Source organism: Enhydra lutris, unplaced genomic scaffold (assembly GCF_002288905.1).
Source record: "Enhydra lutris kenyoni isolate GAN:26980312 unplaced genomic scaffold, ASM228890v2 scaffoldscaffold46, whole genome shotgun sequence".
In the NCBI taxonomy this organism is placed as follows: domain Eukaryota; kingdom Metazoa; phylum Chordata; class Mammalia; order Carnivora; family Mustelidae; genus Enhydra; species Enhydra lutris.
This window is the reverse complement of record NW_019154130.1, coordinates 15975634-16118850: the sequence shown is the minus strand read 5'-3', so window position 1 is coordinate 16118850 and position 143217 is coordinate 15975634. Positions and strand designations below refer to the sequence as shown.

General features: G+C 49.0%; 1 protein-coding gene across 2 annotated transcripts; it reads left to right on the top strand.

Annotated features, from left to right (window-relative positions):
* The first annotated feature begins 61623 nt into the window (after positions 1-61623).
* LOC111156443 (chemerin chemokine-like receptor 1) lies at positions 61624-107518 on the top strand. Of its 2 annotated transcripts, XM_022517353.1 has the most exons (4): positions 61624-61685; positions 61953-62006; positions 103638-103710; positions 104254-107518. In XM_022517353.1, exon 4 carries the CDS (start codon positions 104257-104259, stop codon positions 105349-105351), a length of 1095 nt encoding a protein of 364 aa, XP_022373061.1. In that variant the 5' UTR covers positions 61624-61685; positions 61953-62006; positions 103638-103710; positions 104254-104256; the 3' UTR covers positions 105352-107518. The 2 variants fall into 2 exon arrangements, with proteins under 2 accessions (XP_022373061.1, XP_022373062.1); XM_022517354.1 differs by lacking the exon at positions 61953-62006 and having other exon boundaries at positions 61641-61685.
* Positions 107519-143217: the final 35699 nt, after the last annotated feature.

Genomic DNA, 143217 nt, shown 5'->3' with positions numbered 1-143217 from the left:
TTCATGTCTTCTGCCCATTTCTTGATTGGATTATTTGTTCTTTGGGTGTTGAGTTTGCTAAGTTCTTTATAGATTTGGGACACTAGCCCTTTATCTGATATGTCGTTTGCAAATATCTTCTCCCATTCTGTCAGTTGTCTTTTGGTTTTGTTAACTGTTTCCTTTGCTGTGCAAAAGCTTTTGATCTTGATAAAATCCCAATAGTTCATTTTTGCTCTTGCTTCCGTTGCCTTTGGCGATGTTCCTAGGAAGATGTTGCTGCGGCTGAGGTCGAAGAGGTTGCTTCCTGTGTTCTCTTCAAGGATTTTGATGGATTCCTTTCTCACATTGAGGTCCTTCATCCATTTTGAGTCTATTTTCATGTGTGGTGTAAAGAAATGGTCCAATTTCATTTTTCTGCATGTGGCTGTCCAATTTTCCCAACACCATTTATTGAAGAGGCTGTCTTTTTTCCATTGGACATTCTTTCCTGCTTTGTCGAATATTAGTTGACCATAGAGTTGAGGGTCTATTTCTGGGCTCTCTATTCTGTTCCATTGATCTATGTGTCTGTTTTTGTGCCAGTACCATGCTGTCTTGATGAATGACAGCTTTGTAATAGAGCTTGAAGTCCGGAATTGTGATGCCACCAACTTTGGCTTTCTTTTTCAATATTCCTTTGGCTATTCGAGGTCTTTTCTGGTTCCATATAAATTTTAGGATTATTTGTTCCATTTCTTTGAAGAAAATGGATGGTATTTTGATAGGAATTGCATTAAATGTGTAGATTGCTTTAGGTAGCATAGACATTTTCACAATATTTATTCTTCCAATCCAGGAGCATGGAACATTTTTCCATTTCTTTGTGTTTTCCTCAATATCTTTCATGAGTACTTTATAGTTTTCTGAGTATAGATTCTTAGCCTCTTTAGTTAGGTTTATTCCTAGGTATCTTATGGTTTTGGGTGCAATTGTAAATGGGATTGACTCCTTAATTTCTCTTTCTTCTGTCTTGTTATTGGTGTAGAGAAATGCAACTGATTTCTGTGCATTGATTTTATATCCTGACACTTTACTGAATTCCTGTACAAGTTCTAGCAGTTTTGGAGTGGAGTCTTTTGGGTTTTCCACATATAGTATCATATCATCTGCGAAGAGTGATAGGTTGACTTCTTTGCTCTGGCATCATTATTGCATGATATAGAAGGGTGCTAGTTTTTCAGGGGAGCCCAGGGCAAGAAAGGGCTCTGGAGTTGGCCCAAGCTGCAGTATGAGCAGCTCTGCTGAGTGAGCCATAGGTTCTGGCAGATATCATTGAACTATAGGCATCTTTGGTAGAGAAGGATGCTGGAGTGTGGAGCAAGGCCTTGGGATCAGTGGTGAGTTGATTGGACCCCTCAAAAAAATATGCTGCAGTCCTAACCCTTGGTACCTGTGAATGCAACCTTATTTGGAGATATGAACTTTGCAGATGTCATCAAGTTAAAATGAGGTCAGACTGGACCAGGGTGAACCTTAAATCCCATGACGTGTGTCCCTATAAGGAGAGGCATATTTGGAGGCACCCCCACAAACACAAAGGGAGAGTATACCATGTGAAGGCAGGGGCAGAGACTGGAAGGGTGCATCTCCAAGCCTAGGAATACTAGCAACCACCAGAAACCGGGAGACACATAGGAATGGTTTTTCTCTCAGAGCTTCTAGAAGGAACCACCTGTACTGACACCTTGGTTTTGGTTTCCTAGCTTCCAGAATAGTGAGAGAGTACATTTCTGCTGTTTGAAGTCCCCAGTTCACATTACTTTGTTTCAACAGCCCTTGGAAACAAATACACCATCTAAAATCTAGAACTGTACCCCATCTAAAACATGGAAACATACACCATTTGCAAAGCAGTGCCTGGCTTGCTGCTGGGCTCTGGTGACAATGGAGTGTCCGGCCACATGATACCAAATGACCATGCAATCAGAAGCTGCTACTCTCATCACAGACTGGGTACTGTCAGATCCACAAGGGCCCAAGGTTAGGTGGACCCAGCAGCAGTTCACTGTAAAGTGGAGTTCGTACATACTGGATTGGGCTTGCACAGGTCCAGGGAACACAAGCTGCATAAGCATGTGGCCAGGACTCCCATTTATCCAAGACTGTTGTACCAGCACTTGTCCCTCATCTCTTCTCTGTGACCACATGGAGAGCTTCCAGCTTATGGAAGGAGGAATAAGCTTAGTCTACTAATGGGTTCACCTTGTCTGTATGTGCAAGCTGAAAATGGACAATTGGCAGCATTACAGCCATTTTCAGGGTTGGTTCTAAAAGGCTGGTGAGAGGAAGTCCTCCCAGTGGGCAATCTTCAGGCATGCATTGTACCATTCACTCTGTGTGGAGACAGAAATGGCCCAAGTGGAGAATATACACGGGGTCATAGAAAATCATGAATAATTTGGTTGATAGGTCAAGGGCCCAGGAGGGGAAATTTTGGAAAACGGGGTAAAGAGTTTTATGAATAAGGCATGTAGATAGATGTGAGAGTGGGCACAAGGCATGAAGGTTCTTCTATTGTATGTTCATGTTAACCATTCCAAGAGAGACACTAAAAAAATCATATGGGCAGGGTGACTCAGTCAGCAGATGTGAGCCCACCTCAATCACTGGCCAGCCCGATGCTGGCGCAGTGGAGTCATCATGGTAGAAGAGATAGGGATTGCACATGGACCGAATAGCATGGATTCCTCTTGCCAGGCCTGATCTAGTTCTTGCTGCTGCACAGTCTCTGACCTGTCCACAATAGAGAATGATGCTATGTCCCCAGTATGGTAGCATCCCTTCAGGACATAAACCACATCACCTTTAACAAAGTGATTATATCAGACCCTTACACCATGGACGTCATGGTTGGAATTGACATATATATTCTAGGTATGTGTTTGCCTTCCCTGCTTTCAGGACCCCAGCCTGCTAGCAGCACTATTTAAGGATTCATAGACATGTACCATCATGTGATACTCCAAAATACAACTTTGGGTAAAATGATGCAGCAGCAGGCACAGAATCCCCTGGTCTTACTTACTCTACATGACCCGGCATGGTTGTTATCTGCTGGAGCAGTGGAATGGCTATGGAAACCATAGCTGGTATGTCAGTGTGGAGATGACACCCAGTAAGGTTGTTACACTATCATTAGGATGCAGAATATTCCTTAAATCAATGGCCATTCTATGTTTTTATGTCACTAAGAGGTAGACTATATGGGTCTAGAATCAAGAGGTAAAAATAGGAATTGCCTTACCCTCTATAACTCCCAGTGATCCACTTGGAGGATTTGTGCATTTGTTCTTGGAAACTGTGACTCTAGAGGTCCTAGTTTCTAGAAGGGGTCCGCTTCCATCAGGGGACACAATAAGAGTTACAGTAAACATAAAATAATGCCTGCCACCTGGACATTTTGGATTGACCAGGAGCAAAATCACATGCCAGCAGAAGTAATTGACCCTGTCACCATGGGGAGGTAGGCCTGAAGCTACATAGTGAAGCTCATTCTTGTTGCTTGGAGGGATCACCTAGGGTTGTCTTTTGATGTGGTCATGCCTAACTGTAATTGAAAATGGGCAGTCAGCAACCACTGCCTGCTAAGGGCTTGGTAACCGGGATTCAGACTCTTCAGGATGAGAGTCTGTATCACCTCATTAGGTTGGCCACTTGGCCCAGCAAAAGTGCTAACAGGGGAGGACAACCTAGAATGAGGGGTGGAGGAGAAAGACGATGAGTCTTAGCTTGGCCTCAAGACCAGCTTTGGTAGTGGGGGCTCTAGTACATCCTACTAATCTTCCTCTTGTTAAAATTTCTCCCGAACTGTGACTACCAGAATTCTATAGAGGCTATCCCTACATGGAATGAATTTAATGTGACAAGCAATGAATTGGAGCAGTTCAAAGGGGTGGACTGTAATAGGCAGAGTTGCTGTCTATCTCAGATCCTTTTAATGGGCTGGTGGCCCCATCTTCCAGGTTTTGTGAGTGCTGGTTGCATGGCTTATGGCTGCCTCATTCTCTGGCAAATTGACTCCAGCCAACAGGAACCCCTTTGTCACCTAGGAACAGCTGCCAGCTAATGATAGACTGACACTGGGAAATAAAATCCAGGCTCCTTGCTTCTAGGTGGGACCATTTCCATGACATAATTCATGCTCCAGAGTGCCCTATGCAATCAGGCCAACATATGGAGGCCAGTCTTATAGCTGAGACCACATCCTTACTTAGTTTTTATCCCTGCCCTGCCTCCCTCACCCCCTTTCTCCTGACACTCAAAAAAATCATTTGTATAAAAATGGCACCATAAAGCAAAAAGGGGTTCCCGGGTGACTCAGTTGATTAAACATCTGACTCTTGATTTCAGCTCAGGTCACGATCTCATGGTCGTGGGATTGAGCCCCACATGGGACTCTGAGCTGAACATGGAGCCTGCTCGGGATTCTCTCTCTCTCCTTCTCCCTCTGCCCCTCTCTGCTCATGCCTTTCTCCCCTTCTCAATCTCTCTCTCTCTCAAAAAAAAAAAAAAAAAAGAAAGAAAGAAAGAAAGAAAGAAAGAAAGAAAGAAAGAAAGAAAGAAAGGCAGAAGAAATCTGGGAATTAGTCTAACCAGAGACATGAAATATCATGATCACATCAGGTAATTTTTTAGTATTATCAAAGAATTCCTTATCTCATATAACTTGTTTAAATCATCAAATATCCAGTCCATGTGAAAAATTTCCCAATTATTATAATTCTTATTATATAGTTGACTTGTTTGGATCTGTATTAGGTTTTTTTTATTGCTGCTATAACAAATCATGATAAAGTTGGTGGTTTACCAGTATAAATTAATTATCTCATCCTTACGGAGGTCAGAAGTTGGACACAGATCTCACAGGGCTAAAATCAAGGCCTTGGCAGAGCTGTACTCCTTTCTGGAGGCTCTAGGGGCCAATCTGTTTCCTTGCCTATTTCTATAACCTTTCTCCTGTTGTCACATCTCATTCTTACTATAGCCGGAAAAGATGCCCCTTTCAAAGACGCATGATTAGATTGGACCCAACTGTGTAAGCCAGAATACTCTCTCCATCTCAAAGGCTTTAGCCCTAATCACGTCTGCAAAGTCTCTTGCCATATAAGGTAATATATTCACAGGACACAAGGATCGGGAAATGGACATCTTTGTAGCCCACTGCAGGGCCCAAAAGAAGTCCATATATTGTGATTGGTTGATCTATCTCTTAAGTCATTTTAAATCCATAGATCTCTCTGCTCTAACTTTTTTTTTTCTTTTATCCTTGCAGTTTATTATTGAAGAAATGCAGTTCTTTTCCTGTGGGATTCTCCCAATCTTAATTTTGCTATACTTTCACAGTTCTTTAAAGTATCCTTCTGCTCTATGTTTTCTCTGTGCATTGGTGGTTGGATCTAGAGGCTTTATCAGATTTATGTTCATTTCTTTTTATAGGACCACCTCATAGCAGTTAGGGGTGTGTGTGTGTGTGTGTGTGTGTGTGTAAGAGAGAAATAGAGTATAGTCGTTATTGGTGCTCAGTACCTAAATATGTTAATTCTAGAGGGGTTGCAAAAGAGTGATATTCTAATTCTATAATTCTGTGCTCATTTATTATCTGGAATTTATCTATAGAATATCATTTACTATTTGACAAGCATGAGGTGTAGTTCTTTTAGGACAAGCAGGATAGATGCTTACTTCTTTCTTTTGATTTTCTGTTTCCACAATGGATAGTTTGTTCACCAGTATTTTCCATCCATGACCAGTGAGTTTCCTTTTGAATATCATTATGAAGTCAAGGATTTAGGCATATTTGATGTCACAGCTAGATCTACATTCTGGTCTTAGAACAGGGGCACCTGCATTTCCTGTCACTAAGCATCCTGCTATTTCATCCCCCAATATTTTGCTCACTAAACCCACTGCATCTATAAGAATTAATTAGTTGCCCAAATTGTAATAAATTAAGGCCATAAGCAAGAGTCAAATAAGGTCATGGTCAGACAGCGAGTGCCGATGTGACTCTATGGAGTTGCCAGCACACCAGTCAAAACCAGAGATTGATTCATCAACCTGCTCTTATTATTATTATTATATATCTTATATATAATAATATATATCTTATATATCTTAATAATTATTCCATGCCGTTGGCCTCTCTATATTGGCAAAAACTTGAATACTCTTGCTCCCACCGTTTGCCCCAAGAATCCCTTGTTTCAAACCATTAGCTTCATCTTAGCAGCCAGCCTTACTGAATTCTTACCAAGGTAGGCTGTGCGCTAAGTACTTGATGTTATGACTCATTTAATTGTTACAGTCACCCGAAGAGGTAGGCATTATTACAACCATCTCCATTTTGTGGATGAGAAAATTGAGTCACCGAGAGGTTAGGTGACTAGACTGGGATCACACAGCTGGAAAGGGAAAGAGCTGAGACTGATAGCCGTGGGCCCAGATCCCCCAGGGGCAATTATTGGCCAAATAGTAGCAGGGTCCTCTAGAGGACGCGTGGACCCTTCGGTTCACCGTGGTACTGCCTGGACGTCTTCATTCAGTGCTCTTACTTGCCTGGCCTCTGCTGGCATTTGAGTTTGAGATCTCTGACATGCCTTGCCACCCCTTCACAAGTCTTGTGATAGTAGGGAACTTTAATTGGGTTGCTAATAAGAATGGTTGCCTCATCTGAACCTGTCCAGGGAATAGAGTTTTATTTGTCCTGGATCCCACGCTGAGCTGGATTTATAAACATAGAATCCCAATGCCAGATTTAGAAGAGTGAATTATTTTGTTTCTCAAATGTAGGGCACAATGTCTAATTTGAGCTGTAACTTAGTAACTTGTGTGTGCAATTACCCAGCGAGGTGATGGGTGATGGACACGTTCAAGATTGGATCTGGAGCACTGGACCAAATAATTTCCTCTCTTCTTTCTCCTGCCACAAGAAAGAGTTTTCTGTTTGTTGACTCTTGACTGTCTCGGGGGTTTCAGCTCTTCCTCTCGTCCCTAGAGACAACACTGGAGGTGTGGCTCAAAGACCAGCCAGCTGGCAAGAGACTACGAAACCTAAGCCCTGCACCACAGCTGTTTGCTATGTGATTTGGGGTCATTTCCCAAGGTTCTCTGGGCCTGTCTTCTTAGTTACATACAGAGCCAGAAGTGTTTCCCGTATCAAAGACTTTTGGTCCTAGGCAATCAGCGGTGGCTCTGGGACTAAGTAGATTTCATTTCCATACAAGTTATGGTAACTGCCTTTAATCGCACACTCACCACTTGTAAAGCACTGTATGTACATTATCTCATTTAGAACACACCGCAGTATGATGCACACAATCTGAGGCTCCGAGGAATTAAGTAGGTTGTCCACAGTCACACAGCTGGTAAGCAGCAGAGCTGGTCAAAACCCACTAAAGCAGATTCACTGAGAGGCCAAGGACTTCCCACTAGAAGGCTGGACTATAGGATCAATCTAGCAGGGAGGGAGCTGGTCAGTAAAATCCCCTCTCCTTCTCACATGCTATGAGTTCAAGGCCCAGGGGCAATGGAAGGAAAGCCTTTCTGGATACTCTACTGCTTTGTTAGTAAGCTCTGGCTTATGAAATACTAGACACTGTTTCATCAAGCTCCTGGCTAGCTTGGGCAAAAACTCATTGATAGGAAGAACTCATAGAACCAAGCAATAGGTGAGCCACAGTTTCCAGGAATGAAAAGAGCTTTGACAGGGCACCGGGGTGGTTCAGTTGGTTGAGAGTCTGACGTGGTTTTGGCTCTAGTTGTGATCAGGCTCATGACATTGAACCCCGAGTTGGGCTCTGTGCTCAGTGGGGAGTCTGCTTCTCTCCCTCTCTGTCTGCCCCTGTCCCTGTTTGAAAACATGCTCTCTTTTTTTCTCTCTGTCTCAAATAAAAATAAATACATCTTTAAAAAAATACGAAAAAAAGAAAGGAGCTTTGGCATCCAGGGGATCCAGGCAGCTGCAGAAACCAGTACGGGCTCGGTGGTAATTATGTATCAGTTCCAGCTTCTTCCAGTGTGGCTTCACTGAGCTTTGGATTCCCATCCCTAGGACAGGGCTGACTGGTCCAGATAGGGTCGCACGTGTGCCCCTCAGCCAAGAGAAGATAGCACACTCTGACCTACAGCTCCCAAGGAACTGCATTCACTGGGGATGGGGTGGGAAGAGGTCCCTGTATGAAAATGAAGATGCAGGGTTGCCTGGGTGACAGTCGGTTAAGCGTCCAGCTCTTGATATCAGTTCAGGTCATGATCTGGGTGATGAGATCGAGCCTGACGTCGGGCTCCACGCTCGCTGTGGGGTCTGCTTGAGATTCTCTCTCTTCCTCTGCCTCTTCCCTCCCCCCACCCCACGAACTCTCTCACTCACTCTCAAAATAAATAAATAAAATCTTTTTTTTAAAGAATGAAGATGCTGGTAGTAGATGAAGAGGAAAGGTGCCACCTGGGCAAAACCCATCAGAGGTCCACCATAGAGCCTTCCTGGGATGGACAGGATGCCCTGGGGGTCTGGAGCCGCTCTTTTAGGAGCTTGGAGAGTGATTGCTGATTCTCTCCATCAGCAGAATGACCACGCTAGACTACACAGACTCCGTCCCATTCCCCACTCTTCACGCCAAGGCCCTCTGGCTCCTTCACGGAATGCTCCCTGCCCCGCCGCGGAGTGCTGGTTTTCTAGACTTCTGCCTCAGTGCAGTCCTGGGAAATATAGCTACAGCTGTCCCCTAGAACTTCCCCTCTCCCTCTGTTTCCTAAACATCTTGATGAGATGCAGGAAAAGGTTCTTTCACATGGGACGTTTAGCGCCTGTAATGACATGCCCATAGAAATCCTCTTCCCACTTGCCCTCCATTATTAAGTCCCCATCTTAATCCTCGTCAGGCTCTGTTATGCACGGATAATAAAGAGACATTGGGATTCTACAGTGATGATGTTGATGAGCCCGGGAGAGTGGCTTCTGGAATCAGGCTGGGCTGGCAACTGCCATTTGGCCACATCACCCTTCTCTTGTGTTGGCTGCCTCTCTGCTGGGTCCTTTGGCCCTTTGTACCTTCCCCTGAGCAGTCAGAGCTCAGGCTATAAGCCAACAATGCTCTTCCTCAGTTGCAAGTTGGGAATGCCTCAGGGAGCTTAAAATACCGAGCTCTGGGGTCCCTGCCCCAGAGATTTCAATTTTATTGGTCTGTTGTTGGCTTGGGGGCATTGATATGTTTAAAAGTCCCCTCAAGTAATTCTGATGTGCAGCCAGAAATGGAAACCCCTGATAGGTTATGGGTTACCACTTGAGGCCACTGGGTCCCCTCTCTACATAGTAAGATGGAAGATTCCAGGAGATAAGCCTAGTCTTGGGCCTTTGGAAGATCTTCACAGTGCCCTATGCATGTAGAGCTCAGAGATAGCCTGGGGTTCAAATCTGGGATCTTCCTCTCACTAGCTATGTGCCTTTGGGCAAATGTCTTAAACTCCCTGGTGTGTAACTTCTTCATCTACAAAGTCAGGTTCTTAATAGACCCTCCCTTATGAGGGTGCCATTAGGATGAAAGCAACTAGAGACTATTAAGCACTTGGCATGAATCTTGGTACAGAATAAGCCTCCAATAAATGTGAGTTGTGATCTATGTTATCAGGAATATTATCCAGCATTTCCAATTTTTTTATCCAAATATTCAGATCCTTGGTGCATCACTCTGAACAAGATAACCTCTTGAGGGAGACTGAATTTATGATATGCAGCAAAATCTCTCGGGCCTCACTCCCTGAAGTGGGATCTGGGCAACAGCCGCGTCTGTATCATCCCAGAAATTGTTAGAAATTCAGAATCCCTGGCCCCACCCCAGGCCTGTAAACCCAACTCTGCATTTTTAACATGGTCCCCAGGTAACCTGCCTCTACAGTAAAGTTTGAGAAGGCTTAGACAAGGCCAGGGTGAGTCTAGGGCCCCCGGTGAGGGTGATCGTCCTCTATAGCCTTAAATCAGGGCATTTAGCGGTAACATTTTAGCAACTGCTATCGGGAGATATTTCTGATCCAAGGAACCTCAAAAATAATTCTGTAGGATGGCCTGAATGCTCATGTTGACTTCTCTTTGGGACTACACCATTGCCATCCTTAAAGTCCCCAAAACATCTCTACGTGATAGTTATTATTATTACTTTCACTGACCATACAAAGAAATTGAGACTCAGGCAAAGGAACTTGCCCAAGGTCACAAAGCTTTAACAGGGCAGCCTTTGAAGCCTGCTGCAGGGCTCTGGCATGTCCTCTTCTAGCTTCAGCTCACTTGGAATCAGGAGGTGAGCTCCAGATAATTCCCTGTTTCCACCCTAGGGGAAGCGGAACGTGGCTACTCTGCATTCCCTCCTCCCTTCTGCACTCTTTCCAGCTGGAGTGGGAACATGCCAATTAGAGGCACTCCCAGCGGTTGTTGCTCCAATGTTGTACAGAAATGGCTTGATTATAATGATCTTCTCTCCTCCCCATAAAGCTAATAGACATTCACATCCAGGCTTGATCTTCACGAGTGTGCAGGCTGAGTGGGTGTGAGAGCTGACAAGAGCAGAGCAGAGATGGTACAGAAGTGCTCCCCAAAGCCCAAGTGCAGTCATGTTTCCACCAATCTTTAAGCAAAGAATAAAAACCTCAGGCCATTTCAGCAGAAGGCCTAAAGAGGCCTTTAAAATACACGGAGTATATATAATGAGTGGTCCCAACTCCTTCACGGGGGGCTAACATTATAGGGGGGGCTAACAGAACCCGTACGAGATGAAAACAGTGGAAGAGATTGAAAAAAGAAACAACCCAAAAAACTATGCCAAGGAGCTGGGGGCCATGAGGAGCAGTGCACTGCTCCTTGCTGTTAGGGGAAAAGCACATGATCCTGAGCAGGGCAGTGAAGTAGGTGGACCGTGATGACGAAGAGGTTGGTGACGCTGGTTAGCTCATATTGAGGGCTACTCTGTGCTAGGCGTCATGTGAGCTCTTGCATTCTCTAGACCTGGACCTTCCAGTGTGGCAGGCATTAACCACATGTTGACTCTTTAAATTTAGGATTATATTAACTAAAATTAAAATGAAGTTCTGCAATCACACTGGTCACATTTCAAGTTTTCATAGCCACGTGTGGCTAGTGGCTACCATATTGGACAGTGAAGAAATAGCATGTTCTCACCATTGCAGGATGTTCTGTTGGACAGTGAACGTTTAGACCCTGTCCACCCAAAGTGTGGATCATCACTATCAAGAAGGAAATATTTTCTATTAGAAAGAATCTCAGCTCCTTCTATAGCTCTACTGAATCACCCATTTGGGAAGATTTTGGACCGTATTTAAAAAAAAAAGATTTTGGACATTATTTCATCAAATATATAGATTTTTTCCCCTTAATCTCTCTCTCTTTTCCTTTTGGGATTCCACTTATCCTTATTTTAGATCTTTTCATGTTGTTCCACAGGCCCCTGAGGCTCTGTTCATTTTTTCCCCCTCTTCCTTAAGAACAGATAATTTCTGCTGATTTATCTTCAGATTCACTGACTTTTGTGTGTATTCCAGTTTTTAAATTTTCTTTTGGTTCTTCCTCATATTTTCTACTTCTCCACTGAGATCCCCCAACTTTTCATTCATTATGAGCGTATTTTTCTTTACATGAGAGTACACAGTTATAATAATTGCTTTAAATCCTTGTCACATCTTTCCCACATGTGGGTCATCTCAGGGCTGGTTTTTATTGATTATTTCTTTCCTTAAAAATGGGTCACATCTTCCTGGCTCTCTGCCTGTCAAATCATTTTGGATTTTATCCTACATGCTGTGAATATTTTGTTGTAGAGATTGTTGGATTCTGTTATATTGTTCCAAAGAGTATTGCTGGCTTTTTTTCTTTTTGTAGCAGGTAAGTAAATGTGTTACACTGTAAACTATGTCATCTGTGTGCACAGCAGTTGAAATCTTAGTTGAGGTCTTTAATCTTTAGCTGGTCTGCTAGAGATTTTACTGAGCCTATGCTCAGAACTTGGGGTCTCCTTCTCTGCTCTCTTTTTTCTAGGATTGTCCGTCATCATGATTATGGCTGCTTTGTGCTGCATCTGCCAGTTCCTCAGGTCAGAAAGCTGACAAGATTTCTATGAGAGTTTTGGCTGCCCTGCACTGGACCACAGCTGTGGCCTGCCTTCAGACAAGAATAACAAAAATTAGAAACTCATCCAATGCTAGTCCCCTTTCCCCCAAGATTTGACTTCCTTCTGAAATCTACCTGTTTTTTCCCCCACTCCCCAGAGACCTAAGGTAATTTTCTCTTGTATTTGATTTAGAGTTTATAGTTGTTACTTGTGGCATGGTTAGTCTGTTAGGATCTAGCTCTGCCATAAAAAAATAGAGCCCTGGGCTTATTGAATGAGAATCTTCATTTAACAAGATCCCCAAATGATTCAGGTGCAGTTGAAAAACACTACTCTACACCCTCAGAGAGGAAGGAACTTCTCTCTCTTACTTTATGGATGAGGAAACTGAGGCTTAATAAAGTTTCTTAAAATGGCTAAGGCCATAGAGTGAGGAGAGATGGAACTCAAACCCATCAGGAGTCTGACTCCAGAGCCTACCCAAAGTGTTGTAGACCTTCTCCTCCCTGGATACAGGTGGGCTTCCTACTACTTTGAAGTATGGTGGGAATTGAGAGATCAAAGAGGCAACAAGGAGGCTATAAGTCACTCTCTCTGGTCATGTACTGGGAGACAGATGACCCATCACAAAATTGGAATGCGATTGATCTCATTCACTCATCACTTTGCTTGGTCCTGGATTATTGGGATTTGGTGTTTTTGAGTCACAAAATCTGGCAGAAGGCAATATCAATCCTGGGATCTTGAAAACCTTGAGCTGAAGATCTACTTCATTTATCAGTTGACGCAAGTTTCTTGATCACAAAATAGAACATTAAGCACTAATTGAATAGAATTAAGCTGCATTTCAAGAAACTCTACATTAAGCACTAATTGAATAGAATTAAGCTGCATTTCAAGAAACTCTACCATGACCCCTGCACTCCAGTCTAAGAGGACTTTGTATTCTAGATGAGTCCCCTCTTCTTTTGCATCCCACATCCTGTCAGCCGTAAAGAGGGCTTGTTGTGTGCAGTTTTCTGTGTAGTGTGCCAATCCATCAGCCAAAGAAATGTATAGAGGACATGAAATATATGTCAGCAGCCATGTTATCTCTTTTCTCCAGCCCTACTCGAAGTTTCTGTCCTCAACAGAAGGACAATATTTACAGGCCATCTGCATTGGCATTTAAGTAACTTCTTGAATTTATGAAGAAAGACAAGTTACAGAACTGGCCTGGCAATGATTTTGGAAAGTATCTGTTCCAACCCCATCTCAACTTGTAGATGAGGCATGGAGGCCAAGAAAAGGTAAATGTCTTCATTCTGATCACACAGCTATCAATGGGTAGAGCCAGATGTTCAATCCCGGTCCTGATCCAGCCAATGAAAATTGGATGAACTAGGGCTTAGAAGAAGAAGAAGAATAAGGTGGGGGTCAGAACTCATTCTTGCTATTGGCAGGAAGACTCCATTGCTATGGGTTTTAGAGCAAATGACCTAGCAGGGGGTAGGAAATAGGCATCTGGGGGATATTACAGCAGCTAGGGAAAAAGTGAGGAGCATCTGGAGAAACCTGGAAATGATCTTCCCCCTAGAGAGCTCCAGGACACAGACCTGACAGTATGGATAGTGCTAGGGATCATTCAGACCCCAGAGAACAGATGGACATTTGGTCTAGAGGCTGCTGTTAAAACAGACCAAGACCCGTAATGTCAGTGGCTCCTTGTGTTCATGTGTGTAGCAAATGTATCCTCTGGGTGGAGCCCAGAGCTGGGACTCAGATACCCCATGGACTCATGGGGTCCTAGTTCTTCTTAGTCTTCTTATTGAGGGTAGTCGTCTATAGTCTGGGGTTTCCTCCTCGCTTATTTCCCTCGGTGTCTTGCAAAGTGCTAAATTACGTCCAGATTTCTCAGTCTCTTCTGGAAGGTCAGAATTCAAGTTTTCCCAGGCATATGCTCTCATGCAGTTACTTCTCATTATTCGCAGAAGTTAGGTTCTGTAAGTCATTTCGAAAATTCAGACACTGAACCATTGCTCCTGAAGGAAATACAGGGTTAGGTTCCTGCAAGCCCCTGGTCACAAAATTTTCATCAGTCAGTTAATACATAACCTTCTCTTATGTATGTTTCTGGTTAATGATACCTCATTTAATATATGTTGTTGATTCATTCACATTGAACTCATGGCCAACGACACTATAACTCACACCTGAAGGAAGCTTGTCTAACATGTGTTTTCTTCCCGGGACACATCATACCTTCCTGCACTGAGGCACTCTGCCTAGCACTTCAATACCACACTTGCAGGCTATTCAGAACAGCAAAATCACCGACAAAAGGCACAATGCAAAAATGTCACAGTAAGCAGACTGCGAAAAGGATACTTGTTTATAAACCAACACAAGAGCTGAGACAAGAAGGCAGAGTGTCGCCTTATTTGACTCAGCCGGGGACATGCATGCATGTTGGGTGACTCAAATTTTTTGCTTCTCTGCGTGTCCACAGAAGCACTGCAAATATTGATTTTGGGGTTGCAAATACATTTTAGCAAGTAGGCAAATTCTCAAGTACAGAATCTATGAATAATGAGGATCCACTATCATAGTGCTTGGCATGATTAAGTACGCAATAAAGGTTTCTTATAATTATTAACAGCTGGAAAGTAGATGGCTCATGGGGCTCATGAACAAGTGTCTCTGTGGGAAGAGAAATGGCAAAGTGGAGAAAACCTCACCCCAGACTTCCCAATACCCCAAGGGAGGGGTTCCTCCATGGCTTTTGGTGGAGTCACCCCATATATTTAACCTCCAGAAATTCAACTCTTTGTATGGACATCTTGATTGCAAGAGACCGAAGTTGACATTTGTTACCTTAAACAGAAAATAAATTTATTGAAAGGACATTGAGCTGCTCCCTGAATTGGTGGGAAGGTTGCAGGTCCAGACAAGAAGAGAGACAGTGCACAGCCAAAGATCAGCCACGGAGATGACATGTTTGGCGGGGGGGGGGGGCACACGTGGCACAAATACCATAGACACATGATGCCAACCAATAGGCTCTTGACCCAGCTGCCTCTTGGGACAGTTGTGCCTCTCTCTCAAGAGTCAAAGCCGAGGCAAGGTCAGATGATCAGTCAAGTCAAGTCCCTCAGCCATGCAGTAGGTGTGTGCTGGTGGGAGGGGAACTGTCCTCAATCTGTAAGTTTTTGTAGTGGGAGGTGTGGCTTACCCACCATGTCTTGGTGTTTCCTCAAACGGGAATAGTGCCTAGATGCCCAGATGGAATGTTTTCACCACATGTGGATTGGGGTGAGAGGGAGAGAGGACAGGGTGGAGGGAAGGAGAGAGGGAGGGAGACAGACAGAGAAAGAAAGAAATTGAAATCCACTCACAGAGCAAATGCTCCATGGTGAGGAAGGGATGGAGATAGGGCATGTCTGTTCCTTGAGGCTCTGTGATACTCTCAGAGTAACATCTCACCTTGTGAGCAGATAATTAAGTTCACACTCCAACCAGTTCCCTTATTGGGCTTCATGCCCTGGGGTCACCATGCACCTGCACTGATCATGGCAGGGCCGCGTACCAGACAACGAGAGACCGCCTCTGTGCCCCAGAGCCCACAAAATTATTCAAATCAGACAACCGACAGGAAGCCTGGAAACCAGCTACCTTCAACCCTCCTTGCTACACATAAGCTCCTATAGCTCGGGCTCACTGTTACCCTGCCTCTGGTTGCGACTCCACATGTAGCCCTGTGTCACAGCCTCTCCCCATTTGGAGACGTAATAACAAAGACTTCTGCCATTCATCTATCCAACCATCACTTGTTGTGTCCCCCATGCCCTCATCTAAAGGACCTTTAAGTCTTAGAAAACAGTGACATACTCCACCTCCCACTTGCTGGTTACTGGAGCGACCACGGTCTAAACTCAGTGATCAGAGGTAGGTTATCAACTGAAGACTCTCCCATCTAGCTCATGGGCTGCACACAGTGGTGCATTGTCTGTCCTCAGCACCATTGTTCACTTAGCACCCAGGACAACACCTGCTCCATAAATACCAGTTTAACTGGAACTGACTTCAGTGAGTATTTGCTGCCCACTTGGGGCTGCGTTAGAGACGTAGATGCTATCACTGCCATATTTGAGCTTGCCAATACCATGAGACAATAGCCCATGTACAAGAACCGTGAAGACATAAGGAGCGCCTGGGTGGCTCAGTCGGTTAAGCGTCTGACTCTTGATTTCTGCTCAGATCATGATCTCAGGGTTATGAGATCAAGCCCCGAGTTGGGCTCCACACTTAGCAGGGAGTCTGCTTAAATTGTTTCTCTCCCTCTCCCTCTGCCCCTCCTTGCTGCTCTCTGAAATAAATAAGTTTAGCCATCCTTTAAAAATCTTTAAAAAGAACTGTAAAGACATGAGAGCAGCACTGAGCATTAGCCATGGGCTCCTTTAGGGAAGGTAGGGTCAGCAGTAGGTTAGAATAGCAGTTCCCAAAATGTGGTTCCTGGACGAGCAGCAGCACCAGCACGCCCTGGGAACTAGTTAGAAATGTGATTTTTTTGAGTGTCACCCCAGACTTTCTGAATGGACACCCTGATGGTCTCATCATAAGAAGCTCTACAGGCAATTCCCACATTTGAGTTTGAGAACCCCTGCTCCAAGGGCCGGGACTTGCTGCCCCGTGGCAAGCATCAGGTCTGCTTGCCATCTTCTGCATTATTTATGAGGTTTTATGAATATGCAAACTTCTGCCAGTTGATTGGCTTGCCTGGTGTGGTTCCATGCATCTCATAAATCAGAGGCTGCTGTGCTTTCTTGTTTAGTAATTCTCCAACTGTGGACTATTCTGTAGCTGCAATGATATCAATAAACCCTCCACTCAGAGAGAAAGGAGCCAAGCCGGCTCACATATGCCCAGAATTCCTATTGCCTTGAAGTTCCTCTGGGGCCCATGGAATTGCACAGGGGCTCTATAATCTCGGGCTCTGGAGTCAGCGGCTTGAGGTCCGCATTTCAGCTTTGCCAGTTATTGTCATGTGACCTCCCAGCCCAGTTCCTCGTTTGTGGGATGGAGGTAGTAGAGTCTTAAAACTTAGTAGCATAAACGTGCTTAGTTCTTGCTTTCTCCCAGTCTTGGCCTTTGAGAGGTTCGGTGACATGACCAAGGTCACACAACTCTTTTGGGGTGGAATCAGGCTAGAAGCCAGGTCCTCGTCCAGCTTTCGTTCTCCTATGCAAGAGCTCCTGACCCTTGATTAATCTATCAGAGGCTGGTGCTGTATGGAACATTGCTAATTCATTTGTGTTGTCGTTGCTGCTGGCTGTTTGGAGAGAGAGGTGAGTTTCAGGATTCTGGACACATGGCCACTATCATGGCCCTCCTTGGAGGCTGAGGGACAGGGCAGGCAGGAGACAAAGCTACTTGATGAAGATAGCTACAGCCCCCACCTTGAAATACAAGCTTTGGGCATCTGCCTTGTTCTCAGCTTGTCTACACATGACCTAGTTGGAGGGGGGCACTCAAAATCCCTCCCCTGCCCTCCCTGTTTTGTCTAGGGAGATGTTTCTGAGCTGGTGAATTGGCAGTTAAAGAGCACACGTGTTGAAGTCAGGCAGAATGGAGTCATAGGTGTCTCTGTGTGTGCTTGGGGAAATGGCTTCTCATCTCTGCGACTCAGCTTCCTCCTCTGTAAAGTGAGACTAATCATAGCACCCACCTCACAGGGTGGTAGTCAGAAGGGACTGATACAACCCTTGGCACAGGGCCTGTACACACTGCCCACTCACAACATTCAGATGGGGGCCCACCCTCTCACGTATTTCCCAAGGGGCAAGAGATACCCCACGGGTGGGAGGCGTTGAGACACAGAGGCAAATATTCGGTCACACTGACTATCTGTCAGGGTTCCACCAGAGAAACAGAGCCAGTGGGAGATCACCAGTAAGAGCTTTATTGCAACGAATTGGTCATGTGATTGTGGGGACTGGCTAGGTGAGTCTGAACTCCATAGAGCGGCCATTGGGAAGAACAGGCTGGAACCCTCCAGAAGGAGTAGAAGCTGCCATCCGTGGGTAGAATTTCTTCTTCTGGGAAACCTCAGTTCTCCTCTGAAAACCTTTCAGTTCGTTGAATCAGGCCCACCTAGACTATGTAGGCTAATCCCCTTTATTTAAACTCAACTTGTTTGAACTTCGGTGACATCTACAAAATACATTCCTAACAACAGGCTGAACTCGGGACACCTGCCACCCTGGAGCCTGGGGAGCGGAGGCTTTCTTGATTGACAGGCTCCCCATATGACCCGAAATGGGGAGAGCCATTTTGAAAACCAAAGGCCAATATGGGGTTCTACATGAGATTGAATTTGGAGCAACAAACAAATAAAAAAGAGTTCTCTGCTAAAAGAAAAAAAAATTATTCTCAGAGCCCTTATTTTGTTATGGATAAATAGAGAAATGAGAAAAATAAAGTCAACAAGCATATGCCTTCACAAGAGCATCTAGATGGCTGGCAGGTTTGGTTTTGCATAATGAGGTAGTGTGGCCTGGCCAGACTGACCCAGAAAATTGCTCTCATATGTTGTAACATTACATATGTATAGATTATGTGCACACACACATGTAACTTAACATATGGCCAGACAACTTGTCTTCATAAAAAAAAAGCAAAATCAACAGTACGGTTTGGCTATATCTCCCCATTCTTCCCCCGCCAGCACCACCTTGTTCTTCCTACGGCATAGTCCTCCTCCTTGAGAAAGTGACCTATCCTCGCTGAGCCTCGGTATTCTCCTCTGCAAAATGGGGGTAATGATGGGTCCTGTCTGAAAGTTTTGCTGTGATCTTGCTGTTGTTACTGCTGTTCTGCTGTCTAGACACCAACATGTTCGTTTGTCCCCTGTGGGTAGATTTCTGGGTTGTCTCCACTCTTTGCCAGCACTGGTCCGAATCCCTTATCCAAACCCTCTGGGGCTACCCGTGTTTTGGGACTCAGGTGTTTTGGATTTCAGACAGGTTATAGGGCACATACAGCGCCCATACCACATACCACGCGGGGTGGCCTTTAAAATAAAATACACTCATAAATTCTTCAGTGAAACCATAAGTATCCCCGCTCAGTGGGATACAATGACACCGTAGATAGCCTCCTGTTAGTTCAGGGTCGGTTTTGCTGTCAAGCAAGTGTTGGCTTCAAACTTATGGAAACATGTTCAGTTTTCAAAGCCTCTTATATTTTCCAGTTACAGATAAATACATGGTTATGCAAGTCCAAATATTTCTGTGAGACACATTTCTAGAAAAGATGTTCCTGGAATGAGGAGCCTGTACGTTTCTAAACTTTTTATAGTTGTTTCTCAATTCCTGCCCCAAATTGTCCTCTGAGCAGCGTTAGTTCTGAACTGGGTCTGTGGAGGAAGTGGAGGCCAAGGCTCCTGGATCCTGGGGTGGATGGAGGTCGGTGGGGTGGGGTGGGGGGAAGGGCAGTGGGGCCTTGTCCACGTCCTGAAGTCCTTGGAGAATGAGCCAAGTGGAGGCCTCTCTGTGCACCTGCTAAGGAGATGGTGCTGTGCCAGCAGAAGGGGGAGTGAGGCTTGGAGCAACCACAGCTCAAGGAAATGAAATCTGAGCTCCCGTGGCCTGCAGAGAGGCAGGAAAAGTCTCCGGGGAGCTGGCTTTGGAACCTGGAGCCCAAGTGAGGCAGCTGGTGTTGGAATTAGCTCTGGCGCTCCTCCCATCCCAGAGCCATGAGCTCTGGGTTGGGGCTGGGCTCTGTTTCCTTCCAAGTCTCTCCATCTGTTTTCATCAGAGGGAAAAATGATCCCTGAGTGGAGATGGAAGGCCTGCTGTGGCCACAGCTGTTGGAGCCGGTGGCACAGGGCTGGCATTAGGTAAGAGTCCTGGGTGAGTTTGGCAGGTGCAGTGTTCTCCCTGTATTGGGGGCACAAGGCAGGGATATGAAAGAAACAGGTGATGGTCGGTGATCTTCTACCAGTGATGTGGCTGGAACTGGCTCAGTGCTTAGCGCTTAGTGGGGATTTTATATGCCATTAGATGGGAGGAAGAACACAAAGAAAAAGAAAGAAGCCAAGTGATTTTAGCAGGTCAGAGCTAAAATGGTCTTTGATGATCACCCTATGTCCCCATTTTATAGATAAGGAAGTGGAGTCCCCAAGGGGGTCAAGGAGCTTGATCTAAGGTCACCCAGTTGGTGTGCTCCTCCACATCCTCCCATCCTGTTCTATTGATTCAGCCCATCTCTTTGGCCTCAGGTTCCTCATCTGTCAAATGTGTGTCCTGCCCCAGACCTTCTGTTTCTGCTGGGTTGCATAAGAATCAAAGTTGGTTACATCTCTCCCTTGCTGAAAACCGTTATGTGGCTCCCTGTTGCCCTCAAAATAAAGACATATGTCCCTGACATAACCCACACATCCTGTGTGATCTGGCCCCAATTTCCACCCGCTCTCCTCCTAGCATCAGCTTGTATCCTGCCCCTCCTCCATCTCTGCCCTCCAGTTCCCCTGCCTCCTGGCAGTTCTCCTACTACTCACCCTCCTTCCCACCGCAGGACCTTTGTATAGCCCTCTGCCAGGTGGTCACTAAGCATCTGGATGCTAGAGCCAGAGCACCTGCTTCAAATCCCAGGTTTGCCACTTCCCTGCTGGGTGACCTTGAGAAAGCGACTTCCTCTCTCTGGGCCTCAGTTTCCTCATCTGCAAAATGGAACTGCCAGTGATAAAACGTGCCACATGGGGTTGTTGTTAATGATTAAATCAGTTAAAATGTGTGCATAATAGGCACTTGGTCTCCTGGCAGTGGGAAATCTCCCTTGCTGCTTAGCCAAGATTATTTCATCTCATGTGTGATCATTTGACTGTGACGACTGTCACTCTGCTAGAATGTACTCTCCAGGAGGACAGGGTCAAGTCAGTCTTACAGCTTCATCCCCAACGCCAGGCACAGTGCCTGGTCCCTAACAGGAACTCTGGAAAGACTGTAGATCTTGGCGAACTATGGCATGACTTTGCAACTGCATCTGTGGAAATCTGGTTGCTCCAGGTTGCATGTGTCCAACAAGCCCTAGCCACCATAGCCCTGCCCCAGTCTCTTTCAAGAAAGACGATTATCTCGGCAGAGATTGCCTGGGTCCCCAGGCATCCAGCTGTGGCCTTGGTCTGCCAGGCCAGTCATTTAGCATGATTGCGGCTTGTCTAATTAGATCCACCGAGATGAAAACAGAGCAGCGGCTCCTCCCATATGCTCTCAATTAACTCAGGAGCACCCCAGCCACTGTGGCGGCCCCGCCTCCAGGTCTTCCTCATCTGGGGCGGATGCCTTGGGGAGCAGGCGAATGCAATTATTTCCTGGCCGTGTGGCTGGAGGGAGTTGGGTGACCCAGTCCAGCCCATCCCCTGGGCCTCTATAGGCAGAGAGAGCCCTGGGAGGAAGGGGAACACAAGAAAATGGACACAAGGCCAAAGTCCCCAATTCCAACCTCTCCTTTGCTTATGCTTTCATTTATAAAAATGATTACACCCAGGTATTTAATTGATTATCCCTCTGTGGCTGTTGAAGGCAGGATCCTCTGTCCACCTTGCCATACCTTTCCAGCCATTCACCCTTCCAAGCTGACCACCTTTACCTGGTCATGCTGTCTGTACTGTTACCCCCCTCCCTGCCCCCGCAACAGTGCTCCATGCTGCCGCCAGGGTCACCTGTTCCTTCTCCTCCTCGTCTTCCTGCTCCTTCTCCTCCTCCTTCTCACACCTGTTTCTTTTTGATGCTTGTAGTAATACACAAGAGGACAAAGATAAGTTAAAGCAATGACCACTAAACAAAAAGGACCCAGGACTTGGTAGTTTTGGAAGTTGCCTGTATCTCCAGATGGCAAAAGTTAAAATTACATGTTTCCAGGCAGAGATAAAATCCAGGGCACTGTCAGGAGATAGGGGTATAATGATGAAGTTCGGGGTGTGATGGTGAAATTCCTACTAAAGCCCCACAAGACCCAAGATTGGGCTTCAAATAACCAGTCAGTCACACCACACAGATTTAATAATTTTAAGTGTACTGGACCTCAGCTGCCTTGGGAATTTTCAGCAGATACTCAAGGAAGGAAGACAAGAGTTTATCGCCATGACATTCCCGGGTGTGGTGGCTCTTTTTTTTTTTTTTTTTTAATGGAATGAACCTGTAATAAGATTTACAAAACTTTTTAAGAGAAATGTATTGGCAACAACACAGCCAGCTTGGATTGAAAGAAACGAGAACTACACAGATTAAAAAGGCCTTTGGACTCCCACACTTCTACAGAGAGAAAGTCGGATGAGAAAACAGCTCATCTGCAAACATGGGCTTCCTGTGTTTCATGCAGAAGGAAGGATGAATCGGAGGGTGAAACCAAGAGCCACAGAGATTTATTCCCAGACCTTGAGTCCCAATTTTAAAAGCTGCCAACTTGCGCCCTACCATATTTAAGAATTGCAATGGACCAGTAACCCCTCTGTGTACCTCTTTTATCCCCCTCTCCCCTACTTTTGAACTAGAGTGTCTATAGCTTTTGTCCTCTCCTTTCCTCTACTGCATGTTGTGTATATAGGAGTGCTGACAACTTAGTTCACGGGTGTGGGAGAGTGGGGACCAATACTTAAGGAGCTGTACCAAGGAACCACATCTGAGGATCTTCATCCAGGCCTTCACTTGATGTAGATGATGAGATTCTGACTTTGAGCTGATGCTATAATGGGATGCAACCTGTAGGGCCTGTTGGTGGGGAGGCAGGGGAAAGGAGTATAATTTCCATGTAGGAGGGATGTGAACCGCTGGAGATCAGAGCGCAAACTGGGCTACCCATTCTCTAAGATCGCTCTTGTTCAGTCCTCTCCTGCGCTAGATAGGTCTGACCTGTGCCACCACCAGGATATTGCAGAAATGACAATGCGTGAGTTCTAAGGTAAGGTCATTTTAAAAACTGCAGTTTCTGCCATGTTCTCACCTGGATCACTCTTGGGGGAAGGCAGGCTACTCTGTGGGGGAGAGTCTTGAAGCAATTCTGTGGAGAAGTACTGATGGCAAGGAGCTGAGACCTTCTGCCAACTGCCAGCACCAACTTGCCAGTGACATGAGTGAACCGTTTTGGAACTAAATCTTCCTGCCCCACTCAAGCCTTCAGAGGACTACCAGCCCCAGCTGACATTATGACCTCAACCTCATGAGGGACCCCAATCCAGAACCACCCAGCTAAACTGCTCCTAAATTTCCAACCCCCCGAAGTGTGAGATAATAAATGTTTATCATCATTTTTTAAAGATTTTATTTATTTATTTGTGAGAAAGCATAAGGGGGTGCAGAGGAAGAGTGAGACAAGCAGACTCCCCACTGAGCAGGGAGTCTGACATGGGGCTCAGTCTCAGGACCCTGAGATCATGACCTGAGCCAAAGTCAGACACTTAACCGACTGAGCCACCCAAGTGCCCCAATGGTTATCATCATTTTAAGGCTGTTTTGGGATAATTTATGGAGTAGCAATAGAGAACTAATGCAAATTTCCCAAAGCATGTAACCCATTTCTTGGAACAAACTGAGGCTTAATAAAATAAATAACTTATGTTATTATTATTATTTTTTAAAGATTTTATTTATTTATTTGACACACACAGAGAGAGAGAGAGAGATCACAAGTAGGCAGAGAGGCAGGCAGAGAGAGGGAGAAGCAGACTCCCAGATGAGCAGAGAGCCCAACGTGGGGCTCGATCCCAGGACCCTGAGACTATGACCTGAGCCGAAGGCAGAGGCTTAACCCACTGAGCCACCCAGGTGCCCCCTGATGTTATTATTAATAGAAAGGAGCTTTGCCCTTTCTATTGGCACCCACAAGACTTAGCATCCTCCTCTTGCACATTACTATAAGCATCAAGAAGAAACAGGTATCATCTGCAACATTCTGCCTGGAAATCTCCTTATCTAGATCACTCACTACATACTTTATCCCATTTCTGTGATACCCCAGGGGAAGGTGTTATACTGAACTCTCTGCTACTGTGTAACAAATATCCCCTTCCCTCTGGTTTATCATTTATTGACCCAGGCACTCACCCAACATCAAATCATTAACTTAACCAATATGTATATATGTAAGATACATGGTTACAGTAACAACACAATTTTAAGACCTTGAGACACTTGCATTCTTATGATGCTTACATTTTATCTGAATCTTATCTTGTTCCCTTCCCTTCTGGAACCCTAGGAAATAGGTCTTATTATTATTTCCATTTTGTCTGTAAGGAAACTGAAGCTTGAAATCAGTTGCGTAGGGTCTCACGGCTAACAAGTGGGGGAGGTAGGATTTGAATCCAGCTCTGTTTAATTCCAGAGCTCCAGTGAATGGGTGTTACCATTATAAGTCCCTTTCCTGGGATTTAATTTTCATTGCCTTTGTCAAAATCTGAAGTTATGTCCATTTCTTCCTGGAGATTCACTGGGAATCAAGCTTTGGCTTTCCCCTATAGATATATGCATATTTTTTTCAGGCAGTGGTGAATACAGATGTGCATTTAGGAGAGGGCAGATGGCTAGGATTACTTTTTCATATGGGGGCTTTCAGAACTCCTCGGAAGACCTCCCCCAGTGCTCCACTCACTAAATAGGAAAGTTGGAGTGTCCCCTTGGGAGGGGAGGACCACAAGAAGTTCTTCTTAAAGCATTGGAATCATTGACTTTTGAAGGACACTGGGGGAAGAGACAAAGATCCAGGCAGGAAAACTAAATTACGGGGTCACAAATCCCCAGGAAATTGTTATTTTTTCTCTCCTTCCCCACACGCCACCATCTTACTAAGTCACAAGGTGCTTTCAAAAGCTTACTAACACCTTAGGATTTAGGGCAAGATCTATGCTTAAGGGTGGGCAGACCTTGTTCCCTGGATGTTATGGAATGTGCTGCATCTCCTTGATCTTGACCTTGGGCTAGAAATATGGGGACCTTCATAAGCTGTAGAAACACTGCTAGTTTTTGGAAAAGAAGAGGGGGAATGAAAGCCTGAAGGGTAGCCCAACAGATACGGGTCTCACCCTTAGCTGCAAATTTGAGCTGGGCCTGCAGCTCTCTCAGCTGTCCACAGTGGAGAAAGCCTGAGGCTTATGTCTATGAGTTTTAAGAGAGAGGGACGGGTGGGGGAGCCTCTCATTAGAAACTTAGGTTTTCTCCAAGGATTTAGTTTAAAATACAACTTGCTTGCCAAGACTGAATGGTCAGATCCTCAGATCCTTGTCTTCTGCTCATCTCTCATCACCTACTATTCCCCTCAACTCACACTGCTCCAACCACACTGGCCTCCTTACAATTTCTCAAACATGACAGGCTCTTTCCAACATCTGAGCTATTGGATTTTCTGTTTCCTCTCCCTGGAATGCACTTCTCCACACAGTCCTACAGGTGGTTCCTTCTCATCCTTCAGATGTCAGTTTGGATGTTACCTCCTCAGAGTAGCCCTTCCCAACCACCTTGTTCAAAGGGATACGTGTTCTCCCATTATCTTTTCTTTCCCATGATAACTTTAAGGATCTTAGCAACTTTAAGGATCTGTTAGCAACTTTCGAATGCACAGTACAGTTTTATTAACTGTTGTCACTATGCTGTACATCACAACCCCATGACTTTATTTCATAACTGAAAGTTTATAATTTTGACCCCCTGAATTCACTTATTTCTCCTACCTCCCCCCCTCCATCTCTGGCAATCACCAATCTATTTTCTGTATCCTTGAGCTTATTTTTTTCTTTGTTAAGATTTTATTTATTTCACACAGAGACACAGCAAGAGAGGGAACACAAGCAGGGGGAGTGGGAGAGGCAGAGGGAGAAGCAGGCTTCCCACCGAGCAGGGATCCCCATGTGGGGCTCGATCCCAGGACCCTAGGATCATGACCTGAGTTGAAGGCAGACACTTAATGACTGAGCCACCCAGGCACCCTGTTTTTTTGTTTTGTTTTTAGATACCATATATAAGTGAGACCACACAGTGTTTGTCATTCTCTGTCACTTAGTATTATACCCTCACTTAGTAGTATAACCTCAAGGTTCGTCATGTTGTTGCAAATGACAAGATTTTATTCTTTTTAATGGCTGAATAATTATTAATTTTACTTAAACATATAAAATTTTCTTATCCACATTTTATTATCTATTCATCCATTGATGGACACTTAGGTTGTTTCCATGTCTTGGCTTTTGTAAATAATGCTGCAATGAACATGGGGGTGTGTATATCTTTTCAAGTTAGTGTTTTCACTATCTTCAGATGAGCACTGAGCACTGAGCAGAAGTGTAATTGCTGGGCCATATGGTAGCTCTTTTTAATTCTTTTGAGGGACCTCCAGACTGTTTTCCGCAGTGGCTACACTAAGTTGCATTCCCACCAACAATGTAAGAGGGTTCCCTTGTCTAATGCACATGTTCTCCCATTATGTTTTGATCACATCCCCCTGTTTTATTTTTTCATGGCACTTATTACAGTCTTTATTTTATTTACTTATTTTACTTGCTTACCTGTATTTTTTTTTTTTTAAAACCCTTTACTACGTCCTACCAGAAGAGAGAAGAGGGCTCTTTCAGTCCTGTTTGAGGCAGTTTCAGGACTGGGGCTATGAGAGTAGTCTCACATATGTACATGGATGTACTTAGTTAAGGAGTTCTCAAGTAAGGATGATTTTGTCCCCTTGCAGACATCAGACAATAGCTGGAGATATTTTTTATTGTCATAACTTGGGGGGTGGGTGGTAGAGCCCAGAGATGCTTCTAAACACCCTACATTGCATAGGACAGCTATCCACAATTATCTGGCCCAAAACAACAATAGTGCCAAGGTTGGGAAACTTTGAGTTAGACTACAGTGTGAATATTACTATTATATATACCTTGGTCTTCACGCAGATTCAAGTGACTTTCCCCCAGAGCAGCTTTGCTCCGTGGCGCTGTCCGTGGTGCTGACGTGGACTTAATGCTCCTAGCCCAGTCCCTATAGCTTGTCCAAATCCCAGACTTTCTTGATCCCATTTTGATCCCTGTTCCTGCTTTTGCCTCAGATTGTTGTACTGAGCATTATACAACATCAAAGTGGGAAGATCAAACCGAGACCCAGAGCTCAGGTTTGCCATTGTTATAAAAGATGACCTTTCGACAGAACATCATTTACCTGCAGCTTATGAAGTGCGGGTGTCATTTACCTGGGGCTCTCCCTGCCCAGAAAAACAGGGCCAATGACGTTTTGCCATTTGTGGATTGTTAATGGAATCGCCCCTGATTGAGAAGCTCTGTGACGCATCTTGTCCTTAATCACGCTGACACTAGGAAAAAAAAGGACTTAGAAGATTTGCTCCCACAGCGCTCAGGGCAGCTGGGGTGGGCAGACCCTCGCTGGGTGCCCTGGGGTTAGACAGCCTGTCTGCCAGGGAGTTAATTGATTCTTTAGGTTAACACTGTTTTGTGTGCACAGACAAATCTGGGCATCCATTCTGCTTAGTGTGATGTCGGAGAGTTTCCTGTGAGTTCTGCAGTCCCTGGCTCTTGCTTCTGACTTCACAGAACACTGCTCTGTGAAGCCACTGATTTCTCTGTGAAACCATTGGTTCAGAAAAATGAATTCCAGGAGGCTATTTTATTGGTGGTGGTCTTCACTGAAGGCATTATTTTAAATCTACCTTGGAGGGGGCACCTGGGTGGCTAAATCAATTGAATGTCCGACTCCTGATTTCAGTGCTGGTTATGCTCTCAGGGCTGGGAGATTGAGTTTGTGTCAAGCTCTGCACGGGGAGTATGGAGCTGCTTAAGATTCTCTCTCTCCTTCCAACCTTCCCCCATCTCCTGTTTGTGCCCTCTGAAAAAAAATCCATCTTAAGGAGACTGTCACCTGGAGTGTCCTTCTATTGAGGGCCTACTAAGTATCAGTGTTAATTGCCTCTGATCTTAGCTCTGCAAGGGAACATTATTTACCCCATTTTAAAATGAAGAAACTGGGTCTCAGAGAGGCCAAGAGGATCATATAAGGTTACGCTGCCAGGAAATGGCAAGGCTATTATTTTAACTCCATTTTTCTTGTCTTTCATCCAGATTTATTGTTCTCAAAGTGGGGTTCCCAGAGCAGCAGCAGCAACATCACTAGGAAATGCACATTTTCAGGTGCTTCCCCACACTTACTGAATCAGAAACTCTAAGGTGGACCTGGCAGTCTGTGTTTTACAAAGCCCTCCATGCGATTTTGGTGTTTATTCAAGTTTGAGACCCACTGATCTAGAGCTTCCTTCCTTCTACTCCTCACCAGAACTTTCTGCTAGGGACATGAGGAGCTAGGAATGAGGAATAATCTGGTATTTCCTGAGGTGGGAGAGTTTGATCATTCTGGACCCTTTCTTCCCAGGAGATCACTGGGTTAGCCTGAGAGCCATTGAGCTGCCTTGGTTTCCCCAAAGTGATTAGCTTCTTCTTATTTTATTTTATTTTATTTTTTTAAAGAATTTTTTTAAAAGATTTTATTTATTTATTTGACAGACAGAGATCACAAGCAGGCAGAGAGGCAGGCAGAGAGAGAGGAGGAAGCTGGCTCCCCACTGAGCAGAGAGCCCAATGTGGGGCTCGATCCCAGGACCCTGAGATCATGACCCTGAGCCGAAGGCAGAGGCTTTAACCCACTGAGCCACCCAGGCGCCCCAAAGAATTTTTTAAAAGATTTTATTTTGGGGGGCACCTGGGTGGCTCAGTGGGTTAAAGCCTCTGCCTTCGGCTCAGGTCATGATCCCGGGGTCCTGGGATCCAGCCCCGCATTGGGCTCTCTGCTCAGCAGGAAGCCTGCTTCCTCCTCTCTCTCTGCCTACTTGTGATCTCTGTCTGTCAAATAAATAAATAAAATCTTAAAAAAAAGATTTTTTATTTACTTGACAGACAGAGATCACAAGTAGGCAGAGAGGCAGGAAGAAGCAGGCTCCCCACCGAGCAGAGAGCCTGATGTGGGGCTCGATCCCAGGACCCTGGGACCATGACCCGAGCTGAAGGCAGAGGCTTTAACCCACTGAGCCACCCAGGTGCCCCTAGCTTCTTCTTCTTTTTTTTTTTTTTAAGATTTACTTAATTTGGGGCACCTGAGTGACAAAGTCGGTTAAGTGTCTGCCTTCCGCTCATGTCATGATCTCAGGGTCCTGGGATTGAGTTCCACTTCAGGCTCCATGCTCAGTGGGGAGCCTGCTTCTCCCTCTGCTGCTACCCCCTCCCTATGATTCTCTCTCTCTCTCAGATAAATAAAGAAAATATTTTTAAAAAGATTTCTTTAACTACTTATTTTAGAGAGAAAGAGAGGATGAGTCGGGGGAGGAGCAGAAGGAGAGGGACAAACAGACTCCTCACTGAGCACAGAGCCTAGCACGGGACTCAGTCCCATGACCGAGATCATGACCCGCGCTGAAATCAAGAGTCTGAGTGCTTAACTTTCTGAGCCACCCAGGCGCCCAGAGGTGATTAGCTTCTGAACAAAAGAAGCTAATGCCTGAGCTCCCTGGTGCCTAGGAACTTCCTTGTCTGACTTGCCCTCTGCTGGGACTTATTAGACTTAATATCTAATAAGTAGCTGATGGGTGCAGGAGGAATAGACCAGTCCTGGGGGCTCAGAGGGCTGGAGCCACAGGATATTTGCCCCTGATCAAAATGGCTTCTGACTTGGAAATGCTGAGTGTCACCTAGTACATCTCACAGTCCTGTGACATACCGCCGGGACTGGGCGAGCATCCCTGGTCCTTGCAATGTTGCATAAATCAAGGAGTTTCCCACCGTTCTCTGCCTCCAAAGAGCCCAGAGGCTTGGTGGTGGCAGCTCACCCCTTCCTGCAGGTCCCCCTTTCCTAGGGTGGGGAGAAGGTTGCTGGGCAGACCTTCCTATTTCTCAGGCCAGCTCTTTATCTTCCAAGATCTTTTGCAAACATGATGGTTGCAGACAGGAACTGTAGGAGTGATGCTGATGGCAGCCCTTATGCAGGTACCTGGCCCTGGGCTAAGGGCCTTCCCTGTATTACCTCATGGGATCCTCAGCACCACCTTATAAGGCTGGGATTATCGTCCCCAATTTATAGATGAGGAAACTAAGGCTCAGATAAGTCAGCATGTCCAAGGTTCTACGGCTGTTAAGTGGCAGTCGAAGGCCACTCTCTGTCACCAAAGTTTGCTCTTGATCCCCATGTAATCTATTATTTCATCCTGTTTCACAGCCAAAGGCTGCGAAAGGACCCTGATGCAATCACACAACTGGGGCGTGGCAGATGGCGGATTTGAATCCAGGTCATTCTTTTGAAAGGAGAGTCTGTGTTTGGGGGTCTGTTTGGCCTATTGGATGCAGGACTCAGTCTCAACAGCTTCATAAAGAGGTCTGAGGACAGAGCAGTGTCTTTTTTTTTTAAGATGTTATTTATTTATTTGGAAAAGAGAGATAAAGCATGTGCAGAGGGTTGGGGAGTGGCAGAGGGAGAGAAAGAATCTTAAGCAGGCTCTGTTCCCAGTGCAGAGCCCAACGTGGGGCTTGATCTCTTGACCCTAGGATCATGACCTGAGCTGAAATCCAGAGTCAGATGCTGAACCTACTGAGCCTCCCAGGTGTCCCCAGAGCAGTGTCTTTCAGGTAAATATGTATGGCCTTGGGCAAGCTACTTTCCCTGTCTGTGCCTCAGTCTCCTAATCTATGATTCCACAGTGCCATTAACCCCATGTGTTTGCTGTTATTCTCAAACCAGATAAAGACCCTGAGAGACATCTTAATAATAACAGTAGCAGAGGCTGTGTTTTCCTGGGTACCTGCTGTAGGCCAGGGATCTGCGATCTCCTCTCATCCTCATCCTATGAGACAGGTGCTTTGATTCCTTGGGATGAGCTCTGGGCCCCAGTTCTTTCATCTGTATGATGGGGACGATGTCCTAAGTACTACATAGGATGTTTGAGTATTAAATGAGTTATTACATGTAAGTGATCGGAACAGGACTTGGCAGAAAGTAAGTACCGTGTAAGTGTCCTATCACCTTGATGTCTTGTAGCCAGGGAAACTGGGGCCCAGAGAAGCGAATGTCTTGCTCAAGACCACACAGCTGTGAAGTGGCTCCCCCAGATCTTAAGCCTTGAGACTCTAGTGCCTGCTCTTTGTCCCCAACTGTTTAGAGGCCCCCCAACTTGGTGGCACCCCTGCTTTGGGTCCATTGTCCTGCCCCAGACATCAGGGTGGGATACCCTAGCTCTATGGCTTTGGCCCATTCTCTCTTGATCCACAGAAGTCCCATGCCCATTCTCTGAGCCTTCAGGGGCCTGAAAATAAACTGCAGAGCCTGAGAAATAAAAAATTAGCTTCATGCTTCCAGTGTCCAGAGGCTTTGGCGGGTGTTGAATTATTCAGGCTGTTTGGGTGCGAGCTGTTAGTTTTCTGCTGTTCTTGCCTTGACGGCCACCCTGACAGATTGATGGATGGGCCAGTAAAACACTCAGAGGCCAGAAGGAAAATTCTTAATCATAAGTCACTGATGGGAGCGAGTGTTTTCTCTGCACTGGCAGCTCCAAAGGCTCAGCCTGGTCCGAGCCCTCCCTCACCTTCCCCTAATGAGGCCGGAGACCCCAGCTGCAGGATCTCCTTGGCAAACTGCTAAGGGCTTGAAGCAGAACTTTTCAGAATGGAGCTCCTCATTCATCTTATTTTATATTTTTAGAAGATATGTACTTTACATAAAAGGCACAAAATCTTGAGTGTATGAGTTTTTACCTTTGTGAGCATGGTGTGACCAATCACTCAGATCAAGATATGAAACCTTCGTATTCTGGAAGTTTTTCCCCTCATCTCCCTTTCCAGCTGCTACCATCTCTGCTTCCAGATGATGCCTATCCCGACCTCCAGCACCATAGATTAGTTATGTCTCCCCCAGAGTTTCCCATCAGTGGAATCCTCTAGTTGGTATCTGATTTCTTCCAGGAGCCTTCTTAATTTTTTGAGATTTATCCGTGTTGTCACATGTATTAATAATTTATTCATTTTTATGGTTGAGTAGTATTCCATCGAATATGAATATGCCGCCATTTCTTTATCCATTCCCCTGCTGGTGGACATCTGGGATGTCTCCAGTCTCTGTCCAGTATAAACAGCCACTACAGACGTTTGCGTACCAGTCTTCACGTGGACGTGTTTTTATATTTCTCGGGTATATACCTAGGAGAGCGATGGCTGTGCCTTAGACAAAGTGCTTGTCTAGTTTGATGAGAAACAGACCAATATTTTTGCCAACTGGTTGTACCATTTTCACAGTTCCCAGCAGGAGTGGCTAAGAGTTCCAGTTGTCCCATGTCTTCACCAACACTTGGTGTTATCAGCCTGTTCTGCTTTAGCCATTCTGGTGGGTGGGCAGTGTTGTCTCATCGTGGTTTATTGGTGTGTGACTAATCCTACTGGGCATCTCTCACGTGCTCGTGGGTCCTTTGTCCATCCTCTTTTGCTCTCTTTTCCATTCCACCTGCAGCCCATGCAACTCTGCTTCTCCACGTGAGATTTCCTCCCAGACCCGGGACCTTGCAGGTGCAGTCTCAAGGTGTGAGAGAGTCAATATCCTAGGGGCAGCCCTCAAGCAAGGGAGACGGAATTGAATAGATAAATGACATAGCTTCTTTCTTAGTTTATATCCCTTCCCCATCTCACGTCCCCACTCCCTCCCTCACTCCCTCCCCCACTTGTTTTCTGGAACCACCTCCCAAATAAACCGCATACACCAGTCTTTGTTTCAGGGTCCACCTTGAGGGTAGCCCAAACTAATGCAGGAGATACCCCGGAGGTTGGCAAGAGCAGGAAGCTGCTACCTCCCCCAGGGCTGGAAAAACACAGGGAGAGTGTGTTATTATTGGCACCTGGGACCTGGGGGCACCTGGCAGACATTGGAATTACAGTGGGCTTGTCCAGGGGAAACTGATGGCCCCAAGGGGTCCAACACTTTCAGACTCATACCGAAGTCAGAGGACAGGGGAGAAATGCCCTGACTTCTCGCTTTCCCCACATCTGCAAATCTCCTGCCTAAGCTCTCGTTGGTAGAATCCAGACAGAATCCAGCTGACCCAGGAGCCTGGGAAACATAGCCCCTGAGACGCATAGCTAAGGCAGGGAAGGAAGAGGCACTGTTGTGAGGGCAGACAGGCCCAGTGGGAAGCAAGACAGCAGGAGGTTCTTCCCAGGTGCTTAAAAGTGACCCACCCTCCTCCTCCAGTGGGCAAACAGACCAGATCCGGGAACTGCCCTCTCTGCTTCTCTTCCCCCCCACCCCACCTCCCAGAGGCTCTGCGGGATGCTCTGTCTCTCAGTCACTTGGATCCTGAGCGTGACAGCTGCTCCTTTGTGCCCAGGCACAGAGCATAGCCCTGAGCCCCTTCTTCCTGGGCCACTTTGAGCTTTTGCTTCCCAGAGTGGTGGGATGCGTAGATACCTGTTGTCTGCCAGATTAAAACCCACCCAGGTGGAAAATGGCAGGTGGAATGCCAAGCAAAAGGATTCCTTCCCACAGCAGCAGGAAGGCAGCCCTTTGAGCCAGTGCCAGAGATGCCAGGTGTCTCTGGCTGGCAAGCCCCCTCCTGACAGATGGAATTTACAGACCTCTGTGCCCTGCAAGGGAACAGTTAGACGTAGGATCCAGAGATCCAGACTGCGGCCTGCATGCTCATTCCAGCCCATCCACTAACAGGTCAGATGACCTTGGACAAATTGTCTCCACGTCCCCAGCCTTTGCTTTGCCATCTGTAAAACGGGATCCTGACACTATTTTTAACGTTTTTTATAGAGTGTTGACTAGATTCATGTACGAAGAAAGAACCTGTTAACAGGACAAAGGTAAAGAACTTAGAGATTTGGCCCTTATATGTTCTCCTGCTCAGTACAGGTAACAATGAGGTGGACCAGAAAGTCCGATTTGTCTTTAGGACAGTCCCCTGGGGGGCACACTCTAAGGTGGTCTCCAGTGATTATCGACCCATTAAGTAGATACTTAATAAATGTTTGTTAAATGCATGATGACATCGACACCAGCCTCTTAGCACTTTTTAAATCAGATCTAAATTAATATTTGGTAGTCAAAACTCTTATGTCCTGTACTATTCCTTACCTAATCTCCTCTCCCACCGCTCCCCAAGATGTAGCTTCCACCATCCTGATGTCTGTCTTCTTGCTATCCTGCTGGGCAGTGGCTTGGCCAGCTGTTTCTGTTCCACCGTCCACTCTGAGTTCTGTGACCAGTTCCGCCACACCCTCGACTTCCTGAGGTCTTGCCCAGGCCAGCTCATGCCTCTGATCCACTTTATCCTATCTTTGGTGCCTGATCACTGGGCAGGATTTGGCTAAGTGGAAGGATTGAAGGGAGCATTCTAGAAAGGGGGCCCAACATGAGTGAGGGCCCCGGGGTGGGGCTAAGTCAGACCTAAACAGAGAGCGGGGAGAAGATGAACCTGATTTAGGGTAGGCTGGGGTAGGTTCCCGAACCTGTTCTGGGCCGGGCAATGCACTCAGCTCATTGCACACAGTCTCGTTTAAGCTGCTCCTGTGGTTATGACAGTATCGTCATAGTAGCTAAGATCCTCAGATCTGGAGTCAGCCAGCCTAGGCTCAGATCATAGCTCCTCCAAGTTCTGGGGAGTGACCTCTGGAGAACTTAATCTTGTGCCTCAGTGTCTCCAGAGGGGAAAAAAAAGGTGATATAGTCTCTACTCACAGGGTTCTTACACAAACTAGGAATTAACAATATGTGGGATGTACTTAGGATAGAGTCGTTGCTCTATGAATGTTAGTTATCCGGTCTCTAGACTTGAGATCTGCAATATTACAGCCAACTAGCCACGTGGTGCTATTTAAATGTAAATGAACTCAAATCCAGCAAAACGCAGAATTTAGTTCTTCATCCCATTAACCACATTTCAGGTGCTCAGTAGCCAGGAGTTTGGAGAGTGCAGGTGTGAAACATCTCCATCATTGGAAAGTTCCATTTGGGCTGCTGGAGAGGGATGTATAAGAAACTGGTAAGGGTGCTTATGTCTGGGGAGGGGAACGTGGAAGATGGTGACGATAGGGGTTCAAGAAAGACTTTCCTCCTCTGTACATTTGGAACGTTTTTAAAAATCATGAGCAGGGGCACCTGGGTGGCTCCGTGGGTTAAGCCTCTGCCTTCGGCTCAAGTCATGATCCCAGAGTCCTGGGATCAAGCTCGCATTGGGCTCTCAGCTCAGCAGGGAGACTGCTTCCCCCACTCTCTCTGCCTGCCTCTCTGCCTACTCGTGATCTCTGTCTGTCAAATAAATAAATAAAATATTTTAAAAAATAAAAAAATAAAATCATGAGCATTTATGACTTAGAAGAACATGAAAACAAGCATGCCTTGCTTGACATTTTTATAGAGGAGAAACTGAGGCTCTGAGAAAGTCCAAGGTCATAGTGCTGGAAAGTGGACAGGGGGTGCCCAAGGCTGAAACTTCCTGCCTGACTTGTAGCTTGAGCTGTCCACCACCGGGGTTCGAATGGGAATGGGGAACCCCAAAGGCAGAGGATGTTTCAAAGGGTTCAGGCCCTGGGGACTCCCAAGACCTACTTCCCTCGTTGAGTCCTGACCAGGGACCATCTTTTACATCCCCGAGGGAAGGGTCAGTCAGTTCATGGAGCACCGGTTATGGGGACTGTGGTGAAGAATTCAGGCTCTTGTGTCAGACAGTGCTGGTTCAAGTCTGGACTCCTCCACTAAATTGCTATGGGATCTTGTGCCTCAGCTTTCTCATGGGGAGATAAATGGGGATAATAACAGTTCCATGCTCATAGGGCTGATGCCAAGATGAAGTGAGATGATTTGAAGGGCTTGGCTCTTGGTAGCCAATATAGGCAACTTAATGTGTTATTATTATTTTATTAAATTTTTAAGGCTGGTCTCAGAAGAAATTGACCTGCACACCCCCCACCCCTCCCCCCCCCCCCCCCCCCCCGCAAACCCCCGCTGAAGCATCTTCTTTTCCCACATGCCTGGGAAGGACAAATGGAGACGGGAGGAGGGAGGAAGCCTGAAATTCCTCTCAATATACAATTGTGCCTATCCCCTGTCCTGTCCCCCTTGGCCTTGCAAAGCACGTGCAGGAAAACACTGCATTCTGGTTACAAAAGGTGTAGCATAAGGCAGGAGTGGCCTGGACAAATATTTATAGGGCTGTGGCACATGTCGCACAGGTGTCTCCAGATTTCCCTGACTGTCCGAAGGTGAAGAAGCAACTTTGTATTTGCCATTAATCTTGCAAGTAAATGCACAGAGGAGCCCGGGCTGGGAGTTTTCCTATTAACTGATTGTGGCCCCCGAACTTGGTTGGGAGCTCGTTAGGCAGGGCTGGGAGCCCTGGACCCACTGTGCTGGTTTTGTGGTGGTGGTGGTCATCTTGTGGCACATGCAGCCTGCTGCACCTGGCCTGGTGATGGGGGATGCTCAGGGCTCCCCACTGGCACCTGGATGGACATCCATTAACCCAAGGGAAGGGAGAAGGAGCTTCGGGATTGGAGAAGGGCAGCTGGGGATGACCCATTACGGTTCCAACACCTGAGCTATCCTGGGGCCATGAAAGAGTGTGGTGCTTATCCTTGGGCAGGGTTCAAGTCTGGGCCCCCTCCTCTCCACCCCTCTCTGAGTCTCAGGTTCTTCATCTTTGAAGTGGAGATTATAGCAATGCTTAATATGGACATTTACCATGAGGATTATATGACCTATACCTTTCATCTTTATCTTTCATCTGACTAAGTGCTGCTCATAGGATGTGACCACTGGGTCCTAGAAGAATCTTTCCTTCCAGTTCCAATGCCATGTGCTGTAGGATGGCTGAAATAGTTCCATGAATGCTCCTTCTCTCAAAAATATGTATATTCAAACACACTGAGCTGTTATCCTTCACTGACACCCCAGGGCAGTAAAGGATTGAAGAGCAGAGTTGCTTGGGGGTAATGGGGTAGAGGGTTGGAGGGGGTGGAGGGATGGAGCAAACCAGGGGGCACTGGGACCCCCACCAGGGGAGTGGGAGGGGCCCACTGACCTGTGCACCAGGCTTTACAGTTATATAGGACACTCATATTCATTGGCTCAGCCGGTCACCACCCGGGTCAAGAAGTGGACACACCAGCTCTGGCTACTTTTACGGAGGTCTGTGAGTGCATCTCACTCTTCCCTCCGTGTCTCAGGCCATCTGCTTGGTGCCTCTTCCATCAGATATGCATCTCATGTCTCAGAGCCTTCTCCGAAGCACTACTGTAGGCAATCACAGTAGAGCGACTCACTCATTTGTCCGACCAGCCAATTAAGAAACAATGAAGCACACAATCAACTAGCTAGCCGGTCAGGGAACTGGCCATCCACCCAGCCAACTAACCACTCAGTCAAGTAACGGAACACCAACCAACCATGAACCAACACACTAACCAACTAATCAGATAGCCAGCTAATCCACTACCCAGTCAACCAGTCAACTAACTACTCAACCATTCAGTGAGCAAACAGTAAATCACACAACCAGAGCACAGACCAACTAAACAATCAAATAACCACTAATTAACAAAGCAACCAAAATATACTGATCTGGGGCAAATCCACACAAGCAGATTTTGTTTTGGCTGAGGGAAAGGGCTACCTGCCTCCTGTTTGGGCTTTCAGCAGCCCCTCCTGGAAGGGCCTCACCTTTGCACTATGTATCTGTGTAACCCTGACCATGCATTTTCCCTTCTGGGCCCATTTCCCCATCTGACTAAGCACTGGTTTGCAAACTGGGTTCCTTGGGGCCCAGGGTTCTGTGGAAGTGCCCTGGGGCTGCCTGGGGAGGCAGGATGCAGACAGATGGGTGGGACCTGGGATAGTTCTCAACTGTTCTGCATAATTGGGATTTTGAGTAAGATTTTGTTTGAAGAAAGGGTTTGATGTCTTAAAACCATTTTTTTAAAAGGTTTTAAAAAGATTTTATTTATTTGAGAGAGAGAGAGCATGACAGGAGAGGTGAACCGGAGAAACAGACTCCCTGCCGAGCAGGGAGCCTGATGTGGGGCTCGATCCCAGAACTCCGGGATCATGACCTGAGCTGAAGGCAGTCGCTTAACCAACTGAGCCAACCAGGTGCCCTTAAAAACCATTTTTGAATATTGAAAAGCCATCACACTGGGTCATCTTTTAGCTGTAAGGACCAATGATTTTGCCCTTATGGGAAGCATGAAGGAGACTCTGGACTCTGGGTAGAGTGCTGTGAAAACACAGAGGCGGCCATCTGTGTCTCCTAGGAATGGGACCCCCGACTTCTGAGGCAGGGCAGTCGGGAGCCTAATAGGCTTTTAGAGGCTCTTAGAGACCCCATGTCAGTGAGAGGACCAGTATAAGTCACCCCTACTGCAGTTCCTCACCTCTGTCCAAGCAGAGCCTGCTTCCCGTGACCGAGGTTTGGCTAGAATTTCCCAGCAGCTCCTGGCAGGGCATGGGATGCTCTTGGACATGGTCCCCACTAGAAACTGACTCCAAAGGATCTTCAGCCTGGCCTGGGGCTGCCCATCTGCCTGTTTCTTGGAGTCGCCAAAGGGAAGGGAATGCAGAGCCTGGCAGTGTGTAGGAAGACCACAGGCATCACACCGTCCCACTGGCCCTCAGAGGTGCCCAGATTTGGCATGCAGCTGAGCTCTCCTTGTGGGTGTCAGTTCCCCAAAGTGGAAAGGCAGCCAGATAGGACCCGGGATTCCCACTGCAGGAAAAAAGGCACGGAGTTGGGGCGTGAGGCCTTGGACTGAACCTCTATTCTCTACAAGACCTTGGGCAAGTCACTTCACTGTTCTGAGCCTATCTTCTTTTCTGTGTGAAATGGGGCCAATCCATGATTACCACCAGAAAGTTACAAGGTCAAGAGTAGGACGTGTTGGGGTACCTGGCTGGCCCAGTTGGTTAAGTGTCTGACCCTTGACCTCAGCTCAGCTCTTTATCTCAGGGTCATGAGTTCAAGCCCTGCATTGGGCTCCACACTGGGCATGGAGCCTACTTTAAAAAAAAAAAAAGAGTAGGACCTGTCCCTGTATACTGAGATCCCCATTTTATAGATGGGAAAACTGGCCAAGCAGGGAATCTTCAAAAGAACAGGGATTCTAATTAAGGTTTCTGAGTTGGCATCTCTTTCTTTAACCCTGGGACATCTTTTCTTCCTTCTCTCTGGGGAACGTTTTCCTTTCAGGCAAGATAGAGGCAGTCCTGACTGGGAAGGCTAAGGTCTTGTTCTCCCCAAGTACCCAGGGGTGACTCCGGGGGCTTCTTCACCTCACCGCACTCCCTGTCCCCTCTGCAATGTCTCCCCACCTGAGCAGAATGCAGGTTTAAATCTCTTCCAGGACACCTTCAACATCCCCAGCCTGCCTGCCCACCGATCTGAGGGACTATCATTTATTTAGAAGCATCACTCTTCTGATTTATTGGTGATGGGTCAGCTATGTTCTCTAGGCAGCTTATGGTGGCACCACTAAATTTGCCGAGATTAAGAGCATGATGGGGAAGGTAAACTGGGAATCCTGGGAGGGCAGCTCCCGGGAAGTGCCCCACACTCTTCCGTGTACACCTGGCAAGAAGCGAGCTACTTTCTGCTGCTTGGCGTGATGGAAAGCATCCCAGAAGGAGGAGATTTGCACCCAGAAGGGGAGGATGTCCATTCCTGGAGTCACAGGCTATTCTCATGCTGGAATCCTAGAATATGTGAACTGGAGAGTCACAGAGTTAGACAGGTTCTTGAGAGATCCTGCAGAGCAGCCCTCTCCATCTCCTGATGGAGAAATTAGGTCCAGAGAAATGACCTCTTCAGAGGCACCCAGCCCAAGGCTGCATCCTGACTCTCTTTCCAGTGCTCCTTTCGTGGCACCAGGATGCCTTTTTTTTTTTTTTTAAGATTTTAATTAATTTTTTTTGCAGGGGGTGGGTAGAGCACAAGCCGGGAGGGGGGCAGAGGGAGGAGAAGAAGCAGACTCCCCACTGAGCAAGGAGCCCAATGGGGGGCTCAATCCCAGGACCCCTGGATCAAGACCTGAGCTAAAGGCAGATGCTTAACTGAGCCACCCAGGCGCCCCATCCAGGTGCCCCATCCAGGAGGCCTTGTGGCTAGAGATGGAGATTAGGACTTTGCAGAGATCTTGTGTCTTCATAAGCACCCCCACTTTCCAGAAAAAGAGGTCGAGATTCAGAGAGGACCCCTGACCTCCTGGCGGTCTCACAGGGATTTCATGGGGACCTCTTAGTTTTGCTCTGCTTCTCTAGCACCCACATCAGTGGTTAGAACATAACACGTGCAACACGTATTTGTCAAATGAATGAATGAATGGACACAAGAATGAATGTTTATTGGCAGATCTGGAAGTAGAACCATGTGACTTCAAGCCAGTGTTCGGGCTCAGCCACCAGTTTCTGCGGTTACCAAAACGGGCTGCTGAGCCTGTCCCATTTTATGTATTTCCCACACAGTAACGAGCATCCGGTGGGAAGTGGAATTCCCACAGGTGAAAACTCTGCCTTGCAGACAGTGGGAATTTTCTTCTAGGGGCTTTACAGTTCCAGAGGCGGGGAAGGGTTAAACAATCCCCAACAGGGCTTAGCTTTGGGGTGATAACACCATCTTCCCCTTCTAGGTACACTGCACTGCATGAGATGGTCCTCTGAGTGCTCCAACACTAAGACAGGTTCTGGGGAGATGTCTGAAACAGGTCCCAGGAGGGAGGCATGAGCCACAGAGCTGGGCGAGGATGGAAGGCAACCAGATAGACAGAAGCCAGAAGCTGCAGATCCCGGGAGGAAGGGGAGCAGGGGCTGTGGGCTCCTTCTCCTTGCAGACAGGTGCCGGGTGATTTAGCGCTGAACACAACAATGAGGATATTACCCGGGTGAGGATGCAGCCCCAGCAGAAACCATGAGCCAGTTCTTGAAATAGCTCCCCAAATCGGTTGAAATCATACCATCAGATTCTAGTGGGTCTTTGTTTCAACAGAGTAGACATTTCCTGAGCACCTGCTCCATGCTGAGCTCTGTGAAAGGCATTGTGGGAATTAAGAGAGGCAGGGCTGCATGCAATGAAGAGAATGGGACCTGGAACCAGACTGCCCAGGTCAGTTTGCTCATCTGTAAAGTGGGGGTAATAGTAACACCCCACGGTGTTATTGCGAGGATTAAATGAGGTAATACACACAAACCACTTAGCACCGTACCGGCATATAGTACGTGCTCCATAAGTGCTACGAAGATGTGACTAGAGTGCATGCCTCTGGCATTAAACACGTGGGACTGCAGGGGCACTCTGCCCTAATTACAAAGGCTGCCAGCCCCTGCTTGGAGGACCTACTCCCCCTTTAATATCTTCCCCTGGGGTTTCTGGAGGGCTTCAGGGATGCCTCCCTCCCTTGTGTTCAGGAAGTTGTCTACCCACGTTCTCCTCCTCTGAGCTCCCCCAGGAAGTTCCTGCCCACATGCCATTTAATTGTCCAGGTCATTCCTACAGTCCGGTCCCTATTTCAGACCTCACAGATTGGCAGCCTGCTCTGCATATGTAGTTCTCAGACAGATTTTGATGGACAACATGCTGTTTCAAAACCAATTTGAGCTGACTTCTGTAAGCCAGGAGATTTCATATTTAAAGAAATCATATTTTCAGGCATTTTCAAGCTTTGTTTGTTTGCTTGCTTGCTTGTTTGTTTAGAGGACAAGCTGGAGGGGCAGAGGGAGAGGGAAGAGAATCTCAAGCAGACTCTGCTGTGCGTAGAGCTCAATCTCACAGTCGGAGGTCACTATCCCAAGATCACCACCTGAGCCAAAACCAAGATTCGGACGCCCCGTTAACTGTGCCACCGAGGCACCCCCTTTTCGGGCAAAACAAAAAGGAAGATCTGGCACATGTTCCAGAAATGCAGAAACAGGTCTGCCTTTTTGCTGGGCAGTGAGGGAGTAGGACTGAGGAGTCGCCACCCTATAGGGTCAGAGCACACAGTCTCCATTTGGCCCCGGTTCCTCGGGCTGCCTCTACTCACCCCCAGCCCGTTCATCGGTTCCTGTGGCCAGCCTGGCCTCTGGAAGCATTCATGTCTCCTGATCTGTTCTCTTCCTGGCCCTGCTGAACAGGTCAGGGCTGTTAGCCCTTAGCATCCCCTCCCCAAGAATTCATCGCCCTGAGCATCGGCTCCAAAGACTTTCTTGCTACCAACTCCCACCCTATCCCTTGCCCTTGGAGCATAGATTTTAACACTGGCACAATTGATTTGCCAAGGACAAGTGATTAATTAGAAGCGAAGACTCGCTGCAGGAGAGCCTCCAAGGCCCTTTTGATCTCTGATGCCTCTTGAATTTTGCTGCCTTTGTTCTGGCCCCAGATGGGGGACTCCTTAGGCAGCGGGGGCGTGCAGATGGTTTGCTATTTATGACAACCACCTAGCGCCCCATCTTCCATCCCAGCACCTTCGCTTTCTTCCTGAGATCTGCTCCATGCTCTAAGGGTGTGTGTAGAGTGGGAACGGGGCACTGCCCCGGGGCTTTGAAGCCTGGATGAGACACAGGTGTGCACCTGGCTGGTTGCCAGGGTGTATTTTGTTCTTTCCTTATACTTTGTTATCAGCTCCAGGCGATGCTTGGGACTGTCAGAGAGGTGGATAAATGGCGGGAAGCAGCAGCCCTGGTTGAAGAGGTTTCCTGGAGAACCTTGCCATCCACAAGTAATTCTTGGCCCTGCATTGACACTGGGAGCGCATTAGAAATGCAGACCCTTGTGCATCCATCCAGACCTGCTCAGATCCCCCAGGCAATTCATGGGAGCAAAGCACTTTTCATCTTTACCTGGGTTCCCATACATTCACTGAGAGCGGGTGCAGCCTTCTGTAGTGATTCTCAGATGACGGTGGGATCTTAGGCTCACTACCCCCGCCCCCAGCCTGCTGCCTGGCACAGAGCAGGTGCTCAGTAAGTTTTCATAGACTTGAATCTTCCACCCGGGTTAGAGGCCCTGTGTAGTTCTCAGCCATACTGAGTCTACTGTGTAGGTCAAGGCCATACATTGCTCCGAGGAGCTTTAAACATTGCTGCTCACCGGCCCCTACCTGCTTAAGGGTTGGTTGTGGTCTTGGTGCAGCTTGGACAGTGAAGCTCAGAAGTTCCCCGCAGTCCTAAGCACAGTCCTAAGCACAGTCCCAAGCACAGTCCCTGGCTGAGAACCTCTACGTTGGTGCCTATGACAAAAGCTCACGGTCAAAAATAGGTCTTTCAAATCCCATGGGAGGCTGATGCTGGAATCCCATCCACCCTCTCCATTTTCCCTGCGTGTTGGGATCAGACAGCTGTACACCCATTGCAGAATGGAGACCCATGCTGGCGTGCATTTAGGGACCACGACATATGAAATACATAGTTTCAAATGCAAAGATGACACTTGGAGGATGGCCCAGGGTGGCTCACTGTATGAGAGGTGCACGGGACACCTAGGTGGATGCCCCTGCCTTTTTACCTCCTTTTCTTCTCCCACCCCCTCTGGTTAATTCGTCTTCTTTAGCTCTGAACTTGATGGTCCCTTCCTCCAGGAAGCTTTCTTTGACCAACCCTAGGGAGGCAGGTTGCTTCGTTAGAAGTTTTCAAAGAACGGTGCTCTTCCCAGAGCCCAGTTGCCAGGCACTTGACCATGAGCTTGGCCATGATGTCTGGCGCCCCCTTCTGGACCGGAGGCTCGCCGGAGTCCTGTTGTATTTCCAGTGCATGTAACTGTACTCAACAAAATAAACATCGTGAGGAATGTTTGAACGAGTGAAGGGATGAATATATGCAATTCTGCATTCACATGTGGCTGAGGGTTCCACAGTTGGGGAAAGGTTCTTCTTTTCCACACATCTGCTGTGTAGACTTGGTTTATCCAATTACCGTGAGGTGTTCTGTCAACCCTGTAGTGTGCAGTGAGGCATAGCTGTATTTCTTAGGTCTGTCATCTTCCAATAATTAGACCTTCAGGCACGTATGTCTTGCGGTTCAAATATGTTTCAGTTATATCTCTGTTGCTAAAGTAACTGCATACGTAAACCCTCAAAAATGTGCTTTAATAGTGATGGTCTACTGTGAATGTGCGCTATTTAGGTAACTTGCAATATATTTCCAGGACAATATAATTACATGGCTGGGTTATTTTTAATTTCACTGGGCAGCATTTCTCAAGGTTTGGTCATTTCAGCTCCACTTTTTTTTTTTTTTTTTTTTTTTGCCCTGCTTGTATACCACATCTATGGTATCATAATTTAATATTTTTCTTGAATCTACTCATTAAAAATGTCAGTAAATGTACTCCTTAACTATCAGTAAATGTAGCTCAAAAAGAAAATCTACATGACCACAGTAAATAGGAAACCAGCTTTCACTTTCCTCAAATAGAATATACCCACCAAGCACCACTCCCAATAAACAATGAAAATAAACAATGTTATTAAATATTAGCCAGATACTGTTAGCTGGATACCAAGGCTCTGAGCCTGATGCTTGCTCTTTCTTTGTTATAAAGGAAGCTCTGCAAGTATTGGAAAATGTGGTAAAGATCTGTTAGTACCAAATCGATACCTTTTCTTGGGTATAATTAGATGGATTGGGAAAAAAATTGAAAAAGAATAATTTTCTCATGTTGTGACTCATTACATATTTAGTGTCTTGTCCATATTAAAGGGTATTGCTTTATCACAAATTCATTTGTATGAACTCATATAAAGTCAATGTCAAGTTTAATGTTTCAGTATTAAGTTTACAACAACTAATTTTGTTTTTCTCCAGTTCTTTCTTACAGACAAATTGAAAAGGGTAGAAACTGGGTGGACCTTGAGGTCTTCTCTTGTGTATAAACTGTAAAGTTAAGAACCACTGACCAGCTCCTGGGTGGCTCAGTGGGTTAAGCATCTGCCTTCAGCTCCGGTCATGATCTCAGGGTCCTGGGATCTAGCCCCACATCAGATTCTCTGCTCAGTGGGGAGCCTGCTTCCCCCTCTCTCTCTGCCTGCCTCTCTGCCTATTGTGATCTCTCTCTTTCTGTCAAATAAATAAATGAAATCTAAAAAAAAAAAAAAAACACTGACAAATCACAGGTGACTTGGAAGAGTCACTAATGGGGTTTGGAATCCTGATTTTACCACCTGTTTGTTCTGTGACCTTGGGCACCTACTTCTCTTAGTCTGCAATTTCTCAGCTGTAAAATGTGAATAACAGCATCAGCCTTAAAGTACTGATTTCTGGCTTATAAAAAAGTAACGTAGGGGTTCCTGGGTGGTTCAGTGGGTTAAGCATCTGCCTTTGGCTCAGGTCAGGATCCCGGGGTCCTGGGATTGAGCCCCACATTGAGCTCCCTGCTCATTGGGGAGCCTGCTTCTCCCTCTCCCTCTGCCACTCACCCCTGCTCATGCATGCTTTCTATCTCTCAAATAAATAAAATCTTAAAAAAAAAAAAAGTAGTGTATGTGAATTACCCTGTCAAACAGGATAGGTGGTCTGTAATTAGTAGTTATTGTTGATCCTGTAGGCTCTGAGAAAGTAGGATGTATCTTACTTGTACCACAGCGTGAGTGGTTGGTCCCTGGTCAATGTTCAATAAATATCCTCACACTTGACCAGGTTCAGGGGTGCAGAGGGTGGGAAATGCTGTTTGCTCACGCTGTCTTGTTCAGAAAGTCTTCTCTGATTAGGGGGATTGAAAAGTGTGGTGTGTCAATTCAGACATTACTTTTGGGGGCAGAATGGCTCTTGAGATCCTGGGGGCTGGAACTGTAATGGGCATTCAGTAGGAAGAGCTGCAGACTGTCTGTTACATGAATGGTGGAAACAAAGGCAGCACATGTGAGATTACAGAATCATAAACCATCAAAATAGAAGGACCAAGTGCCCTCATTTCAGAGGGGGAGGCAAAGGCCTGAGAAAGGAGGTGATTTGACTAAGGTCATCCTGCTGGCTGGGAGCAAAACAGAGGTTTGAACCCATGTCTCTTGATGCCCACCCAGTCCAGAGCTCTATCCCCCACGTCATATCCAGTCCTTATTCGCTATTGTCACATAGTGATGAGCTGCTTATCTTTCTTCCCGCTATTTTGCAAAGCCTCTGGCCTCATCAGCCCTCTGGGAAGAAATCTACCTTCTCCGCCAACACCCGCAGGAAGCAGGGGATGCTGGGAGCCTCCGTGTGCACACACGTCCTTCCATTTAGGGCCCAGCTGCGCTCCCAGGGGTGTGAGCGTGCTCACACCACAGGGAGGGCTGTGCTAAGTCATCTCCAGAAAAACATTGCCTGATATTTTCCCTCCTGGGCCTCCTCTGTTGGACCAAAAAATGTTTACTCTTCAATATTATGCAACATTCTTTAAAAATATGGAAAAGGAAAAAAAGTACGAAGAAGTTAAAAAAAAAATCACAGTCCCACAACCTAAAGATAACCACTGATAATCTCTTGGCATATATCCCTTTGGTCTTTTTCTCTGCTGTATATGTAATTTCCTCTCCTTTCCCCCACCCCCTAGTAGACTCATATCCTGCAAACAGAGCTTTGTACCTGCTTACCACTATATTATGTCCACTTGCTATTAGGTTATGGCCATTTCCCCAAGTTAGTAAATATTTTTTTCTTTTTTTTTTCGTAGAGCATCAACTTAATTCATGGGTTTGGAGAAAATAAATCTTTTTATATTAAAATTAACATGGCCATATTTTGAAATAGAAGGCAGAATGTGCCTGACTTGTGTAACTAAAGCTCGAAGCTTCAAGAAAAATGTGGCTTGTGGCTTAGGCTCCATGCTAGACCCTCAGAATTATGCAGTCATTCTTTGTCATTTGGTGAGAAGTATTTGTAAAAATCTGAGAGATTTTTAAAATATGATATTCATTGGGCATCATTTATTTTGTATGTATATATGTTATATATAACACATATGACAGTATGTATACACAGTGTATGTAACATGTTACATATATCTATACTTAATATATACATATATTTGTATTATATAATGTGCTTATATATGATATGCTTAACATATAACATTTATTTTATAATAATATATATAAAATAGCTTTACTGACATATAATTTACACCATACAATTCACTCATTTAAAGTTGTACCCTTCCCTGGCTTTTAATATGTTCTCAAAAGTGTGCGACTATCACTACAACCAATTTTAGAGCATTTCCTTCACCTCAAAAATAAATCCTGTACGCATTAGCAGCCAGCTGCTCTTCATTTCCCTCCAGCCCCAACCATGAATCTGCTTTCTGTCTCTGTAGATTTGATGTTTCTGGATCTTCCCAATAAATGGAATTATACAATATGTGGTCTTTTGTGTCTGGCTTCTCTCACTTAGCATCACGTTTTCGAGGCTCATCCTCGTTGTACTGCGTGTGAGTACCTCTTTTCTTTCAAGATTTTATTTATTTATTTATTTATTTGAGAGAGAGAGAGAGAGAAAGAGCACAAGCAGGGTGAGCAGCAGAGGAAGAGGGAGAAGCAGACTCCCTGCTGAGCAAGGAGCCCAATGCAGAACTCGATCCCAGGACCCCGAGATCATGACCTGAGCCAAAGGTAGACACTTAACGGACTGAGCCACCCAGGCGCCCTTCTTTTCTTTTGTATAGCCTAATAATCTGTTACGTGACTGTACCAAATTTTGTTTATTCTCCTCCTTGGCCATTATGGGTAATGGTGCCGTGAACATTAGCATATACGTTTTCTCGCGGACATAGATTTTCACGTCTCTCGGGTGTGTTCTCAGAGCGGAGTGTTGGGTCATATGCTAACTCTGCTTGCTTCTTTTGAGGAACCGCCAGGCTGTTTTTCCAGCGTGGCTGCGTCATTGTACGTTCCCACCAGCTGTGTCTGAGGGTTCCCGTTGCTCCACATCCTCTCCGACTCTTGCTATTGTAGCCATCCTAGTGGGTGTGAAGTGTGTATCTCACTGTGGTTTTGATTTGCATTTCCCTAATGACAAATAATGTTGAGCATCTTTTCACATGCTTAGTGGCCATGTGTATATCTTCTTTGGAGAAATGTCTGTTTAGGTCATTTGCCTGCTTTAAAAATTTTTTTATTTTTATTTTTTAAAGATTTATTTATTTATTTGAGAGAGAGAGTGAGAGAGAGAGAGAGAGAGAGTACAAGGAGGGGGAAGGGCAGAGGGAGTGGGAGAAGAGAATCCTCAAGCTAACTCCCTGTTGAGTGTGGAGCCCAACATGGAGCTCGATCCTGGGACCCTGAGAGCATGACCTCAGCCGAAATTGAGAGTCAGACGCTTAACCAGCTGACCCACCCAGGCACCCCTCATCTTGCCCACATTTTTTTTTTAAATCATTTATCCACTTTTAAATCAGTTATTGAATTGCTTTTTTGTATAGTGAGTTACAAAAGTTCTTTTTATATTCTAGACACAATCCTCTCATCAGATATGTGACTTGCAAATCTTTTCTCCCATTCTGTGGGTTGTCTTTTCACTTTCTTGATGATACCCTTTGAAGCACAAAAGTTTTTAAATGTTTATGAAGTTTCAAGACTGTCTTCCAGAAAGGACTTTATGATATGATTTAATATTTCATCTGAGCATGCCATGACTTTCTTACCTAATACCTGTTGTTGAACCCTTGCATTGTTTCAGCTTCTTTGCTATTATCCATCATGCGAAGCTATATATCTGTAGAAATAAATCTTTGTGCACAATTCTTATGGTCTCCTTAAGACAGACTTCCAGAAGTGTAACTACTCTGCACAAGGTGTGAATGCTTTTACGACTCTTGGGCTGTTTGCTCTCCAAAACTCTCATGCCCCCACATGCCCTCCCCTATACTGCATTTAAGTGCCTGTTCACTGTGTCCTCTGGTGCTATTATTTACAAAGGAAAACACCTTTACTGAAGTCGCTGAATGTCACTGAATTGTGGGATGCGTGGGTTTTCTAGCTGGGTCTGGGCTCCACTGTGCTTGTCTGGGGAGAGAATTTTAAGGTCCATGAAGGGGAAGTCCAGGTAGAAGGAATCCCAGAATATCTTCCAGGAAAGGCAGTTTCGGTCCTTCTGGGTTACAGACAACAGCTGTCTGGAAGAAGAAAACCTCCCCTCCATGCGGTTCCTTGGGGAGGCTGCTTCAGTGCCCACAGCAGGAAAGGCTGCTGCTGGCTGGCGTGGACACCCTCCAGGGTCGGTGGCTGCTCATTCTTGTTTGTACCATCCACATACCACTCCCTTCCTGCTGACAAAAAAAGAATCCATTTGAATTATCCCCAAATCCCAAATGAGGGCGTTTCGGCCATCCAAAAAAATCTGATCATCAGGCAGCTTGGCAGTGTGTGGTTTCAAACAGTCGTTCCGTAATCGATTCATCCAGCAAACCTTTCTCCAGAACCTATCATGCACCCACCGTTGCAATAGGCATTAGGGACGCAGCTGGGGATCAGATTTGGGGTCTCATGTTTATAAACCATTTGAGGTTCTGGAAGTCTTTTGAAAATCTGATGAAAACGTCAGACCCCCTCCCTAGAAAACCCTGTGCACTCATACGGATAATGTTACGTGTTTACAGCCTCCTCACAGACTGTCACTGGATTTCCTGAGGGTGGGGGGCTCAGAAGCATTGTTATATTCTAATAAATGAAAGAAAGATGCCATTCTTACGTTTGTGTTGTTACAATTACGTAACACCTTGAAGCTCGACTCCTAACAGGATTTCCTTCCTCCCACCGCAGCGTTTGTAGACTTTGACGTTTGCGCATTACTTCCTGTGTATGGGCTGTTTGAAGATTCGCAGCTTCAGCAGAAAGTCCGATAAGCCTGGTCCTAGCCCTCACAGAGCCTGCAATCCAGGGAGGAAGTCCTGTCCTCATCTGATCTGGCCTAGCCTGGGGACGCCTGCTGGATCTCAGCAGGGCATGCGTCCTCTGGCTGTCCCTGACAGCGTGTTGGGAAGAAACAAGAGCCAATGAGCTGAAGAGACAAAGCAGGGGGTGTGGCATCTGGGTGCCTGCATGTCACCAGTCTTGGTGACCCCCAGTAAAGACAGGGACTGCAGTTGGCTGAGTCCATCCAGCCTGGTCTTCTAGGTGACATCAAGGCCCAATTTGGGTTTTGGGAGCCAATATTCCTAGAATAGTGGAAACCATGGGACGAAGCCCGGGAGCATGGCCACAGGGATCCTTAGGATCTGGGAGATCTACAAATACCTTTCTGTGCTGGGTTGTATACCCCACAACCAGAATCCCATCAGGCCAAGGAGGCAGGCTAGATTCTCCTGCCGAAGTAGGGAGAGGACCAGACAGGAAGACATCTTTCTGTGGTGAATAATTCACAGGTTTCCTTTGCTGAATTCCCAGTAAGCTCTTGGCCCACCCCACCTCCCTCCATGGCCTTTCTCTTGCCCCAACATCACACACATCACACGAGAGGAATGTGAAGCGTCCTGCACCAGGAGGCAGCCAGCTGCTCAGCGTGGGTGCTAAAGTAGCACAAAGAGAAAGCTCATCAATGAAGCCTCGGCGCCTGGGGCCCTGAAGCGGGACTGTCCGAGAACTGGCAAGCCCAGGAAAATGGAGGAAGGCACGGATTTGGATGCAGGCCAGCTCTTCTAGTGTTTACGTTCCTGCGCTTGTGGACTTCTCATGGGTCCACGGGCGCCTCTGGGAAACCAAGGAAAGCTACAGACCCCCTCTCCGTGCACTAGGATCGCCAATCATTTAAGGAAGCTTTGGGACCATTGGAGCTCAACTGTGGGTTGCTAGGGCTTCCTGGAAAGCAAATCTTAATTTGTATGGTCTCCTGAGAGAGATGAAATGTCTCTGTACTGCAATTATTGCCATGAAAGGTCAAGATGATACAAATCAGGAAACTTTTTCTTAAACTGCCAGATAGTCAATATTTTGGGCTTTGTGAGCCGTACAGTGGCTCATCAAAACTCCTCAGCCCTGCTGTTGTAGCAAGAAAGCAGTCATAGCCAGTACATAAATGAATGGGCATGGCTGTGTTCCAATATTTATTTACAAAAACAAGCCGTGGGCCAGATTTGGCTCATGGGCTATAGTTTTCTGACCCCTCATAATAATAACAGCCAGAGTTTAGGAACACTGACCATGAGCCGGGAGCTGAGCTATGTGTTTGTATTATTATATTATATTATATTATATATGTTTGTATTATATCCCCATTTTACAGATGAGAAATCAGCATTAATGACGTTTTGTAACTTGTCCAAGGTCACTCAGCTGGTAATTGATGGAACCTGGATTTTTATTTCATTCCTTTGATTGTATAAGGTGGTCACCAAAAGTGTTCTGAAGGACTGGGGTCAGGAGATGATGATAAACCTTTATTAAGATTCTGCTCTGGGCCAGGGACTATGAGAAGTCCTCATATGAGTTAACACCAGTCATCCCCACCACAACTCACAGTTACTAATGATACCCATGAGAGGGAGCTGAGGCACAGAGAGGTTAAGGTGCTTGCCTTAGGTCACACAGCTGGTAACTGGTGAGGCAGGATTCAAACACACACTGTGCTCTCAATTCCCGCTCCCCCCCGCCACCGCCCCACCACAGCCACCTCCAGTTGCCATGTTGAACCCCGTGGGCTGCGGTAATATCCCTTTTATCATCCGATAGGACGTCCCCAATTAGAAAGCAGGCCTGGGTCAGACTTCTGGCCCCCCATTTGTCGGTTGTTTACCCCTTTAGCCCCTGGGTCATGGTGTGGTCCTAGGAGAGAGTCTTCTTTAGCTGGGGTTTACCGGCTGGTTAGATAGTTACAGAGCTGGTCTGAGCGCCCCAGCTGGGCTCCTGTAAGGTGGGGCTGTTCTGAAGAGGCCTGTGGAACGGGAGTGTGTAGAGGAGCACAGAATGGGTGGCCCGTGTGGTGATCAGAAGCGCCAGGGGCACCAGGGTGCCTGGAGGACATGTCAGTTGAGGGGGATCTGCAGCCTGGGACCCTTGGGTGCCACCCACCCTCGCCTGGGGCCATGACCCCCCCCCCCCCCCCCCGCCTCCTTTCTCTCCTCAGGGGCAGCTGACTGAGTTCTGGGCTTGCCTCTGAGTCAGAGGCCCTGGCAGGAAAATAAACTTTCTGTACTAAGGGGAGGAGGGAGCAGCTCACTTTTCAAAAATAGGAGAGGCAGCTCTGTTGCTATGACGAATTTCTTGTGTTGCTCCGTGTTTTTGAAATTTTCTACATTTTTTTTATGACCCACATAAAAAGGTACATACAGCCTCCTTATAAAAATACATGGAAAAATCTCTATCTTATGCCTGATCTGAGGGAGATTCAAGGAGCTTTGGGGCCAAGAGAGCTTGTCATAAAGGCTTTGATGGCTCTGGGATCTCTGACATTTTGGGGACCCCCACCCCACACATTGTGGCAAACCTCAAAATGTCCCTACAGATCCCATTACAGATGTGCCTTTCTTATAAAAATATCTGAAAAGGTTTTAAAAGAATTCATACAATCAGGGTTGGTTTTTTTTTTTGAAGAATAAATTATTCAGCATGTTCTTGTGATTTGGGCTTTTCTATTTCTAAACACACAGGCGCTGTGAACTAGCAGCTGACTCACTAGTGTACTGTAGATCGTTCACCAGACATTTATTAATGTTGAGTTTTTAGCTGCCTTTCGGGGTCCTGGGGTCGGTTTGCTTGAGATTTCAGGTTCCGCATATCTCCAGACACCTTTGACAAGCTTGTGGACTTCAGGTCCTGGGCCTCAGTTTTCCTGTATGCAAAATGGGAGCAGTTTAGGAAGAGGCGAGCAGAAAGGAAGGGGGACGCGGAGGATGAGGATGTTAGAGCAAATGGAACAAGATAGCAAAAATCAGTGACTTTGGGCGAAGGTGCAAGGAGTTCCTTGTCCTATTGTTGCTGCCTTTCTCTGAGTTTAAAATGGTAACAAAATGAAAAAAGAAAAAGTTCCCCCTCCCATCGCAGGTGGTGGTGATGGTGGGCCAAGAGTAGTCAGTGGATTGATGGGAAGCTTGCAAAGCCTGGAGGGGCAGCAGGGGCTTCAGGGGTGTGGCTCTGTGACCCCCCACCCCCACCGCCGTCCTCTCTAGCTGAGCAGGCGCTTTTTCATATGCCTTTATATTTTGGGGATCTCTACAGATCCTTCTGGAAGAAAGGCGTCTTCTAAGAAGGAAGCTAGAGACCTGTGGCCATGGAATCTAAAGACTGAGTCCATTGATCTTGGAGGCCTATCATTTTTCTAACAGCGGAGACTAAAGAAGCCAAGTCCCTGGTTGTAAACTGGCGGGTGGAGCAGGAGCGGGGGGGCGGGGGGGGCAGTGGGAGGAGAAAGAGGGCGGTGGAAGAAGTGGCCCAGATGGCGAATTCGTGTCTTCCTACAGCCGCCTTGCAAGCCAGCACGCAGCACTCGCCAGCTGCCGCTCTCCGAGCTTTACCAGCACGCATGCTAATCCGACAATACCCTGCCAGGCAGGTACTATTACTATCCTCATGTTACAGAGGAAGAAACGGGGACTCAGAGAGGTGAAGTCGCTTTCTCGAGGTCACACAGCCCAGGGGGTGGCAGAGCTTGGATGCCCATCTGGCACCTGGTTAGTGTGGCTTAACTTACTCCATGTTAACAACACAGCTAGAACAGGGACTTTGGTGACTGATGCAGGGCCAGAGCCAGGAGACAGGGTTGGGGGGCGATGGGCTTTCAGAAATGACGCACCGAGCTATGGCAACACTAGGTACTAAGCGCTGACTCTGAGCCTTGTGTCATATACACACATGCATCATCTCAGAGAATCCTGCAAAGCAGCTCTGCAAGGTTGAAATCAGCATCTTCATTCTGCAGAAAGGGTAAGAAAGGCCCAGAGAGGGCAAGTATCTTACTCCAGGTCACACAGCAAGAAAGTGGCAGGGCTGGCATTCAAACCCAGGTTTTTCTGACCTCGAAAGTCTGTGTTCTTTTTTTTTTTTTTAAGATTTTATTTATTTATTTAAGAGAGAGAGAGAGAGAGAGAGAGAGAGCATGCACGAGCCATGAAAAATGGGCAGAGGGAGAGGGAGAAGCAGACTCCTTGCCGAGCAGGGAGCCCAACACAGGGCTGTATCCCAGGAACCTGGGATCATGACCTGAGCTGAAGGCAGATGCAGAAGTCTGTGTTGTTGTTGTTGTTGTTCTTCTTCTTCTTTTTTAAAGATTTTAGTTATTTATTCGACAGAGAGAGAGAGAGATCACAAGCAAGCAGGCAGAGAGAGAGGGGGAAGCAGGCTCCCCGCTGAGCAGAGAGCCCAATTCAGGGCTGGATCCCAGGACCCTGAGATCATGACCTGAGCCAAAGGCAGATGCCTAACCAACTGAGCACCCAGGTGCCCCAAAAGAAAAAGAAGCCTGTGTTCTTGACCATTAGGCTGAACTGCCCTAAAATGCAATGGCTTTGGTGCTTCTGATCTGTTTCCAGGAGTCCACAGTAACAGCTGGTCCTGGGAAGGGAGGTGCAGGTGTAAAGCCTGGCTCAATTCATCAAAAATTTCCAGTGTGGGTCAGGCCCAGTGCTGGTAGCTGGTACAGCAGCAGTCCAGGGGTGGAGACAGATGTATACCTGATAAAAGGAAGAGGCAGTGTGATTTGAGAAAGGATGAATGTGTTGGCCAGATACAGACCCTCCTGGCAGGTCAACCTTCCCAGTAGGAGGGAAGAGGTAGGGTGGCCCTGGAAGGCTGACTGGAGGAGAGGACGTCTTGCATTTGAAAGATGAACAGGTTACTGTGGCTGGAGGCAGGGTGGCCAGACAGGGTATTTCTGGCAGAGAGGACAGCTCTAGCACTGGTGCAGAGATTTGAAACCACATGGATGGGTTTAGAGTAGAAGGAAGGGAAGGGGTGAGCCATGCAGCTGGAGGGATGGGCATGGCGAGGCCACTATATGTGTGTGTGTGTGTGTGTGTGTGTAGCAGGAATGGAGGAGTTCTCTGGAAACTGAGAGAACTGGCTGTTTAGGACTTGCTGTGTGGCTTTGAGCAGCTGCTAACCCTCTCTGAGCCTCTGTTCTACTGCCTGGAACATGGAAGATTTCCCAGACCTGAGGAACGGCCAGCTTGGGTTTGAGAAGGGGCCTCAAACATGCTCCCAGCTCCTCCCATCCCCATCCTGAAGCAATGGGCTGGAACAACCCTGCTGGTGCCCCCACTCCTCTCAGGCATCCAGGGTGGTCTCCCTTCACCCCTGCAAATCTCTCTATCCCACTGGGAGGAGCTGGGCTGAGTGGGTAGGCTTCTGCTCATAGGGGAGAAATGGGCCTCATCCAACCCCCACCCCACCTCCCCCAGGAAGCCCCCTCCCCTGTTAGGGCTTCCTCACTCCTGGTCACATACACCCCTCAACACTCCCTCTCAGTGCTGTTAACCCTTCCCAGCCTGGACCGGAACCCAGGGGCTGGATTCTTGCCAAGCAGACAAAATCGGCTGAGCTGTCAGCACCCTCCTACCTCCTCCTCCTTCTCAGTTCCCAAAAGTCAGCTTCTCACTTCTGTGCTCTTTCCCTCTGTCTCAGATGATGTCCAGGAGCCCGAGGAATCCTCCTTCCTCCTCCCTCCCTGAGCCCCATCTACAGGACCTACCATTACCTGAACACATACCGCACAGACAGACATCATGTTCCCAATAACATTTTTGGCTGCGGGAGTTACCAATGTCTGATGATGCTTGGCACAGCGTTCCACTCTCCCATCTTGCTAGCCCCGCAGGCCTCCCCGTGGTGAAGAGCCAGAACTTGGCCGTCGGGAAGAAGTCTTTGGGAACGTGGCGCAACTGGTCCGAGAAGGCTGGTCATCCATCTGCTCATTCGTTTAACAAATATTTATAGAACAGGTACTATGGGCCTAGCAGCAGTCCCAGCCCCTGGAGCTTTATGTGTGGTTACGGGGACGGATGGTATATTCACAATATGAATCATCGGGGCATTACAAATGAGGTCGGTGCTATAGTGTGGGACGGGATGTCACAAGAATGAATGACAGGGACACTGACCTTGCTTGGGAGTGCAGAGAAAGTGACATTTCAATCAACATGGGAAGATTTGGGTCTTCCAGTCCTCTTTCAGCTTTGCCATCCCTTTCATTTTTTCTTTCCTGGGAGATGAGGTTAGGTACTAGGGAGCCATGGAATGTTGTTGAGCAGTGGTGTGGCCTTGAACAAAATGGAACATCGGGTTGGTGGCTCTAGTAGTGCCCCAGGGATGGTTAGAGGGCCTGCATTGGGCAATGCCAGCCTTTTAATGCCCAGTAGGACAGCAAAGTGATCTGACATTCATTGAGTGCTGTGCACCAGACTGTTCCGGGCCCGTTGTATGTATCAACTCCTTTCATCTTTCCAACAACGGTCTGAGGTAGGTCTTTCATTACTCCTTTGTGCGGAGGAGAAAGAAAGTCTCTCTCTGAGACTCAGAGAGGTTAGGAAAATTGTGCAAGGTCACACAGCTAGCAGGTGAAGCAGGGACTCGAACCCAGAACTGTCTGCCACCAAAGTCAATGTTCTGGTCTCTAGAACAGCCCTTGTGTTAATTTCCTCCTGCTCCTCTACAAATTACCACAAACATTATGGCTTGAAACAGTATGTATTTACACTCCCTCAGTTCTGGAGCTGGGAAGTCCAAAATGAGTCTGAAGGGGATAACACCAGGATGTGGTCTGTAGGGCTGGTTCCTGCTGGAGGCTTCAGGGAGAAGCCGCTCCTTGTGTCTTCCAGGGGTGGAGGCTGCTTGTCTTCCTAGGCTCGTGGCCACATCACTGAGCTGTCTGCTTCCTTCCTCATCCTACTGTCTTCTCCCCCCTTTGATCCCTTGCCTTCCCCTTCTGAGGACCCTTGAATTACCCTGGGCTCCCCTGGATAATCCAGGATAATCTCCCCCATCTCAAAGGCACAGTTTCATCACATCCACAACTTAATCCCACAAGTACTGAACGAACCAGAGATGAAAAATGACTTGCCCAAAGCCCCACAGCCAGTCAGTGGCTGAGACAGAGCTCCCATTCCAGTGCGGTCTGTCCACATCTTAAGCAAAGTCTGAAGTAAGCACAGTGTGGGTTTATAGGGAACCCTTCATGTCACAGAAAGTTATCTTCCCCAGCTTCCTGTGGTTTGAGAGCCTCTCTGGTAAACCTAGTTTCGCAACTGATAATCAGGGAGAACAAGGAAACCATTTGCTTTAACTAGAGTGTTGGGCATCAGTGAGCACTAAAAATCAACCAGAAAGAGATACCAAGGGGTGTGGGAGTTAAGGTATAAGTTTATCTACATTAGGGTTGGCCAATCCATGGGACAGGATGAAGCAGAGCTGGCACTGGCCCCCCAGCCCCCTAGGCCAATGGATGGACTTTTGTTGGAGAACTGAGTGGGATGAGAGAGGCAAAGCCCCTCCTTTAGGTCCAAGGTAGGCATTGCTCATGGGTCACTGTCCAGCCACACCTGGATGTGGCCTCAGATTTCCTTTAACACAGAGCTCTAGGATTCCTGAGCCAACCAACTAGATTTGGGTATAAGATAAAGCTCGATCCGCCATCTTGGAACTACACAGCATTTCTGAGGGAGTAAACAGAGTCTTCTTTGCCACCACCTATCTTGCGAGTCTCAGTACCCCAATGTTAGGGCTCGGGTTTCAGAATCTTATTTGAAAACAACAACAAAAACAACTCCCCCACCCCATCCACAACCCTCTTTATTCCAAGGAAGAAAAAGCCAGACTTCTCAGCCACGTTCAGCATGGTGACCGAAGACCTGTGGCTTCTGACTGGTGGGGGCAGCAGGACCCTTGCTGTTCCTCCCTGTGGGCCCAGGTGGGGCTGTGTGCACTGATCCTTACTTTGGGCATCCAGGCCCCCACTCTCTTAGATTGCCCAGCCAATAAACCCAAACCTCGTTACAGCCTTGGGTTGGCTTTGGAGACCGGGGATGGGGTGGGGGTGGGGCTCCAAGAGACCTGCATTAACAGGATCCAACATCCAGTGAAGGAGGAAGAGGAAATTTCCATAAATCCATCCAGAAGCTGAATTCCCAGGCTAGGCTCCCCTTCCAGGATATCCTGAGTGTGCCAGATCTTCCTCAGAGGTTACCTCCCTATCTCCTCTCCCTCCTCCTCTCCCTTCTCCCCTCCCACCTCCTCATCTCCCTATCTCCTCCACTTCCTCCTCCCCTCCCCTTCTCCCCTCCTCTCTCTTCCCCCTCCTCCTCCCCCTTTATTTCTTCCCCTTCCCCTCTCTGTCTCTTCTCCCTCCCGTACTTCCTCCTCCCTCCCCCTCCTCCCTCACTCCTCCCTCTTCTCTTTCCTCTCCATACTCCAGCCCCTCTCAGTCCCCAGCAGATTAAGGAAACTGGCTTAGAGAGGTGGGAGGACTTGCCTCAGTCACACAGCTCACAGTGGTGGAAACAGGGATTCGGTCCCATCTGCTCTAATGTCAGAGCCCCCAGCTCTTGACCTTGGACTCACAAGGTAACTTGTTCCAGGATCCAGGATTTATTCCTTGTGGAAATGTCTGTACCAGTGGTTGTCAAACTTGAGTGAACGTCAGAATCCCCTGGTGACTTTTGAACACACAGCTCCCTGGGTCCCGCCTGCAGAGGTCCTGGTTCCCAAGGTCTGTGGACGGACCTGGCTCGAGAGCTTGAATTTCTAGCAAGCTGCTCAGCAAGGCGGCAGTGGGTCCAGAACCCACGCTTTGAGAACCACTGGTCTCTGTTAATGACAGACCCTTATATGGTGCTGTACCCAGTGCTCAGGCTGCTGTCGCATTGTGGAAATAGCCTCACCTTCGGACCAGGATGCTCTGGGGCTGTGACCTGGGACGTCCCTACCTTCATTGGGTCTAGTGTTCCAGTTGTACAGTAAGGGTGTGGATGAGATGCTCTTGGTCCCCCGGGGAAGCCTGGCAGCACAGGGAGGAGAGGGGTTTAGAGTCAGGCTGAGTCTGACTTCTGACTCTAGGGAGCTGTGTGACCTTGAACAGTGCCTTAACCTCTCTGTGCTTCCAGTTAGTATCTAGGAAATGAAAGAGATGATAGTTTCTAAGTGTCAGTTTCACTGAACTAACAGTTGAGGATGGTGGGAAGAGGAAGGAGAGGTTCTAAGGCTGGTCAGATGGTGAAGGACATGTTTCCACAACCATCCAGACCCTTAGGTCTAAAGAAGACAGCATAGGGGCACCTGGGTGGCTCAGTGGGTTAAAGCCTCTGCCTTCAGCTCAGGTCATGATCTCAGGGTCCTGGGATGGAGCCCCCCATTGGACTCTCTGCTCAGCAGGGAGCCTGCTTCCCCCCCACCGCCTGCCTCTCTACCTACTTGTGATCTGTCAAATAAATAAATAAAATCTTTAAAAAAAAAAAAAAAGAGCAAGAGACCCTCTCTTCCATCCTTTCTCCATTTTCCCTTCTCCCTTCTTCCCCCACCCTTCTCTCTCTCTTTCCTACTCCGTCTCTCCCCCTCCCTCCCTCTCTCCTCTCTCTCTCTCACCTTCTTCCCTCCCCACCCTTCTCCCCTTCTCTTTTCCTTTCTACACAAGTTAGTTTTGGCAGCCTTCCCTTTGGAATGAGCCAGACCTGGGTTCAGCGGGGCCTCTGTCTGCCAGCCCCATCTGGGTGCCCTCAGCCAAAGAACAACTCCCCACAGCCCCAACACCCTCAACTGTAGAACAGGTGAACTGGCAGGTCCTCCAGAATGGTGGGAGGGTCATGTGACCCATTCCATGGGAACTGCCCCCCCCCAGCCCCGGGGCGGGGCCATGCACACAGTGGGCCCCTCTGTTTATCAGTCTGGAGGCCAAGGGCTGGGCTCTGGACCCAGACAGCCTGGGTGGAATCCCAGCTCTCCTGCCTATGGGCTGTGTGGCCCACGGCAAGTGACTTAACCTTTCTGGGTCCCCATTTCCTCGTTGGTACCACAAGGGCAGAAATAGCACCACCTTAGCAGAAATAGTATCTCCTGAGAATGAAGGAGCAAGTGGCCGGCCAGCACCCTGTCTGGGTGTGCACTCTTGTGTTTATTCTACTGATGATGCAATCACGTGGACAGCGAGCCAGCACCGTGCTTCGCGGCGCAGGGGCCAGACAGAATACAGCTCCTTCCCCAGCTGAGTTTCCAGGGTAAGGGAGACAGAAACTGGAAGGGGAAGGGACGCCCCTGCGGCTGTGGTTGTAGGGGAACACCAGGGGAGCCGAGAGCAGGCCCCCCAGTGGCGGGGGAAGGCTTCTGGGGAGATGGTCCTTAAGTTGAGACTTGAAACGAGTGAGGCGGCCCCTCTGAATAATAAAACGTATGTTCATAGGAATTTTGGATAAGAAAATAATCGGACAAGTGTGAAGTGGGGCATTTATTATAGTCAAAGAGTTGAAAAGAACCTAACCAGTCACCCAGAAAGTGTCAATTCAATAAACCTATGTAAGTAGTAAACTGCATCCATGGGGCGGGGCGGGGGGGAGTTAAATAAATAAATAAATAAACAAACCAGTGCATCAATTCAATGATGCTGAATGAAGGAGTTTACAGTTTGGAACGCGGAGTATGACTTAGCCATTTTCCATCTAGATGTAGCATATATATGTGTGTGTGTGTGTGTGTGTGTGTTCATACCGAAGTGTTAATGGTATTTCTCTCTGGGGAGCAGGGCTTGGGATGAAAGCAGGATTTATATTTAAACAACACAGGGCCTGAACGTAGTTAAAGGTTTTGATGTGTTTTGTCAGCCAGCTCTCCAGAAATGGTCTCTCAAGGTATATTGCAAGTACGCGGATGTTTTGCTTCCCGGTGACATTTACTAAAACCAGACATTATGAAACATTTTCATCTTTGTTCATTTGACACTAAAAAAACCCCCAACACCAAACCCATTGCTGTTTTAATTTGCAAAAAAAAAAAAAAAAAATTAAATTAAAATAAAATAAGGAAAGAGGAGCACAACTAGGGGGCCAGGAAGGGCGTTCCGGTGGAGAGAGCCGGCCCAGGCTGGTGGGATATCTGGCAGCTCCTGAGACCCTTATAGGGAGCGGCTGCCCTTCCTGCAGCTGCCGGGGGCTCGCATGTGCTCCTGGTTTGCGCTCAGATGGTGGGCACAGCTCCTAGCTGGGCTCCGCCTGCCAGAGGGGTGGGTCATCCCCAGTGGGCCTTGCCACCAGCCACCCAAACACCACCCACCCAAACACCACCCACAATCCCGGTCCCAGCTGGCCTCCTCCTCTGGAGGCCCCCACTCCACGCAGCTGGCCGCCCCCGCCCTCGGCCAGCCCAGTTTCCTGCCCCTCCCTCTCTCTCTCACTCTCTCTCGCTCTCTCCTCCCTCCAGCTGTTTCTCTGGCAGAGTTCTGTCCCATTCAGGCTAGCGAGGAGCTCGGGACAGCACGAGGTCTCCCAGAGAGGCTCCTGAGGGCTGAGGCTGTTTGGGGCTGGGCGGGGGGCGGGGGGGGCATCCTGTGGCCGAGAGAAAGAAGCTGGACCACACAGGTCCCCTACACGGCCTCCAGTGGCCTGAAGTTCAGGGGAGCCCTTGGGAAGACCTAGGCGGAGACCAACCACAAGGTAGCACGCTTGCCTTTGACACTGTCTGGAGGGGCCAGCAAAGGGGAGAGTCATAGAGAGAGGAGGCCTGTGGTTCTGCTTAGCATTTAATGTTTGTCAAAATGAAAACCTGATTTTTCAGATTTCCGAAGTCATGCATGCTAATTGTAAAAAACAGCAGGGTCACCCTATTTTTAAAAGCGGCAAGCTCCGTGTTTTCCTTCATGACTCCAGTGCTCACAGCTACAAGGCAGGTGTTTCCCTCTCACAGGTGTCCTCATTTTACAGGTGAGTGAACCAGGACCCAGAGAGGGAAAGGCAGTGGCTCAGAGCGGCAAGACGGTAAGCGGGGGATGGCAGGGGGGTGGGGGGCAGTGAGGGGACGTTGAGATTGGAACAAAGCCGGTGTCATCGGCACAGCCCACTGCCTCCATACAGAGACTTCGGAGGGCCTCACCCAGAGGTGGCCCTTCAGGGAGCTCTCTCCGTCGCTCCCACACTTGCTCACTCACTAATTCATCTTGAGAGCCTACTAGATGGAGCAGACACAGCTAAGGATGTAGGTGTGGGCTCACACACACGTGTCCAACATCTGATTTGGCAACCTCCCTTGTCTTGCACAGGGGACTGTGCACTCCCGTCTGTATTCCTCCAGGATGCATTGTAATGGCTGCATGGAAAGGCTGTCTTGGGATTTATGTAACTGCTTCTCATCGTGGTTGCTTCCTTCTTTTTTTTTTTTTTGTTTGTTTGTTTCTTTTTTCCATGATTACAAGCGGTGCTCTCTCGTGTACATCATCTTTGCATGTCTGGCCTCTGGATACTTTTCCAAAGGCCAAATCCCTGAGCCAAAGGTGTGCCTGTTCTTAAGGTTTGTGAAGCTTCTAACTGCTTCCCTCTACATTTCTTTATTAACGTTGATCATCCCCTGCAAGTTGCTTGTCCATTTTTCTTTTACGAGTCTATGGTTCAAGTCCACTCCCATGTTTTTTTCTGTCAGTGTGTTTATCTTTGGCTGATTTTTAAGAGTTCTTTGTATATGGAGGATGGGAACCCTTTGGCCATGCTACCTATTGAACACACCTGTCCTCCCCTCTGCTCCGGCTGGCACGTGGGCGCTGTGCTACTGTTGAAATGAGTACGCTGGAAAGGCTCGCCTTGAGCAAAGTTAGGAACAACATATCATAATCCAGTAAACACTGCTCGCTACAAGTCTGATCCCTCAGACCAGCCTGTGGTTCCAATAGGCCTGCGAGGAGGGGGTCAGGTTTTGGGTCTGTCTTCTTTTTCTAGTAAGAGGCCTGATCCCCGCCCTCCCTTTTGGCAGCCCCTACTTCCTTTCTAAGGGCGATCTTACCTGTGGTTCTCACTGTCTCTCTTCCTTCCTCCAATCTCCAATGGTGGGAAGAAGGATGCTTGGCATCTTCTTGAGAAAGAAGGCTTAGCTCAAACCAGGGATGCCCAGACGGTGGGGTGTCAGGCACTGAGAAGCCCACAGGAAGAGTTCTCTCTTGGGACCAAGGACTTTCTCTGGACTCTGCCAAAACTTCAGGGAATGGGTAAACTTGACTTTGGGCAAGTCACTCCTCTCTCTGGCTTGACACTTTCTGGGAGGTCCCTCTCTCCGTGCCTCGTCTCGTCTGTCTCTCCTGCTGGCCTGGGGCTCCTTGAGGCCACACTTGGGATACTTACACTCCTCTCTATATCCTCTGGGTGCTCGGTAAATGTTCTTGAATAAGTGAAGTAATTAGGCCTCAGTTTTGCCATCTGTAAAATGGGACTGGAGGGTCAGACAAAGTCTCATCCCTCAGGTATTTCCTTAATTAAATCCTCCCGGTTGGCAAACCACTTTACTGCCATGCTTTTCTTGAATCCTCACTGTGGCTGCATGATAAAGATATTATTAACATGCCCATTTTACAGATGAGGAGACTGAGCCCTGGGGAGGGGTTCTGATGTTAGACCTCCACGGAAGGCACTAGAACATTGTGGCTGCAGCATGAGTTTGTTTGGGTAAGTTTGAACCCCATCTGCCCCCTGCCAGCTGAGTGACATGGAGCAAGTTATCTGTATCCTCCAGTCTCCTCATCTGTAAGATTGGGATATCATAAAGACTACATGAGATCACACATGTGGAACAATTAGCAGAGGGCTCGTTGCGTCGTAAGGAGCTCTAGCAACGTTAGCCAGGAGTCTATGATCATTTCTATACCACACCTGCTGTCCATACTTTCAACACCCATCTGAGCCAAATAGAAGTTATTATTAATTTCTTTACCAGTGGAGTATTAATGCTCAGATTCCCATCAGCTTACAAAAAATCCCTCAAAGCCTGTTTCACTCACTTTGAGGTACGTTGCACGAGCATGGTTATTACTGCCCATAATGATTGCCACTTTCCAGGCCACAAAGTAGACTTGGGGCTTCTCAAAGTGTTGTCGTGGGAATGCCGGCATCGGAACAATCATGAATAATATCATTCATGCCGGATAATCATGGATATCTCCTAAAGCTTCAGTTTGGGCAATCAGAGTCTCCAAGGCGAGGCGTGGGAGTCTGTACGCGGCACCAGTTTCCCAGATGATTCGGATGTACCCCAAAACTTGAGGGCTGCTGAGCTAGAGGATGTGAACATCTTTTCTGTTTGCCTTTTGTCCAGGTTTCTGGGTTGTTTATTGCACACTGAGGTTGAATTTTTTCCCTTTCTAAGCAAATATCTATGCACTTCTGTGAGCCTGTGTGTCTGTCCTGTGTCAGCAGTTGAGGCCAGGAGGCCTGGTGCAGAAGTGAAACTTTATCTTGTAGCACCATAGACAGTCGGAACATGCTAGCCGGCACCCAGTGCGTGGGCTTTGGAATTATTTTAAGAAACAGAACTCTTTCCTGCAATGAAGACATAGGGAGGACGGCAGTTGGAATGCAGATACAAGGCATGTTATTCTAGTTGAAACAAAGATGGAGGACTCCAGGCTGTGTTCATGGAACCTCACTCTTGGAGCTCTGTAGGGCAGGTTGAAAATGGCACATCTATTCCTGACTGATCAGAGACCAAAATTCTGGAGCTTTGCAGAATTTGCTACTGATCTTAGGCAAGGTGTTTTCACTCCATGGCCATAATCATCTCATGTGCGAACAAGGAGGTTGAAGGTTGTATTAGTCAGGTAGTAGCTGCAGTAACAAATAGTCCCAAACAGGTATAATGGCTCAGACAAAACAGATGTTTACGAGAAAGCAGGTGTTTCTGCGTGGGGGGAGGTCCTCTTGCATGCATGTCCCTACTGTCCCCTTGGACATCACCCCTGATGAAAGAAAGCATGGAGGTGTGTGGCACATTTGCTTCTTCACTGCCCTCTGCCACATGGGAGAACTAGTCATATGACCAGTGTAGTCACAAAGGAGGCTGGGAAATGGAGTTCTTGGCAGGGTGGTTCTATCCCAGTGTCTGCTGTATGCTGTGGAAGGGGAGGGTGGATTTTTGTGGACAGCTAGTTGTCTCTGCCACAAATGTGGTATCTTTGGGTGTCTCCCATTCTCTGATTTTCAGTCCAGATTTTCACTAACATGGTGCTAACAAGGTGATGTTGGACCCACAAACACTTTCCTATCCTAAAGATAATCCCCATCATCAGATATACTGAGTAAATGCCCATGGTCCAGACCCATCAACGTGGGTTTCCCTGGGACTTAGGCAACTACTATTCTCTTTCCCTCCTGGAATAAACATAACAATTCTATTGAGCACAGCACACTTCCTGAGCCCAAGGCTTTCATATCCAGTATCGCCCTACAGACTGACTTGGAAAGGCTCCATGATTATCATCCCCATTTTAGAGATGAAGAGATTGAGGATCAGAGAGGTAAAGGGACTTGCCTAAGGTCATATACCTCATAAACAAAAGAGCTGGGATTTGAACTCAGATAATCCTAGTCCTGTCCTGAGGTGGCATTGCATGTTGGATGTGTGTGTGCAAGCCTGTATGTGTGCATGAGTGTGCGTGCTCCCATGTGCATGTGTGTGGTTAGGGTAGGGAGTCTCCTTGGGCTGCATCCCCCAGGGCTGGGCATGGAAGTGGAAGTGTAAGGAATTGTCTATATTGCAAGCATGGGCTGTGCTGGCCGGTCATAAGGCAGCTGGGTGGTTGTGCTGGCCTGGGGGAGCTCAGTGTATCTAAGCGTCACAGTCACTGACCAGAAAAAAGGGAAGGGGATGGTGTGTGAGGACACAGACTGAGGGTGTCTGGATGGGACTGAGGCCTCAAGTGGGCCACGCACATAGTGGGTGGTGGGAACAATTTCTTGTGTGAAAAAGCCTATGGAGAAGTAGAAGCTGGACCAATGTGAGAACCTCAAATGAATTGGGCCCAATCTCTGGTCTGAAGGCCCTTCGGGGGTGAGAGGGAGGCAAATCAGTAACAACTGACTTTTCTTTATTCACTCAACAAACATTTATTAGTACCTACTATGTGTCTGACACCCCTCAAGGCAGAACGAGGAAAAAGACAGGACTCTTCCTGCCTCAGTGGAACTTTGGAGGGGCTGCGGGCGGGTTATGTTTGCCCCCACTTTAGACAAGAGGAAGGTGAGGCCCTGATTGGTTCAGTGACATTCCCGAGGTCACTTGGTGGGAGTAGGACCTGGGCTCCTAGTTCTCAGTCCAGAACGCATCCTTGTTCCCTTGGCCGGGACTGGGATGCAGGGAAGGCACCCTCTGGGTTGATAGTCACTTTGTGCTGCCTGTGGATGGACATCAGGAGAGGCTGGTTTTAGGCAAAATTAGGAAACCCCTTAACTTACTTCTCTTTTGGAATTTCTGTAGTTTTGCAGTGATGGGCACAAGAGGATCCAGAAAGTAGAATTTCTTGCCCGGCTGGGTGGAAGGGAGAGGCAGTCATTCTACCCAGTGCCATCCAAGAAGGGAAGAACGAGTGGTCACAGAATCCACAGCTGCTTGCTCTAGAGTTTAGAGCCCATCTCTGCCTCCTTACGTCCTGTCACCTCTGTGTCCTCCTCTGTAAGACGGGTGTACTCTAAACACCTCCTTCATGGCATCATTGGGGATCACATGAGTTAATATACGTAAAGCACAGCATGGCACATGGTCAGCTTAATGAAGACCTTTCTATTGTTTACTAGGAAAGCAGGCATGGAAATTTGCCTTTGCACACCTGGGTCCCTATGGGAGTGTGGCACCTTGTGATCTTGGATCCCCAGGTGGGAAAAGGTCATTTGGGCTCATCTCTTGGCTTCATGCTTTGCCCCTTGGAGAAGCCCTGGAGTGGGGCGAGTGAGGGAGTCTCAGGCCTTGTTCCACCGCCCCCCCGCTCCGCCTCCAATAGCCACTCTGCAAGCTTGGAAGTACCAGCAGCTGACTCAGCAGGGGGAGTCAGTGGCTACGCAGGCAATATGTCAGAATCGGTTCTGCTTTCTTGAGGTTCATGACTCGGATCCTCTGATCCCAGCCCTAGGGACAGCTCTTATGCAAGGAGATGGTTGGGTAAGGCAACTGGGGCAAGAGACCATGGCTAGTGTCTTCAGGTTTTCCTCTGGGAGCCTGGTCCCAGGACAGGAGAGCTGGGTTTGGCTCCAGCCACCTGGGTGAGCTCGGGGCAGCCCGTTACCTCTCAAGCCTCAGGTGCTTGCTGTCTCAGTGTTGAGGAGAGCCCGTCTGCAGCACTCAGGAAACGATCAGGGTGGCAATGAAAGACAGGGGAACGTACAACACGCACCCATCCCTTGTTACCTGGATTTGTTAGAACGGTTGTCGGCATCTATGAATTCCTGAGAATGAGAGGAAGAGCTTAGGGAGCCAGTGTAGGAGTTCGTCACTGCTGCTGTAACAAACACCACAGGTGTAGTGGCTCAAAACCACGCCCATGTCTCAGCTTAAGGTTCTGGAGGTCAGAAGGCCTGAACAGGTAGCACTGGGCTGGAAGCCAGGTGTTGGCAGGACTGGGCTCCTTTCAGAGGCTCCGGGGGAGAATCTACCCCGCCCCCAACTTTTCCAGCCTCAAAAGGCTGCTGGATCCACAGTCTGTTTCTCCATCTCCAAAGCTAGTGGCAGTGGGTTGGGTCCTTCTTACGTGGGGTTGCTCTGACTCTCCTGGCTCCCTCTTTCATTGACAAGGACCTGTGTGAGGACACTGGGCCCACCTGGATAATCTGGGATAATCTCCTGATTCTCAAGACCCTTGACTCAATCCCAGCTGCAAAGTCCCCTTTTAACACATCAGGTAACATATTCTCAGGTTCCGGGGGTGAGGACACAGCATCTTTGGCAGAGGGAGGCCCACCACAGTGGGGGACATCTCGAACACTGTTCTGGGTCTGTTTCCTGGATTGGGAAATTGAGAGTTCAATTTGGTGGCCGCTGCTGCAGTGACAGCTGGCTCAGTGAGGCACTGACCAGTCAGAACTGATGTGGGTGTGAACCACCCACGAGGCTGTACTGGGGTGTATGGGTGACCGTCAAGCCTGACCGAGGCCCCAGGCTTTGGCATCATTCAGCCTGGATTCAAATTCCAGCTTGACTACTTACAAATCCTGTGGCTCTGAGCCAGTAAGTTTCTCATCTGTGAAATGGGATGGCAAGCTATAAGTCAGGGTGGTGGTTAGGAAGAAGTGAAGGTGCCCACGTCTCGTGTGGAGCGTGGTGTCTAGAACCTGGTAAAGGACTCAATGTGAACTAGTGATCCTCCTGGTGGTTGGGCCTCTACGTCCAGCCTGGTGATTTCTAGATGGAGAACCCTTCTGTTTCTACCCTGTGCTAGGGGAGAAGGGCTAGCCTGGCTCCTGGGCTGCAGGTACCCTCAAAGAAAGAGGGTTCATTGTTGGGAATGTGTATGCCAACTCATGCTTAAGTTTGGGGGGGGCGGTACCAGATGCCCAGCCAGGCTTGTGTTCAACTAGAAGTTTCTCAGGCTCTGACGTGGCTCCAGGGAGGGGCCGTCTCACCCCTTCCGCTGTAAGACCCTACAGCTCCCTATCCTGCTGTTCTACCCATGGGGCTCAGTTTCCTCCAGGTTTGTGTCTTTTTGAGTTTCTCTTTCTGTTTCTGGCTGTGCTCCTAATTGTGCCACCCTCTCTGTGTTGTCTGCTGGAACAACCCAAGAGGGCCCCCTGGATTCGTTGAGTCCTAGCGGGGTCCTGCTTTCTCTCTGATGGATTAATCCCCCCCTCAGTCAGGAACCTTCCTATCTAGTAGGCCCAAGACAAATCTCGAATTGACAAGGAATCAAATTGACATCGACCTTGACATTGTCTCATCCAGGGATGGAGCTCCACACTCCTCACTCATGAGCCACGGCAGACATGGATCTGTTTCAGTTATTTATCTCTGTGATTCAGATCACTCCAAAATGTGAAATGGCTTCAAATGACTTCTTTATTCACTGTTCTGTAGCTGGGCTGAGTTCCACAGGGATGGCCCATGTTCATTCCTTGGGGTCTCTGTCAGGTCACTCATGGGCTGTGATCAGCCGGGAGCTTGACTGGGGCGGGGCTCCTTAAGATGGCCCCATGTCCTGCAGGGACGTGTGCTGCCTCTCCCCACATGGCACCACTGCCTGGACTTCTCTCCCCAGGGGCTCAGGACTCTGAGAGAGTGAAAGCCAAAGCTGCCAGGCCTCCTGAGATCTAGGCTTGGGGTTGGCAAGCATCACTTCTGCCCCACTTCGTGGGTCACAGCACATCACCAGCCCAGCTCAGACTCAAAGGGAAAAGCAGTAGGGTTCACCTCTTGATGGAGGAGCAACGTGCATCTATGGGGAGGGGGTGATGTTAGGGCCCATCGGTGATAATGAGCTATCAACCAGATTTGACCTTAAAGTTCGGTGGACGACGATGGTCATCTGAGATGATCATGTGTCGTTCTTGAGTGCCGTAGTCTGTTGGGGCTGCTCTCACAAAATACCAGAGACCGGGGCCTTGTAAATGGCACACACTGATGGTTCATAGTCCTGGAGACTGGAAGTTCAAGGGTCAGGGTGCTGACGTAGTCAGGTTCTTCTGGGCTACAGATGGCTGACCTCTCGCTGTATCTTCACACGGTGGAGGGGGTGAGGGAGCTCTCTGGGGTCTATTTTATAAGAGCACTGATCCCACTCATTAGGGCTCTACCCTCATGACCTCATCGCCTCCCAAAGACCCCACCTCTGAATACTGTCACACTGAGGGTTAGGACATCAACATACAATTTAGGGCGTGGGGGAGGGGGAGGGGCAGAGGGGAAACAAACATTCAGACTAGAGGCCTGAGTGTGAGTTAGTCCCCCCCTTTCACTGCTCTGATGGAGAAACAAGCTCAAGAAAGGAAGAAGGACTTGTCTAAAGGGGCCCATGAAGGTAGTGAGAGAACCAGGACAGAGCTTCTGTTCCCCCCACCAGCATTTATTGAGCACCTACTGTGTGCCAGGAACATGGCATCCAGGGAGAGAACAGCCCTGCCCTCAGGGGGCTCCCAGTCACTTGGGAAGACAGGTATGTAAACAGAGTGGGGTCTCTCCAGCTGGAAGGTTGGCTTTCATGGTGGGGTGCACAGCGCCAACTGCTCTTGGGTCATGATCACCCATGATATTTTCATCCATCATCTATTCACAACAGTAGCCAAACCCTAGTCATTTGAATAAAAGCACATTGTTGGTGGTTTTTTTAGTTTTTTGGTTTTTGTTTTGTTTCGTTTTTACAGATTTTATTTATCTATTTGCAAGAGAGCATAAATGGGGGGAGGTGCAGAGGAAGAGGGACAGGCAGAGTCTGTGCTGAGCACGGACCCAACTTGGGGCTCAATCCCACAACCTGAGCTGATACGGAGAGTTGAGTGCTCAACTAGCTGAGCCACCCAGGCCCCCTGAAAGCATATCATTAAATACATTCAATGCACCCAGTACTATAGGGGCAAAGAGCTTTGCTGGAGGTTCCTTTGCTGGGGAAGTCCGGAAATAGCACCTTGAGAAGAAAGTGCAGATTTGAGCAGGCTCCAAGGATGAGTTGGCTTTAGATGAGACCTCCAGTTGGCTGGAGCAGAAGCTGGCCAGAAATAAAAGATATTTCAGGTGCGGAAAGCAGCATGAACAGAGATTGGGAAACTTCATGAGCCTGGGGTGTCTGGTGTGGTGGGTGGAAGCAGAGAGTGGCTGGGGGGAGTCTGGACACTCTGCAGGGTCTTGAAGATCCCACCCAATTTTCTGGGTGGTCCAAGGCTGCCAGTGTTCACCAGAACAGCATCCTGTTGTCCTGAGGCTCACTCTCTCCAAACTCTGTGCTTAAGCTTAAACGTTTGAACAATCGAAGATTCCAGACAACCCCAAGCTAATTGAGTTTGAGCTTCCAACTTGGCAGAGGGCATGTTGGTTTGTGGCTCTATCTCTTGGGTTGTCTGGTCCAGAAACCAGCTTGGAAAAGAGAATATTTCTTTGCATTGGTGGCTTTTGTGACAGAATGATGGGTCCGCTCTCCTCCTGTGCCTGGGACTTGCTGACGGATGGAGACGCGGAGCTTGGGGCTAAAGAAAGTTGATTTAGGCTGGCACCCGTGGTCAGCCTGGGACTTGTTTACTGCTGGGAGACTTTGCCAATGCTCCATTGGAGCCAGACTGAGCCGGGCTGGGAGCCGAAGGGCCCACCAGCCTCCCAGAGGCAGGGGAGGTAGAGCTGACTGATGTTGAGAGAGTCTTTGGGGAGTGAAGGCAATCTGCAGTCTCTTTTCTCGCTGACTTGTCTCACAGCGGGCCCCTTCAGCTGTCGGGGATTTGGGTCACGAAGAAAAAGGGCGTCCCTTGAGTCAGAATGGGACAGCCATCTGGTGCGTTAGAAGGAGAAAACTCGGCCAGTTCACAGACCTGGTTTGAAACCTGTTTCTGCTGCTTGCTGGCTGTGAAATGCAGAAAAGATCACTTAACTGCTCTGTGCCTCAGTTTCCCCCACTGTAAACTGGGGATCACCAGGGTGTTACGTGGCTTACATGAGATCATGTGTGGCCCAGAGGTGGGATTGAAAAGCACTGTGGCCTCTGCGTGAGGGGGCCGGTCTCCAGTGGCTCAGAATGGTGATGGGGGAGTAGGGACCAGAAGTCCCTAGCCAGGAGGGGCTGAGAAATGCCAAGTGTGGACCATGCCAGGGTAATGTTTGGCCCCACACTTTCCCCTCCATTTCCTGCCTTGGCCCGAAAACATGGCAGGAGTGGGTGGGGACCTTGAATCGCCAGCCTCTCTTCTCTTGGAGGATGCCGGGCCTGCCTGGCCTCAATGGACCTTTCTTTTTCTGATCCCGCCCGCCCCCCCGCCCTCCATTTCCTCCTGTGAAAAACCCTAGCCATGAAGGAAATCTGGAACAGGGCTCTGGGGAAGGGCAGGGCAGCTTCCTGGAGCCTGGCTGGGCGATGGCTCTCACCTCACCCTCACCCTCACCAATTCCTGGCAGGCCTGGTGGTGAGAGCCCTGGTCAGGCTGGGGTCCCGGGCCTCCTCCCTGTCCAGCCTGGCTGGCCCCGGCTCCACGGTTTCTGTTTGCTCCACGTTCTCGGGCCTCTCCCAGCGCTGGCATCTCATGTTTCCCGGGAAGCCATATCACCCAAAGTTCTTCCTTCTCAGAGCTTCTTGTGTTTTTCCCTTGCCCCAGGGGACAGCTAGCTTCCACTGGCTGAGTCCCTGCTGGGCTTCTGCCCCATCCCACTTCCTGTCTTTCAGATTGTCTTCTGGGGCCAGTAGGTACCCCCTAGCCTGTATGCAGCCATACTTTCCTATCCAGGATGAGGCTCAGAGAGGTAGGTCGGTTGCCTAAGGTCACACAGGAGACGGGCCCCTGACACCTCCTTCTTTACCTGCCCCTACACCTAACTGTATCCCACATGGCTCTTCTTGTTTTCCTGGCCCCTTTGTCCAGAGTCTACCTACCCTCCTCCTTTGTGGCTTCTGGGCCTTTCTGCCTTACGTCTGCCTCACCTCCCTATTCCAACTAGGGCTATCTCTTATTCTCTTATCTCTTCTTCCTTTTTTTTTTTTTTTTTTTAAATCAAATGCCCCGTTCTGTCAGAAGCCCATTCTCATCCAGGTGTCCAGCTGAAAACCAAAGCAATCCAACTCAATTCACACTGAGGTATTTGCAACTAATGACAGCTCACCAGAGTGGGGGTTTGTGAGCAAGGGGGCTTAAGTCAGCAGAGAAAGTCTGTGCTGGTGGACATCCAGGCACTGTAGACACAAGGCAAAGGGAGATTTTGGCCAGGGGTTCTCAGGCAAGCCAGCAGCGGCTCCGTCCTCTTCCAGAGGTCCGAGGACAGGCAGTTACAGAATCAATTTCATAGAAGTGTATATTTCCAACTTCCTCACACCTCTGCCAGAGAGGGCTTCTCTGTCCCTCCTTTTTCTTGTAGATAGAGTGGCCAGAATTGAGCCTTTTTTTTTTTTTTTTTTTTTTTTTCTGTGATGAAGCTGCACTTTAGCAGCGCGGGAAGCCGTGGGGACAAGTGTCGTAATCTGGGCACACCCCATGTCTACAGGGTCCGCCCGCCTGCCACTTTCTCCCAGAGCCTGGGGGCAGAGGTACTTGCCACAGCCATGTCCTGGATCCTAGGTGAGGAGCCTGGTGTCCCTGTCACCCTTCACTGAACTAAGAAAACTGTCCCCCGGTGCGGGCATTGGTGGGGAGCCTGGAGGCTGGGCCGGTGTGGGGAGAAGCCCTTCTCGTCCAGGTGCATCTGGAGAGGTAGGGGGCATGGCCAGTGGCATTTCCAGAATCTACTCACTGTCTGGTTTCACAGTCCTTGACTTCCTAGCTATGAGACCTTGCTTTTCTTATCTGCAAAATGGGGGAGAGGATGACACTGCCTCATAGGGTTTTTGGGGTTGGGGGAGATAGATGTAGGGGAGGGCACATTTTATGTTTTATCTTTTTTTTTCCCTTTAATATTTGCCACCATCAGCTGTTTAAAGGAAGAATGTGGAATGGGGCGTCCACACATGGCGTGCGTGCAGCTCCGGGGCCCAGTGATCAATAAATGCCCAGTGTTTGTGATTTTGCCATTAGCGGTCCAGTCCAGTCTGTGTCCCTAGCGATGAGGTGGCTTTGGGAAGAAGCTCTGCCCCTTTCTGCTTTCTTGCCACGAGGGTTTGAGCAAGTTGCTTCACCTCGTTGAGAGCCATGTTCTCAAAGACTCGAGGTGCATTGAGAGGGTGGTTGAGAGGGCGCAGGGGTGAAGCCGGAAGCGCTCCTGGCTCCAGGGCAGTGATAGGCTTCTGGAACCATTTGAAACTGTCTCTCTGGGCATCATCTGGCTCCTCCAGGTGTTGGGAGGGGGGCTGGCTGGTTTCTCCCTTCCATGTCATATGGAAATGCTGCAGGCATCTTGGGACATTCACATTCCTGAGGGGGCTCTAAGACTCGAGGGTTCTGGGCTCTGTCCCCAGACATGGGGTACAGAGCCAGGCTACTGTGAGAAGCTGGGACAAAGGCGGGCTGACCCTTGTCTTCTCAGTGTACTTCCCTGCCCTATGACCGCTTCCTCCTTCTCACTCTCCCTCCTCCCCCCTCCACCTCCTCCTCCCCACTCCCTCCCCTCATTCTCCCTCCCTTCTTCCCCCCTCCCCTCCCCTTTCTTCCCTAGCCAGTGCTCTAAGTTCCAGAGGCTGAGTGGACATCTTTGGGCAAAAGCAAGCACTTACCTTGAGGTGAGGGAGGGTCTCTGAAGCTCTGGGTGCCCGCTGGGCTCTCTGACTTCTGTCTGGGAGCTGGCTGAGATAAGATGCCAGGAAAAAAAGAAGCAGGCCTCAGTGGTCCAGGAAACCTGTCACAGGCACCCCACAGCCCTGCGCACATTGTGGGCACTGCACAGGTGCTAGTGAGGGGGGATGGATCAGCGAGCCCCAACAGCGGAGGGGCACGCTCTGGGAACCACAGTCTGGAGCATCGCCTCAAGACCCCTCCCTCTCTTAGCAAAAACCGAACACTCACTGAAGTTATTTTGAGGTTGTGTGCCTATTTTTAAAACATAAAATTATTTTGAGGGTGCTTTGTTTAAACAACAACAACAAAAAAAGGCATGGAAATTTTGCATTCAGTGCCATAATATTCTCCTGCATTTAAAGACAGAAATTGTGGCCCTCAGAAATCTTTGGGTCAGCTCCGCGGAGGGGACCTTCATCTGTGTTCTGGTTTCCTGTCTCTGTGGCTCATTCAGAGAAATTTGGGGTAGAAAATGCATGGATCGTCAGGTTTGAGGGGGACAGTGACAGATGACTGACTCTTCTTCCCCACCCCACCCCCATCTCTCCACTGTGTATTGAGGAAATAGGCACAGAGAGGTTAAGTGACTTGCTCAGAGTCACACAGCTGGTAAGCAGCAGAGCTAGAGTTTGAAGCCAGATAGCGTTCGCCCTAACACTTCAAGAGATGCCCCTTGGGTGAGTCCCTGTTCCCCTTCCCCTGCTGCATCTATGGCTGGGCAGCTGGGGCAGTTTCCTGGACATCTGAGACCCACTTCCTTCCACTGCATTGCCTCTGGTCACAATCAGCTCCCAGACCTAAGAACCACTAAGAACCCAGCTAGCACCTGGGGCTGCAAGGACGCTCCCTTAGGAGATAGGGACAGTTTTGCCCTAAGACGCAAACTTTAGGATTCCCCAGCTTGAGTCCTGGACCTCTGGCCTGGGCTGGGTCTCTCTAGAGGAAACAGCCTGTGTGCCTTTCTTCTGAGGCAATGGCCAGCCTCTTTCTCTAGGTGGTTTGGCTTCTGCCCAGTGGTCGGCCCTTGGCTCCTTGACTGCTATCCGTGAGCCAACTGTGAGTTGGCAGGTTTCTGAGAACTCATTTCCAGAAGAGGAAACTGAGGCCCAAACATGATGTCAGAGAAAGAAGCCTGGTGTCTGGGCCTATCTCTCTAGCCGTGTTGGCATGTGTGTTCAGGTGGGACTGATGCCATGAGTCTTCCCTGCTGGGCAGAGGGCTTAGGGTCTCCTGGAAGAGCCACATGCTCGTGGCTTGGAGAGGGAAAGAGATTTGTGCAGGTTCAAGGGAAATTAGGAGCAGAGTGGGACTGGAAGCCATGTCTCCCACCTCCCCCAGCACCTTGTTTGTGCCTCAGTTTCCCCCACAGGGACATTCAAGGCTCAGGGTTTGGATGGGACAGACAGAACTGCTCTTGGGGTCTCCATTTCCCCTGCTTATATATATCCTCCTATAGGGCGATTGACAAACCTGGTCCACTGGAACCTGTATGTGGTCAAGTTTTTACTAGTCTGCAGAGAAACAGAGAGAGAGAGAGCATACAGACAACAGAATGAGTTTTTTCCTAAAGTAAGATGTTTTCAGCTGAGAAAGAGGTCTTTTTCCCACTGATTTTTGTTGGCATTAACATCCTGGTTTGTTTTTTTTTTTTGTTTGTTTGTTTGTTTTGTTTTTTTTTCTGAAATGGTGGGGGCGGTAAAGGACAATTTTAATATTGCAACACTCTTACTTGGCATAGAAAGGTGGGGGCTCTAGGCCAGTTTCAGAACTGGGAAACATAACTGGGTTCATGAAACCCCAAAGTTTGGAGTTCACTGAGCTAACACAGGGTCTTGGGCTCCTTTGAGCTCAGGGAGGGTCAGGTAGGCAGAGGTGTGGCTGAGGTCACATGATTGGAAAGTGCTGAGAGACTGGGCTCTGGGCATGGAGGGGAAGACTCCAGTAGCTAAAGCCAGAGCCAGACTGCAGAGCAGGGACTGTACCTGGCACATAGTAGTTGCCCATGATTACCACATGAGTGCTCAGCACACAACTCAGAGTCAGGGCAGTGGGCAGGGAGACAGAGGACTGGGTTCTGAGTTGGATAGCTGTTGTAGGTAGGGTTTCCCCAAAGCAGAGCCTGAGGCAAGGATTTAGGTGAATGTGAGGTATTGAGTAAGTTCTGTAAGGCAGGGTTGAAATTCAGGGAGGTGAGTGAGGCAGGGTCACCCAAGTTCAAACTTGGAGTCCATCTTTGTTTAAAATTGTGATATTTTGCTCATCATGCATTTTGTGCATTAGTTTCAATTTTTAAAAAATACGGAACTAGGCATGCCTGGGTGGCTTAGTCTGTTAAGCGTCTGACCTTTGTTTTGGCTCGGGTCCTGATCTCGGGATTGTGAGATGGAGCCCGGCATCTGGCTCTGAGCTGAGCTGGGTGTGGAGCCTTCCTGGGATTTTCTCTCTCCTCCCCCTCTGCCCCCCACCCCTCCCCCATTTGCATGCACTCTCTCTCCAAATCAATTAATTAATTAATTAAAAATATGGAACTTAGTATTAAGATAATAAGATAATATAATTAACATAATGCTAGAATATGGAATTTGATTAATTAATTAAAAATATGGAACTAGGGGGCGCCTGGGTGGCTCAGTGGGTTAAGCCTCTGCCTTCAGCTCAGGTCATGATCTCAGGGTCCTGGGATCGAGTCCTGAGTTGGGCTCTCTTCTCAGCAGGGAGCCTGCTTCCCCTCCTCTCTCTCTGCCTGCCTCTCTGCCTACTTGTGATCTCTCTCTCTGTTGAAATAAATAAATAAAATCTTTTAAAAAATATGGAACTAAAATATTATTTCTTCTGATTAGTATATTTTGGAGCACAATCTTTATGCCTTCAAGGACAGAGCAGAGGAGGAACTCAGTAAGGAGGCAGTCTCAGGCGGAGACAGCCTCAGCCTGGTCCCACGGGGAGCTCTGGAGCCTGAATTGAACTCCGTCCGTTGGGGAGAGGCAGCCCCTGCTTAGCTCAGGGCCCTTCTCAGGAGAGGGGGCCAGCTGTGAGCTGTGAGCATCTGGTACTCTATAGCTGTGGGATGGGTGCCCTCAATGAGGAAAGGGGATCTGAACTGGGCCCCAACATCTACCACAACACTCTGTTTTTCTTTGAGAGATGGCAGTAAAATATTTGAATCATTTATAAGTGCTTTTGGCTGTTGGACTGTGTTTCTTTGTCTAGGAGGGTGCTGAGGCTTTCAGGACCCAGCTTCTATTCCTGTTATAGAATGGAGGAAGGTATGAATGTTCTGGAGCAGGGAGAGCATTCTGGGTTGGGGAAGGGAAGGGGGAGGGAGCTGGTGTGGATATGGGCATGGCCCAGGGGGTTGAGCTCATTTCAGCTACCAGCTCCTTTCCTGGGAGGGTGGGAGCAGGGGGAGAGGAAAACCCAAGTGGGTTATTAGGTGTCTGTGATTCTGGCCAGGGAGGGAAAAGCAGAGAGAGGAGGAAGAGGAAAGGAGGAAGGAGAGGGCTTTGCCCCCCACTAAGCAGGCATGTAGTGAGGGTGTTGGGAGGTGCCCTGCCTTTTCCTAAACTGGGAAGCTGAGGAGTGTTAAGCCCCTGAGGCCTGGGATATTTAGTCCTGAGTCCCAGAGCCCTGGAGATGGCTGGGCTTCTTGGTGGAACTCAGGATAAATACCACCAACCAAGTGTAACGTGCGTCCCAGGGCTCAGGGAGAGAGGCACGGGGTTGGTTCCCTGACCACACCTTCCCTTCGGGGTTTTAGGGTGACACCAGGGTCCATATGTTCTTGCTCAAATTCTGCTTCTGCTGCACACTGTACCTGTCTGTACACCATCAGAGCTTTAAATCTGAACTCAGTCTGTAATCACCTACTCCATACTCTAGCTGTGGGACCTTAGGCAGGTTGCTTGGCCCCTCTGTTCCCTCAACTGTGAGATGGGGTGGGAATCAGGCCTGTGGGGAGGCTGGAACAAAGTAAAGGATCGGAAGGATCCCAAGGGCTGACAGTGATGGTTCCCAGGGCTGGCTCATGGCTCCTCACTGTGGGGGCCCTTGGAAACCTGCACCAGTTTCTTGGTTCTTGGCAGATGGATGAGGAAGCAAGGAGCAGGGAGACAAAGGCCCCTCTGTCTGCCACCTGGGGCCCTCCCTCTGGGAGGTGAGTTGGGAAGAAGTAAGAGCCCCGCGGAAGAGATGAGGACTCCTGCCTAGAAGTGGGACGGGCACCATGCTGTCTGCCAGGATTTGTTCATCATGAGCAATGGGTGGAAAATTATCTTGGACTCTTTCCTGAGGGGACAGGAAGGCTAGGGCCATCCATGGAGAGGAGAGGTTTCTCCACACCAGGAATGTGATCACTGATTTATTTTAAAACAGAATAAAAGTGGAAAACTTTCAGTTGATCATGGTTTGGGGCTGCTCATGGGTGCCCAGCCAGGTCCAGAATATGACTCCTCAGGAGCTCAGGCTCCAGCCTTTGACATGGAAAAAGTGCCAGTTGGCCTGTCACTGCCCAGTTCTCTGGGGAGCCTTCCCCCTCCAGCCTGACTGGCTTCTTTTCTGGGAACCCACAGGGTCCAGATCTACCCTTTGGAGTTGGCAAGGGGGTTTTGGGCACGAATCTGTCTCCCTCGTACCAGAAATAGTTTCATACACCTGCAGAATCCATTCCTGATCCCTGATCCCCACAACGGCCCTGTGTGTGATTGCTTTCTCCCTCTGATAAATCTGGAAACTGAGAACAAGAAGCTGGAACAGCCGGGACAGTCAGAATAAAAACCAAGAACGCCCGACTTCCTGTGACACCTCATACCACAGATGTGGCTTGGGCTCTCTGGGGACTGACAGTCTAAGTGGCTCCGAAGCATTTTCTTGATGGATTAAAACACAGCATAGCCACTGCAAAAGGAGGCCTGAAGTCTTGTTTGCTCATCGTGAAAGACAAGGGCTTGAGAGCACCAGATGGTATTAAGAATTAGTAGGAAATGATACACACAAAACATGTTGATTATATTTTAACACATATACAATACTGAATTATAGTAGTAAGAGACTAGAAACAAGTCAAGTGCTCAACCTGGGGAGATTGGATCAGTAAATGGTGGTTTAAAAAAATTAATTAAAAAAATGTGTGTGTGTGTGTGTGTGTGTGTGTGTGTGTGTGTGTGTGTGTGTATCTATATCCCAAAATGGAATACTATGCAGCCATCAAAAAGGACAGGTACTTTTTCTACATACTGATGGGACATGATCTCCAAGATGTATTGTTAGGTAAGAAAGGCAATTTGCAAAGTAGCATGTGTAATATACTACCTTTCATGCAAAACGGGAGAGAAATAGAATATACCTTTGTGTTTACCCAAAGAAATCCTGGAAGGGGATATGAGAAGCAAATGCTGATAGTTATAGAGGGGACTGGGTGGATGGTGGCACAGAGGAAGCAAGGATTTGCATTCTAACTTTTTAATAATTTTAGATGGTTTTGAACATCACTAATCAGATGGGAATTGTATTACCTAGTAAAATCAGATGGGAGTTGTATTACCTAGTCAAAAAATTAAGTTACAAAACCAAGTGAGAATCAAAGGCCCAGTAAGACTAATAATAAGAGTTATTATGAAGTATTATCTAGCCTGTAATGACTTTTGCCACCATTATCCCTTGACTGTCACGTGAACACATTTGAGGTCTTAAACCTAGCTTGACCTGACTCTGGCTTCCTTAGTGTCCCAGGAGAGGGTCCCTTCTGGCCCACTTTGAACCTAGCGAGGGTCCTATTTGGGTTTATGCTGGGCCCACACTTCCCTCTAATGTCCACGTCATCTTGGTGGCCCCCTTGGCCGTGGGTGGTCAAGTCAAGAGACTTGCTTGTCTCGTTCCAAGAAAACCCTTGAACTCTTAAACTCTTGGTGAAATGTTTATAGGAAAAAATGTGTCCTTGTAGGCTCTCCCTGATGCTAATATCCAATGGACGGAGACTCTCTAGAGAAGATAATGACTGAAAACCTGTATAACATTTGAGAAAACAACCTGATAGGGCTGTTAGCCAGCCTTTTCTCTGCCAGGACCTCCCCAAACACTGCTCCCACCCCACCACCCAACAGCCGGTGTGTTAAGTGTGTTAAGTGTGTTAAGTGCTTGCCGTTTCCTGTTAAAATGAGCCAAAGAGGGGTGCCTGGGTGGCTCAGTGGGTTAAAGCCGCTGCCTTCGGCTCAGGCCATGATCTCAGGGTCCTGGGATCGAGTCCCGCATCGGGCTCTCTGCTCAGCAGGGAGCCTGCTTCCCTCTCTCTTTCTCTCTCTGCCTGCCTCTCCATCTACTTGTGATCTCTCTCTCTGTCAAATAAATAAATAAAATCTTTAAAATGAGCCAAAGACACAATGCGGCCCCACTGCATCTTCTGATCTGTGTGTGGTCCCCCGTTGCCCAGTGGCTCCAGCTTTCCTTCCCAGACCAGAGGCCCCTTACATTTCTACAGCGCTCACACCTTGCTCCTAGCTCTCTGGTCTTTGGGAATTTCGGAAATAGCCTAAGGCTGCCCTCTATTCTCCAAGCTGCTTTGGACCACCCACAGAAGGATGGCTGTTCGTGGGGCCCCTTCTCAGCCCACTCTGGGTTGGGTCCACACCTTCTCAGGAGTCAGGCAGAAAAGTGGCTTTCAGCCTTTCCCCCTTCTGTCTGACTCTGAATCTCTGTATTTGCTTTGTCTTAGTCTTTCTTCCCTGCTCTCACCTTTTAGGTGCTTCCCTTACCCTCTCTGTCGACTCTCTGTCTCCCCATTCCTGCCTCTTGCGGTCCCCCTTCTCCCGTCCTCCCTGTTCCTCTGTATCCTCTTCCCTCTGTGAGGGACTTGGCTGCCCTGCCCTCCTCCCATCTCCTTCTATGTCCACCTCTGTGTCTTCCCCTGCTCCCACACCCCCCTGCCCCAGCCCAGATCGCCTGGCCCACCCAACCCCTACCTTGCTGGGCTTGCTGGACTCTTCCAGAGGGGGCACCCCTCCAGATGGGCAGGGCCAGCTTCATGGGTGGGCCACCAGGGCAGCTGCCTGGGGCTCAGAAGGGCCTGAGCTTGGTTTGACACCTCGGAGTTGCCGTCTTAAAACTCTTAGTACTTTTTGAATAAGCCGCCTGCCTGCTCACTTTGCACGGGGCCCCACAACGTAAGCAGCCTGCTCTGCTGAGGGGTGTGGACTTCCTGGGAGGGTCCAGGTTCTGGGCATGCTGCTGCCCCCTCCCGCCCGCTAGTAACCACATCTGGATGTGCGCCCAGCTTCCAAGGCGCTCTCACTATCGGCTGTCCTGCAACAACAGAAGGTAATTGCCAGATTCATTCCCATTTTACAGATGAGACAAGCGAAGGCTCAGAGAGGCCAAAGTTCCTTGCCCCAGAGCCCAGAGCTCGAGAGCCTGCCTCTCAAATCCAGGCTTTCAGGCTGAGATTGCAGAGTCTCCTGCAGGACCCCTTGTGTCTCTGAGCCAAGCCTCAGTCTCTGCCTCTGTGAAATGGAGGTGGTGGGAGTAGCTGCCCCAGAGCAGAGCCAGTGGGCACCTAAACCTTGAATATTCTGGATACAGGTGCCTAGCACGTACCTTTTTACATAGTCGCCCCAGCCTCTCTGTACCTATTTTCTCATCTGCCAAGTGGGGGTCATGGGAATGTGAGGACCCAGATCAGTGCTCAGCCCAGGGTCCAGCACGGGTGGGCGGGCAGGGTTCGCACTCAGAAGCTTCTGGCCACCCTCCCTCTGGGGCAGAGGATGGGGTGATTTGTGAATAGGAAAACCATATTGTCCAAACTGGGGCACTGTGAGAGTAAAAGCAGCACTCTTAATAAGCATGTTGAGATAAGAGGCCCAAGCCAGGATATAGGGTCACTACGTAGGTATCGTGAGCATCTTGGGCCTGGTAACAGGAAAGCAAGCATCGGGGAGGGAGCAGAACCACACCCTGGGCCTGCCTCCAGCTGGTAGGGACTAGGGCTGGGGTCTAACATTTGCCACAGAGAATGATGTCCCACTTGCTCTGGCTCATAACATCAAGACATCTGTTCAGGGAGAAACAGGATCAGGGAGGGCACCTCAAAGACCACACAGTTCAGTCCCGCTCCCAAATATTCTAGAAATGTCTTCCAAGGAAACCGGCAATACGTAAACCGGGTCTAAACACTCCCGCCTGGGCCCAGCTGAGAAAATGGGCTCTTAAGGAACTGCCCTTTGGGGTCGGGCTGCCAGCATGGAGGGAGGGCGCTGTATTCAAGCCACAAGCATCTGGATTCCTGTCCTAAAACAAGCAGAACCTCGAGCCTGTGTCCATGGTCAGGGCCTCGGTGAGGACAGTGATCACCACATCACACCTTGTCCTTTCTGTAGGCACCTCCGGAGAAAAGTCCTTCTGCCCCCTGGTCCCAGGAAGGCCTCCCATTCCCCGGAGTGGGTTTGTTTTTAGCCGGAGGTACGTGACTGCTGGGACTGGTTTTCGTTTCTGAGACTAGGAGTCTGGGAGTCCGCGGCATGGCCCACCCAAGCTAAGCATGTAGGACATTACTTATCGTCTGCATTTTTCCCCTGAGCCCTGGCTCAGCTTTCTGTCTCCACCCACGTTCCCTTCCTCCTTACACTCTCACTTTTAATTTATGATCCCCTGTATATGTGAGTCTTTTGAGATTTTTTTTCCCCTCCCTTCTGGACCAAGTCAAAACATAAGCAAACAGACAAACCTGCAAGCAAAAACATCCTGTAGCACTCCTCCTTCTGCCTGGACAGAGAACATCCCAGCTGGTGAGAGCCAGAAGGCAAGGGGTTAAGAATGTTGCAGAGGAAGTGCTGGCCCACGTTAAAAGTGAGGAAGTGACCCTCATTTGGGGGCAGGGGTGGGAAGGAGGTAGCCAGCTTATCCCGTGTGACTCTAGGGAGGCTGAACCAGGCTTGAGGCGAATATGACAGGTTGCTCCGAGTTCAGTTTAGTCCAAAAAGGAAGAGCTTTCTAATGACTCGATGGGTTTTTCTGGAAGTTCTGCTGGGGAGGGGTTGGGAGGGGGTGAAGAAAGAGGAGTGACCTGCCCTGGAACATGGCAGAACCCAGGGCGAGTTTATTTTGGTTTCTTTTATTTCTGAGTGTTGACCTGGGGGCCCAGGGGATTCCTGAGGGACAGTCCCAGGGGCAGTCTCCCCCCATTTCCAGGCAACGCTAGGCAGTGAGACTGGCCGCGGGCACTCCTGCACGATGTCGCCCGCGTGCTGGTTCCTTGGGCGCAAAGACTTGTGTCTCGTCCCTGCGTGAGGTGAGCTCTGCCAGACACGATTCTTTGCACACCTTGCTCTCTGAGGCATTCCCATACCTAGCCTGGCGCCTGGCCCACCTCAGAGATTTGTCACAGTAATCGAATGAAGAAAACAGCTTCTGGTGGCAGAGCTAGAATTCCAACTCGGTATTATCTGCCTCCAGAAATAGCCCTCTGTAAACATAACAGCCAGGGGCATGTGTGTTGGGGCTGGGATCGTTACCTACGGAAGCTGCCCGATCCATTCTGGTTTGCCTGGAATGTTCTGGAAGCACCGCTTCGCAGGACACCCCCAAACTGGATGGCTGATCTCCTATACACCCTGTGCTGGGGATCCCACATAGTTTTTACAATGACCAACCTTGCAGATGAGGCGATGGCTCTGTGGCCCGAGGTGGCATGGCAGGCCTGGGGCTGGGCCGGCCTGAGCATCTGGCTTTGCTGCCGCCTGGTGAGGCTTACGCTGTAACCGGAGGGGGGCAGACCCCTCCATCCTAAAGCCTCTCCAGCAACGGCTTTGGAGATCCTGGAATTTCCTCTGGGCTCCAACCAGCTGTTTTTTCCGTTGAGGGTGGAGGGGCGGTTTTCCCAGCAAGACCCTTCCTTAGGGCAAGGCTGGAGTGTTGCCTTGGGAAAGGTGACGGCGCAGTGACGGGGTCGAGGGGGAGGGCAGCCCGTTCCTCCTCCCCCCACTCCTGGGAACAGGGTAGAATCTCAGGCTCCCCTGTCCCAGTTGCTGGCAGCAGCGCCTGCCCTTTTGTCAGCCGCCTGGGCTGGAGCCAGGGAATTCTAAGGGGCCAGAACCTGCCTAGATGCCCCAGGGCCCCTGTGCCCAGGGCCAGCAGCCTGGGCAGGGTGCAACTGGGCAGCTCACGGCTCCAGGATCTCTCAGGGCTCCACCGGGCTGAACGGGCCTCTGCAGCCCCTGCCTGTCCAGGAGCCTGGTGAGTGGCGACTATTTTCAAAGTTGGGTGAGTCTAGTCACCAAAGGCTCTTGGAGGTGGGGTTGGGGAATGTGTGAGACGCAGTGGCCCTGCCAGCCCTGGGCCCGGGTGGGGGTCAGCAGGCATAAGAACGCAGGGCTCTGTGCCTAGGGATCTCTAGCAGGCAAGTCACAGAATGTCAGCTACAGTCACAGGGACCGCGGGTGGGGCCCTCGTGTCAGGGCAGACCAAGCTCAAATCCCATCTCGGCCCCTTCCTGGCTCTGGGATCTTAGGCGAGTGGTCTTCCTTCTTCGTGTCTCAGTTTTCCACCTCTGCAAGAGGGGACTGCAAAAGCCCACGTGGGTGGGTTGTTCTGAGAAGAGGTACTGGGTGCACAGTGGGCACCCAAGACGTGGGAGTTAATGTCTCATGCCAGCCTTTGGTTTCTGTTACTCTCAGCTCAGAGCTGTGCTCCAAGACCCCAAGACGGGAGAGGGCTTCTGAGTCCATGCATAGAAGCTTGCTAGTGAGACGTGAGGGAAGTCTGACAGACAAGAAAGGCTCATCACAGCCTTATAGTGGAAGGGCCGTCTTCCCCTCCGGATGCTTGGACGTGCTGTGACAGGACAGACGGATATTTCAACCAGCCTCATGGACTGCTGCTGGGATCTGTTAGAACAGACCCAAGTTCCAGGCGTGGCTGGTGATCCTGATCCTGTGCCTTCCAGAGTCCCAATTTCAACACCTGTTAGATGGGGATGGTAATCCCCCCATCTCTGGGGGCCTTGTCTGGAGACTGGGAGATAAGGAAGGCCAGACCCAGCAGGAGCATTTGCTTTCTTCTCCTCGCTACCACTGCTGGCTGCTCTGCCTGGGTTCCTAACAGAGTGCCCAGTGGGACTGGGAGGAGCAGAGGGAATGAGACAGGGCCTCCCCAGGCAGAGGAATCTGCCCGGGTAAGGGCCCCAGAGGTCTCAAACACCATGCTAGGAGGCACTGGGCTCCTGGTGCACAAGGGAGCAGGTGGGATTAGAAGGACTTGGACTCTGCGGTCCTTCACTCGCCAGCCCAGGTAGCCCTTCTTGACCCTAGGCCCTGCAGCCCTGTGCTGGGTCAGTGACCCGAGGTTGCTGACGTTACCCAGGCTGGCCAAGAGGAACAGATACCAGTGCTCACATTCAGGGGGCCTCTCTTCCTCTCTTTGTGGCTTTTCTGCACCTGGGCTCCTGCCCTGTGCTTCTTTTCCCCACCTCAGCCTCTCCTCCCTGGAGCTTTGTAAGCACACAGTGCTCCCCACAATTGTAACTCCCACCTCTCCCTGGGTCCCACCTCCCTGCTGTGGCTCTGCTGTCCCCTCAGTCCCCTCTAGGATGCAAACCCTCAGCTAGAACCACTCCCTCCCTCTTCCCTGCTCCTGCCAGGTCTCCTACAGATGTCTGCCACAACCCTGTAAGTCCCCATTCTAATCCCACTTCTGCAGTTTCCTGGCTGGGCAGCCTCGGGCAAGCTACTTAACCTCAGTGAATTTCTCCTCCTTCATCTGTAAATGGGGCTAACAATAAAATAATAGTTCTAACCTCCTGAGACTGACATAGAGACTGAGCTAGTAACATGAAAATGCCACACACATAAGAAGCTTTCAAATTTATTTAACACATTTTTTTATGGAGCGCCCACCATGTGTCACTCACTTATGACTTAAGGGGCTGGGGTGCAGCAGTGGCCAGAACAGGTCACAGAGGCCACAGCCTCTGCCCTCAGTAAATGTCAGCTCTGACTCGGGCATCTATTTGCATGACTGCTTTTCCCAGCTCCCCGCAGCAGGGTGGGCGGGGATGTGGGGGTGTGGGGTGGGGTGGGGGTGGGGAGGGATGTTGTCTAATTCATCTGCGTGTCAGACTCCCAGCTCAAGGCCTGGTCTTGCTTGCTTGCTTGTGAAGGGAAGGGAAGCCCTCTGATTCTGGGCTTCCCTTGGCATTCCTGATTTCCCTGGAGAGTTGATTGCACCTGAAGGGGAGCCCCTTCCTTCAGCAGTGGGACATTGTAGGGTCAGGCAAGCAAGTCTGTGAGGCTCTAGGTCTCTCTCTGTCTCAAGCTGCTGCCATTTTGGATGGTCCCGGCACTGTAGCAGTGAGGTCCCTCCTCAACGTTGAGATATCAGAGCTGGAACAGCTGTGTGTGAGGCAGGGTTCTCTCGGTGGCAGGGGACAGGATCCCAACTCAAACTGGCCAAAGCAGGAAGGGAAATTCATTGGTTGGGGGGAACTCATCTGTCCAGCAAGTGTTTCAGGCATGTTTGGTCTTGCTCCATCTTTGAGGTCTGCTTCCTTCCACATTGGTCTTGTTTTCTGGTGGAATTTGCCCAAGGGGTGACAAGAGTCTCTGGGAAGGCTCTCACTGGCCCACTTCAGGCCCCTGTGCCCAATTCCTGAAGCAGTCATTGGTGGCCAGGGGATGGGGTATTCTCATTGGCCAGGCTTGGAGCAGGGGGCTGGGTTATCTCTTTCCAAGCCCCTTAGCCTGACGAGGCAGAGGGAGGGCTGGCTTTCCGCAAAGAAGAGATGGTCCGGTCACTCCCCAGAGGGACCCAGGAATGGGCACCACCTGGGAGCAAGTAGAAGTCCAGAAGCTGTCTCTGGATTCCAGGGGCTCCTCATCAAAATCTTAGGGTTTGCTAAGCTAAGGTTTGCTGAAGGCTACCAGGAAGGGGTACTTCTAGAGAGAAAGGCAGCATTTCTTCTGTTAGGGGAGTGATTTATATTTGATTCCTTTCTGGGACCATACACCAGGAAGGAGGAAGGGAGCAGACGTTGCTGGCCTCCTACTCTGTGCCGCATAATGCTAAGCTCTGCGTGCTTCATGACACCAGAAGCAAGCACAGGTTGTGGAAGGAAACTCCAGAGTGGTGAGCAGGGAGGAATAGAGTGGATGCCCACATCTCAATCCTGGTTCTGCCCCTTCCTAACTGTGTGGCCTCAGGAAGATTGCTTGACCTCTCTGTGCCTCAGCTTCTTCATCTTGAAATGGGAGCAGTAATACCCTCTGTGCTGTTACTGTCTAGATTGCACGAGCTTGTGTGTTGAAGTATTTAGAGCAATGTCTGGTGCATTGCAAACTTCCAGTGAATGCTAGTCATTGTTTTAGTCTGTCTTGGTGGCTATAATGAAAATATAAACTAGGAGGCTTATAAACCACAGAAATTGATTTCTCACTGTTCTGGAGGCTGGGAAGTCCAAGGTCAGGGTGCCGCCAGATGTGGTGGCTGGTGAGGCCCTGCCGCCTGCTTCATCGATGGCTGTCTCCTTGCAGACCGTGGAACTTGGGCTCTCTCTGTGGGGTCTCTTATGGAAACACTCATCCCATTCATGGGGCTCCACCCTCAAGACCTCATCACTTCCCAAAGGCCCCGCTTTCTCATACCCTCACATTAGGAATGAGGCTCCAACATGTGAATTTGGCAGGGGGACAGCGTTCATGCCACTCGTTATTGTTACTACTTTTATGGCAATTAATTGGGGGAAGGGAATAGAAAGTACAACTCTTATGGTGGAATTCAAGGCATAGCAGCGGGGGTTTACCAGATGTCCGTTTGGGGTGGGGGAGGATGCCTTTCTGGAATCCAAAAACCAGACCCAGACGCTGCTCCTTCGGCTGTATCCATACTCATCTCCTGGGGGTGTCCACACTTACCCGCCTCACACCTTGTCTTAGATGTGCGTATTTTGCGAGTTGCTGGTTCTGGCTGCCCCTTGGCATTACTCACCCCCACCCCAATGCTGAAAGGCCCCAGGTCCGTGAGACTGAGAGAGGAGGAATCAGCATTATCATGGCGACCAGATTGCATCCATGGCTTCAGGGGCTCTGGGAGCAGATGAGTCTCAGTCCCCGGGACTGGCCAGTGTGGGCCCCTCTCTGTGACCTGGCTTCTCCCATGAAGCCTCACCTGGGTATCTCTGGTCCCCACTTGTCTGTCCATCTAAGACCTTTCTTAGAGCATTGGCCGTCGCCATGGAAACAACTCTTGAGGCAAAACTGCCCACATGGCCTGAGGAAAAGGAAATAGGGAGATTACCAGATTCCCTCGCTCTCTGAGGGGACCCCAATTCCTAGAGCCTCCAAAGACTGCTACTTCTGACTGGACTTGGAACTAGCAGAAGGATCCTTACCCAGCTCACGGGGCCCCTTCCTTGTCTCCTGCCTCCAGCCTCCCCTCCTCCAGCACAGCCCCCATATCAGCTGTATGAGTTAGAACTGGGGTCATTTGAGAAAAATGGACACCTCTCTGCTCAAAAACCATCCATGGCTCCCTATTGCCCCCAGGGAAAAGTTGGTGCTTTGCAGGGGTCTTCTTCATACAGCCCTCCCTCCTGCCATCCCACTCCACACGTACTCTCACCACACTTGATCAAGCCTCTGTGCCTTTGCACACAGTTCTGTCTGCACAGACGCCCCTCTCCTTCTGTGGCTCCACTTAGCAAAGGCTTTGCACCCTCCAAGGCTCAGCCCAAATGTCACCTCCACCAAGAAACTTCCTCTGATTTCCCCGACCAACTTGCCTTTGCTTGGTACAGAACCAGGGTCAAAAACTTGGCTGCTAACGGCCAGGAAGGGGACACAATGAGTAATGTAGGGACTATGTTGTCACTTCTGCAAAGAGATCTGCACCCTCCCATTACAGCTAGAAGTGAGAATGACTTGGCTCATCTTTCTCACCAGATCTCTCTGATCTCTATACCAGCAGGACCCAGGGCAAACTCTGTGGTGAACTGCTACTGGCTCATAGCCACAGAATCAAGAAGGTATTAGGGAGGGGTGGAGATGGCAGAGAACCCCATCCTGTTTGTGATGCAGCCCAATATGGCCAGTTCACTGGAAGTCTGGACTTTAGATGCTCTGAGGAGCATCAACAATGCCCCTGTGCCCACCTCCCCTACATGAGGGTGGGGACCGGGCCATCTCACACCCACAGCTTCTAGCAAGGAATGTGGCACTTAGAAGGTGTTCACTAGCAGCCTTTTGAATTAATGTTTGAGTGCACAGATCTGTGCCGTTTCCTGAACCTGTCAAACCTGCTCCTGCCACAGGGCCTTTGTACTGCCTTCAATCAGATAGTCACATGTCTCCCTCTTCTTATATTCAAGTTTCTGCTTAAAGGTCATCTTCTCAGAGAGGCCTTCTCTGAGCACTCAACCTAAAATAATACCCTCTCCCCCATCTCTATGCCCCATTCCTCTTTTTTCTTTTTATAAGATTTTATTTATTTATTTGACAGAGAGAGAGCGGGAGAGGGAACACATGCAGGGGAGGCAAGACAGGGAGGAGCAGGCTCCCTGCTGAGCAGGGAGCCTGATGCAGGACTTGATCCCGGAACCCTGGGATCATGACCTGAGCCAAAGGCAGATGCTTAACAACTGAGCCACCCCATTCCCCTTTATATTTTTTCTGTAGCACATCCCACCACCTGCCACTGTAATCATTTTATTTTTCCATCATTTACATAGTGTTTCCGGTGAGCCAGGCCTGCTTCTAAAACACTGACAATGTAAACTCATTTAATCCTTAGAACAACCCTGTGAGGGAGGAGCTGCATCCCTGCTAGTTTTCAGATGAGGGAGCTGAAGCACAGAGAGGTATGGTGACTTGCCCGAGGTCACACAGCTGGTGAGTGGCAGAGCAGGGATTCAAACCCAGGTTCTCTGGCTCCAGGGGTGATGGCCTTCTTCATTGTGCCTTTGTTTATCTGTTTATTCCCAACCCCCAACCCCCTAGAGAATGCCCACTCCCTCAGTTCCCAGATCCAGGCTTGGGGCCTGATAGATGTTTAGTAAATATTTCTTAGAAGGTTAGAGCAAAGGAAACAGGAGGATCTGAGAACTGGAGGGAAGAATCCCCGGCCTTCAGAGCTTTCCGTTAGCCCAATGTCAAGGCCATCTTGCCGGAACTTTCTCAGCCTCCCGGAGGGTTTGAGTCAGCCTGTCTGGGAGAGGCCCCAACCCAGCCTCTCTCACCCTCCCTCACCCTCCAATAGGGCCTCTGTTTTCTGACCTCTCCCAGGCCAAGGTGCCAAACCGCACTCCTGGAACCCTGGGCCCATGCTGAGCACACTTCCTCCTGTGACAGGGCCACGGAGGAGAACGTTCCAGGCCGGAGGCAGGAAGTCTCGGAAACAAGGTGACCTGGAGTGAACAGGGCTGTTGGGCAGCCAGGGAGGGGCCCGGCAGGGCTGTCCTCCACCAGATGTGCTGGGAGCCTCAGCGTGGCTCAGGGGACAAGCAAACAGGACACGAGGAGAAGGCTGGAAACGGGCCCAGGTTCCGAGGCTGCAGCCTGTCGGTGACCCAAGCATAGCCAGCACTCCCCGATGTTTGACCCTGTTTGGAGGGCTTCCAGAGAAGGCGCGCACCCTCCCAACTTCCCCTTGGACCCTCAAATAGCAGGTCTGCCAAGGTAACAGTGGGAATGCAGTTCCCAGGCTTTACCTTGCCGGTGGTGTTTGTAAGTCCTTGTGATTGTGATAGGCACTCTGCCCGCGGCTTCGCCAGCCTGGTGTCACTGAGCGCTCACAGCTCCTGGAGGCAGATGCCAGGGATGAGGCTCAGAGAGGTGAAGCAACTCATACCAGGTCACACAGCCTACAAGGGACGGAGTTGGGATCCAATCCTAGCTCTAAGTGGGTTGGAACCAGGTTCCAGGAAAGACCACAAGAGAAGCCAGATTCTACTCATTGCTCACTTGTCGGGGTAAACTGGGGAAAGATCATGAAACTTGTTTGAATTTCAGTTTTCCCATCTGTCAAATGGGAATAAGGGGAACTCAGCATCACGTGAGACCCCACAAGGGCTGGCTGTGTTGCTAGGTGCATCCTGTCGGGCCTTCTCCTTGATCTTCACAGCCTGCAGGGTGATCTCCACGCCCCAGAAACAGAAATGGGGGGTTAGAGATGTGGGGAACGGGTCCAAGACCTCACAGCCTGGGGCTGGCTCTGGGTGACGCTGTGCGACTCTGTGTGGACCGATGCAGGACAATAGCTTGGGTTCAGCGGAGAGATTTCACCAAGTGCAAAACAGCTTTGCAGAGGCTCTCGTGGAGGATGTGGGGACGCAGGACGGGAGAGGAGACTGAGCTGACGGTGGCGATGGCAGTGGCCAGGGCAGCTGTCTGATCCCGGAGGAGGAGGCTCAGAGGAACCACTGCCTGTGGCCTGGCTCCCATCCCTCCTCTGCCCCCAGGCACATTCCAGGCTGGTCTTCAAGTTCCGTTGGTTTCTGGAAGTGTGGCTCTTTGCTTCGGTTTAGAATCTGCTAGCTGGATTCAGCCCAGCTTTCTCTTCACCCCAGGGACAGGGAGGCTGCTGGTTCTTCCAGATAAGCACCGTCTGAATTTTCTCCACGAATGTTTGCTGAGCACCTGCTGGGGGGGGCGGGATACTGTGTCCACCCATGTCATTGCTTCATGACCCGCTCATGAGAACTCTAGGAGGGAGGTTGTACCATCAGCCCCATTTTACAGACGGGAACACTGAATCTTGGAAAAAAGATAATTTGTACCTAGTTGCTTAACTAGGAAGGGCCTTTGAACCTGGTCCCCTGGTGGGTAGCTTAGAAGGGGGAATGAGCCTGAGACCACCTTGTCACAGTCAAGAAGGACCCCAGACTTCCTCACGGGGTGGGGAAGGGGAGGCTTCTAATGAACCTTCAACCCCTGGGCCAGAAATCTTAGAATTGCAAGGGGTCCCAAGAGATGATTTTACTCAGACTCCCTGATTTTCTGAAAGGAAGATTTTACCTTTTTTTTTTTTTTTTTTTAAAGATTTATTTATTTATTTGAGAGAGAGAGAAAAAACGTGATCGGGAGGGGAAGAGGGACAGGGGAAGAGAGAGAGAGAGAGAGTCTTAAGCAGACTCCATGCTGAGCAGAGCCAGACACGGGGTTCGATCCCACAACCCTGAGATCAGGGCCTGAACCGAAGCGAGAAGTCAGACGCTTAACCAATTGCCCCACCCAGGCACCCCTGAAAGGAAGGTTTTAATATTACCATTTTATAAGCAACCCAACCACGCGTGGCCCCTCAGAGAGGGAAAGTGATTTGCTTGGGGTCACACAGCATGGAGCTGAGCCACCCTGTCTTTTTGTCGGCACAAGACAGACCCATGCCCCATTCGACCACGGCATTTTTTTAAACCTGGAAGGGAGACTTTGACACCATCTACTCCAACCTCCTTGTTGCACAGATGGGGAAACCAAGGCCCCCAGAGTGTCAGGGGTTTAAATAAGGACATGTGCCAAGCAAAACCAGTAGAAGTATAAAGACCTTTGCCTCTCAGTAACCCTGTGACCCTGGGTAAGACTCAAGCTCGCTAGGCCTCTGCTTCAACTCTAAAAGGGTCATAATAATGCCTACCACCCCACGGGGTTTGTGTGAGGGGGTGTACGTAAGTTGCTTCTCAGCATCCTGGCACCCGTAGTAGGTGCTCAGTAAAATATCATTATTTTGATGATGATTATTAATACTATTTAACCCTGACACTCTGGGCTCCAGGGCTCCTTACAGGGATGGTCTATCTGGTCTCAGATACCCGGCCTGGGGCTCTGGTGTGAGTTTCAGGAGCTACAAAGAAGGAGGGAGGGACCAGAGCCTGGAGGCTGAAAACAAGGGCTCCAGAAGCAGGAGCCCGGGGCTCAGCTTGCTTGCTCTTGTCTCCCATGTAGGTTGGGGCCCTGCTGATGGAGAAGGTTCCTTTGGCCGCCAGCTCCCAGGGGTCTCAAGGAGGCAGGGGAGAAGCCACACCTGGGAGCAGTATCAGATTCACTCTGACCCTCGGAGCTGAAGGGGCTGTGCTGGCCTGGACTTGGGGCAGGAGCTGTGATGATGACGTCTGGGGAGCACCCAAGAGCCCCCGGGAGTCAAGGCTCCAAGCCCACGCTGTGAGCAGGACCCTGAGCACGTGTGGTACGCCGGCGCCTGGCCTGGGGAGACGGCCACCACCGCTGGCAGCCCTCTCAGACCACATCCTGAGCCGCTCATGCCTACGCCCCCAGGGCCTGCCGCCTTCCAGATAAACTGTGTACACAGCTTGGGGATTGCTTGTGTGAGCGAACTCAAGGCTGATTTCAGGGGATTAGGCGGGTCGGGTGCTGGGCCTCCTAGTCTCAGGGGACCTAAGCAGGGAGGAATTTGTTTACAGGTCACCTCAGGGGCTGGGGCAGTGTTTATGGGAAGAGGCACAGGCTATCTGTCTGGGGGCTTTGGGCACAAGCTGAGTGCTTGGGAGGACACATGGTGTTTGTGCATCAGACCCACTAGTGGGGCCAGAGCTGCCACTGAGCCTGGAAGGAGAGGTGTCCCCCCAAGCACTCTTGCTAGCGGCCTTATGCTGCCAAGCCCGGCTGCTGGCTCTCCTCTACGAGGTGGGGCCAGGTTTGCAAGGAAGTGTCTGTGCTCTCCCTGGGCACTGGAACCTAATGCCAAGTCAGGCTCTCATCTGGGGCCGGGGTCCAGCCCAGGCCCAGTCCCAGGATAGGAAGGGGCCTGGGGGACTTTGGGAAGGAGTTGGTGCTGCTCTCAAGGAGGGCTTTGAAGCAGAGGGTTGCAACCTCTCCGGCTGCCAGTTGGAAATCGAAATCACAGTGCAAACAAGAGGCTGGTTAAGCAGTGACCACACTTCATCGTCAGCCAGGCCAGTGTCTGCTGGGCAGAAGTCATGGGCAGATCTGGGAGCTGTGTGGGAACAAAATGGGTTGGATCTGATAGACGCGGGAGGCGGGCAGGGAGAGTCTGGTTCAGGTCTTAGCAGGAAACAAATGACCAGCTCAAACTGGGAGGGAGCCTGACCACCCCTCTCTCTTCCTACCCTCTTCCCCCCAGCTGGGACTCTCATGGATCAAACTCAACTAGAGGTCTGAGGGCAAAGAGCCTTGTGATGTCAAGGGGAACCCTAGGACACAGAGCAGGGGGGACTAGATGGGGACAGACAGAGCATGCTGGGGAGGAAGGAGTGGCATTCCAGTGGGCAGGGGTACCGGACGGCGGAGTGGGTATTTTGGGGGTCTCCTGCTTCTGGGCACTCATCACCATTAGGGGTTGCCTGGGGTCTCTGGTCTCTGCGCAAGGGGGTTGTCCGGGTCCCAGGCTGTAAGCTCCGTGCTTTGGCCCTCCTACGGGGTCCTCAGCTCAAACATGGGCCCACCCAAGCCAAAAGAAAATGGGACAGACTGTTAGGCAGCCAGCACTTTCTAGTTCACTGCAGTGACTCAGCGTGAGCTCTTAAGTGTGGGCGTGGGACCGGGGAGGAAATTTGCTCCGACACAGAGCTAATTCTGTCCCAGGGCGGGCAGCCAGCCTGCGGTAGGAGTATCTACGGTGCAGTGTGGTTTTGAGTCTCCTGAGTCCCTCCGAGCTGGGGATCCAGGCATTATAACCCCTAGTGTCTCCCTGAGAGCAATCTGTCAGGGACCAGGGGCCCTTCTCTCTGCCCTGAAGGGTGGGGAACTGGTAGGTGGGGGCAGCCAGGAGACCCTGCAGCAGACTGACATCAGAACCTACAGAAGCTGTCTGGCCGGGGGTGAGAGGTTAGGGGGTGGGGAGGGCAGGGGGGCGGGGGTGGGAGGGGGGAGGTGAGGATGCCGGTGGGGAGGGACTTCTGTGAAGGAGGAGCCACATGTGGAAGGCCTCCTGACACTTCAGCTGCGGGCCGAGGCTGTGATCTTGAGCAAGTAGAAATAGCAAAGATTTGGGGGTCAAAGCATCCTTGGTTCAAGTCCTAAGCAAAGGCTTGAAGGCCACGGGAGCCCGGCTTGGCCACCTCCCCTCTCTGAGCGAGCCTCTGTTTGTAGGTCTCTGCAGGGAGGCTCCAGAGGGGTGAGGCATGAGGGCGTATGGTGGGCCAGACAGAGTTCTAGGCTCTGGGGGACACACTACGCATAGGACAGACTGAGCCCCTCTTCTCTGTGGCTTAGGGAGGGTCACTTGCTCAGTCAGGACCCCAGTTTCTCTAGCCCCAAAACGGGGTGCCCTCTGAGGGAGAGGCGTCCCCTTCCCGAGGTTGGAGGGAACTAGAAGAGAGGCATCGGGGCTGGCCCTCTGCCTGCCAGGGTGGGCTGTGGGGGAGGGGCAGAGGAGGAGGACAGCCAGGCCAGACAGCAAGGCAAGCGCTTCCAGTTTCCCTGATGGGCTCCCACACCCACGGGCCCTGATAAGGCCCCTACCCTGGGCCCGTGGCCAGGGGTTCAGTGGCAGGCGTGCTGTGGCTGGAGAGGCGGCGGGTTGAGAGAGTGAAGGTCCTCTGGCAGCAGGGGCCAGGTCGGCACAGAGGTGAGGGAGGGCAGGCGAGGGGCCACTGAGCCTCTCAGAGGGGAGGATGGGGCGGGGCGGGTAGAGGGGGAGCCGGGAGACAGAAGACAGGGAGACTATAGAGAGGACAGAGTGCGACCCAGAGACGCACACGCACGGATAAGGAGAAAGAGGGAGGCTAAAGGACAAGCAAGCAGGGAGACACCTGACAGACGGACACAGACAGACAGGGAGCGGTGAGTCCTTTGCGGACTTGGGGTGCCCGTTTAGCAGGGGCATGAGCAAAGACACAGGGGGACCAGAAGGCACACAGCTGCTGCCCAGATGCCTCTCAGCCCTGCTGTCCCCTGAGCCCTTGGGGACACAGGCCAGCAGGCAGCAGCTGGAGAAGGGGGGGGCCTTGGACTCAGACCAACCCGATTCAAATCCCTGCACTGCCGCTCACCAGATGTGCGCCTTCAGGCAAGCACGACCCCCCCACCCCCTCTGGCCTCAGCTGTCCCCTTGAGAAGGCAGACTTGGTAACAGCCACCCTTGCGGTGTGAGGAGGAGGTTTGGATGGGGAAAGGCCCCGGTGGTGCAGCCCAGCCTCCAGGCCTGGGCCGGGGGTGGGAGTCGGGGGATGGAGGACACAGGCTCCATGCATGCTTGCAGAATGGATGCACGAGTGCACCCCCATCTCCAAATGACTTTTCTTGCTGTGGGGCGCCTGGGTGGCACAGTGGGTTAAGCCTCTGCTTTCGGCTTGGGGTTCTGGGATCGAGCCCCACATTGGGCTCTCTGCTCAGCGGGGAGCCTGTTTCCCCTCCCTCTCTGTCTACCTACCTGTGATCTCTCTCCTTCTCTGTGTCAAATAAATAAATAAAATCTTAAAAAAAAAAAAAAAGACTTTTCCTGCCGCACCTGGGATGATGACACATTCCTGTTTGGGCCATTCACTAGAGGTAGGGGGTCCCCGGCAGAAAGAGCGTAGGGAACCTGGAACCCTGTTTTGCCCCATCTGTAAAATGCACACTGTGAACCCTGCCAGACTGACCTCGTGGGGGCTCTTGGGAAGTTCCACTGGAGCAAAGACCAGAGAATTCCAGAATGTTCTAGGGAGGCCAGGTGGTGAACGAGGACAGAGAGTGGGTTTGGCAGTGTGGCAGGCTGAGTTTGAAGCCCAGCATGATGCCTACCTGCCTGGAGCCACACACAATGCCTCATTTGACCTACCTTGCATACCTGAGTTACCTCTGTGACCTTGGGCACATTTCTCACCCTCTCTGGGCCTCGGTTTCTTTGTAATAGTGCCTAGAACAGTGCCTAGAATGTAGTTAGGGCTACATGCATGTTTCTTTAATAAAAATGAAGCCAATAACATCCTCCTGAGGTCTTGTGCTCTCTGTGGCAGGAGGAACCAGATGTGGATTTGAGCCCCCATCTGTCTGGCCAGGGGAGGGGATTGCCAAGGAAGTATGAGGACTTGGGTGCCGTGGAGCCAGCTTAAACTGGACCAGGGCTTCCAGTGGCTCATCCAAGTTCATTCCCAGTCTGAGAGGAGGCTCCGGGGTTGGGGGTACCCAAGGGCCCTGGGCAGGACCAAGGCTGCTTGCTTGGCCCTTGGCTGGCCGAGCGTGGCTTCATCGGGGATTCAGGGATGCAGGCGTGGGCTGGGCACTGCCCGAGCATGAACACCAGCCAAGGATTTAGGCTGTCTGTTTGCTCTGGGCTTTTCTGGACCTCAGGAGACGAGAGAGGGCTGACATAATGGACACCCCTGCATCCATCCTCGTTCACGTCACCGGCCTCCGGAAGCCCCTGCACTTGACCTCTCTTCCTTCACGGTGCTCATTTCCTCTTAGCCTCATTTTCTATCCTTCTCCCTCCCACCACTGCTCCCACAGGGCCATTGTAATCCATTCAGTGTGTATCTTTTTATTTGGTAGTGTTCTTGCAAAACATTCGTTACTGTTTTGTGTGCTTTGCCGCATTTGCATGTGTGTTTTCAATGCACTTAAGAGCTATTATGGTTAGGTGGTTTTAAGATGCTCTGAATGCCACTGCTGTGTACACACTGGATAATCTGTTGCTTCTACCAGCTGCGTAGCATTCACCGGTCCCATCTCCCACAGTGGACATTCAGGGGCCTCCAGCTTCCAGCCATCAGGGGACACCTCTGTGTGCTGCCCATCACCCCCACCAAATTCATATCTTGACATCCAAACCCCCAGTACCTCAGAATGTGACTCTCTGGAGACAGGGCATCTGGAGAGGTGCTTAGGGTAAAATGAGCTCACGAGGGCGGGCCCTAAGAAGAGATCAGGGGGCCTTATAAGAAGAGATCAGGACACAGACCCACACAGAGTGAAGACCATATAGGACTCGGGAAGGAGGTGGCTGTGTAAGAGCCAGGGAGAGGGACCCTCGGAGAAACCAATCCTGCCAACACCTTGATCCTGGACCTAGAGCCCCCAGAACTGTAAGAAAATCAACGTCTGTGTTCTTTGAACTGCCCATGCTGTGGTCCTTCGTTACAGCTGCCCAAGGTGACTGCCCTAGGAGGCATGACGCTTCATGTTTCCAAAGCCTAGGGGGAGAAGGACATCTCCCCCCTTGTAGGACTGTTACCTGTGACCACATTTCTAATGGGCTTGGCACCTGCCACACAGAAGTGTCCGGTCAATGATGATGTCACACGTGCCCCTTAAGTGCGTGCTTTGTGCCAGGCTCTGAGCTGGGTACTGGTGAAGAATGAGCATCTGTTGTCCTGCAGGCCTTTTGGAGGTGCTGGGGGGCAGTGGGTAGGACGTGGTCAGCATCGCAGGGAGAGGCCTGGAAGCTGGAGGGACCAATGGGGTCAGAAGCAGGTACCAGTAGGAAACTCTAGCAGATGCTGATTCTGGCTGACCCCACCCCCACCCCACAAACACCAACATCAGTGGCCTTAGGCTCTACCCATATGTCTACAGTGCTTCACAGACCTTACTTTGCCTCCCTGTGCCTCCGTGTCCCCATCTGTAAATGGGTATGCTCGTGTCCTGGCACCTGAGTTCTGTCGTGAGGGGTGAGTAATGCGTGCGTGAAGTGTGTGGTCCGTTGTCCAGCACACAAGAAATGATCCGTTAGTTATAGGGGTGAGCTTTCGTGCCCCAGGCAGCACCCAAGCACCCCAAAACACACCCCCACCTACTCAAGCCTCACAGCAGCCTGGGGGTTGGTCCTGGGATCTGCCCCGTTGCACTGGGATCGCGGTGGAGCCCCCGAGAGGACTCGGCCCCTGTCCAGGCTGCTGTAGCAGAATGCCAGAGACTGTGGGGCTGAAGCCTCAAACCTTCCTGTTCACAGTTCTGGAGGCTGTGGGGGGTGGTGCAAGACCATACCTGAACAAGTTGCTTCTCTCAGGGGTCTCCGTTGCAGGACCTGCAAATAGGAATGATAAGAACGCTTGCTCTGCTGCTTCTCAGGGCTGCTGGGAGGGCAAGCTGAGGCCATAAAAGGAAAGAAAGCCATCCTTTCCTTTGTACACTTCCCATAGGTCTCCAGGAGGGGATGCCAGGGAGGAGAGGGCATGGAGGCAGGACACTGTCTCGGAGGCCTGGGGAAGTCTGTCCCAGAGGCCTCAGAGCTGCCCAGCTCCAGGCCTCGTTTCAAATGGGTGTAAGGTCAGGGTCACAGGCCGAATCTGAGAGTGATCCCGAGCGGCCTGTTTGCTCCCTGGGCTCCTCTGGGGAGCTGAGGGTGGAAAGGGGCCAGGCTGGCCACAGGCTCACCTGCCTGCCTGGGCTGTGATGAACGATGTGCCCTGGGCCTCCACCAGATGTCCCGAGAACTGGGGAAGTGGCTTCCTTGACAGGCTAGGAAAAGGGGAGCAATGAGTAAGACGCTCTAGGGCATGAGGAGGTGTGGGAACAGACATGGAAAGACGTGCTCCACCTTCTAGAATGCCAAGTGGCTAAAAGCAGGGCTCAACGTCTGCTCATCCTGGGTGTGAATTGGCCACTACTTGACTGGGTGACAGTAGCCTCACTTCCTCGCCTTTACATGGGGAGGTGACAGCAGCACTGCTTCCCGGGCTTCCTGGGTATGCTTGAGCAAATGTAATGAAAGTATTTACAAAGTGCGTGGGCTATTGTATGCGCCCAGTCAATTCTTATTTATCACCAAGAACTAAAACCAATCGAAAGTATCAATAGACGGAGACCTAAGAAGCAACCAAAACCAATGCAGACGCCTGAGGAGCAGCAAGGCCAACGTGGTTGCTGGCTTTGACCTGTGAATGTGACTGTGAGCTTCCCTGTGGCCACATCAAACAGGGAAATGCGATGTTGTAGCACCTGAATTACTAAGAATGAGGAAACAGCCCAGTTCCTCAGGAGAAGCACTGCTGCTCTTTTGCTGAATTCTCCTGGGCATTTCTCACTGAGCAGGGGGCTTCCTAAAGGGCGCCTGAGAGAGGCAGTGGGTGGGCGTGGGTCCCGGACTGGGATACACACGGCATCGTAGGTGTGATTGTCACATGGAGCCACGTGTAGGCACCGCGAAGGAAAGGCGAAGGGAAACCCTGTACGGTGGCTCAGAGAAGGCAGCTCCATGGGAGGAGCAGAAATGTGACGAAGGTCTGAGCTCTCTGGGTTCAAAGCGAAGGCTTAAAGAGCTCCAAGGGGTGAGTGGCAGGACTGGGGACCGCTAATCCCTCAGGGAAGCAGGGGGAGCCCAAGACACTGCTCACTGGGGTCCTTGGAGGTCCAACTTCCCAGCTGTGTGGCCTTGGGCGAGTCGGCTCCCCTCTCTGAACCTCCATTTTTTTGCACATGCCAGTTAGAGTTACCCCTTCGGGGCTGTCAGGAGCACTGCATGGAGCCTGGCAGAGCAGTGTTGGGCGTACACTGAACGTTCCGATAAATGTTGGCTGTGTGTATACAGAGAAGACGCATTTGTAGTTACACATGCTTTTTTCAGGAGCTTCCTGATTGTTTGTTGAAGGAACACAAATAACTAGAACTTTATAGCTCTTTATCATTTACCGTTGGCCAAGGGTTCACTGCTGCTTCACCTGACCTTCCCGACAACACGAGGGAGACACTCTTACCCCTATTTGAGGGACAAGAGATTAGAACTTAGAGAAGCAAAATCCTTGTCTGTGTCACCCTTGATCCGCCCTTAAACCCAGAAGTGGGGAGGTAAGCGGGCAGGACGTGAGGGTCCTATGGCCTTTCCAACCCCTCCTCCCTTCCCAGGCAAAGTTCATTTTAGGAGGGCCTTAAGAGTAGAATCCTGGGACCGGAAAAGCATAGTGCTTGCCCTGTTCTAAGAGCTTCACAGGTGACATTCAAGCCTCACAGCCATCCCATGAGTTAGAGACTGTGGGGATCACACCCATTTTACAGATAAAACAACTGAGGTGCTGAGAAGCTAACTGACTTGCCCATGGTCACAGGAGGTTCATGTAGACCCAGGATTTGGGAGCTGGCAGCCTGGTTGGGCCGCGGAGTCTGTGTCCTTGACCCCCTGCTCTATGGCCTGGGCTGGCGCAGAAACAGGCTCGGGGGGGGGGAGGGATGTGTGTTGGGACAGGCCGAGGGCAGGCGTGTGATGAAATACTCCCCCGGGGAGGGCTGAGGGGCTCAGGGGGAGAGCACAAGCCAACTGGGGACACTGACTCACTCGATTCCTAGTCGGCTGAGGGGGTGGACGGACAGACATGCCTAGAGGATGTCAGTGTCACCCCGTGCCACCTCAGCCTGCCCACCCCCATCCCTGCTTACCGATGAAAAGACGTAGCCTCTGCCCCCGAGCTGCTCCCAGCCCAGCTGGAGAGCCAGACGTGACGTTATCTGTGTCCAGTGCCTGTCTGTAGACGCTTGGAAAGTACTGGATCCCCACTCCTCTTCGCCTTCCTCTTGGGTTCAGATGCGTGGGCCCCCCCCCCCCCCCCCCCCCCCCCCCCGGCCCCGGGGGGGGGGCCCCCCCCCCCCCCGCCCCCAGCCCCACAGCCAAGGAGGGAGGCATGCTGGGGGCAGGGAGATAATCCCGCCCGCTGCAAGAAGCACAGGACAGATGCGCAGGCTGGGGGACGTCCCCCTCCAGGCTCCTTCGGGCTTCCTGGCCTTGCTCCGGCCCCAGCACACATCTGTCCTGTGCCTTGTGACTGGCCATGAGCCCCTGTGGGAAGGGACCCAAGGAAGGCACTTCCACGTCCCTGGGGCCTGCACGAGCTGGCATAGGGAAGGAGGACATGGTCATTTCATCCTCAAGGCCACTCTCAGTGACTGTCATCAGACCATGGTTTTGGGGGCAGCATGTAGTGACGGTGAGAGCCCTTGTTCTGCAGACCTGGTCTTGAACACCGGTCACATTTTGCCCCAGTTACGGGGAGGGGGGGCGGCGCACTATTTCCATCTCCTCTCTGCATTCCAGGGGTCACAAGAAGCCCCAAGGAACCCCTCACTGGGCATGTCTGGACTGTTCTCCCAGCCTGCGGAGTAAGTTGATAGCCACGTGGGGTGTCACAATTGAATTCTGAGTCCCTTGAGCCTATGATGCTCAAGGGAATTGTCCAAGTGGCTTTTATTTAATAAAAACAAAAGATGACTTTTCTGCCATAAAATACAACCTCAAGCCCATTAAGGACCAACAGTGCATTTCCTCAGTGGAAGGCTGGAGTTATTTATAATGAAGCATCGATTGGCAGTCGTGCGAGCTGAGCGTCTGGTTTGGAGCCCATGTGTTGGGATGGGAAAAGCTTGAGTGGTGGAAGGTGTTTGGGTGTCCGGCTATCAGAGCCCCATGTTCAAAGCCCAGCCTGAAATTCAGCAGTTCCCTACGGGGCCCTAACAGAATCACTAATATTTTTTGAGGGTTTATGATGCCCAGCACCGAGCTGATGTGCCCTATTCCCAGTGCCTGCAGTTTTTACATCCGTCCTGCGAAGGAGCGCATGTGCCCATTGCATGGATGAGGAAACAAAGGCTCCAAGAGAGGTCACATAGCCAAAGCCACATGGGTGGCAGGTGGTCGAGGTTGGGTTTGAACCATGCCCGTTGGCACACCTCCAAGACCTCCCAAGCTTGCCAGCTCCCCAGAATCTCAGGGTATTCCTCCTTAGAGTGGGAAAATCCACCCAGCAAAGTTGTTCTGGGAATTGGCCCATGTGCCACTTAAGTCGCCTGGCACATGGCAGGTGCTCGGTGAGTGGATTTGTGGCCATGTCCTCCCCAGACTGCGGCGACACGGGTCTGTGTGTGATCCATGGCCCCCACGGAGCTCAGGGTACGCCGGGAGGAAGGATGCTTCTCTCTCTCTGGGCCTCAGTTTCCCCAGATCTGAAACAAGAGTCCCCATGCCGGCCTCTGAGAGGCCCTGGGAAGACAAAATGAGGGAATTATTCCTTGGCATGTAGTGGGTGTTCAGGGCCATTTGTCCTCTGTCTTCCGGGTAACGGGATGGTGTTTTCTGGGCTGTCCTGGCAGCAGACCTGCGTGGAGCCATGTGCGTACTCTACCCCGTGCCTTCCCCTGCACCCGCCCCCGACTCAGGCCCTCCTCTGTGGATTTGCTGGGTGGGGTGGGGGTGAGGTTGGGATGAAGGGTCCGGCGCTTCATCTGGTTTTGAGGGGCTCAGCCACTCCCCGGCCTCCACGCTTGGGTATCACTCGGCCTTTCTGAGCCTCTGCTTCCTCCTCTGTGCACTGGGAGCAGTGACGACAGAGCCTGTCTCTGGCTCTGAGTCCACCCAGACCCCCACCCCAGACCTGGCTCCAACCCCTGCCTCTCTGTCCTTTTCCTGCAGGTGTTTCTAACTGTGCCCAGGGACTGACTGGCTGAGGACCCCATCGGAGAGCCTTGGACACGCTAACTGAACGGTGAGGGGCTTTTGTGGTTGCAACTAGCGTCTCCAAAGGCCACACCGGTGGGGGACCCTTGAGAAGGGGGGAGCACTTGGAGAATGCCAGCCAGCTGTCTCCTGGGTTTGGGAAACATGGAGGGACCCAAGCTCCCAGCACTGCACTCCCCTCCTACATTGCGCCGAGCATCATCACCATTTTACCATGAGTTGAGGAATCTGATGAATGATTGTCTCCCTCACTAGACTGTAAGCAAAGGGAAGGGTTCTGGAGAGGCAGCAAAACAGGGTGGTCAAGAGGCTCGACTCTGAAGCTGGGTGTGGCTCCCGGCTCTGCCTCTTCTCCGCCGAATAACCTCAGGCAAGGGACTTAGGCTCTCTCTACCTCAGCTTCCCTGTCTGTGAAATGGGGTTTGTAGTTAAGTAAGCCCTTAAGCCATCAAGATACTGAACTGGCCTGGCTCAGAGTCAGGCAGATCCCCGTCGGCCTTGCTGGTGTTGGCCAAGCCCTTGGAGCCAGTCGCCATCACGCTTCCCCACTGACCCCTGTCTCCCCTCACAGAGAATGGGGGATGAGGATTACAACACTTCCCTCGCCTACGATGACTACCCGGACGATTTTGACCCCATCATGGTCCTGGAGGAGTCTTCTACCCTGGAAGGCACGACGGCCAGGATCTTCCTGGTGGTGGTCTACAGCATCATCTGCTTCCTTGGGATCCTGGGCAATGGGCTGGTGATCATCATTGCCACCTTCAAGATGAAGAAGACGGTGAACACGGTCTGGTTCCTCAACCTGGCCGTGGCGGACTTCCTGTTCAACGTCTTCCTCCCGATCCACATCACCTACGCTGCCCTGGACTACCACTGGGTCTTCGGGACGGCCATGTGCAAGATCAGCAACTTCCTCCTCATCCACAACATGTACACCAGCGTCTTCCTGCTGACCGTCATCAGCTTTGACCGCTGCATCTCCGTGCTCCTCCCCGTCTGGTCCCAGAACCACCGCAGCGTGCGGCTGGCCTACGTGGCCTGCATGGTCATCTGGGTCCTGGCTTTCTTTCTGAGCTCTCCCTCCCTGTTCTTCCGGGACACGGCCCATGTGCACGGGAAGATAACATGCTTTAACAACTTCAGCCAGTCGGCGGCCGGCTCTGCCCCGTGGCCCACTCACTCCCGCCTGGACCCCGTGGGCTTCGGCCGACACACAGTGGTGACCGTCACCCGCTTCCTCTGTGGCTTCCTGGTCCCCGTGCTCGTCATCACGGCCTGCTACTTCACCATCGTCTGCAAGCTGCGGCGCAACCGGCTGGCCAAGACCAAGAAGCCCTTCAAGATCATCGTGACCATCGTTACCACCTTCTTCCTCTGCTGGTGCCCCTACCACACCCTCCACCTGCTGGAGCTCCACCACGCTGCCGTGCCCGGCTCCGTCTTTAGCCTGGGTCTGCCCCTGGCCACTGCCATTGCCATTGCCAATAGCTGCATGAACCCCATCCTGTATGTCTTCATGGGCCAGGACTTCAAGAAGTTCAAGGTGGCCTTCTTCTCCCGCCTGGTCAACGCTCTGAGCGAGGACACGGGCCACTCCTCCTACCCAAGCCACAGGAGCTTTACCAAGATGTCATCAATGAACGAGAGAGAGACCAGCATGCTTTGAGGCACATCTGGGAACCCCGATGGACAGACCCTCTGGCCTTGGAGGCCACAAACTCTGCCTTCTCGAGACCATGGCAGAAACCTCCCCAGGACACACCGACACCCCCTGTAGTTTCCACGGTGTTGACTGGCATTTTGAGCTGGGAGTCCAGGGCTTGGAACTCCTTTGTTCGAGTGGCCTGATGGACTGGGCAAGCCATGTCCTCTCAACCTTGGACTCTTTCCATGAGGATCTGGGGTCTGGGGGAGGCAGGGAGGGAGAAGAGCTCAGGCCCTCAAAGGAGGCCGACTGAAGATACTCACCCTTGAATTTTCCAGGGTGATGGTGCTTTGCGGGGCCGTAGCTGTTTGGGAGACGGGATGGTGCCAGCCCCTCGCCCCAGGCCCTGCTCGCACCTTGCCTTTGTTTCCTGGGGGCCGGGTCATGGCAGGCAGCATCATCTGCAGTTTCCACCCCATCCTGGGCCTGCCCTTCCTTCCCTGGTCCTCCGACCCCGGCTGCCGGTGCTCAGAATAAAGCACACCAGGGCGGGGGGGCCAGGGAAGGAGGGCCTGTCCTCCTCCTCAGCGTCCTCCGAGCCTTGCCCAAGTCAGCTTCAGGAAGCAAGCTGGGGGGGTCCTGCAGGTTGAAGAGCGGGTCCAAGGTCTCAGTCACGGAACTCAGCGGAGCCGGCAGCCTGGGTCCTTGTCCTGTGCTGCTGAGAGGCAGGCGGTGGGGCGCGCCCAGGAGCAGCCCTGTTGCCGTTTCTCAATGAGGCCTGACACCTTCCCGTGCTACAGTGTCATTATCCCATTTACAAGTGACAAAGCAGATGTCCCATTTGGGGGTGGGGGTGGGGAGTAATTCACAGTGACACGCAGCTAGCCAGAAGCCAAGTTAAGAGGTGAAGCCAACTCTGTCTGGCTCCAGAACCTCTGTTTTTTTTAATGGAGGGTGTATCTATTGAGAATATTCTAGACTCTCATGATAGCCTACATTTACTTAGCATGCCCTATGCTAGACACTGTCCATGTGTTATCTCATTTACTCCCCTCCGCCCCGGCAGGCCTGAGTTAGGTATGGTTATTACTTCCCTTTTGCATATGATGGATAGCTGCAGCTCAGAGAGGTTAGGTAACTTGCCTAAGGGCGTCCAGTGGGTCTCTGCCAGAACCTAGATTCAAAAACAGGTCTTTCTGGCTCAAAGAAGGCTGCAGAATCAGGGTGTGGAGAGAGGCTTGGGGTTTTGACCGTAAATATCTATTACTTGGCAGATTCATATAAACCTCTTAATAGCGCATAACCCAGGCTTGCAAAAAGTTTTTCAAAATGACCCAACACGGCAAAGAAAGTACACTTGGCCTCCAGTCTCCCGACACCCACCCACACGTGCCCACCGTGGTTCCCATTTGCTGCACCCCAGGCGACCTCCAGGGAAGGTAGGGTGGGGAGAGAGGCTGGGCCGGAGGCGGTCTCCGGTGGGGCCGAGGCCCTCCGGCCTCCGAGTGTCCACATTCTCTTGTCTTCCACGTGCCGCCGTTGTGAAGCCAATTCCCTGACAAGATGCAGTGAACACATGTAATGTCTACACAGCGTTGGGCAAGTCCCCAAGGCCATGGGCTGTTTGGAAATCACACCTCATTAAGAGAGAGACTGTTCCTTCCCTCCTTGGGTCATTGTGCTTATGAGGAGACAGCTCGGAACTGACCCTAAGTCAGGGCGTCCAGTGGCTTCAAGAAATCTAAACTCGGGCCATCTGGGAGCAAAAAAAGGGAGCTTGAAGTCGTGGCCAGTGCCTTTTTTCACCTCCCACCACCGTGGCACAGGTGAAGGAGCTAAGGCACGAGACAGCTTGGGATGTCCGGCTCCAGAGGGACAGTCCTCAGCCACTCAGCCTCTGACCCCCAGGTGCTACTTGCTCAGGCCGGGGCCCTCACTCCTCCTGGGCTGCATGCCATCCGGGCCGGGCCAGGGAGCCAGGAAATCATTTTGTCGTTGGAAAAGCTGATGAGCAGGAGTAAAACTCAAACCAGCTGTTTCCTCCTTAGGGTCAGGCCTCTTTCTGGCTGCCCCACCAGGAGTTTCTCATTAAATACTGAAATGCAACCGTGACCTCCTCCTGCATCTTGTCCCTGCAGCTTCTTCAGAGTGTCTCCCAGGGGACATATACAAAGGTCCTGTGGTTCACAAAGAGTGTGTCCCTGCACTACTCCACAGGTGGCCAACGTGCTTTGTGCCTGAGAGGGCCTGCCCCCGTTCGGGGTCAGGAACCAGACGATGGGGCACCCATGCTGCTTCCTGGGTGGGGTGGGTGGGTGGAGGGCAAGTGGGCACAGGGACAAGAAGTGAAGGTGGGGTTTGACAGGAAGTGGGGAGGGAAGCACAGAGGAAATGCAAAATAGAGACAAAGCAAAGGGGTCTGGCATTCATTAAATAAGTCTTATGTGTCAGGCTCAGTATCTCATCAGATCCTCAAAAGGAGAAGAGGACCATCGGAGCCACATGGGTGATGCAGAATGAGAGGTTCGGCTTGCAGACCCCACCTGCTCAGGGGGAGCTCCCAGCTTCTTCAGCCTATGGGAACAAGGAGTGGGGGCAGGAGGCAGCAGGGGGACCAGAGGGAGGGGCTCAAGAGGGGACAGTGACCCAGATTTGGCACTGGCTGAGGAATGAGGAAGGAGTGGCTTAAGCCTGCCCCCAGAGTCAACTCAGGAGGGCTTAGGGGCCAGGCTGGGCAGGAGAGGATAGAGCCCAACAGTGAGTGCCACAAGGGGCGTTCCCATTTTACAGATGAGGGAGTTGAGAGCTGTTCTTTGCCGCAAATGGAGCTGGTATTTGCTTGGATGGAAGTGATCCGTGATTCCCCAGCCCTTCCCTCTCCCGTTCCTCCCTAGCACGTGGTGCTATGGTGGAGATGGGTGCCCTGGGCCTGTGATTGCCAAACCCTGGATTCAGAAAATTGGTGCTAGGGGTGGTATTCAGGACCAGGAGGATCCAGGAAGCTATTTGTCCAACCAAGAAATAATTCAGGAGGGTGGGGGTTGCTTGCTTTCTCCCTTTGAGGACATAGTTGCTTTTGAATAAAGAAGCGAGAGGTGAGAGCGAGGCTCCGTGCTGGACCTTCCTGCCCACCCCCAAACCCTCTTGCCTTCCTCCTCCACCTCACAGAGCAGCAGTCGAGGCTCAGAGAAGTGCAGCACACTGCTCAAAGTCACACAGCAGTGTTGTGAAATGGCAGCAGAAGGAAGCCAGAAATTTCCTACCATTCCCCAAATTTAGGACTTCAAAGAAACTGTGTTTTAAAAAGCATTCTCTCCACTTTATTTCAATTTCTTAGCAACCAAGGACAGTAGATTGTTAGTAATGACTCAAGATAACCCCACCCATCCATTCCAACATCCATCTATCCACCCAGCTACCCAGCCACCCATCCATTTACACAACCCATTCATCCATTCCATAAAAATCTGTTTAATACCTTCTCTTTGCCAGGCCCTGTGGTAGGCACCGGGAATGCAAGGGTTATCAGGGCATTCACAGTCCCTGTCCTCAGGAGCTCATTCGTCGGTCAGTGGGAGAGATAGCCAATTATTTTTTAAAAACCACACCCTTGATGGAAAACAACCACGCTAAGCGCTACACACCTATTAGAGAGAGATCTGACTCTGTCCAGAGGCGAGGGAAGCCTTGGGGAAGAACGCTTGAGTTGAGATGTGTAGGATGGGTAGGTGCTGATTCGGTGGCGGAGGGGCGGGTGCTGGAGAAGGTGCTCCAGGTGGCGGGAACAGCGCGGGAGGGAAGAGTGATGGCAAGGGACGGAAGGGGGTGGGCGCTGCATCAGAGGGAGGAGAATGAGCCCAGAGCAGACAGGATGGAGAGGAGGGCAGGGGAGGCCATGGACAGGGCAGGACGTGCTCAGATCTGCATCTTGATGCCGGGGGCTGCTCTGGGCGGGACAGGATGTGGAAGAACAGGAGGGGAAGCCGGGAGGCTGCCGCAGCCCCCAGCTGAGGGCGATGGGCGCAGAGGTAGAGCTCAAGAGAAGGGGACTATTCTAGAGATACTTAAAATCTACCCAAGCTTTCTCAGGGGAGCGGTTAGCGGGAAGCCAACGCAGGGCCCATTTCAGCGGCACAGAGGCCTCAGTGCGTTCCTTTATTGATGGAAATTAATTGTAAATATTATTCAAATTTACCTCCCAATGCACAATTACATTTCTCGGGGGAGCCCTTTGAGCACATAATAAAGCCCTATAAATAATACATATATTAACCTAAGAGGAACGGAGGCACATTAATGCTGCACTTGCGGGTGGCGGCTGGGGGAGTTTATGCAGACAAGACGCTAAGTGCTTGGACCGAGGATTTAACTTGGGAGATCACCCGAGCTCTGTCCTGGGGAGCTTCTGGAAGTCTCCCCCCATCCCCAGAGGGGCAGCTAGCTATTGCTCTAGAGGCCCAGTCAACGGCCAGGTGGTCACGGGTGGAGAAAGCACAGGTGTATAGGACCCTTACCTTGTTCCCGAAGCCCCAAGAAAACATTTCCCATAGTCATAATAGTTGGTTCTATTAACTGAGCATGCGCAGGGTTTGGGTCTCCCCCAAGTGCTTTGGTTTCATTATCTCGTTGGATCTTTACAACAACCTTTGTGGCAGCAGCCATTCCTCTCCCCACTTCCCCATGAGGAAATGAAGGTTCAGAGAGGTTCAGTGTCCTGCCCAGCATCAACAGCTAGTAAGTGACAGAGCTAGGCTTTCCAACTCAAGTGTTTAACTTGAAAGCAACTTGCGAACACAAACTGTCCTCTAACGAGACTCCTTCCTGGAGAGAGGAAGGCAAGTGTACGCTCCCTGTCCAGCGTCAGATTTTAAGGAGATGGGAACGGGGGTTGGGGGGTGGATCTGACAGATTGCTTTTTCCTCTTGGAGGAAGGAAATGGTGTCTGGATGGGCTCGTCATTTCCTCACAGCCCTAGGAATCTTAAAAACCACATCCCTTCCCACCCCCTGCCCCCATTTACAGATGGTGAAACTGAGGCTCTTTGCAGATCAGAGGGGAGCCTCCCACCTCCCTGACTGCTGGGACATGAGATGCATGCAGGAAAATGCCCACATGAGCCACTTTTCTGAGCACCACTGTTCTAGAGACCCGAGCATTCACTGAGCCGCTAGTTTGTCGGTAAAGGCTTTGGTGCTGAGCTGCCATGAAGGAGCCCTGCCCAGGATCTGGGGCGGGGGGGGGGGGGGGCGGGATGTCACTGGGGCATTTCCAGCAGAATCCTATAAAGGGAAAGCAGGAGACCTTGGAAACCCTGGTACAGGGCAGAGACAGGCCGTGTTTGGGGCGTAAACATTATCCCTCACGTTTGTCCTGCATATGGGTAACGATGCTCTCTATCCGGATCTTGGTGCTACTTACAGGGCTATCTTCGTCCATCCAACCTCATTTGTCTATACATGCGTGATCACTGCACTTTACTGTAGTAAGTTAGCCCTCAATGAAAGTATTTGGAAAAATAAATTTTAAAATAAAATGTAACATTTATGAACCTATTCATGGGGCCCGCAGGAGTGACACGCCACTTCCTTTGGCACTCTGGACAGAATCAGATTCAAGAGAGCAAGTCAGAGGGAGGTAGTCCCAGCAGGGACCATCCAGGGAGGCAGCATCTCGGGAAGGACTGAGCTCTCCCAGGGGTCACCCCAGCCCTTTCCCCATAGCCTTGGATGGCTATGACACAGGGTTGTGTGGGCTCAGGCTTGAATCCCAGCTCCACCATTGACGTGGGCTATGGTTAAGGCCCTATGACTTGGCCAAGTAGCTCAACCTCTCCAAAGCTTCAATGTTCTCATCTGGAAAATGGGTTTAAGAATCTGCAGCTCACAGGGTTGGCACGAGGATTCAAGGAGATGTCACAGGTACGCACTTAGCAGGTACCGGGCTCGCACATACCACCCACTTTCATCTGGAAGTACGTCAGCCTCCTCCCTGGGCTCTGGCCTGCCAGCCTTGCCCCGCCCCCCGACAACCCACCCTCCACGAAGCAACTGGAGTGAGCTCCCATCACGGAACACAGCAATCCAAACCCCTTACAGGGGCTTACAATGCCCTAGAGGATGGGCACTGCCTCTCCTTCTTCAGCTCATGCTGTTCCCCATCCAGGCGTCCCTCCCTCCCCAGACCACTGATGGCATAACCAGGTCCCCCTCCTCCTGCCGATACCAGCCCCTTCTGAGCGAGGCCCTTCTGGACCCCTCCCTGCAGGTAAAGCAACCCCATCCCTATTCACAGTCTATCAGATCCCCTATTTTCCATCCCTGACACTACTTCCTGCCATCTGGAAGAAGTTTATGTATTTGTGTTTAGTCGCTTTCCGTCTGTCCCTCTGCTGGGTGGAGAGCTCCATCTGTGCGGCAGAGCCCTTGTCTGTCTGGGGCACCTCTGTGTCCCTGGCACCCAGAGCGGTCCTTAGCCCAGGAAACGCGCTCATGATCCTTGGTTGTACAAATGAAGAAATAACCATAAGCTGATGTTCCTTTGATCAAATCATCGCCATTGTTGAGTTTCAGGACGATCGCTATTACAATACACTGTTTCCAAAGTGTTTTCACATTTTTTTCTATTCCGAAGAAACTTGCGGGAGGGGACTATTGCCCATTTCACAGGTATGGATACTGAGCTCCCCCATCCCCCCACTCCTGGCCAGGCTCACTTGGTTCAGAAGTGGAGAAGCCAGCATGGAGTTCTTGTCAGGGTACCAGCAGGAGCTCTTCCAAACCGAGGAGGTTTCCATTCAGGGCTTTTATCTCCCCTGGCCTTTTCCTTTTCCCTTTGTCTGATTAATTGCAGCCTGAAAATAAAGGAACCAGATGCCTCCCCTCCCACCCACAACACCCCCGCCCCTTGCATTGTTTTGTAGTTCTTTTCCGGACCAAGACTCTGTTAAGGATTTGGCTGGTACGACCATGACCACAAACTTCCTGTGTTTATCCTTCCACTTAGAAATCCACTTGATTAAGCAATCGACTGGGTACCAGGTCTGTGGTGGGCACTGTCCAATGCTATGGCAAAAAGTCCAGCTAGACACCTGATGCCTGAGGACCCCTAGAGCCCAGAAGAGAACCTCAGGATTTTCTTTTTCCCTGGTTTCCACCATGCAGGTGTCTGGTACCCATGCAGTAAGTATCTGGATGACTGAATGAGTTTCTGGTTGGCTCCCAGACGTTGGAGCTGTGGGGCAGGGACACACACACAGGGAGGTGGGGAAAGGGGGCTCCCAGTCATGGCTGGTGGGTGGTAATAGCTGGCAAGCCCCTGGTCAATGGCAGGCAGTTTACTGTGATGCTCAGGCCACGGCCAAGACCCTAGTGCTTGACTGGGAAGCCTGACTCCTGATGGCATTTCAGGCACCATGACAAACAGCCAGAGCCAACGCCATATCCATCATTTCGTCTCATCCTCATTAAAAACCAGCTGGGAAAAACCACCTTCACATTGGACATGAAGACGCTGAAGTCCAAAAAGGTCAGGGATGTTTCCCAGAACCACACTGACAGCCACCCGTTGATTTTTGTCTTGAGCACCTACTATGTGCCAGGGACCATGCTGGGTTCTCAGGATACCTCAGCAGCCACCGCCATAACATTCTTGAATCTTACGACATGTTTGTATGTTCAAGAGCTGGGATTTGAACCCACGCCTGGAGAGCTTTGTTGCTTCTTCTCCTCCCCCAGGTACACTGCTTCTTGAGTTACAGAACCCAGGTACAGAGGAATCAGTACAGAATGGAGAGAAAGGCTTTCTGTTGTCATGCCTCAAACTTCTCAGGAGTTAGAGAAATCACATCTTGGCTGGGAACTGATTCTGGGAACCAGGAAGCAGCTGTCAGCAACTGCTCTCCCCTCCCTGACTCCTCAAAATTTGGCAGTGATTGATTCCCCCAGCTCTTTCCCTCCTTTGAAAGACCAGCAGGTAGAGGCACCGCTTAACCCAAAAGAACGGCATGCTCGAGCTGGAACCGCAGGAACTGCAGCAGACCGACAGGACATGAAATTAGGAATGGAGTGGGTTCTACAGTCCCCTCCCAGACTCACTATGGGACCAACAGGGTTTTCATCTGAAATGTCACCTTTTCTAGACCCCGGATTGTAAGCCTCATCCTGATCGTCAGCATCGTCAGCATCGTCAAGGATGCACTAGATCGATGGAAGTGACTTGTTCAATCTTAACATGTCAGATGGCGGGGTCCTTAGGGTCAGTCGAGTCAAACCCCTGCCCAGGGGAGGGAGGTTAGTCCCACAATCCATGGGAGGTGACCCAGGAAGGAACCCAAAGGTCCCCCCCCAATGCCCAGCGATTTTGTTCCCTGCTCTTGTACATAATCATTTGTGCCCTTCGACGGCGTGGGCTTTTGTCACATTCTGGTTCAGACACATCAATCCATGTAAACTTGAGAAGCAGAGAAACAGACAATCAGTGTATCTTCCAAGACTGGGAATATAAATAACACAAATAAAAGTCCTAATAATCCATGCTGTTTGGCATTCATCTCCCCACCAATCGTGTGAAATAAACCAAGTGAAGGACGAAAGAAATAAGATCATAGCAATCAGGATGCATTTGGCTGCAAGTAACAAAACCACAACTCAAAACGTCTGACGCAGTAAGGAAAGCGCATTCCTTCAGGCATTGGGAACACCTGTAGGTTGGTAATTCAGCTGGTGATGACATCAAGGGCACAGAGTCATCTTCAGAGATTAGGATTTGTCCCCAGAATGGCATCTCTCCTGGTTATAAGACAGATTCTATCTATGTGACATCACGCAGAAGGGAGAGAAGGTTTCAGAATGTTGCAAGCACTCCTGGCAAGCTCCCCTGGCATCTCATTGGCCAGAACTGGGTCACACGCTATTGCCGAACCAATCACTGGCAGGTAAAGAAGATGGCTTAGACCAATCAGAATCCACCCAGGAACCATAGGTGAGAAGAGAGGACATTCAAACACAGTGAGGGTACTACCCCGAAGAAGAAAGGGAGGGGATTAGGGACAGCATCCAGTGGTGTCTCCTACAGAGAAGGCAGGAGATGTAAATTGATCAGCTGGAAGATTTGCCTCCTTGTCCTGAGGAACCAGAAATCCTCAGACCTGACCATTTTAAAACTACAGGGGGCCTGCGGAGGGTGGGGGGCAACTCTTAGAAATTAAGAACTTATTTCTTAGAAAATCAGCATGCTTTATTCCTTGAGAGTAATGATTTCTTTCTGTTCTTTATATTAAGTAACGTATAATCTTTGGCAAAAAAACGAAACAAAACAAAACCTTCATGTATTGAACGAGCAAAAAGAAAACAAAAATCAAAGGAAAATCACTTATGATCCCAGAGATCACACAGGTATCATCACTACTAGCATTTTGGTTTATGACCTACAGTGTAGTCTGTTTTTCTTTATCTTCTTACAATACCTATCAGTGTAGCAAAAAAAAGCCTTATTTAGATATTCTCTTCTATAACATTTTAGTCCATTTTTAAAAAATCAGGTCATCCAATGTCCCCAGAGCATTGATGGTTCAAGTGACGGCCAGCAGATCTGGTAGTCCCACAGTTAATTTGGCCAATCTCCTCTTGACGGACATTTAGGTTGTTTCCTTTTCAGAAGTATGATTTTTTTGTTGTTGTTTTTATAATTCCCTGATGGGTTTTCCCAGGAGCAGCTGCTAGAGAGCCCTAGCCCTGGGTGGCCTCCAGATCTAACCTGGGCTTTTTGCCCACCAGCCCAGCCTCTGGGTCCCTGCACTCCCTTCTCCCCTTGGAGTGGAGGGAATAGTTCTTGAGGCTCTAAAACGAGGTCAGCCGTCTCAGGAAAGGCTCTGGCAGGGTGGGCAGTGATCACACACACGCAGGATCTGGAATCGGGCCAGGTTGATCGGGCACATAAGTGTTGCTCTCTAAGCTGGGGTTTACCCATCTGTGAGATCAGGAGTGTAATAGAAAAAGCCTTGTAGGGTTTCAGGAGGGTTCAGTAAAATAATCCACGTAAAGAGCTTATCATGGCCCCTGGAAAATATTATGTGCTTGAAAAGTTGCTAGAGCTCGCTGTTATGTTCTATTCTGTTTTTCCCTCATACCAGGGCTGCAAGACTGCATTTGCTTTGTTATCTCTGGGGGCCATGCTTAATCCAGGCCAATGATTCGGGAGGCTGTGCAAATCTGCCTAAATTATATATTGGGGTTGCACATCGAATGCTTGCTACAATTTGGCTATGTGAAGAAAATGTAATTTCTTTGTAACCCACATGATCTGACTTATGACATCTCTCCCAACCCCTCCCAGCCCTTACCCCACAGTGACAGAGAACAAACCAGAACACAAAAAATTAAGCTTCACCCATGTTATGGCTCGAATTGCACCCCCTAAAATTCCTGTGTTGATGTCCTCACCCCCAGCACCTCAGAATGTGACCTGCTTTGGAGACAGACCCTTTCTAGATGTCATCGAGTTAAAATCAGGTTATCAGGGTGGGGGGCCCTGATCCAGTATGACGGGTGTCCTTAGAAAAAGGGGATGATATGGAGAGAGGCTGGCATGGGAAGGTCATCGACAAGCCAAGGAGAGGAGACTCAGAGGGAGCCAACCCTGCTGGCACCTTGACCTTGGACTCCCAGCCTCCAGAACTGTGAGACCTTACCTTCCTGTTGTTTAAGCCCTCCAGTCTGTGGTGGTTTGTTACAGCAGCCCTACCCAACTAAAATAACCAGTTTTTTTTTTTTTAAGATTTTATTTATTTATTTGAGGGAGAATGAGTGAGAGAGAGCATGAGAGAGGAGAAGGTCAGAGGGAGAAGCAGACTCCCCAAGGAACTGGGATCCCGATGCCGGACTGGATCCCGGAAGTCCAGGATCAAGACCTGAGCCGAAGGCAGTTGCTCAACCAACTGAGCCACCCAGGTGCCCTAAAATAACCAGTTTTAACATTTTAGCTCAAATGTCTGTTTTACAGGTTCCTGAGCTAAGTTTTCCTCAGATAAACATACTCTTTCTCTCCCAGGCGGTGCCCTCCCCTCCCTTTCTCCTGGGCTAGTTGTGGCACATGGTGGGCAGGGTTTGCTCTAATGTCTCTGCAGCCTGGCAGAGCATGGAGGTGCCCTGGGCCCTCTGCCTCCTGGAGCAGAGACGTGTCCTGCTCGTGCAGGTGGAAACCCATGGGAGGAGGATCTGACTCTGGGCGTGGCTGACTTGGTTCCCTTTGGCTCCTCCCCCTGCCCCCCAATGCAAACGCCCCACCCCCCATGTGTGGCCCCCCCCCCCTCCCCGCCCCCGTGCTTGATGCCTCATCCTCCCTGTACCAGGAGCAAAGTGAACATGCCTGGCTGATCCTCTCTCCAGAATCCCTTTCCCCTTCTACAAATCCTGGTTCTGGGAAAGCAGCAGCTTTTCTTCTCTGCCTGCGCTCTGTGTTCCCATCATCGGTGGTCAGGGAAGTTGTTCCCGAGTTGTTCAGGGAAGGCGGTCTGATGCTCACCCGGGGAAGAATCCAGAGCTGGGCTTCTAGGCCCGGCTTTGGTGTGTCAAAAAAGGAAAATAAGGGAAACTGGAAAATCCGCCCTCGAGACAGTGGTCTGACTTGAGTCCATAGCCTTGCGGCTGCCAATCCTTCCATCCCTCATAGACCGCCAGCACAGTGTCCCCTTCCCCCATCCTTCCTCTTCTGTGACAGAGCCTGCCCTCTTCCTGTGCTCACGGGCTCATCAGATCACTAACAAGAACGGCTTCTTCTTAATTTCCAGAAAAGCCACCCATTAGTGTTACTTATCCACGCTTTCTGCTGTTCCCAACAGGCTTTGCGGCTTAAAAGTTGAAATGAGAAAGTCAGAATGATACTATTTTTTTTAAAGATTTTATTTATTTATTTGACAGACAGAGATCACAAGTAGGCAGAGAGGCAGACAGATAGAGAGAGAGGTGGAAGCAGGCTCCCTGCAGAGCAGAGAGCCCGATGTGGGGCTCGATCCCAGGACCCTGGGATCATGACCTGAGCCAAAGGCAGAGGCTTTAAACCCACTGAGCCACCCAGGTGCCCCCAGAATGATACTATTAAGATGATTATTAACAACCCTTCAGTAGTTACTGACGAGGGTTCCACGCTTCGCAGATAGGGAAACAGAGGCTCAAGGAGGTGAGTCACCTGCCCAAGGTGACCTGGCTGGGAGCTGCGGTGGTGACAGGTGTGAAAGCCACCTGTGTCTGACTTCAGACAAACCGGTTTCTCTTTGCACATGGAAGGCTGCACTGTGGCTGCCCAGCGGGCCGCTGGTACAGCTGTGAGCAGGTCCTGTGCACAGCTGCATGTTCTGTCTCTGCTCGTTGATGGGTTGAGCTGCTCACCAGACTTATGAGAAGCTGGAGATGGGCCAGCAACAGGGTTGGAAAAGCTCCATGGGGAGGTGGGGCTTCAGGCGATCCCCTAAGGTTCATAATGTATCTGTAATAGGATTAGGGTTGCCTGGAATCCAGGGCATCTGTTTTCCCTTCCCAAGCAGTCTGTGGCCCCTGGGTCTGAAAGTTGCCAGGAATGAGGAATCCACCCAGGCCTTTGCAGACTATGGGAACAGATGCTCAAGCTGTTCCCCAACTGTCCTGTGTGCAGGGCTGTCAGCCACCTGCTGACCTCACGCTACCTCAGATGTCCACTGGGATGTCCTGGTGAGCCCCGCTTTTGAAGAGGAGGAGCCAGGGGCTCAGGGAGGTCAAGGTATGTGCCCAAGCAACACTAAAGAATGGTGGGTGCTAAGACCAGAGTCCAGGGCACCATGGCTGTGGGGCTTCTGGGCTCAGCACCCAAGTGGGTGACCTTGGCCACTGAGTCCCCACTGCTCTGTGTGCCTCAACTGTCCCAGCTGCAAAATGGAGAGGCAGTTCAGGATCTGAAATGAGATGTCAAATCAGGGATCAGGAGACTAGTGTTTGAGTCTCAGCTCTGTTACAGGGTCTCTGTGTAAACATGCCCTTTCTGAGTCTCAGCCTTCCCCTCTGGAAAGTGGGAGATGGGTTTTGAGAAGAGTGCAGTTACCTGAAGCTAGCATATAACAAGTACCTACCTTGTGCCTAAGGGGCTTAAGACACAGAGCACTTCACAGACCCCTCTCAGCCCTGGGCACCCTGCCAGCATGGTTCTGCACATGTTATGGGTACGGAGACTCAGGTCTGGGTATTTGCAGAGTCTTGCACTTGACAGAACAGCCTCTGAGGACCCCTAAAAGCTCTGGCTTTCCAAGATTCTAGGCAGAGGGTTTGGACAGATCAGGGTTCAAATTCTGCCTCTGCCACTTCCCAGCTGTGTAATGTTCTGGACAAATTGCCTCGCCTCTCTGAGCCTCAGTTCCTTTATCTGCAAAATGGGTCCATCGGGTCCACCTTGCAGAGTTACTGGGATAATTATATGATGTGCTACAAGTCCGCTCTCAGGCTCACGGTTAAGTAGTGGCTCTTTGCCCTTCCCCCACCCACATTTGTGGGGATGCTTAAGATAAAGCATACTAAGCCAGGAGGCCAGAAGAGCCCTTCTCTCCCAGCAAAACCCCGCCCACCCCTCCCTTGTTGCTGTTCTGCTCCGCCACACTCCAGTTCCAGCAGCTGCATTTAATTGGATTTAACTTAATAGTTTTATTGATGCCTTTTGGTTCAGGGGACAAAGAGGCTTCTGGGTAACTCGCACGTTTCTAACAAACCAAATAAAGAGCTGATAAGCATAAACAAGTCCGTTTTAATTGGATTAAGGGAAGCCTTGGCTTGGGGACTGCTAAAGCACAGAGGAGCTGGAGAAAAAAGGACTCAGATTTTCTGCTTCCTTGGACCCCCAAGCACCCTGCACAAGGCGCTGATTTCCTTCTCAGGAGCTGCGTGCTGGTGTGTTTGCATCCGTCCGTGCCTAGGTCCATACATTGCACAGGAAGCTCTCCCCCACCCCTCTACCTCTTGTCCTTCCCCACCTGCGCCCTGTAACAGGGGATTCAACCCTCCAGCTTGGTCTCAGATGCCCTGAAGTTCAAGTCCTGCCTGGCCTGTTTCATGTTCACCTTGAGCAAATCATTGAATCCTGTAAGCCCGGTTTCTTTAGCTGTAAAAGAGGATCATGGTGGTTTCTATCCTCCAGGGTTAGTGTTTGAATTACATGCTGGTGAATTACCTGCTACTGAAGAGGTTCACGGAAACCGCAGCCTCTGATAACCAGAGTCAGGATGAGGGAGGGATCACAGTCCCTGCTCTCCCCAGGATTCCAGCCAAGGAAAGGAGGAGCTGCCGGAGGGTATGATCCTTGCTAAATAGAGGGCCTCCTAACCCAGCCTAGGGTGTCCAGGGGACAGCTTTATGGACTGAGAGAAGAGACAGAGCTGAAGCAAAAAAGCATTTATTGTGGGTCTCAGAATTGCAATTCGGGGAACACAGATTTGGGCACCAACCCAAATGGTGTTTCTCCCCACCCACCTCCAGTACAAAAGTCAAGGTTTTTTAAAGATAAAAGGGAATGCTAGTTTCTGAGTATATTGTTCACAAAAAATTCTGATTGGTGTTCATGGCAGAAAACTCATCTTGGCTGAACACAATCAGTTTCCAAAGCAAAGTCTCTCATTGTAGCAAGTTGCAGGTGTTGCGGTTTGGCATGGTTCACCTTCCCCTGGGTGAGGACTGCATGAGACCCAGCTCCTTATGGCCTCCCGGCTCTGCTTTAAAAGCCTTGGGTACAAGTGACCCCACTTTATTTCACTTTCACAGCTTCCAGGTGGCCATTGAGGAATGAATAGGAGTTGCTTGCAGTCATGCTTCCCAGACTTGATGGCACATGCAAATCCTGGGCATCTTCTTGTTAGAATGTAGATTCTGATTCCATGGGTCGGAGGTGGAGCCTGAGATTGATTTCACATTTCTGTTCGGCTCCCAGGTGATTATAGGAGGCTGTTTGGAGGACCACGCCTTCAATAGCTGGAGGCCAGAGGGTTGATGGGGTCCTGTTCTGAGACCAGTCTGACCTCCAAACCTGCCTTCTCATGAGCCCACCAGGAGTGTACTGAGGGAGGCGTGGCAGATTCCAGAGTCCTCACTACCTATTGGCCATTTTTGACCTTTTTCTTGCTGACTGAACTCTGGTTTTGTTTGGGGCAGCAATAGAACCAGCCCCTGGGATGCTTTCTGACTCTATTAAGCCTCTCTGCCCCTTTCCCTGTACTACATACTTACTTTTTTCAGCCTCCTTTACAGCCTGCAGTGGTTTATCTGAGTCTAGTTGGGCCCATGATGGGATAAGGGGAAGTCCACAGGGTCCGGACAGTGTCATTCTAAGAAAGGTAGTTTGTTTCCTAATTAAAAGGTATAGGCATGAGAGAAGGAAGAGTTGGCTGGTGGCCCCTCTTCACTTTTTTCCTGCCCCAAATGCAGGCATTGATGGTTTGGGCTGTGGCAGCCATCTTGAGACCATGAGGCAACATACATGAGTTCATCCAAAGATGAACACACTAAGAATGGCCAAAAAAAAAAAAAAAAAAGTGGATCCTTGGTGTCATTATTGAGACATTGATTTGGGCTTGGAACACTCTACCTCCAGCCCTCTTGTTAAGTGCAGTAACAGTTATTGTATAAAGTACTACAAATCTGGGCTGTGGAGTCAGGCAGAACAAGGTTGAATTCCATGTACTTCCAAGCTGTGTAATTTTGGGCAAGTCTCCCTCCTCCACCTGGGCATTAGGTTTTTCATTCCCCATCTGTAAAATGGGTAAGAATACTACTTCTCTTGTAGAGCTGCTGTGAGTCACCACATATCTCCGGCATATTGGAAGCGAACTATACAAGAAGTAGGAAAGCTTGGAAGGATTCTATGGTAACTGAGCTAAAGAGAGGAATGACAAATATAGTAAAAGACATCATTACCAATGAGAATCACCAAATTCCTAGAAATAAGTTGGTTGGCAGCTTGAGGCAGTTAGCTCTACAAGATTTTTCTCACCTTTTAAATATATAATATAGATAAGCATATAAAGATATGTATTACTACAAACACACACACACACACACACACACACACACACACACACTGTGAGTTAGATATAGTCTAGTATTTACCGTCCAAAGCATTCCAAACTGATAGGGCAAGGAATTGTTTTGTCATATGAAACACTACACAGGGGCACCTGGGTGGCTCAGTGGTTTGGACCTCTGCCTTCGGCTCAGGTCATGGTCTCAGGGTCCTGGGATCGAGCCCCACATTGGGCTCTCTGCTCAGCAGGGAGCCTGCTACCCCCCTCTCCCTCTGCCTCTCTGCCTACTTGTGATCTCTCTCTCTTTGTTGAATAAGTAAATAAATAATCTTAAAAAAAAAAAAGAAACACTACACAAAACTTCAATACATAAAACAGAGAACTAGTAGTATTCCAGTTAAAATTAAGTTAGGGGTTGGCACCACCCCCTTATACTCACCTCCCTCTGGACACTTCCACAGACCTTTACAACTCTGAGGAACTCTATTTTCAAACCCTTAGAGTGGGTAGTGTATCAGTTACCTACGGCTACCATAATGCTATCTAACAACCCCAAATTTCAATGCCTATAACCATCAGGGCTTGTTGCACTCCCCTCTGAGCTGATCGGCTAGGCAGTTCTGCCAATCTTGGTTGGGCTCACTCAGATATGTGGGGATGGCTGAGGGCTGATTGATCTGGGATGGCCTATACTTGGGCAGTTGGGGGTCACTCAGCTTTGCTCTCATCCTCCAGCAGGGATGGCAGACATGCAAGAAGGAGATCAAGTCTAACCATGCAAGTACATTTCCCAATTCTGGTTATATCATATTTACTAACCTCTCTTTGACCAAAGCCAATTATGTGACCACACTCAGAGTCAGAGTGGGAGGGTGCCTCAAAGTCACATGATGATGGGTATAAGGAAAGGTGAAAAACTAATGGCTTAAAAAATAATATAGGGGTGCCTAGGTGGCTTAGTCAGTTAAGTGTCTAACTCTTGATTTTGGTTTAGGTCATGATCTCTGGGTCCTGGGATCAAGCCCTATGTCAGACTCTGTGCCCAGTGTAGAGACTGCTTGAGATTCTCCCTCTCCTTCTGCCCCTTCCCCTACTTGCAGGCCTGCTCTCTCTCTCTCTCTCTAATAAATGCAAACTTAAAAAAATAATAATATAACACACGTGGTCTCTGAGAATCTTCCTGATTTGAAACACATGATCTTGAGAGCTCCATTGAAAATCTACCTTAAACTCTACCTTAAGAAGGTAGCTTTTACTACTTCACTGGTGGGGCCATGTGGTTTGGGGGGTTATGCCTGAGGGCTTGTGCTGTAAAAATTACAAGCTCTCAGATGCTCAGGCCAGCTAGTTGTTGAGTAGTCCCCCCATTTGTATGACTGCAAATATGACCTATCTTCCATCTATATCTCTAAGTTTAAACATAAGACTAGAAGCATTGCACTGTGGGGGATGGGATCAAAGTGCTTATGATCCCAACTCAATTGTCTGAAGTGGAGAGGGGGCGACTTGTAGTTCAGAAACATAGGAAGCCTATCAAACATCCATGAAATCAGCCATATAAAATCACAGAACTTAAGGCACAGTTCAACTTGTTCTGTGATGCATAATTGTCTCCAAGATGAAAAGGAAAACCCCAAGGATCCTTATATAATGAACTGAGGCTGACACAGCAATTATGCCCTGTTGGTGTGGGGCTTGGTTTACTTTCCTGCCCCTAGGAACTTCTTTGTGTGGCATCCACACAGCTTTGTGCCCCTGAGTACATGTGTTCTCACTCTGCTCCAAATACTTGATTTTTCTAGTCCTGCTCACATGTGGTTTCTTTCCTGGGAGCTGTTACCACTTGAAAGGTTTGTCCAAACAAAAGTCTATCTTCACCTCATCAGTCTTTTAAGGTAACTGTCTGCCTCTGTGCATTTATGCATCTTATTTTTATTCATGTCTTTCATTCTCTCTTCTTTCACCTGGATTAAAATTCCCTGGAGGGTTGGCTTGAAGTTAGGGGTGTTTCAAGAACAACAGTGGCTTCTTTCTTCCTTCCTTCCTTCCTTCCTTCCTTCCTTCCTTCCTTCCTTTCTTTCTTTCTTTCTTTTTTTTAAGATTTTATTTATTTATTTGACAGAGAGAGATCACAAGTAGAGCAGCAAGCAGAGAGAGAGGGGAAGGAGGCTCCCTGCTGAGCAGAGAGACCAATGCGAGGCTTGATCCCAGGACTCTGAGATCATGCCCTGACCTGAAGGCAGAGGCTTAACCCACTGAACCACCCAGGCGCCCAAAACAGTGTTTCCTTAGCCTGAATGATGTTTCAGAACCATGGACAGAGCACCTCCCACTCTGTAGATGTGGTAGCCTACAATGCAGCCTGTGGAGAACATTTAATTTTCCTCTGTGTAGGGCACCATTTCATCAAAAGATGGTTCAGTGGTTAACAGCTTGAGTCCGGGGTTAGAATGCCTGAATGTAATTCTGCCATCCCTCCCATCACTAACTGCCTGCCTCAGCCATGGTTTCTCATCAGTAAAATAGAAATCATTAATAGTGTCTAACTCCTAGAGTTGTCAGGATTACATGGCATGGCATATTGAATTATTGGCCCTGATTCTTCAGCCCTACTGATTATGCATGCTATGAAACTTGACAGTTAATTCTGCAAGAGTCAAAGCCTGCCACTTGACCTCAGGCTTGGCCATATGGCTTGTTCAGCCTATGGGATGTTTGCAGATGTGATGTAAACAGTGACCACAAATATGTTCGGAAATGCTCTCTTGTGCTTCTGTCATTACCATAAGCAAAGCTTCCCCCCAGGCAATTGCTGCCTCTTCAGCTTTGCCCCTGGAATAAACATGGGAACACATTTGAACTCAGCCTTCAGTCTGGAGCTTGACATCCTATCTATCCCTGCCAAGTTGCAGCTCACACCCAAACCCATGAGAATAAATGGTTGTTGTGTTGACTCACTGAGTTTTGGGGCTATTTGTTATGCAGCATTTTTTGAGGCAGTAGCTGACCAATACAAGTAGAACAATGCACATAAAACACTTTAAACAGTGCCTGCGCAAAGTAAGTTCACCATTCCTTTTGGCTCTCAAGGTCCTTGTCAGGAGGAGATGCAAAGATCGGTGGTACATTACTAAGATCTGGCTGTCTGACCCTGGGCAAGTCCTTTAACCTCAGTGGTCCTCTCTTTGCTCATATACAAAGTGAAGCTAGGAATACCCATTCTGAGTATGTCCAAAATCATCAAAGGAGACAGTATTGGAAACTATGGGCTGGTCAGCAATGAAGGCTATGTGATCAGGTGCTTCTACCACCTCCCACATGATAGAAACATTCAGATTCAGTCTGAAGACACCGGAGTACCAATGGGGGCAACAGCCATGAAATCAACAAGCTACCAGCTTTAAACTCATTTGTCAACACTACACTTTCTACTGATTTGATGCTAATTCCCACGTACAGAGTCAGGACCCATCGGAGACCTCATACACGTTGTTTAATTTAGCATCAGGAGGGTGCCTGGGTGGCTCAGTGGGTTAAAGCCTCTGCCTTCGGCTTAGGTCATGATCCCCGAGTCCTGGGATTGAGCCCCATATCAGGCTCTCTGCTTCATGGGGAGCCTGCTTCCTCCTCTCTCTCTCTCTCTCTCTTTCTCTGCCTGCCTCTCTGCCTACTTGTGATCTCTGTCTGTCAAATAAATAAGTAAATCTAAAAAAATTAAAAAAAAACTTAGCATCAGGAGAAGATCCAAGTAGCTCCCACCAGTCTCTCGTGATAGCTGGGGGAAAAATGCTTCCAGGAACACCATTCTCTTGGAGGAAGGCACTTACTTTTGCAGGATCCTTGAAAAGGTGTCTAAGTCACTAAGAACAGAGACACAATGATAGTTATGTGTCTATGAAAGATTAGCAAGCTATCCGCCAACTGGGAAAGGGAATGAGATGAGTGCAGAGGTGTTCTGATGGCGGGCATGGGGTAGGCTGGAGGAACAAAACACAAAGCATGAAATCAGGTCAAGGAGAAGGAATTGGAGAGGGAGGATGGAGGAAACCAACAGTGGTGTTTGTGGAAGGTGGTAGGAATTCAGCCTCGATATGCCTGGGTTCGTAAGTGTATGTGGAATTTACACAAAGATTTCTTCAATAGGATGCAAGAAGTACAAACCGAAACAGAAAACTGATGAGGTGGTCTTTGTTAAAATGAACAATTCTTTCTCTTCAAAGATAATGTTAGGAAAATAAAAAGGAAAGCCACAGACTTGCAGTAAAGCCCTTATACCTAGAATATATAAAGAATGCTTCTAATTCATTGACGTGAAGGCAGCACATTTTTTTTAAGGGCAGAATATTTTTATTTTAAATTCCAGTATAATTGATACACAGCATTGCATTAGTTACAGGTGTACAAGGTAGTGATTCAGCAAGTTCATACAATACTCTGTGCTCATTACGATAAATGTACTCTTAATTCCCTTCACCTATATCAACCATCTCTCCTCCTCCCCTCTGGCAAACACCAGTTTGTTCTCTATAGTTAGGGGTCTGGTTTTTTGTTTCTTAAATTCCACAAGAGTAAAATCATATGGTATTTGTCTTTTTCTGATTTATTTCACTTAGCATTATATCCTCTAGATCCATCCATGTTGTTGGAAATGGCAAGATCTTACTCTTTTTTTATGGGTAATATTCCAATGTGTGTGTGTGTGTGTGTGTGTATACACCACATCTTCTTCATTCACTTATGAATGGGCACTTGGGCTGCTTTCCTATCTTGGTTATTGTAAATAATGCTGCAATAAACACAGGGTGCATATATCTTTTTGAATTCGTGTTTTCATTTTCTCTGGGTAAATACCCAGTAGTGGAATTAATAGATCATAGGGTAATTTACTTTTTTAAAATTATTTTTATTAACATATAATGTATCATTTGCCCCAGGGGTACAGGTCTGTGAATCATCAGACTTACACATTTCACAGCACTCACCATGGCACATATCCTCCCCGATGTCCATAACCCAGTCACCCTCTCCACACCCCCCTCCCCCTTCAACCCTCAGTTTGTTTTGTGAGATTAAGAGTCTTTCATGGTTTGTCTCCCTCCCAATCCCATCTTGTTTCATTTTTTTCTTTCCCTACTCCCCACAACCCTCCACACTGCCTCTCAAATTCCTCATATCAGAGAGATCACATGATAATTGTCTTTCTCTGATTAACTTATTTCACTTAGCATAATACCCTCTAGTTCCATACATGCCGTTGCAAATGGCAAGATTTCATTTCTTTTGATGGCTATATAGTATTCCATTGTATGTAAATACCACATCTTTATCCTTTCATCTGTTGATGGACATCTAGGCTCTTTCCATAGTTTGGCTATTGTGGACATTGCTGCTGTAAACATTTGGGTGCACGTGCCCCTTTGGATCACTACATTTGTATCTTTAGGGTAAATACCCGGTAGTATGATTGCGGGGTCATAGGGTAGCTCTATTTTCAACTTTTTGAGGAACCTCCATGCTGTGTTCCAGAGTGGCTGCACCAGCTTGCATTCCCACCAACAGTGTAGGAGGGTTCCCCTTTCTCCACATCCTCGCCAGCATCTGTCATTTCTAGACTTGTTAATTTTAGCCATTCTGACTGGTGTGAGGTGGTATCTCATTGTGGTTTTGATTTATATTTCCCTGATGCCGAGTGATGTTGAGCACTTTTTCATGTGTCTGTTGGCCATTTGTATGTCTTCTTTGCGGAAATGTCTGTTCATGTCTTCTTGATTGGATTATTTGTTCTTTGGGTGTTGAGTTTGATAAGTTCTTTATAGATTTTGGATACTAGCCTTTTATCTGATACGTCATTTGCAAATATCTTCTCCCATTCTGTCAGCTGACTTTTGATTTTGTTGACTGTTTCCTTTGCTGTGCAAAAGCTTTTGATCTTGAAGAACTCCCAACAGTTCATTTTTTCCCTTGCTTCCCTTGTCTTTGGCGATGCCTCTAGGAAGAAGTTGCTGTGGCTGAGGTCGAAGAGGTTTGCCTGTGTTCTCCCCAAGGATTTTGATGGATTCCTGTCTCGCATTGAGGTCTTTGATCCATTTTGAGTCTATTTTTGTGTGTGGTGTAAGGAAATGGTCTGGTTTCGTTTTTCTGCATGTAGCTGTCCAGTCTTCCCAACACCACTTGTTGAAGAGACTGTCTTTTCTCCATTGGACATTCTTTCCTGCTTTGTCAAAGATTAGTTGACCATAGAGTTGAGGGTCCATTTCTGGGCACTCTCTTCCGTTCCATTGATCTATGTGTGTCTGTTTTTGTGTCAGTACCATACTGTCTTGATGATGACAGCTTTGTAATAGAGGGGTAATTCTATTTTTAATTTTTTGAGGCACCTCTGTACTGTTTTCCACAGTGGCTACACCAGTTTGCATTCCCACCAACAGTGCACCAAGTGTTCTTTTTTCCTCCACATCCTCATCAAAACTTGTAGTTTCTGATGTTTTTTATTTTAGCCATTCTGACACATATGAGATTGTTTCATTGTGGTTTTGATTTCCACTTCCCTGATGATTAGTGGTGTTGGACATCTTTTTGTGTGTCTGCTGGCCATCTGCATGTCCTCCTTGGAGAAGTATCTGTTCTTGTCTTGTGCCCATTTTTAATTGGATTGTTTTTTTTGGTTTTGAGTTATAGAAGTTGTCATATATTTTGCATAATACCCCCTTCTCAGATGTATCATTTGCAAATATCTTCTCTTTAGTAGCTTGTCATTTTATTTCATTGATGGTTTCCCTTGCTGTGCAGAAGGTTTTTACTTTGATGTAGTTTCAATAGTTCATCTTTTATTTTGTTTCCCTTGCCTTAGGAGAAATATCTAGAAAAAATGTTTCTATGGCCAACGTCAGAGAAATTATTGTGTGTTCTCTTCTAGGATTTTTCTAGTTTCAGGTCACACATTTAGGTATTTACTCTGTTTTGAGTTTAGTTTTGTGTAAGAAAGTGGTCCAGTTTTATTCTTTGCATGTGGTTGACAGTTTTCCCAACACCATTGGATGAAGAGGCCGTCCTTTCCCCATTGCATTTTCTCTCCCTTTTTTAAAAAAAGATTTTGTTTATTTATTTGACAGAGATCACAAGTAGGCAGAGAGGCAGGCAGAGAGAGAGGGGGAAGCAGGCTCCCTGCTGAGCAGAGAGCCCAATGTGGGGCTCAATCCCAGGACCTGGGACCACGACCCAAGCCAAAAGCAGAGGCCCTAACCCACTGAGCCACCCAGGTGCCCCAGCCCCATTGCATTTTCTTGCCTCCTCCTCTGTCAAAGATTAATTGACCATATAATCGTGGGTTTATTTCTGGGCTCATTATTCTGTCCCATTGATCTATGTGACTATTTTTGTCCCAGTGCCATACCATTTTGATTACTACAGCTTTGTAGTGTATCTTAATCTGAGAATGTGGTACCTCCAGTTTTGTTCTTTTTTTTTTTTTTTTTCAAGATTGCTTTGGCTATTGGACATCTTTGTGGTTCCATATAAATTCTAGGATTGTTCTAGTTCTGTGAAAAATGCTATTGGTATTTTGATAGGGATTTCATTAAATCTGTAGATTGCTTTGAGTAGTATGGACATTTTAACAATATTTGTTCTCCCAATCCATGAGCATGGAATATCTTTCCATTTTTTGTGTCGTCTTCAATTTCTTTCATCAGTGTTATAGCTTTTTTTTTTTTAAAGATTTTATTTATTTATTTGTCAGAGAGAGAGAGAGAGAGAGCACGAGAGTGAGCACAAGCAGATAGAGTGGCAGGCAGAGGCAGAGGGAGAAGCAGGCTCCCTGCTGAGCAAGGAGCCCGATGCGGGACTCGATCCCAGGACGCTGGGATCATGACCTGAGCCGAAGGCAGCGGCTTAACCCACTGAGCCACCCAGGCGTCCCCAGTGTTATAGTTTTCAGAGTACAAGTCTTCCACCTCCTTGGTTAAGTTTTTTCCTGGGTACTTTATTATTTTTGGTGCAATTGTAAATGGGATTGTTTTCTTAATTTCTTTTCCTTATACTTCATTATTAGTATATAGAAATGTAACAGATTTCTGTGTATTTACTTTGTATCCTGCAACTTTACTGAATTCCTTTCAGTTCCAGTAGTTTTTATTTGGTAGAGTTTTGTATATATAGTAACATGTTATCTACAAATAGTCAAAGTCTTACTTCTTTACCACTTGGATGCCTTTTATTTCTTGTCTGATTGCTGTGGCTGAGAGTTCCAGTACTATGTTGAATAAAAGTGATGAGAGTGGACAACCTTGTCTTTTTCCTTATCTTAGAGCAAAACCTCTCAGTTTTTCACCATTTGGTATCTGGACTTTTTCTCTAAGGCCTTTATTATGTTGAGGTATATTTTCTCTAAATCTGCTTTGTTGAAGGTTTTTAAGGGATGTTGCACCTCACTGAATGCTTTTTCTGCATCTATTAGAATGATCCTATGGTTTTTATCCTTTCTCTTGTTGATGTGATGTATCACATCGATTGATTTGTGAATATTGAACCACTCTTGCATCCCAAGAGTAAATCCCACTTAATTGTGGTGAATGTTTTTTTTTATTTTTATTTTTTAAAGATTTTATTTATTTCTCTGACACACAGAGAGAGAGAGATCACAAGTAGGCAGAGAGGCAGGCATGGGGTGGGGGGGGGGAGCAGGCTCCCCACTGAGCAGAGAGCCCGATGTGGGGCTCTATCCCAGGACCCTGAGATCATTACCTGAGCTGAAGGCAGAAGTTTAACCGACTGAGCCACCCAGGTGCCCCATGAATGATTGTTTTAATGTATTATTGGATTTGGTTTGCTAATATTTTTAAAAAGATTTTATTTATTTATTTGACAGGCAGAGATCACAAGTAGGCAGAGAGGCAGGCAGAGAGAGAGGGGGAAGCAGGCTCCCCACCGAGCAGAAAGCCTGATGTGGGGCTTGATCCCAGGACCCTGGGATCATGACTGGAGCCAAAGGCAAAGGCTTTAACCCACTGAGCCACCCAGGCTCCCCTTGGTTTGCTAATATTTTTTGAGGATTCTTGTATCTCTGTTCATCAGAGATATTGGCCTGTAGTGTTTTTGTTTGTTTTTGTAGTGCATCTGGTTTTTGTATCAGGATAATGCTGATGTCATAGAATGAATTTGGAAGCTTTCCTTCCTTTTCTAGGACTAGTTTGAGAAGAATCGGTATCAAGACTTTAAATGTTTGGTGGAATTCATGTGGGAAGCCATTTGGTCTTAGACTTTCGTTTGGGAGGGTTTTTTTTTTTTTATTACTTATCAATTTCATTGCTGGTAATCATCTATTCAGACTGACTATTAATAATTCATTTTAGGGCCATATGTTTCTCGGAGTTTCTTTCCTCTAGGCTGTCCAACTTGTCAGCATGTAATTTTTCATAATACTATAATCCTCTGTATTTCTCTGGTGTTGATTATTTCTCTGCTTTAATTTCTGATTATGAATCTTTTCTTTTTCAGTCTGGCTAGAGGTTTTTCAATTTTGTTGATCTTTTCAAAGAATAAGCTCTTGGTTTCATTGGTCTGTCCTATTATTCTCTTAGTTTCTATTTGATTTCTTTCTTTTTTTTTAATTAAAAAAATTTTAGATTTTTATTTATTTATTTGAAAGAGAGAGAGAGTGAGAGAGAGCATGAGAGGGGAGAAGGTCAGAGGGAGAAGCAGACTCCCCGTGGAGCTGGGAGCCCAATGTGGGACTCGTTCCTGGGACTTGCTGATCGTGACCTGAGCCAAAGGCAGTTGCTCAACCAACTGAGCCATCCAGGTGCCCTATTTGATTTATTTCTAATTTAATCTTGATTATTTCCTTCTTCTACTGGTTTGGGGGCTTATTCTTCTTTCTCTAGCTCCTTTAGGTATAATGTTAGGTGTTTACTTGAGATGTTTCTAGATTCCTGAGGTAGGCCTGTACGGCTCTTATCTTCCTTCTTAGAACAGCTTTTGCTACATCCCAAAGATTTTGGACCATGGTGTTTTCATTTTCTTTTTTCTCCATGTATTTTTTTTTATTTCCTCCCTGATTTCTTGGTTGACACATTCATTGTTTACTAGCATGCTCTTTATTTAACCTCCATGTATCTGTGTTCTCTCCAGATTTTTTCTTGTGGTTGATTTCCAGTTTCCTAGCATTGTGGTCAGAAAAGATGCACAGTATAATTTTAACCATTTTGAATCTGCTGAAACTTGTTTTGTGGCCTAACAGGTGACCTATTCTAGAGAATGTTCCATATGCCCTTGAAGAGTGCGTATTCCACTGTTTGGGGATGGGATGGTCTGTATATAGATTTGTATTCAGAAATATTCACATTCATATTCAGAATCCTGTTAGATTCATCAGGTCCAGCGTGTCATTCAAAGCTACTGTTTGCTTGTTAATTTTCTGTTTGGATTGTCTATCCATTGATGTAAGTGGGGTGTCAAAGTCCCCTACTATGAGCGTATTCCTATCAATTTCTTTATGTTTGCTAATAACCACATTATGTATTTGGGTACTCCCATGTTGCGGAGTATTTACAAAGTAAATACAAATATTTACAATGGTTATGTCTTCTTGTTGGATTGTTCCCTTTATTGAGCATGTAGCGTCCTTCTTTGTCTCTCATTACAGTCTTTGTCTTAAAGTCTGTTTTCTCTGGGGCACTTGGGTGGCACAGTTGGTTGAACGTCTGACTCTTGATTTTAGCTCTGGTCATGATCATGAGAATGAACCCTGCATCAGGTTCCATGCTTATCACAGAGTCTGCTTAGGACTCCCTCTCCCTCACCTTCTGCCTCTAGCCCCTCTCAAATAAATAAATAAATCTTTTAAAAAATTCTATTATGTCTGATAGAAGTATTGCTCCCCCAGCTTTCTTTTCATTTCTGTTTGTATACTCAACGTTTTTTCATCCCCTCACTTTCAATCTACATGTGTCTTTAGGTCTGAAATGAGTTTCTTGTAGGAAGTATATAAAGGGGTCTTTTTTCCCCCATCCCATCACCCTATGTCTTTTGATTGGAGTGCTTCATCCATTTATATTCAAACTAATCATTGATGGGTTTGCATTTATTGCCATCTTGTTATTGTTTTATGGTTGTTTTTATAGTTCTTTTCTGTTTCTTCTCTTGCTCTCTTGTGGTTTGATGGATTTTTTTAGTAATATGCTTAGATTCCTTTCTCTTTATTTTATGTATATCTATTACAGGTTTTTAATTGGGTTATCATTAGGTTTATATATGATATCCTATGTATATAAGAGTCTATATTAAGTTGATGCTGACTTAAGATTAAACCCATTCTAAAAGCACTAATTTTTTACTCTTCTTCCTCCTGCCCCCACAACACAAATGTTTTAGGTATATGGTGTCCTATTTTACATCCCTGTGTGTGTGTATGTGAATCTCTTAACTGATTTTTATAGATATATTTAATTTTCCTGATCTTTGTGCTTCCTACTTCTTTCTTTTTTTTTTTTAAGATTTTATTCTTATTTATTTGACAGAGAGAGACACAGCAAGAGAGGGAACACAAGCTGGGGGAGTGGGAGAGGGAGAAACAGGCCTCCTGCTGAGCAGGGAGCCTGACATGGGGCTCAATCCCAGGGCTCTGGGACCATGAACCAAGCCGAAGGCAGATGTTCAATGACTGAGCCACCCAGAGGCCCTTGTGTTTCCTACTTTTCTTACTCCTGCTTTTGGTCTTTCCTTTCCACTCAGAGTTCCTCTTTTTTTTTTTTTTAAGATTTTATTTATTTATTTGACAGAGACACAGCAAGAGAGGGAACGCAAGCAGAGGAAGTGGGAGAGGGAGAAGCGGGCTTCCTGTGGAGCAGAGAGCCCAATGCAGGGCTTGATCCCAGGACTCTGGGATTATGACCTGAGCTGAAGGCACATGCTTAATGACTGAGCCACTCAGGTGCCCCCCCCCCTTAACATTTCTTATAAGATTGGTTTAGTCGTGATGAATTCCTTTCACTTTTGTTTGGGGGAAACTCTGTCTCTCCTTCTAATCTGAATGATAAAATAGCTGGATAGAATATTCTTGGTTGTAGGTATTTTTCCTTTTAGCACTTGGAATATATCATGCCACTTTCTTCTGGCCTGCAAAGTTTCTGTTGAAATATTGACTGATACCCTTATGAGGTTTCCCTTTATATGTAACTGTTTTCTTTTCTCTTGCTGCTTTAAAAATTATCTATCACTATTTTTTGTCATTTTAATTATTATGTCTTGGAATGGACCTCCTTGGGTTGATTTTATTGGGGGATCTTTGTACCTCCTTGATCTAGATGTCTGTTTCCTTCCCCAACTTGGGAAGTTTTCAGCTACTTTTTATTCCAATAAATTCTCTGCCCCCTTTTCTCTTTCTTCTCCTTCTGGGATCTCTATAATGAGAATGTTATTAGATTTAATGGTGTCACTGAGTTCCCTTAACCTATTTTCATTTTTAATCCCTTTTTCACTTTCCTTTTCAGCTTGCTTATTTGCCATTACTGTCTTCCAGCTCACTAATCTGTTCTTCTGCTTCTTCTACTCTATTTATTCCCTCTTGTGTATTTTTAATTTCAGTTACTAAGTTAATCTGATTCTTTTTATATTTTCTGTCTTTTTGTTGAGGGTCTCCCTGAGATCCTCCACTCTTAAGTTCAGTGAGTATCTTTAGGACGATTACTTTATATCCTCTATCAGGCATATTGCTTATCTCTGTTTGATTTAGCTCTATTGATGTGATTTTTGTCCTGTTTTGCCATTTGGCAGAACTTATCACCTCTGTCTCCTCATTTTGTCCAACTGTCAGTGTCTGTTTCTATGTTTTAGGCAAGTCAGCTTTGTCTTCTGCTCCTGAAAATAATGAGAAAGAGGTCCTGTAACAAAAAAGGCACAGTATTTGAATAGACACTTAAAAGGAAATATAGAGCTAGTAAGTACATGAAAAGATGTGCAACACCATTCACTATTAGAATCACAGTGAGATACCACTAACATGTACTAGAATATCTAAAAACAAACAGATGGGCATTACCAAAGTTTGGTGAGGATGTGAGCAATTGAACTCTTGTACACTGTGGGTAGAAATACAAAATGGGACAGTCTTTCTGGAAAACAGTATGGCGGGGTTTTTTTTTTGTTTGTCTGTTTGTTTTTTTAATAAAGTTAAACATACACTTGTGACCCAGCAGCAATTCCGCTCTTAGGTATTTACTCAAGAAAATGAAAACTTAAGTCAGCACAAAAATCTGTATGCCAACATTTATAGCAGCTTTGCTGATAATAACCCCAAACTGGAAAGAAGCCAAATTTGCTATCACTTGGTGAATGGGTTTAGAAAAGATATGGTATGTCCATACAATGGAATACTACTCAGCAATGGAAGGAATGAACTACTTATACTGATCATGCAACAATTTAGATAAATTGCAAAAGCATTAAGATAGCTAGAAGAAGAGAGTCTTGTATGACTTCATTTATATGAAATTGTGGAAAACTATAATGCTAGCAAAGCAAACCAGTGGTAGCCAGGGGCCAAGAGGGAGAGCACAGCAGAAGGAGGGAATTAACTGCAAAGGGCATGAAAGAATTTTTTGAAGAAAGTTCTATAGCATTATAGGGATGGTAGTCATATGATTATATCATGAATACTAAAATTAACTAGCTCATATACCTGAAATTGGCAAATTCTGTCATATAAAAATATATTTCAATAAAGTTGACCCAAAAGCAAAAGAAAACATTGAGCTCATGGTAAAAAAAAATACTAATATTGACAACAATAATTAAGTCATTTCAATGGGTCAGATACTCTGCATGTATTTGCCTCCTTTTCTAGAGTAGGAAGTAGATGCTCAAAGAAATGAAGCAACATTCCTAATGCCACACATCTGGGACGTAGCAGGGCTGGGACTTGAACTTGCAAAGGTAAAGTCACAGCCTGTATGCTTTCTGCAGAAGTCCACATCTGGGCTCTGATACTAACTAGCCTGCCATCCTGTGGCTTGGAAATTGGATGACTTGCTGGGGAAAGACGCAGCCCTCACACCTGAGGGGTTCCTGGTTTCTGCTTGGGAATTAGCTAACAATTACCAAATCCATGCATTTAATGAGGTGGAAAGTGGCCTATGATAATAATAATTAGCCTCAAACATTGTTCTTTCACATTAGCTTGCTTTAAAGGCATGTTTATTAATTAAATACTTTGCACAGCCTTAGGAGACAAGAGAAGGATGGGGTGGCTGGCTTTCCAGAAAAGTCAGATGAAGCAAGGAAGTGGGTTTGGTATGTCCCAGGTCAGGGTCCTGTCAGCCTCCCATCAGGAAACAGTGGCCTCAGTAGTTCATTCAACCCATCAACATGCAGAGCAAGGACACATAATGGGTGGAAACTCTCTGACTTGTACCTTTGACATCAGGAAAGTAGGTGTGAAATACTGTGTGCCTTTGGGCAAAGCCCTTCCCCTCTCTGGGCCTTATTCCCCTGGTGGGTCAGTGTGTGTGATTCCAAGTTGTCCATATGCCCCCAGCCTTCTCAATCCAGGGGTGACTGAATTCTTAGGGGCTTGCCCAGTTCAGCAACACTGGTTTTGCAGAGGGGAAACCAAGACCTGGAGAGGGTAGAGCCTTGTTTTGGTGGTTTTTCTGAAGCAACATTTAGCTCCATGATGAGGGAGGGCAGAATGAATGGATTTGAAAGGAACAAGGAATCACTGAAAGTGCCCCTCTGTGGTTCAGTCTTTGTAGGATAGCCTGGATCTGCGGGAGGGCTGGATTCCTGTGGAGTGTGTTGGATAAGTAGAACTTACCAGGGAGTGAGTAAGGGTGTGGTAATGAGTTGATGGTGAACCAATCATTTCGTGAATAAGCATATAATGAATTGATGGAAGAGGGGCCATACTTTCCTGTTTCTTCGCATGCCTTGTAATTTTTTGTGGATAGCATTTTGAGTATTATAACGTGGTAACTCTGGAAATCAGGTTCCCCCCCACCCCCTTCTCTAAGGTTTGTACTTGTGGATGGTTGGGGCCTGCAATCATCTGTTTCGTGACTTTTCCAGCCATCTCTGTCTGCCTCCGCCCTGCAAAGATGGTATTACTTGTCCTGTGTGGTCACTGAAGTGTCCACTCTGTTATCTCCATGGTCAGTCCGAGGTCTGAGTCCTGTCACTTACTTAAAATGCAGAAATTCAGTCCTTACATTGTTTTCTTCACGAAGAATGCCCTGGTTTCTGGAAGTCTTGGATTAGGTTTCAAATGCAGAGGAATGTTCCTCTTATCCGGAGTTGATTTTTGTTGGTCTTTGCAAGTCAATGGTTGTTTCGGTGAGGGGTCTGATTCTTTGAGTAGCGTACTCCACAATCTGGGATGCCAATGTGCTATAGAATTCCCACCTCATCACAGTTCCCAGCCCTCCCTATTGCCTCCCCCACCACCATTGCCAAGTTGACTGCACTAGTGTATTTTTCTTACAGTAGAGAATGAGTTCTCTGGATGTGTCTTTAGTAAAGGTGTGAAAATTAAGGATACGAGAGCCCGATGTTTCAAGAAAATGGGGAGGGTCTATTTCTTTACAGAAAAGAGGAATATTCCTCTGTGTTCAGTGTATGGGCTTACTGCACACTTACCTCCTTTATGGCGCTGGACTGGTTCCCCCAGGTATTCAAACTTGAGAGCTTTTACTAAAGCTGGTCTCGTGGTTTTTTTACTTGGAAGGGTGGAAAAAGGAAGATTTTTGAGCATTCTAGCTGAGCCAGTGTCAGGTGGAACCTGTTCCAGAAGTGAACTGCAGATAGGGACGGGGGCATGTCAGATAAGCTCCTCCCTGAAGACCATTATAGTGGCATTCACCCACAAAGAGCCTCCTGATGACTCCCTCCCTCCCTCCCCTGCCAACCTGCCCTCCATTTCACCCTTTGTCTCAGAGTCCCTCAGAGGCATCCAGTTTTGCTTCCTAGGAGTTCCCTCTGTGGGATAAATCATGTCAGGTTCACGAAAGCGAGGCAGATTGCAGAGCTGAGAAAAACCGCTTTCAGGTCAGCGCAGCTGCACTGGCAGAAAGGTGACCACTCCTGTTTGCTGGGCACCTACTGTATGCTTTAAGAGGGTAAGCTCAGCCCCTCCTCCCAGCAGCTCTGTGAGAGAGGTGTCATTATGCCTACCTTATGGAAGGAAACACTGAGACTCCGAGAGTTTCATCATCAGTGGGGGTGAGGCTTGAACCCAGAAAAGCAATTGTGTGTCTGTGGTGCCACACCCTTGTTTGCTCACTCTGGCTTTCAGTCGTGGCTGGTGTGGACCATTCTTTGCGGGGGTGGGGGATGGGGCTTCCCATTCTCATTCCTGTCTTGTCTCAAGTGTGGGCTACACACCTTGCTTTTGGTCCTGGGTCTCTCTAGTGCCATCAACTCCTGCTGCATCCCACACAGGCCATACAAGGAAGTTCAAGGCTTCACTGATGACCCCTGACCTGTGGAGGTGGAGAGCTGATGGGCAGATGTTCCCAGCTCCATTCTGTGCATGGTCTGGGATACAACCTGTATACTCTTCAAGGGGTCCTTGTGGCATAGCCCCTTCCCTTCCCTGCCATGGTCTCCACCTGAGACCTTCATAAGGTACCTAACGTTATCCGTTTCTTGTGTCATCTTTCCTGCTCCCAGGGGTTGTCTCTTGATTAAATGGCCTGGACATAAATCCTTGCCCCAGACTCTGCTTTTAGGAAACTCCCCTCTGTCACAAGCAAAGGCAGGCAACATAGATTTCTTAAATCAATAGTCATCCCAAAGATGGATGCTGGGGTTCTAACTGGTGAATGTAGGAAGTGTGGGTATGCAATTATAAGGCGTGTTTTCTATGAACTGCTAGACCAGACATGCCCACAAGGGGGTTGTCTGTCTGCTTCAAGGCAGTCCTTGTGACAAGTGTCCCAGTTGACATTGATGAGAGACATTCATCTACTTTGGGGCTAGTTTATAAGCTGCACAGGGAGAAACAGTCCTGTGATCACGCTGCTGTGGTACGTTTTCAGTTCGACAAGACACCTCTCACCTTAATCATGTCCATGGAGGTGGCTGTAACAGATCATCACGGACTGGGGGACTTAAACAAGACATTTATTTATTGTGGTTCTGAAGGCTGGGAAGGACCCTCTTCTTGCCTTCTTGCTGGGTCCTTACACAGTGGAGGGAGGGAGAGTGGTAGAGGGACCTCAGTCTCGTGTCCTTGTCTCCTGTTATATGGGCATTAATACCATCATGACTTCATTGAATCCTGGTTCCCTCCAAAGGCCCCACATCCTGCTACCATCACCCCGGGCCTTAGGAGGATACATTTTGGGAAGACACATTCAGTCCCTAGCTGTCCTGGGTCCCTTGGGCTAGCCAGGGAGAGATGCTTCTCCGAGTTATTACAAATGGAATCCTTCATTTGTGAAATCTCCCACACCATCATTAATAATGTCATGAGAGCAAAAAGTACAGCACCCTTGTTCTTTGCTTCCCCTGTGCATAGGGTCCTGTGGCCAGCATAGCAAGCTCCTATGGTTATAGTTCACAATAACCTCTTTTTAGAAATGAAGACATTAGGGAGCTCCATACCTCCACTCCTCACCCACTTCGCTGAATCAATGAATGAAAGCATGGATGGATGGATGGATGGATGGATAGAGGGATGGATGAATAATTCCCCTTTTTTGATCTCACACCAGGGTTTGTCAACCTTAGTGCCACTCACCTGTTTGGGCAGATCCTTGTGTCATGGAGGGAGCTGCTTGTGCTCTGTGGGATACTGAGCAGCACCCCTGAATTTTACCCAGTAGATGCCAATAACCCTTCTCTCTCCCCCAGTTGGGACAACCCACAATATCTCCAGACACTGCTAAATATCCCCCCGGCTGCAAGATCACCCCTGATGAGAACCCCCACTACTAGAGGCATCACATTTGGTTTTGATTAAAGATAGGATTCCGTTGCCCTAATTGGGAAACCGCTACATTAGATGATTTTTTAATTTCCTACTTTAGGTCCCAAGGGATCTACACAGTCCCCGAAACCACACAAAATTCTGTAAGTGTAGGTGCAGGTGGGTGCTCACGTTCTTCTAGGGAGGTAATGCATGGTTTGTGTGAGATTTTTATGGTGGTCTGAAAACCGCCTTCTGCAGGCCCTTCCCAGTCTGATGATTGGACCTTTGGGGTTTTAAGCCCCCCTCTCTCTTTTCTTCTGCCCCCACCCCACTCCCATATCCCTTTTCTATTGTCATAATAAAAGAGTCTTGGCTCATCTTATCCAGCACAGCTTCTCCTGGGGAAGAGGCTGTCACCTTGCCTCTGTGGGCTGGGGGGAGTGGCCGTGAAGGGAGGAGGAAAGAATTTCTAGAGAATCACTGAGCTGTGGAGTAAGAGATTATCGCTTAGCAGTTGCCATGGGGATCTATGAATCAGCCTCGCTGCTTAGAACCCAGTGACGTCTGGCACACCGCTTCCCTGCCTGCCTCCCCACCCCACCCTGAGGGTCCTCAGCTCCAGAAAGGCCAACCCTTCCCAGGGTTTATTTTCCTTTCTCATCTCCTGTGCTCTGGTCGGTCTTCTCCCAGTTGCCTTGCCAGAGCAGCGCCTTCCTTCTTGGCTTGGCACTCCTTTTCCGCTGAGGATGCAGCGTAGTGGTTAAATGCAAGGACTCTGAAGCTAGACTTCCCAAGTTCGAAGTCCAGTTCCCAGAGTCTGGCTGTGGGTCGTTGGGCAAATTACTTACCTACTCTGAGCCGCCGTTCTCTGGTGATAAAATGGGGATACTGAGTCTCTGCCTCCCAGAGGGCACTGATGATTCCGTACATTCCCCATGTGAAGCTCTTACCTTAGTATATATATAACTTGCACTCCAACGTATAATTTGTCCTCAATAAATATCAGTTACTCTCATACGTAGTTTCTCATTTCCCTTATTGGCCCTTGTCTGGGCAGCTGGATCCTTCTATCCTTTCATTGCAATGTTTGTGAACACTGAGGTTGGGAGCTGGTGTTAAATAGGATCTTTCATTCTTTCATCGGCTAAATATTTGCTTATTACCTAGTCTGTGTTGGGGGCCATGGAAATGGACATTCAGAGGTAAAGATATGGTTTCTGTCCTAATAGAGCTCAGGTCCTGGTGAGAAGAGAGAGAGAGAGAGATCCCAAATTATTCAAGTGATCACAACAATGGTCATGTCCAAATCTATGATCAAGGTTAGAGGAAGAGCTGAATTTGGTCTTTGTAGTCTGGGGAGGCTGCCTGGAAGAGAAAGAGCCTGAGCCAGTTCCTAAGGAGGTGACGATATTAACCAGATAAAGGCTTTCCCGGAAGAGGGGACGGTCTGAATGAAGGACAAGCCCTGGCACGGTGTGTGTCTGTGTGTTGTGGGCAGTGGTGTGCTTGTAAGTACTTAACAAATGACTGGCCCTACCCCTCACTGCCCCACCAAAAGACAACTCTGCCTGATTTGCAACATTTGCCAATTTCCATGGTGTAAATACTCTCCCCACAGCCAATTTCCAGCTACCAGCACTTCACTGAACGTGAATTTGAGAAGAGATGTGCACAGACGTTTCTCAGGATTGTGTGGAGCCATTGGCTTTGGGGATTCAAGCAGGGGGTCTGTCATTAATTCGGTATTACTGCAGATAAAACTCAGGGCAGCTAAGGGAATAATAACTCAGGTCTGCTTCGGAGATGACCTGTGGCTTTTCTCTGAATATCCTTTAGTATTCCTTAATTCACTTACTTAGAAAACCCCACACACATTTCCTTAGCACTTACTGTATGCCGAGTACAAGCTAGTTCCGAGGCATACAGAGCTCTCAATGCATGAAAAGCCGGGAATGCCTGCATGATAGCAATGGTCCTTTGTACGCTTTGGCTGTGGTGATGCCCAGACTGGGGCCAGTGGTCATCAGTAAGACCCCCATAAGCATACATTTGCCTCTGGCCCCCACTCCTGGGCTCCATCTTTGGGAAAACCTGACTCAAAGTCTGACCTCAGACCAAAAAGCCTGGTGGACTTCTGAGCTTTGAAAGCCCAGGTAACGGATTACAGGTTAGGTGTTAACTCGGGTCCCAGAGGAGAATTTGGCCTCGTGCTTGCCTTCCACTTGCTCTTGTCCCGTCCCCACTGTCCTGGACACACAAGAGTCTGGTCACCTCTGGTCCCCTCAGAGATGGACCCTCTCCATTCTGGTTGACTGGTCCTTCCCTGTAATTGTTGAGCAAATGACTCCAGAACACACAAAAATCCTCTCATTTCCTTGCATTCCATTCCATAAGGACTGTTCATTTCTTTCTTTCTTTTTTTTTTTAAGATTTTATTTATTTATTTGACAGAGAGATCACAAGTAGGCAGAGAGGCCGGCAGAGAGAGAGGAGGAAGCAGGCTCCCTACTGAGCAGAGAGCCCGATGCGGGGCTCGATCCCAGGACCCTGTGTTCATTACCTGAGCCGAAGGCAGAGGCTTTAACCCACTGACCCAGGCGCCCAAGGACTGTTCATTTCAATTAGCCATCAAAGGCCGGAAACAGAGATGCATGGTCTGCTCTGGTCCATCCCCACCTTTGTTTCATGTTGGATTTGGGGCAGCCGGTGAGTGGGGGTGGGGGATAGAGTGAGGGGGATAAATATTTTATCATTGTTTCTTCCACGATGTTCTGCCAGTTCTCATTTCCATGTTTCTCCCCCTGCACGCTGGCAGATTGCAGACTGTAAATTCGAGGGGAAATAGTAAACGTGCAAACATGATAAATAAACATGTTGCTTTTGCGAGGTTGGATATTATCATCCAGATTTATGGCTTGCCTCGCCTGCACGTTTTATTGCATTTTGGGAAAAGCTGAGCGAGGTTTCTGTGTTACATTGATCAACTTTCTGCCCTTCGCCCCTGTCACCCCCTCACCCTCACTGAGTCACTGAAATATCAACCTGGACCAGGGACATAATTTGTCTCCCAGGAAGGGAATGCATCTTGACAGGTGTTTTCTTTGGGGACAACTATTTATAGCTGTAATAACGATCGTACTGCTGCGCACGGTTGTCTATCCCCTCCCCTCCCTCAGTTCTCAAAAATGAACATATTTGTGTTGTCCTGGTGGGAAAAAGTGCCAAATCAGTGATTTAAGTCTCTGCTCTGTTCCTCTGTCTCTCTCTCTGCCTCTCTTTCCGTCGTCCACCCTCTCCGTCTTCCGCCTTCTGGTGGACAGGCTCTGGATCATGCCCTGGTTCGAATCCAAGCATTGCCACTAATTTCTGTGTCACCCGAGCAAATTACTGACCCTCTCTTACAAGGAGAATTGCAGGAGGCATTTCTGTGCCTGTCTTCACCTTCCCTCCCCCGGTCTCACCCCAACTAGATGGTGAAGGCTTGCCGTCTTTTTTCCCTGCCCTCACCTGCTCCTGGGCCCCACGTTCTCCGTCTGTCACGGGACCCCCACCTGGGAGCTGCCTAGTAGAACCTTGGTGACCCCACTGCCTTCTTTGTCACTGCCCCCTCCCCACATCCAGCCGGTCACCTGGTCCTGTGGATTCCTCTGCATGCCTCTCTCTGCCACACCTCACCCCTCCTATTTTTGAGTGTCCTCAGAGTGCCAGGCACTGAGCTGGTCTCTGAGCACTGTCCCTTCTCAGGGTCACGACAGTGATCTTTCCGGGGACTCCTGTCTCCTGGCCTGACGCTGCCTTCCCCCTCTCGGTACTTACTGTAACCGCTAAGGGACCGGGCAGTGGCACGCGTGCCTGCATTTCTGTTGCTAAGGAAACCACTTCCTTGGTTACCAGCCCGGGTAGCATTTGTCTCACTGTGTCTGCCTCCTGCAGAGTCGCCCCCCACTCTCCAGGAAGA

Excerpts from the sequence above, each read along its gene's own strand:
- LOC111156443 (XM_022517353.1), top strand. The coding sequence starts at position 104,257 with ATGGGGGATGAGGATTACAACACTTCCCTCGCCTACGATGACTACCCG.